The 119,487-nt window shown below is 42.8% G+C and overlaps 1 protein-coding gene and 1 long non-coding RNA gene across 2 annotated transcripts; one reads left to right on the top strand and one right to left on the bottom strand.

Annotated features, from left to right (window-relative positions):
• Window positions 1-39,365: 39,365 nt before the first annotated feature.
• On the bottom strand, window positions 39,366-39,851 carry LOC307020698. The gene is made up of 3 exons (XR_013802959.1): window positions 39,746-39,851; window positions 39,577-39,651; window positions 39,366-39,470 (listed from the first exon to the last, which is right to left on the bottom strand). It is a non-coding gene; the product is annotated as an uncharacterized lncRNA (long non-coding RNA).
• Window positions 39,852-47,148: 7,297 nt separating this feature from the next.
• LOC307017953 (xenotropic and polytropic retrovirus receptor 1 homolog) lies at window positions 47,149-115,904 on the top strand. The gene is made up of 16 exons (XM_079647937.1): window positions 47,149-47,733; window positions 89,243-89,294; window positions 95,896-95,997; window positions 96,147-96,370; window positions 97,198-97,347; window positions 99,900-99,983; window positions 100,538-100,619; window positions 101,324-101,413; window positions 105,794-105,891; window positions 106,198-106,377; window positions 107,008-107,173; window positions 107,267-107,461; window positions 110,158-110,324; window positions 110,423-110,562; window positions 110,912-111,133; window positions 111,621-115,904. The coding sequence occupies exons 1-16, from the start codon at window positions 47,665-47,667 to the stop codon at window positions 111,673-111,675; spliced, it is 2,076 nt and encodes a 691-aa protein (XP_079504063.1). The 5' UTR covers window positions 47,149-47,664; the 3' UTR covers window positions 111,676-115,904.
• Window positions 115,905-119,487: the final 3,583 nt, after the last annotated feature.

Here is a 119,487-nt window from a genome sequence, read left to right as displayed (position 1 = left end):
AGGGGAATGTGCCAGAACACCTCGGCAAATGTCTGCTTGTGTTGTGTAAACATTTGACCTCTGACATGTTTATCAACTTCCCTCAAGTGAAAAGAGGATAGGCTTCCAATCTAAGGCTAAAAACTGGATCAATACCAGTGACGTGCGCTGAGGTTCATGGCTGGTGAGGCACTGACTCTTTCAGAGTCAGATTTACAAATATTATACTTTGACCTTAATCAAAATATTCGGTTATTTTCAAAAGCTTTTTTAGTCTGATGCTTCGATTCATTTTAAACCGACCGTTCAACAAAAGGATACCCAAAATCTAAATATTGGATTGTTCTTTTTTAGTAAGATCCCATTTTCATTACAATTGTTGTCTTACCTTTACTTGAAGATTAAGTCCATGCTCTCCTTCTGGACAACAATCTCTATTAGTTTGTTGTAAAAGTCCTCCTTATCTTCCTGTAGTTTCAAAAGTCTAGTTTGTTGTTTGTGTCTACCGTCTCTGCGTAGAATAACAGTAGCAACAAGAACCTGTGGGCTCACGTGCGTCCCCTTCAGTGCGGCAGAGGTTATGGCTGCCTCTCCTGCTGCTTTTTTCATTGCCGTTATATGATGAGACCAGCGAGCCTAAATATCATATATACGTTAAATAAGTTATTTAGAGACTATGGATGGCGAGGATACATTTAATAAAGGGATCTACAAACATTAAATTGGTGACCTACAGTGAGATGGTAACAGGCATGCCAGTTTCTGTGGGGTGACACATTCTGAGGTGAGGCAGAGCTCATCTGTGCCTCACCTCACCCCACAGTAACTGGCTTGAGCGCGCTCACAAAATAAGTGCCCGCGCTAAATTAGTGCCCGTGCTCCAGCAAGTTACTGTGGGCTTACGAGAGGCAGAGCTCGTCCCTGCCTCACTTCTCATCGCTACCCATAGTTGTAGCGGAGCTCGGCAAATTTGCTGATTTTGACTTTAAAGCGATTGGAATCATACATAAATCACACTTACATCATAGATCAGTGGAGACATTTTATTATTATTACTATTTCGTTTTTCTTCTCCCCTGACTGCACGTCGCTGATCAATACCAACCATCCAGGACCAGGATACATCCAATTTGGAAGCTGTACGTTTTTCCATGTTAATATTTGCATTCCTTTTTATTTAGTGGTGTTTTTCCTGATAAATGTATCTCTACTACGTAGCTTGTAGCATGTAGCTTCGCCGTATCAATGTCGCCTCAAACCCAAACAGTAATCGGTTGGGTGTTTATATGTTTTTGTAACATTTTATTTCATTTTGTAAGCTCCGCAGTCTTTTCTATTTAAACTATCAGGCATTTGCTAAGCTGTTCAGACATACTGCTGTAATGGCGATCTGTGTGAAGGCTGTAAAGCAGGGGTGCCCAACCAGTCGATCACGATCGACCGGTCAATCGCGGGGAGATTCCAAGTCGATCGCGAGATGTGTCTAAAAATAGAACAACAATATTCAGTTTTATCGTTAATGTCCTATAGCATAATCTTCCTGTGCCAGAATAATGCACTTGAACCAAGCGGCAAACTCTGTGGAAGAGCCGGGACGCCAATACGAAAGTGGCACACACCGCAGTTCATATATTGGTCGATAGGGACTGACTGCAGAAAGGAGCAATTTCCATAGACCCCCATGTTAAAATGCCCAACTTTAAAGCAGAAAAAAACATGTTTCTACCCATGGATGCAATAAATATTATTATGAATATAGTTAGATTCCACTTTCATGATTATGGATCTTTGAGTGAATTCTTTTCTTACACGACCCTTTTATTTATATTAGGTCTTAACGTTTTTGCATAAATTAGGGCGTGGTCACATTGAGTGACGGCTCTGTGATGATAACAAATTGTCCTTCACTGCAAACATCGCTGCTACAACCCGCTGCTGCAGATACACGCTTTACAACATCAGGAGGATACGTCCCCAGCTGACCCAGACATCAGCGCAGATTCTGGTCCAGGCTCTCGTCATCTCACGCCTAGACTACTGCAACTCCCTCCTGGCTGGTCTACCTGCATGTGCCATCCGACCTCTGCAGCTCATCCAGAATGCAGCGGCTCGTCTGGTCTTCAACCTTCCCAAATTCTCCCACACCACACCGCTCCTCCGCTCCCTTCACTGGCTTCCAGTAACTGCTAGAATCCACTTCAAGACACTGGTACTTGCGTACCATGCTGTGAATGGATCTGGCCCTTCCTACATCCAGGACATGGTTAAACCGTACACCCCAGCACGTGCACTCCGCTCTGCATCAGCCAAACAGCTCGCTGCACCCGCACTGCGAGGGGGACCCAAGTTCCCGTCAGCAAAAACACGTGGGTTTGCTATCCTGGCTCCAAAATGGTGGAATGAGCTCCCCATTGAAATCAGGACAGCAGATAGCTTACACATCTTCCGACGCAAACTGAAAACTCATCTCTTTAGACTCCACTTCGAGCGATAGAATTACTAACAAAGCACTTATATACTAATAAAGGGCTGGCTTTCTAAATGCCAGTTGAGTAGCACTTGAAATGTTTGGCTCTATGAAACCTGATGTACTTATATGATTCTGTTTTCTTAAAGGTTGTATCTTCCTGGTCGAACGCACTTATTGTAAGTCGCTTTGGATAAAAGCGTCAGCTAAATGCAATGTAATGTAATGTGACTGCTGCTGTTAGCTTCTTGTCTCTATGCTAGCTGCGTGAAGCTACAGGCACTCTGCCTGTTCAGCTCATCCAGGAAACACAACTTGCCCCCGGCCGTGTTTGTTTGTTCTTCATGCTTATATATCGGACTATTGTGACTCGCTCTGCGGCTGGAACAGACGGTGCATGAGTGCGGTTTTGCGGTAAGTGAAATTTGAGTTCTTATTTATGTGTTAATGATTTTAATCAGCTACTTAATTAATGTTAAGGCTTGAGTTAGCGTGTAAGCGAGTGGTAGCTACATCGGTGCTAACAATGCTAATCGTAGCCTCCAAGTTAAAATCATAGACTATATTTATAAAGGTTAAAACGAAATAGACAAGAGTTAAGCGTTAAGTGGGATAATACTGTACAACAAACGGCTTCTGTTTGAGGTTGATAAAATAAGGTCATCCTTGTAACTTAGAGAGATGATTATTATATAGGTAGGAACTGTATGCATCGCTAAGGTTAATTTAAATTGGCTATGCTCAAGTATGTAGACAAGCTAATGTCGAAGTAGTGTATGTGAAATCAACCTCACAATAAGATGTGTGTATATTACAATTATTAATGTCATATTTCAAGATGATTACTTAGATATTACTATATGGTTGGTTGAGCTGGAGTTCATTATTGAGCTTACACGTTAACATCACAGTCATCTGAAGAACTAACCCAAACCTTGTTGTTTTTATGAATTGCATTACCAAATTGGTATCAAATAAACAGTAAGCATTGGTAACACAACTTCCAAAGTCACAGTAGAATAAAAAGGACCCTGACTCGGACAATACACAATCCAACATGTTCAACAGAAGATAAATCAGTTATATTGTTTGTACACATGGTACTTTACATATATATCTGTTTGTTTAAGGTGTCCAGGTGATGCAGACAGGCTGGACCAGAGAGTGAGAGACAGAACTGGACTCCTCACAGCAGTGAACTTCAGTTCAGGTACAAAGACTCTTTTTTTCATACTGTACAAAGAATCAAGAAAGATATTGGTTTACATAAATGAAGTATTGACTTTAATACACTGAAATACATTCCATTAAACAATACTAGATCACCTACACATCAGTTTAGTTGAGGGTTTTTTCCATGTAAAAAGTTACATTTAGATGTTAACAAGCAATGTGATTTTGTCAGCTTTCTAATTTAATGTATTGAAGGCAAAGATATTTAACACATAGTGAGAACTGCAACTATTTATCTCTCAATATTGTCTGTAAAAAACATGGTAAAAGTTATTCTTTCAGTGAGACAACAAAGCAAGTTTCTACAGTTGCACTACGTTTTGATAACAGTTAAATATTATTTTGATAACATATATTTCAATGTTGATGAACTTAATACTGTTCATTCATAAACTAATTGTCTTTGTAGCTCACTGTTGAAAAAAAAAAAAAAAAACATTACAATTACAAAATAATTATATCTACAGCCCCTAAACACACAAACACACCGCTTTCATAAATAACACACTTGTTCTGCAATAATATGTTTTATGTTTCCTGTCATTTTTGTTAGGAAAGGACATGCCTGAAAGACACAACATGTTCTCCTTCTCTGAGGGTCAAGAAGAATATCCAAGACGAAAATTAAAAGCTGATGCTATGAGATTTTAAGACCAAAAAAACAGTCAGCTGATCGAATGCACCTATTTCCACATCTACACTCCATCAGCTGATTATTTCTATTTGCCTTGCTTTATGAGCTTCACATCACTTGTGCCTTGTACCGCAGAGTTTGCAACGTCACAAATAAATAGGGCCAATCTTCAGTCAGATGTGAATGTGTAATCTAAGATTTTCAGTAAGAATAATGGACAAAAGGAGTGCAAATACAAATACAATTTATTGAAATGTGAACCAAAAGTTAATTAATGTTTTAAATTAAACGCACATATGGACAGAGGGTGTAAACCTATTAAATGTATAAGTAAACACATTTAGCCAAATAAAGTGACAGACTAGGCCTGTGCAGTTGGTATCAGCTTTGCCCAGCATGGGCTCCTCCATAAGGCCTGGTCCCCCTCGCAGAGGAAAGACCCTCAGTCCTCTCCAAACCAACAGACAGGACGTCCATCACACGGAGGTTTCTCCCTGAAGTCTCGGCAGCTTTCTGGACACCACGCTGTCTCAATCCGTCCACACTGAATATGAGAGGGGGAAAATGAAAATAACAAATGCTTTAGACAATAAGAGACATAAAATTGACTGTTGAGTTGCTCAGTTTTTTTAGATTGTCAATACTATTACTGTATAACTAATATATCAGGTTAAGAGGCACATTCAAATAAAGATTGGTCTTTAAATACATGTTGTCTTTTGAATTGTTTGTCTAAAGTCAAGGATCTAGAACTGGTACTTAGTTTTGTACTCAGTCTGGTTATTATGCTGTTTGGAGGAGGCCTCACAGGTAAGAGCACTAACTAGCTACCATCACATGTACCTTAGCTTGACTTAAATGTATTAAACGTATAATTAAGTGAGATCAAAATATAAATAACTAATGTCATGCAAACATATTAATATTTGCTTGATTCCAGTGTTGAATTTAGCACAATTGCATACAAACGTTAAGGGATTTTAAGATTCTGAAGTATTATGCTAAAAACTCAATAACTTAGGTTATTATTTATAGTTTTGCTGAATAGTTTCATGTCCGCTTACCTTAGAAACGTAAAATGCCATGGCAGTGTGCAGATGGGGAGCATGTTAGCTTAGCTTGGTAGCTTCAGCTAGCTCTGGAACTTTCAACTCGGTGGCAGCAGGTCCCGCCTCGGCTCCGCCTCTTTGCCCTTATTTGGAGCAGGCTGGAGTAGGCGGGAGTTGAACTCTGACGTCACTGTCGAGCCGTTAGTGGCCGACTCCGCCTACTAAGGGCTTCTCAGAAACTCTGCAGAATCCTATGGGTGACGTCACGGACCCTACGTCCATTTATATATACAGTCTGACTTGAACGCATCAAAGTTTTGTGATTGGCTGGCGTGACCCCATGCGTCGGGGCGTGGCTGGTGGGCAGTGGGCACTGCACTAGTTCGCTGACGTTGTCTGTGTAAACCATGGAAACACTAAACAGGAGTGACTGTCCGCAGACACACAAGACCACAATTATGGCAGAATGGGAGGAGGATTATTTGTGTATCTATTCCAATTCAAAGTCCATCTGTCTCATCTGCAATGCGAGCGTGGCTTTATCGAAGAAGGGTAATTTAGGAGCGGCATTTCAAAACAGTGCACAAACGCTACGAGACGGAATTCCCTCCTAATTCTGCCCTACGCTCACAAAAGGGGAGGGACCTGAAAGGACAGCTAAATGCACAGCAGTACATTTTCACCAGGCCCAATCATAGCATCTCATCTCGTCAGTCACGTTCTTGCGAAACACATGAAGTCTTTCAAAGATGGCGAAGTTGTGAAAGAAGCATTCCTGGAGGCTGCCGACGCGTTTTTGGGGGACAGTAAGAATAACAGTAGCATTTCAACAGGTTTAAGATATAATAAAAACTCAAGTTATTAATCAGCTGTAAGTTTTAGTTTTTTTGAACTTATTCATTATAATTATTGTACAAAATGGTATAAGAATGCAAACTTAAATTGATTATAGTCTATTATAAATTCAGGTTAAGACACTAGTGTTGCTTGCATCCTATTTTAAAGGCATTTCTTTTTATATTCTACTAAAATGCAACAAAAAAAGGGTTCTATTCGATTCATTTTGTCTTTTTTATTGCACTTAGGCAGCAGATTCCTGTGTAGTTTCAGATCTGAGTTATCTTATTAGTAAGCCTAATTTATACTTTTGGAGCAACACTATTTTTATATAATGGCAAAGAAAGGGTTCAGAGTCTTTTCTTTTTTCATGTGTCATATGTGGCAGCACTGTTCAATGTTTCTTGAAAACATTACCCACTGTAGTATGTGACGTGTGAATAAACTCCAACTCTGTATCAACAACAGTGTTGTGTAGCTTAAGTTAAATACTTGTATGTGTGTAGATTAGAAAGGTGGTAAGATAAAGGATCTGCAGTATTTTATGAAGTATTAATCGTACAAAGGTCAGTTTTATACAAGTAGAAGTGTGTATTTACCTGGTAGTAGGCTGTCAGTAATGGCTACGCCTCTCTATTTTGACTGGTAGATCTTGGCAAACTGGCAACTTTAAAAGTAGCTCTCGGTTCAAAAAAGGTTGGGCACCCCTGCTGTAAAGCTAGGCCCTAGCCGATACCACAAGTATTTATTCTCCTATTTATTAGTATTTTTGATTTTTGTTTCTGGATCGACCCCCGCATTGTAGTACCGGTACTCTGTCATTACCGCCTCCATGCTGGATGGAAGTGTGATGTACCGCAATGTATTCGCACGCCCACTACCAGAGGGCCTGGAAGGTGTGGGTGAGGCTTTGCCAGCCACAGGGACCACTGCCCGTCTAGCGCGCCGAGCTTCGTTGTTCCTGAGCAATACAGGGGTACGGAACGATGGCCAAGTCCTGCTGGTGGAGGACGATTGAGCACTGACAATGGCTGCAGCATTTAAAATGCTACTGTGTAGGCGGGTGACCCTGACCGTGGGCTGTGTCACTGGAGTCGTGATGCCGGAGATAGTTGGGATGGTGGGTTGCTTTTGAACCATCAGGAGCTCTGTGACTTCAATTGCCATCTCCGGCTCATCCACGTCAGTCATGGCCCGATCATCAGAGTCCTCACAGTCCTCACAGTCCTCACAGTCCCCATGCAGCTCATCCTACGATTTCTGGTTCCCACACCACCACGACCCTCATCACAGCCCGTCTTAGAGCCATGCTCAAGTGATGTGTTTTTCTGCTTGTATTTGCACTTCACCCCCGAGGAACTCGGCATGGTTGCTCGCCGCCGAGGCAAGTCTACTTGGTTCACACTGGGGGGGGCAGACATCAGTCTCCTTAATCCTTCGCCCCTAGACTCCTCATCGCCAACGTATTTCGATTGAGGCCTGCCGCGTTCAACCAAGGGGGGGGTATCTGCCGGAGGAAGCTGGCCTTGCTGGCTGCTGGATCGTAATGCTTTCAGCTGGTGGAGTCGCTGACGAGCTACGGAGGTCCCTCTTGGCACTGGAAGCCTTCAACTGCTTCAGCTTATTTCGTAGAAAACACACCTCTTTGTTGAGGGCCTCTTTTTGAGCCTTTAATGCGACGTTTTCCAGCCTTAACAGTCTGTGTGTTGTTCCCTCATCGGAGTCGAGGTCAATTTCCCCGGAAAAGGAGTCTGGGTGTTCATCATAAGCACCACATTCCACATCAAGTGTCGTTGTCATGTGTACTGGGGGGTCGATCTGCCGGAGCTCCCTCAGCATTTTAGGCCCCACCAGGCGTTTCATTTCTCGCAGTACCAAGTCTGCTTCTTGTTGGCTGAGCTCCGGGTGCTCTGTTTCGAGATGCCGGTCCAGCCTCGTGCCATGGTATGCACAACCAACAACAGAGCAGGGCTCCAGGCGAATGTTTATTCTTCCATTGGCCATGCGTAGGAGAATGCTGCGTTCAGTTTTGTTGCGGACTAGGTGCCGGAACACCAAGTGTCTTGGGAGAGAGCGGTATTTCAGGTGACACAGCGGGCATTCTGTCGTCATCTTGGATCGCATCTTTGAAGTCTTATTAGCCGAACCTTTGGAGACACAAGCCGATTGAAATCGATTAAAATCGATTGAAAGGTACGCTATTTTGGAAGATGGGAGGCTCCATCTGCGTTCAACATTGCTGGGTAAATCATATTTACCCGGAGAAGGGGGGCTCCGACTCCAATACCAACACTGAGCTAGAGAGTGCCCCGGAGTATCAGGCCGACACTCATATACGAGCCATCAATTCATGTTACTCACCCAGCAAATGAGTCACAAACTGACCCGTAACCGGGCGTCAGTAGGGAGAACCGGGGGGCTGGGGGAAGAACATTGAGTTGAGGAAAGGTGATCCATACCGGGGGTAAAGCAAAGAAAGGGTCCGAAAATAGTGACTTGTAACTCGGGTAGAGAGTATGTCATCTAGCGGTGCTATCCTCCAGACAACATGGTAACGTGGGAATAACAGTACCTCCGGGCGCTCCAGCCTTCGCCGCAGCGGGGGGAGGAGGAATTGAACCCCTCGCACCTGCCCCCTCCGAGTCAGGTACCCGGAGGCGCACGGTGGACGGCCAGGGCGAGGCCGCCACACCGCACTGGAGTCAGGATTCCGAGTTTTTCGAGCCAGGTCCCGGTGAAACGCAGGACGGAGCACCCGGCAGGAGCCTCTAGCAGACCCCCGGTTCCCTCGTCCCTCGGAAGAGGCAGAGAGGTGGGAGTTTTTCATCTGCTGGCGGACTGCCGGGGAGAACGTGCTGCTCGGGAGCCAGGCTCAGAGTTAGTGGCAGTGAGAGCCCGTGCACCTGCCTTTTACAGCAGGCACAAGCTCGCCTGGGGGGAGAGAGAAGGTAGAAGCAGAGGCTGCAGAAACAGCCAGAGCCCTCCTCTCTCAAACACACCCCTCATTTGGTCAACAAGCACATTTGTAGAGTCCCCTGTCAACTCTGTTTATATTCCTCCGGAGACCAGTTGGGACTTCTGTAACAACCATGCTGGCGGGTCTCCAGGCAACAATTGTATCCGAGCCAGAGTGCATTTAGAGCAGCGGTTTTCAAAGTGTGAGGCGCGCCTCCCCTGGGGGGCGCCAGAGAGCTTCAGGGGAGGCGCAGCGTGAGACACAAAAGAACGAGAAAATGACGAGTAAAGTGACACTTGCCCACTTTTGTCTGTCTGTGGAGACCGAGTTCCCCCACCTCGCCAAAAAGGCTGTAAAAGTGCTCATTCCTTTCACCTCCACCTACCTGTGTGAGTGCAGGTTTTCCGCATTGACTTTGATCAAAAGCAAGTGCCGGTAAAGGCTGCAGCCAGACTATGATCTGCGTTTATTCCTGTGTGCACCAAAGACGCAGACTCATTGTTCCCACTAAAGTAAGGGTGAGTGTAAAAAGGAGGCAAAGTTGACGTTCAGTGTGTTGCCGGGAGCAATAATATAAGGATATAAGGATGTATCCACGATGTTGAAGATGTTAAAAAAAAAAAATCTTGACAACACGGCGTGCGGAAATATACGGGTCGTGCTGCAGCTAGATGTGCCTGTCCTCTGTAAGAAGATGTCGGCGACTGACAAGCAAGGAAGAATGGCTGGCCACAGGCTGTTCCAACTTTAACAACTGTATTAACTTCCAGGGTAGTGAATTGAACATGCAATTGTAATTGGGTGTGTGGTATATTTTCATGCACGGCACACGCATGTTCCACAACACACAAACTGAACAACACTCAATTTCCCGATCGCTACCAGTGTCCTTGCGATCTTGTTATAACAACAAGTGAACGTTAATGATGCAATATGGTTGAGACCATTTGGGCTTATTCTAGAGGGGTGCAAGGAATAGTCCAAGTATTGCGGGAGTTTTATACAATATGTTTAAAACATAAAAATAAAAAGGTTTTAAAAAAGTTATTGTTTAATGTTTTAAGGAGGTGACGCTACTCAGCCAATCAAATCGGTGCAGTCAGCACGATAGATTCAAACACAGAGACGAGACAAGAGGAGAGAAGCAGTCGGAGTAATTTCAAATGGCGGAAGGTAGACAGCGAAAACAGAGCATTTAATTACATTTTCTCTTACTGGACCTCTTTGAAATGCAATTGAATACCCCTGCATTATAGCAACAATAATAATAATAACAGCAATAATAATTGGGAAGGGGGGCGCGGCTGTTCTTATGTTCTCTGAGGGGAGGCTCACCTTCCCACACTTTGAAAACCCCTGATTTAGAGGAATATGTTCATCCAGAATATCAGAGAGCCGTTCCAGTTTTTTGTGTGGTGGACTGGCGGTCAGCACGTCCTGAAGTATTATTTGAAGCAATGTCACTGTTAGAGAATGTCTGTCAATCCTTTCCGTGTCCGGGCTGGGTGAGGTTACCCGCTTTTAGTCAAATTAAGCCACAGGCTGCCCTCCTGGTGGTGCGCTTCCGTCAATTCCTTTAAACTTGTTGCTTTCATCTTGAGAACCAGCTTCCAAAGGACCAATTGCTCATATCAGAGATTAAGGCTGGACAAATTGTAGAGAAATAACCCGGGCAGGACCAGGTCGTTATTCCTTTCAGAGCCGCTCCGGAGGACAACACTACGTGGCTCTCCCAGCAAGCACCGAGAGGCTCACAGCTTCCCCATGAGTCTGGTGCTCCGCTGCGGCGTTAGAGTGGGTCTCGGACCCGAACCAACCTCCGCTGGCACCCCCTCTCACCCCGAACGACACCCGCACGCGGCAAGCCAGGCGGAACGCGGGCAGCGCGGAGACTGAAAGTCCACCGGCAGCCGAGCACGCACAGAGGCGAGCCCGACGGGACGCCCCACGCCCGGACCCGAAGACCCGGACGTGAGAGGAGGAAAAAGGGAGTTTGCGCCAACGGAGAGGAGGGAGGACCAGGGAATCCACGCAACCGCACCGGACATGCAGAAACGTCTACACTTAGGGGGACGAAGGCGGCCGAGACCGATTACACTCGCTTCGATTAGAAGCAATGTCAGTTAGAAGATGGTCTCTGTCAATCCTTTCCGTGTCTGGGCTGGGTGAGGTTTCCCGTGTTGAATCAAATTAACTAGGCACAAGGCCGGGCCGGCGGAAGTCCTCCGATGGCGGATCGCGTTTGCCATTCGATCAGTGAGAAACAGAAAAAAGTCTGAGTTAACTTGTTGGAGATCCATAGAAAAGGGGTGAAAATGAAAGAAAGTATCCGACAATGGTGCCTCATAATGCGGGTAGAGTCCCCTGCCAACCTCCCCTCGAATTCCTCCAGACTCAGAAAAAGTCTGAGTTAACTTTTTGGAGATGCATAGAAAAGGGGTGAAAATGAAAAAAAGTATCCGAAAATAGTGCCTCATAATGCGGGTAGAGTCCCCTGACAACTCCCCTTGCATTCCTCCAGACTCAGAAAAAGTCTGATTTAACTTTTTGGAGAACCATAAAAAAGGGCTAAAAGTGTTCAAATGTATCCGAAGATAGTGCCTCATAAGGCGGGTAGAGTCCCCTGGCAACTCCCCTTGGATTCCTCCAGACTCAGAAAAAGTCAGAGTTAACTTTTTGGAGAACCATAAAAAAGGGCTAAACGTGTTAAAATGTATCCGAAAATAGTGCCACATAATGCGGATAGAGTCCCGTGAAAACTCCCCTTGCATTCCTCCAGAGACCAGTTCAAAAACTTAAAGTTTGGTGAGAACCATGCTGGGGGGTCTCCGGGCAACAAATGTATCCGAGCCAGAGTGCACATACAGATGGAGCACTGAATTTCGGACTCCAGCTTACAGCTTCCTGCCTACCACCAGCCAAAGACCAGTATAGAGGAATGTTAAGCCCTCCCACTATTTTCCAAGAGGGCGTTGCCAGATTTTCAATTTCAGGTTTTAACCAGGAGATGGCGCTTCATTCACAAATACAGAAAGACAAGTTTCATGGACTTTCAGTTGTGTTTTGAAGAGCATTTTAACACATCAATATTTTAGATCAACTAAAGTATATCTAATCTTGTAATTCAATAATATATAGTCTTTATATATTAAATAATCATAATTATAATGTAAATGTTTACATTACACTTCTTTATTTGTTATGCTCATACTTTAACCTTTACAATCGTTTGCTTTAATATGCAGTATATTTTTGTGTTTGCTTCCTCCTGCTCCCTTTCGGACACATACTGTATGATTTATTATTATTATTAATATGAAGATATTATTAAGATAAGATAAGATGTTACTTTATGGATTGAACATTTTAGTTTAGAATGTGCTGTCCCACGGTAATTCAGAAGGCTCACAGGTCACATTCCGACCATTATTTAAAACAATAGGTGCTTTCACACCGTCTACAGTTTGATTTGTATAGAGGGAGCTCTGTCAGTTTTCGAATTACCCATTTGCTTTCGGGGAGCCCTATTTTTCAGAGCACATCCTGCTACTAAATATGTCACATGCACGCTCTGTTGACTGGCGCAGCAGCGCGGATGCGATCAATTGCTATAAAAACACTCTTCTACTAATACAGACGGTGTCACTATGCCGGCGGATGTGGCCGTTGTTGAAGCCTCTTCAGGCTCCGCATCGGCAGGCCTCTCCCTCGTTGTGGAGCTGTCAAACTCGAAAAAGTTGTTTTCCGTTCACGTTGTCATTTTTAGACTCCTTCGCTTCTTTGCTTGTGAATCCAAAAGCTGTGACGCTTGGCTGGTTTCGTTTTGCCATATTTTTTTATTACACAGCCAGAGTTAAAAAAATATCAATATGAACATTTCAAATACCGCGCCGGCATCACCGCCATAATCATAGCAACGTAAGTAAGAATGCAGCGCCGCCACATACAGATGGCAACACCCAGACATATTCACAAATATAAAACAAATATTCAGAAACTGTAATGAACAATAACTATTATTTATTTCAGAACTGTTATTTACAGAAACTCAACATTTCTAATCTGTGTGACACAAATATGCACGACTGTTTTGGGCTCCCCCTATTTATCTCAAAGTCAGCCTTCAGGGGAGCTCCCTCCCTCTTCGGGGGAGCCAAGCTCCTCCTAGCTCCCCCCCATTTCGAACAGTGTCTGTGGCTGAATGGCCAGCGATTAGGTGCGGCGCATTTGTCATAGGTGATCAGAGCTAATTGCCTGCCGTCAGATTTCATTTAAAAAACAGATCTGATTTTAAGACTATTTCTGCGCTCATAAAGAATGATAAGAATAAGAATAATGCGTATTGAACTGGTTTCATTCATTAGTGAGTTTATTTAATACTAGAACCGCCAATCCGGTCAATTTGTGTGATGTGTGTTGTGTGTGTGCAATGTAACTTTTTTTCAATAAAATATTAAAGTCTCCCAGTCCCTGACTTTTCCTTAAAGTGTGTTATGTAGCACCCTATGTTGTTAAAAATTGCATTCTAATAGCGGGACAGGTTTAGGTAGGCCTATACAAAAACCTCTGGCGGTTCTAGTGTTAAGGTAATTAGGTACAGTAGAAGCCCTTTTTTATCAGTAACGAATTTAGCAGTTGAACATAAAAGTCAACTAACTGAGGGTCACTTGCAATGACAGTGTTGTGTCTAACTGTAAGCTTGTCACTCAGAGTAACCTACCGTTAATTTAGCTGCTGGAGAAAAAAGATCAAGGGGGGAGGGGGGGAGAGAGCTGTGGTTGATGGGCCATTAGTTGTGTAAATACACAGCTGAGAGCTGCCGTTTCATTCAGACTGTTTAAAAAACTGTAACAACGGACTATTTTTCTTAGCGGATGCATGTCAATTTAAATCAATACATACAACTATTTTTTAAATCAATACATACAACTATTTTTTAAATCAATAAAAACATTTTCTAAATCCATAAAAGCATTTCAATTAATATTGGGAGTCATGTCGTTACTTTGTTGAGAATTTGGCCGTGTAATAAGCGGGATAATTTGCAGCGACTTGTTCCTTATGGGGAAAATAACACCCGTCATGTGTGTGTAGTAGAGGTGTGTGTGGTTAAAACACTTTCATGAAGTGAAGGAATTTCCTTCTATAAAACAGCTGTGGGCAGCAGTGAGTGTCACGGACATGAATTCATAGATCAAGGCAGACTGGTGCACACACTCTCCTGTCCTGCCAGGCGACACGCCCGTTCTAAGCCCTGTCCCTCACTCCTCACATCCCAAGCATCCCCACAAGTGTATTATGTTGTTACATCGTTTCAGATGTTATGTTTCAGTTGTGCTCTGTCTATGTTCAGTGATGCAAACTTGTCACCTTTCGGCGAAATTCGCCGTTTTGAATCCAAAATAAGTCGTTTGTGTGATTCATGTAGATCTGCAATACAAATATGTTTGGGGTATGGGGGGGGCTGGGACCCGGAGTAATCTGCGGCCGTGAGCTGTTATGTGCCATCATGACACGCATGGTGTTCTTTTTTTATATATTATAATGAAGTACGAGCTGTGTGCTCGAGTCTTCCTGCCTGTCGGCTCTGCTCATGGATGTATAATAAGGCTCTGCTGCTCCGAGATGATGGTCTAGCTTCAGCAGCTACATTACCTATGGGTGCGTTCGTTAATATTAACTGTGCGTCCGGAGTCACTGTGGCACAGACTGGACCGCTGGTGAACAGCTGTTAGAACAGGGCCGTTCAGGTGTTCAGAGCAAAGCTCCCTGTCGGAGCGGCAGAGCGTGATGTGAACTGAAAAGTTTTTCTGTGGCAATATTATTTAAGGAATCGTTGAGCTAGCTAGCTAGCATACATTGTCACTATCTGCTAACGTTAGCTTTAGCCTTCTATTTCTAATAGTTTTTTTCATAGACTATAAACAGAGGTGGTATAAGTATATATATTGTACTTGAGTAAAAGTAGAAGTACTCAGATCTTGTACTTGAGTAAAAGTAATAGTCCCAGAGTGTAGGAATACTCTGTTACAGTAAAAGTCCTGCATTCAAAATGTTCCTCAAGTAAAAGTAGAAAAGTATTATCATCAAAATATAGTGAAAGTAGCGACAGTAAAAGTAGTCATTGTGCAGATTGGTCCATTTCAGAATAATAGATATGATATGTTTTATAATGATTGATCATGAAAGTGTTCTCAAAGCTGCTAAAGGTGCAGCTAGTTTGAATGACTTTGTATACTGCAGGGTTGTGGATTTACTCCAGGTGGAACTAAAGTCTGATTTAACACTTGATTATATTTCACTTAATTAATCCAGATCTGTGAAGTAACTAAAGGTATTAAATACATGTAGTGGAGTCAAAGTACACCATGTACCTCTGAACTGTAGTGGAGTAGAAGAACAAAGTAGCAAAACATTGAAATACTTAAATAAAGTACAAGTATCTCAAAATTGTGCCCAAGTATAGTACTTGTTGAGTTTATGAACTTAGTTACTTTACACCATGTGGCTATAAAGATAAAAAGACTTAAGCCTTGCACAGAGGCCTGAAAATACATTTTCAAAATGCTCAACAGTGCTGCCAAAATTATAAACTGACTGCTCCACAATTTGAAATAAATGCTTTTATATATTTATATTATGTGACTCTTTGGCGTTTCTGTTATTATTAACACTGCTGCTTTAGTTGTTCTGACTGCTAAAATCCTCTGTCATTCCGTGGGGTGGGGGAGCCGGGGGCTCGGATCCTTGTCACCTTTTTCATACCTGATGAGTTTGCATCCCTGTATGTTAAAAAGCCTCAGTCACCTTAATTCATGTAATAAAAACATCTCAGGTCAGTAACACTCAAAGCTAAATGTGCAATACCATGTTCAGCTATGTTACTATTTATAATGTTATTGTTGTTACATCAGAAGATGTACATATTGGAATGATTTCTTAACTTACAGTAGGCTATTTTTTACAATGTGTGTTGGAAGGATTTATTAAATTACAATGAATATTGTCATTGTTGAAGGCTTTTAGAGAAGGGTGAGCTATAAGCCTGAATTACATAAAATGTTATACCTAAAAACATAAAAGCCACAATAAATAAGTCACAATTATTGTAGTTATGTTTACCTCCCGTATTGCTTTCAACCCACCAGCTTTTATGGTGTTGTTACGTCACTAACTGTAAGCTTGTCACATACAGTCTATGGTCACTCAGAGTAACCTACTGTTAATTTAGCTGCTGGAGAAGAAAGATCAGGGGGGGAGGGGGGGAGAGAGCTGTGGTTGATGGGCTATTAGTTGTGTAAATACACAGCTGAGAGCTGCCGTTTCATTCAGACTGTTTAAAAAACTGTAACAACGGACTGTTTTTCTTAGCGGATGCATGTGAATTTAAATCAATACATACAACTATTTTTTAAATCAATAAAAACATTTTCTAAATCCATAAAAGCATTTCAATTAATATTGGGAGTCATGTCGTTACTTTGTTGAGAATGTGGCCATGTAATAAGCGGGATAATTTGCAGCGACTTGTTCTTTATGGGGAAAATAACACCCTTCATCCAGATGAGGATCCCTCCGCTACACTTTGGGATCCTGATCGACCGACGGAACTCCATTAAAATATACATATTTTTGGTGAATTACTGAGTTTAGGCACGTTAATAACGTTTTAATGAAGTTGAATACAGTATATTCATATGTGTCAGTGATTTCATGTCAATTCGGCGAACATAAACATAAATGATCGTGTTGAAGATGATGATTAAATTAGGATTAAAAATCGAGAGCCGGGCTGCATTTCCTCCCGTTCGTTTTTTTCGAATAACAAAATTATTTAGTGAAATAACAACATGTTGATGTTTTGTAAATGATTACATGTCTCTTATTTAGCACAGAGTATGATATCCGTGACATATGGATCTTAACAAAGTTCCGCTGTACATCCAGCGTACTGTATCTGACTTTATTTCACATGAGCTCCAGTGTGGAACCCCACTGCACCCCCTGGTGGATCAATGATCCATTGCAGCTGGCTTCATTATAAATACATTTATCTATCACGGGGGCGGTCTCAAGTCAAGCTGGAGGTTTTCCCTTGAGCGAGGGCAGATCACGTACCAATCACGGCCCTCGCGTTTCAAACTGTCCGAAATGAATCGCTCCATCTGTAGAGCGGTTGAATTCCTCCATGAAGTTACACAGCCGTTTTTTTTCTGAGTCCTCTCAAAAACTGGGTTTCCGATTTCGTGCAGACAGTAGTCGGAAAATGATGAATTAATGTTTTGGACAGAGTAGGGGAGGCTTGGATTCCCCTGGAGTGGAAAAGTGTCTGGGGCTCCGGCCCGGAGCGCCGAAGGGTTGAGCTTTTCAAAACCCCTCTTACGTTGGCACTCAGAAAAAATACACATTTTTTCAAAAACTTCATTTTTGATTATTTTAAGATATAATTGACTGTTTTCTTTCATTTTTTCTTCTTTCCAAGGGTGGGAACGCATGGCAGGCCGCCTATGAGTTCCCAAATTCGGCCTGGAACCTCCAGAAGTTGTGGGACAAGCTCCATAAACTGACAAAGTCATCCAAAAATGTGACTTTTATAGGCCAAAAATATATAATACAAATAAATTAAAATAGTAAAAGGTACAATTGAGCTCCAAATTACCCGGAATTAGATTTGTATAGCCCCATGATAGTGAATAAAAATCATTTTCATGGAAAAAAAAATTAAAACGCCTGATTAAAGCATATGCATGACCCCAGTGAGCTCCAGACTGTGTGCATTGTGTTAAGGAACCATATTAATGATAAAATAAATCATTTAAACCCAGGAAAGGAGCTGGAATCGTGGGTAGATTAATTGCAATTCAGTTTTCAATTAAAATGGGTCATTTAGAATGTGTAGAGGGTGTGAGAGCACAGCACAGCAGCAGCAGCCGGGGAGAAGCGGGCTGGAAACTGTTCCTGCAGCCCGCCCTCAGTAGTCACTGCTGTGAGGGTCTCAGACTCACAGGCACACACATGCAGAGATCCAGGGTGATGCACATGGCTTTTCTACCCAGCAATAAGTCTCCGAAAGGCGGGGGGAAACGGTGAGAGTAGAGGGGGTGAGAGCGCAGCACAGCAGCAGCAGCCGGGGAGGAGCGGGCTGCGAGACCCCACATAAAGCGCACACCCAGACGAGAGGGCAGGCTGCTTCATCTCAAACTATTACCCATGAAAGGAGCTCGAATCGTGGGTACATTGAGTGTTAAAAGTGCATTTAACTGTTTTAATTCAACAGGACGGAAGTCTGTCCATTTCGTTCACATTCGACTCACGAAATATGGCCATTTCGTTAACATTCGACTCACGAAATGGACAAGATAGCAGAGTCACTGCTGTTAGGGTCTCAGACTCACAGGCACACACATGCAGAGATCCAGGTTTATGCACATGGCTTTTCCCATCAATAAGTCTCTGAAAGGTGGGGAAGGTGTTACTGCAGCTCCACCTATTGTAAATTGAACGTATTTCAGCGTGTCCAAATGAATACTTTTTTTTGTCACTTTGGGTACAGTAAACTGATAGGCAATTGGAGTAGCATGTCCATTGAGACGCATTCTGCCATTTGGTCATCAGTTGCAATGTTAATTATGTCCATTTGACGGCATTTTTGCTTACAGAAGAACTGGCCAACAATGAACCCCACAGGCACTGGAGCGGATCCCGCCACAGTCCATCATGCCCTGTCTAGTCAGGGTTCCCTCCTGGGTCAACACGACCAACTCATTCGGGCGTTAGTAGAGAGCAATCAATCCATAGCTCATCATGTCTCTGAGTTAGCTTTTTTCAGATCTCAGCTCTAACTATCTCGGCTGCAGCTTCTTATGCCACTCCCAATACAGCTATTTTTCCTACTCCATGCCAGGATTTCCCCATCACCGACCCTGAGCCATTCCACGGAGAGGTGGAGAAATGCAGAGGATTTATTTTTCAGTGCAACAAGGTTTTTCGCCAGCGTCCTGTTTTGTTTGCCGCTGATGTTACCAGGATTAATTATATTCTGAGTTTGCTTCGTGGCAAGGCTTTAACCTGGGCAGAGGCTTTGAGCTCTTCAGTGGATTATGACTCTCTGCATTTTGAATGCTTCTCAGATCGTTTTTCTGCTGTTTTTGATCTTCCCAATTATTCTGGCTCCGCCGAGAGTCAGCTGCTCAGTTTACAACAAGGAAACCGGACTGTGGCTGATTATTCCATTGAGGTTCACACCCTCGCTGCAGAGCCTCGATGGGACGAGGCGGCTCTCAAGGCCGAGCTGAGCCTCAACAGTCAACTTTATATTTCTTATTGTCTAAAGCATTTATTATTTTCATTTTTCCCCTCTCATATTCAGTGTGGACGGATTGAGACAGCGTGATGTCCAGAGAGCTGCTGAGACTTCAGGAAGAAACCTCCGTGTGATGGACGTCCAATCTGTTGGTTTGGAGAGGACTGAGGGTCTTTCCTCTGCGAGGAGGACCAGGCCTGATGGAGGAGCCCATGCTGTGCATAGCTGATACCACCTGCACAGGCCTAGTCTGTCACTTTATTTGACTAAATGTGTTTACTTATATATTTAATAGGTTTACACCTTCTGTCCAATTTACGTATTTTTAATGTTTGCTCTCTCTCTTTAACGTGCATACATTAATTAACTTTTGGTTCACATTTCAATAAATTGTATTTGTATTTGCACTCCTTTCGTCCATTATTCTTACTGAAAATGTTAGATTACACATTCACATCTGACTGAAGATTGGCCCCATTTATTTGTGACCTTGAAAACTCTGCGGTACAAGGCACAGGTGACGTGAAGCTCATAAAGCGAGGCAAATAGAAATAATCAGCTGATGGAGTGTAGATGTGGTAATAGGTGCATTCGATCAGCTGACTGTGTTTTCCCAATAAAAGTAGTTTCTTAGTGAATGTCCTGTACTGGTCTTAAAATCTCATAACATCAGCTTTTACTGTTCCTCTTGGATGTTCTTCTTGACCCTCAGAGAAGGAGAAAATGTTGAGTCGTGTCTTTCAGGCATGTCCTTTCCTAACAAAAATTACAGGAAACATAAAACATATTATTGCAGAACAAGTGTGTTATTTATGAAAGCGGTGTGTTTGTGTTTGTGTGTTTAGGGGCTGTAGATATAATTATTTTGTAATTGTAATGTTTTTATTTTTATTTCAACAGAGCTACAAAGACAATCAGATTATGAATGAACATTGAAATATATGTCATTATCAAAATAATATTTAACTGTTATCAAAACGTAGTGCAACTGTAGAAGCTTGCTCTGTTGTCTCACTGAAATAATAACTTTTACCACGTTTTTTCAGACAATATTGAGAGATAAATAGTAGCAGTTCTCACTATGTGTTCAATATCTTTGCCTTCAATACATTAAATTAGAAAGCTGACAAAGTCATATTGCTAAATATCTAAACGTAACCTTTTGCATGGAAAAAACCCTCAACTTAACTGATGTGTAGGTGATCTAGTATTAAGTATTGTTTAATGGAATGTATATCAGTGTATTCAAGTCAATACTTCATTTATTTAAACCAATATCTTTCTTGATTCTTTGTACAGTATGAACAAAAGAGTCTTTGTACCTGTGCTGAAGTTCACTGCTGTGTGGAGTCCAGTTCTGTCTCTCACTCTCTGGTCCAGCCTGTCTGCATCACCTGGACACTTTAAACAAACAGATATATATGTAAAGTACCATGTGTACAAACAATATAACTGATTCTCTTCTGTTGAACATGTTGGATTGTGTATTGTCCGAGTCAGGGTCCTTTTTATTTTACTGTAACTTTGGAAGTTGTGTTACCAATGCTTACTGTTTATTTGATACCCATTTGGTAATGCAATTAATAAAAACAACAAGGTTTGGGTTCGTTCTTCAGATGACTGTGACGTTAACGTATAAGCTCAATAATGAACTCCAGCTCAACCAACCATATTGTAATATCTAAGTAATCATCTTGAAATATGACATTATTATTTGTAATATACACACATCTTATTTTGAGGTCGATTTCACATACACTACTTCAACGTTAGCTTGTCTACATACTTGAGCATAGCCAAGTTAAATGAACCTTTGCAATGCATACAGTTCCTACCTAAAAGTTTTCCCGGGTCGCCGAGGGTGCTGGCGTTGTTTGTTCGCCGCTCCTCCGCCCCAAATATTGTTCTTTAGTCCAGATTAGAACCTCTCCTGTCTGGCTCTCTACTTTTGAAACGTCAGTCATCAGCAAAAATAGATATCGAATCGACACAGATCTTTGTGTTGTCATCTCCTACCTGCTGGCTCTTTCCTGCTCATCGGTCCCTAGCCCGCTAGCTAGCTAGCATTATCGGACCTAGCAGGCTGCTACCTAGATGCTCCTCAGCTCCCTGTAGTCCGCCGAGCTAACAATTCTGTCTCCACCCCAACTCCACCCTAACTCCACCCTAACTCCGCGGCTCGTGTGGGTCTTCCCATCCCGCTGCGATCAGCCGGCTTCCCCGCTGACATCGTCTCTCCCTGCCGCCTACAGCCGGTGGCTATCAAGCTAGCTAACAAGCTAGTAGGCTGATCACCCGGCTCCCACTCTGCACCAGGTTGTCAGCCCCTCCTACGATTCTCCTCCGGAAACCACTAGAATCATTCTCCTGATATGCTGTGGATTATCACTCTCATTTTATCTGGACTCACACCGCTCCTTCTTCCACGGTCATCCGGCTCCTGGTCTCTGCTGCCCGGGTCCCCAGCATTAGCTAGCTCCGTGCTAGCGCAACTTCACGGGATCATGCCGCCGCTCTACTCCCTGTCAGATCTCCACTCCTTTAATAACCGCCTGCCTCCGGACTGCATGGACATCCTCGCAGATAATGAGATACTCCGCAAACGCCGTCCTCCACACAGAGGCTCTGGCCGTACGTTTTTATTTCATTCCACGTCTCCACACTCCATCCCGTCCATTCGGTCCTGTCACACGCCATCACAACAAAAAACACTTGAATTGGACCAATCTCCTTCCACTTCCCCAGTCCACACAACCCCCCCCAATGCAACGTCACCTCAGAGCAGCCCTGCTCAACACACACTCCATCCACAATAAAAGCCACATTCTGAATGAATTCATTAAAGACAATAACCTGGACTTTCTGTATCTGACTGAAACATGGCAAAAGCCCCTGGACTATTTTTCTTTAAATCAAATCACCCCAGCAGGATTCACATACATTGACAAACCTCGCCCACAAGGGCGGGGTGGTGGTATAGCTGCTATTATCAGAAAGGAAATAAAAGCTACCATAATCCCCATCCCTGATGCTTCTTCATTTGAACACCTGGGGCCGTATTCACAAAGGATTTTAGGGCTAAAAGTAGCTCCTAACTGGCGAATTTAGGAGAAACTCCTAAGCATAATGGGCGAGTCAGTCTTAAATTTAGGACTCCTAATTTTATTCACTAAGAGCAATTCACAAAGTATTTTAGGCCTAAAAGTAGCACCTAAGTCTGGGAGAGCTTAAAAGTCCTCGAGAGGACTCCTAACTCAGTAAGACCTATTCACAAAGAATCTGAAAATGGCTGAGAGACTAAATGTTTTGGAGACAATGGAAGACTGTGAATTGATCAAGAGATATAGGCTAAATCGTGAGGGTATCAAACTTGTTGTGGAATTAGTGCGGGATGCAATAACATCCCCGACTAACAGGAATAACCCGATTAGTCCGGAAATAAAATGTTTGGCAACACTACGATATTTAGCAACAGGGAAAATGCAACTTTGCAATGCCGACGATTTAGGAATAACGCAACCATCAGTCAGCTGTGCCATAAACCAAACCATCAACGCGCTCTCTAGACCACATATCATCCAACAGTTTATCCGGTTTCCTTTGGACAATCAACAACTACACAGGATCAAAGCCAACTTCATGGCAATGCAGGTATGCCCGGTGTGGTCGGTGCTATTGACGGGACGCACATAAAAATAATTGCGCCATCAAAAGATGAGGAGGTGTTCGTCAATAGAAAGAAAGTACATTCCATCAACACGCAGATTGTTTTCATTCATCATGATAGGGGGACTTGAACGGCGGTATGGGCTGTTATTGAAAGTGTTTAAGTGCTGGAAATATGCTCATTGGATAATAGTTTGCAGGGTGCTTTTAATTGCCTCCTCGATTTAATGCAATTTACGTATTTTTATTGTTTGCTCTCTCTCTTTAACGTGCATATACAACGTCATTATCGTGGTCTGCACAAACTTGTCATCATGCGTGTATTCTGCTAACTGCACTGTCCATAACTATTTGATAGGAATACATTTCTAGCCTAGGCTATTTTCTTGTTTTTCAGTGATTTAGTGGGCTCGTTTGTGGGATGTTGCGGATGAGTTTCACCGAGACCGCCTACTCTGAACAACCAATCAATCAGAATCGACGTCATCCATAGCAACGGCGTGTCACTCTTAGTTCACTCTTAGTGATTTATCCTTAGTATGAGTAGGTCTCAGCGGCTTTGTGAATAACTTTTAAGAAAAAACTCCTACGTAAAATGTTTTAGCGCGAGTTAGGAGCACTCCTAGCGGTAAGATAAAATGCTTTGTGAATACGGCCCCTGATCTTTAAACTCTTTGGTCCCACTCCCCTGGTCACAGCCATCGTCTACCGTCCCCCGAAGCCAAACCCCTCCTTTCTCTCCGACCTCTCTGAAATTCTCACTCAGCTTTCTGCCATATCCCCATCTGTTCTCCTCTTAGGTGATTTTAACATTCATATTGACGACCCGACCTGCAAATATGCCCCTGAATTTAAGGAAACCCTTCATTGCTGCAACTTCTCTCAACACATCAACTTCCCAACACACAGCCTTGGTCACATCCTGGACTTGGTCTGCTCCACTGGTCTCACCATCCATCATCTGTCCAGCCTCAATCTCCACATCTCTGATCACCTGGCCATCATCATGGACATCAACATCCCCATCCCCGCCCAAAAGCAAAAACGCACAATAACCTACAGAAACCTCAAATCCATCTCACCTTCAGCAATCACTGCCTCCATTACCTGCAAGTTGTCTGTCTCCCCCCCTCCACTTTCTGAAAACCCATCTGAACTTGTGGACTATTATAACAGCACCCTCTCCTTCTGTCTCAATGAACTGGCCCCCACAAAAACTAAAAATGTCTCTTTCATACACTCCGCCCCCTGGTATACCCCCGAACTCTGCAGAATGAAATCAAGGCAACGTCAACTTGAACGCCAACACAAGAAAACCACACTAACAGTCCATCTTCAAATCTACAAAGACTATCTCCAGCAGTACAGTAATGCACTCAAAGCAGCCCGGTCTAATTACTACTCACAACTCATTCAGTCTGGCTCCAGCAACCCCAAACGTCTGTTCTCCACCATCAGCAAACTTCTCAAAACCTGTGACAACGCCACCTCATCCTTCACCACCGAACAGTGCAACTCCTTCCTTTCGTTTTTCCAAACCAAAATCAGCAACATTTACAGCAATCTGACACCCTCATCAGCACCCCCCACATCCTCTCCTGGCTCCCCCCCTTTCACCTCACAGCCCCTGTCCCACTTCTCCCCTGTGACCCCCATGCAACTGTCCCACTTCATGACTGGAATTAACTCCACCTGCACACTTGACCCTGCGGTCCTGTGTCATGGATTGCGAGTCCTGGATCTTGAGTCGTGGCTGTGGTCCTGGATCATAAGTCCTGGATGGATATATTCATGGATTCATCTTCCTATTATACACACATGCATTTCCAAACATTTGGACTACCTATGTTGCAAATGTATTATCTTTTCAATTTACACACGGTATCTATTGCACGTTTGTCCGTCCTGGGAGAAGGATCCCTCCTCTGTTGCTCTCCCTGAGGTTTCTCCCATTTTTCCCTTTAAACTGGGTTTTCTCTGGAAGTTTTTCCTTGTACGATGTGAGGGTCTAAGGACAGAGGGTGTCGTATTGTCATACTGATATTCTGTACAAACTGTGAAGTCCACTGAGACAAATGTAACATTTGTGATATTGGGCTATATAAATAAACATTGATTGATTGATTGATGATTGACCCAATGCCCTCCAAATTTGTTAAAGAGAGCCTCCCTGCCATCTCCCAGCTCATCGCCACCATCATTAACTCCTCCCTCAGATCTGGATGAGTTCCCCACTCTCTCAAACTGGCTGCTGTCACACCCATTCTCAAAAGACCTGGACTCACACCTGACATCATGTCCAACTTCCGGCCCATCTCAAATCTCCCCCTTCTGTCAAAAATACTTGAACGTGTCATTGCCTCACAACTAAAATCCCACCTCAGTTCCAATGACCTCTCTGAGCCATTTCAATCCGGTTTCCGATCAAAGCACAGCACAGAAACAGCTCTTCTGAAAATCACAAACGACCTCCTCCTCTCCTCTGACTCCGGCAACCTGAACATCCTCATCCTCCTCGACCTCACCGCAGCATTCGACACCATCAACCACACCATCCTGCTGTCCCTCCTCGAATCATCACTCAACATTACTGACACTGCACTCTCCTGGCTGAAATCCTACCTCAGCGACAGACATCAGTTTATCCACATCAACAACTCCACCTCCTCCACTGCTCCTCTGTCCCAAGGCGTCCCCCAGGGTTCGGTGCTTGGCCCCCTCCTCTTCATCCTTTACATGCTCCCCCTTGGCAAAATAATTTGTCGCCACAACCTTCAATTCCACTGCTACACCGATGACATCCAACTTTATATCTCAACAAAAACCATCACCCCCACAACACACTCCACTCTCACCAACTGTCTCTCAGAAATAAAAGCATGGATGCAAACAAACTATCTCCAACTGAACAGTGCCAAATCAGACATCATCATCATCGGCCCCCCATCCCGTATCAAAGACATCCAGAATTTCAACTTCACCATTGACAGCCACACTCTATCTCCCCCCCCCTCACATCCGCAACCTCGGAGTAATTTTCGACAGTCAGCTCAAATTCAACCACCACATAAATCACATCACCAGGACCGCCTTTTTCCATCTCAAAAACATTGCCCGTCTCCGCCCGTCACTCTCCTCCTCTGCTGCTGAAACCCTGATTCATGCATTCATCACTTCACGACTCGACTACTGCAATAGCATCCTCTATGGCATACCATCCAACCTCCTCAATAAACTCCAACATGTCCAGAACTCTGCTGCCCGCCTCCTCACCCACACCCGCTCCCGAGACCACATCCCTCCCATCCTCCAGAACCTCCACTGGCTCCCCGTCCGTCAAAGAATCCACTTCAAAGTTCTCCTCATTACTTACAAAGCCCTCAACAACCAGGCCCCCCCCTACCTCACAGACCTGCTGCACCACCACACCCCTTCCCGCTGCCTCCGCTCATCAGAAGCCAACCTCCTATCCATCCCCACCCACACCAATCACCGGACCTGGGGGGACAGAGCCTTCTCCGTCGCTGCCCCCTCCCTCTGGAACTCACTCCCACAACCCATCAGAGACTGCACCGACCTCACCACCTTCAAAAAACTCACAAAAACTCACCTCTTCAATCTGGCTTTTCATGTGTGATTGTTTTTGTATTATTTGACTTTAACTTTAACTATATATTTATTTGTTGTTCCTTTCTTCTCTTTTCTTTTCTCTTCAATATTATCTGTAAAGCGTCTTTGAGTACCTGTAAAAGCGCTAACAAATTAAATCTATTATTATTATTATTATTATTAATAAAATATCTCTTTAAGTTACAAGGATGAACTTATTTTATCAGCCTCAAACAGAAGCCGTTTGTTGTACAGTATTATCCCACTTAACGCTTAACACTTGTCTATTTCGTTTTAACCTTTATATATATAGTCTATGATTTTAACTTGGAGGCTACTATTAGCATCGTTAGCACCGATGTAGCTACCACTCGCTTACACGCTAACCCAAGCCTTAACATTCATTACGTAGCTGATTAAAATCATTAACACATAAATAAAGCACTCAAATTTCACTTACCGCAAAACCCCATTCATGCACCGTCTGTTTTAACCGCATAGCGAGCAGTGTTGGGACTAACGCGTTACAAAGTAACGCGCTACTGTAACGCAACTACTTTTTACAGTAACTAATAGCGTTACTAGTTACCTATTCCCATTAAGTAACGCCGTTATAGTTAGGCCTACTGTGATTTAAATGGGTGCGTTACTGCGTTACATTAACTGAACCGAATCTCCCTGCAGATGTAACTTACAGGCGAATACAGCGATATCCTCTCACAGTACCATGAAAAAGTGAAAGTAACCAGAGAGGAGTGATGATTGGTTAACGCGGGGTAACATTTCAGGGTAAGCCAATCAGAGACAGAGTTGGGCGGGTCTTGCCTTATGGGGAAAATGCACACACACGAACACTTGCTAATGCTAACACACACACACAAGGCAACGCTCACCACCAGCACACACACACACACAATGGCAGATGCAAGTATCAGCGAGAGCAGCAGCGCATTTGCAACTTGGAAATATAACCACTATTTTCAATTTGTGGGGATAAAGGACGCAAAAAATATTACGGTCAAATGTAAACTGTGTGCAGGACAGAAAGCATTGTCCACTTGATTGTTGAGGCTACAATAAAGATGCCTGCCAAAATGTCTAAACATACACTGAACAAAAATATAAATGCAACACTTTTGTTTTTGCTCCCATTTTTCATGAGATGAACTCAAAGATCTAAAACATTTTCTATATACACAAAATAACCATTTCTCTCAAATATTGTTCACAAATCTGAAAAAATCTGTGATAGTGAGCACTTCTCCTTTGCCGAGATAATCCATCCCACCTCACAGGTGTGGCATATCAAGATGCTGATTAGACAGCATAATTATTGCACAGGTGTGCCTTACGCTGGCCACAATAAAAGGCCAATCTGAAACATGCAATGTTGCTTTATTGGGGGGGTCTAGGGGGGTCCGAAAACCCTAGGGTTAAACCCTAACCCTAACCCTAACATGTCACCCATTGAGCATGTTTGGGATGCTCTGGATCGGCGTATACGACAGCGTGTAGTTCCTGCCAATATCCAGCAACTTCGCACAGCCATTGAAGAGGAGTGGACCAACATTCCACAGGCCACAATCAACAACCTGATCAACTCTATGCGAAGGAGATGGGTGACATGTTAGGGTTAGGGATAGGGTTAGGGAATGCTCCGGTTTTTGGACAAAATTAACATGGGATCACTCCGGTCAATGTACGTACTTCGTCTCACTGGAATATTAATGGCCAGATTGAATACAACATCGACCCAATTTCTCCGGTCAATGACAGGAGAGTTTTGAAAGTGACAAAACACTGTTCCACACATTTAAAAACAATTAAACAATGTTTACCCAGGATTCATGCACCTTCCCTGGCTTGTAAAATGTGGTGATGCGCCCTGGAGGTATCCTACTATTTAAAACATTTATACACTCATGTACACCATTCATAGGGTTCCCTAACACAATGCACATAGTCTGGAGCTCTCACTGGGGTCCTGCATAGGCTTCAGTCAGGCGTTTTAACGAAATGGGCATATTTCGTGAATGTCATTTTCACTAAATCAACTTCTTTCGTGAATGGCACGTTAACGAAATGGACATATTTGACCCAAAATTATTTATAATAATTATCTTTGCATTTGAATGATTCATTTTATCATTAACATGGTTCCCAAACACAATGCACATAGTATGGAGGTCACTGGGGTCCTGCATAAGCTTCAGTCAGGCGTTTTAACACTTTTTTCCATGAAAATGATTTTTATTCACAATCATGGGGCTATAAAAATCAAATTTCGGGTGATGCAGAGCACAACTGTACCTTTTACTATTTAATTTATTTGTATTATATATGTTTGGGCTATAAAAGTGACATATTTGGATGACTTTGTCAGTTTATGGAGCTTGTCCCACAAATCCTGGAGCTTCCAGGCCGAATTTGGGAGCTCATAGGCGGCCTGCTATGCGCCCCCACCCGTGGAAAGAAAAACAAATGAAAGAAAACGGTCAATTATATCTTAAAATAAACAAAAATGAAGTTTTTTGAAAATGTTGAACTTTTTCAGAGTGCCAACGGAGGAGGGGCTCAACCCTTCGGCGCTTCGGGCCGAAGCCCCGGACACTTTTCCACCCCCCCCAACTTACAATGGAGAGGGGAATCCAAGCCTCCCCTACACCGTCCAAAAAAATCATTCATCTTTTTCAGACTACTGTCTGCACGAAATCGGAAACCCAGTTTTTGAGAGGACTCAGAAAAAAAACGGCTGTGTAACTTCATGGAGGAATTCATCAGCTCTATGTGCACTCTGGCTCGGATACATTTGTTGCCTCGGAGACCCCCAGCATGGTCCTTAACAAACTTTAAGTTTTTGAAATGACGTCTGGAGGAATGCAAGGGGAGTTTGATGGGACTCTACTTGCCTTATGATGCACTATTTTTGGATATATTTTAACGCTTTTAGCCCTTTTTTATGGATCTCCAAAAAGTTAACTCAGACTTTTTCTGAGTCTGGAGGAATGCGAGGGGAGTTGTCAGGGGACTCTACCTGCATTATGAGGCACTATTTTCGGATACTTTTTTTCATTTTCACCCCTTTTCTATGGATCTCCAAAAAGTTAACTCAGACTTTTTCTGAGTCTGGAGGAATGCGATGGGAGTTGTCAGGGGACTCTACCTGCATTATGAGGCACTATTGTCGGATACATGTGTTGCCCGGAGACCCCCCGATCATGGTTCTGACTCAACTTTAAGTATTTCAACTGGTCTTTGGAGGAATGCAATGCGAGTTTGCTGGGATTCTACCTGCATTATGAGGCACTATTGTTGGATACTTTTTTTCCGTTTTCACCCCTTTTCTATGGATCTCCAAAAAGTAAACTCATACTTTTTTCTGATTTCTCACTGATCGAATGGCAAACGTGACCCGCCATCGGAGGGCCTCCGCCGGCCCGGCCTCGTGCCGGTGCTCTGGCGGTCGGTTCCTCCGAACTGCGGGTTCGACTCTGATGGCCGGGAGGGACGAGGGAACCGTTGGGGGGGTCTGCTGGAGGCTCCTGCTGGAGTCCTGCGTTTCACCGGGACCTGGCTCGAAAAACTCGGAACCCTGACTCCAGTGCGGTGTGGCGGCCTCGCCCTGTATGTCCACCTTGCGCCTCCGGGTACCTGACTCCCCTGCCTCCTCCGGGGGCAGGTGCGAGGGGTTCAATGCCTCTTCCCCCCACTGCGGCGAAGGCCGGAGCGGGATGGAGCGCCCGGAGGTACTGTTATCCCCACGTTTTCGTACCCAAAACTGTCTTGTGAGTTCGTGGCAGAACCATGAAACAAAAAACAATCAATGTATCGGACCCATCACCAGCCCCGCGTTGGTGCGGAGGTGGGACCATTTTAACCAGGTGGTAACCCAAGTCCTCCCCTTGGTCCGTTTTCCTTGCATTGAAGCATCGGACCCATGGTTGCAATCACCGGTTAGCTAACGCATATAAACGGAGAAACAGAAAACCATTTAAATACAATTCATTTTGTGTGTTTTAGGAAGGATGTTGTCCGAATGCCCGGTGTGCAGACTCTGCTATCTGGCTTTGAATAAGCACCTTAAGCACAAACATGCAGTGCGGAACCTGGAGGAAAGAGTCATCATTCTTAAAATGGCCAGTGGCAAAATAAATGTTCGGACCAAACCCTGTCCCATCACAGGGTGTTCGTATGCTGGGAAGAGACTACACCGTCATGTAACTCGTGACCACCCTGAGTTCTCCCGAGATGAGGCACATCAGGTCATGGCAAGGCTGAAGCATAGTGTGGCCATGCAGTTGCTCCATGACCTCCGAGAGACTAATCCCATCATTGGAATGGCTACATCATTGGATATAGACAATGAGGAGGAATACCCGGTGCACCCTCCACCCTTCTCCCCACATACTGAGTGTGACGAAGAGGACTGCAGGCAGGTGAGGCTGGAAAATGTGGCATTGAGGGCTCAGAAGGATGCCCTCATTGATGAGGTGAAGACCCTGCGCTCCAGGCTGAAACAGGGGCTAAAACCCAGGAAGCAGAGTGCCACTGCTGCTCTGCTTGAGGAAGACGAAGAATGTATACGATTTAAGGGCCTAGCGATCTCATGTACCCCCGGCATGAACACAGTAGCCTCCGGCAGCAATACCCCTCTCAAGACCCTGGTGAAGACTGTGATGCGGTCCCCAGAAGCCTCCGGTAGTGAGACCCCGGTAAAGACTGTCATGCGGTCCGTAGAAGCCTCCGGTAGTGAGACCCCTCTCAAGTCTGTGATGCGGTCCCCAGAAGCAAGACCCCGGTGAAGACTGTCATGCGGTCCGTAGAAGCCTCCGGTAGTGAGACCCCTCTCAAGTCTGTGATGCGGTCCCCAGAAGCCTCCGGCAGTGAGACCCAGGTGAAGACTGTCATGCGGTCCATAGAAGCCTCCGCTAGCGAGACCCCTCTCAAGTCTGTGATGCGGTCCCCAGAAGCCTCTGGAAGCAAGACCCCAGTGAAGACTGTCATGCGGTCCGTAGAACTCCTCGGGTAGTGAGACCCCTCTCAAGTCTGTGATGCGGTCCCCAGAACCCTCCGGAAGCAAGACCCTGGTGAAGACTGTCATGCAGTCCGCAGAAGCCTCCGGTAGTGAGACCCCTGTATGCCAGAAGACCCATGCGTCTGTCTCCAATAAGCTGAAAGCTAATCTGGATAAGGACTGGCCCTCTCTCCGAAATCACTGGTCCACTGGGAAGGGACGGGGGAATACCATGCGTGAAATCACGTTGCCTAAAAGCATGGAGACGTACATTCAGACATACAGAGGTCATTGTGAGGGTGTCGCACCGACAGTAAAACGGAAAGAGAATTGTATGTCCAATGTCAGCCGGATAAAGAACTTCCTAGTATTCATGGCCCATGGTGTTGACCGGCTGTCAGACTGGCTGTTTCTAAAAGACACAAAGAGGGTCCGTGGCTGGAGCGAGTATATTTCAAAGTCGGGCCGGGCAGTCACAACATCGCTGTTGTTCCTGAAGACTGTGAACCATTTCCTGAGGTACTTGTCTGCGTCAAAGCTCCGGGGGTGCTGGCTCACCCATTCTGATATGACCCACATCATCAGAGAGGTGACAGCCAACATGAACGATCTGAAAAAGTCCGTCACTGTCCACCAGTTTAAGGTGAAGAGGAACAAGCTGGATCGTCTGCCGAGCCAGGCGGAGCTTCTCGCCGCCATGGCGACCGCTGAGAAGCGCGTCCCTGATCTCCTTGACCTGATGGCTAGCAATCCGACCTCAATCACCCAGTACCTGCTATATGGCTATCTAACCCTCCATTGGAGCCTCCTGTATGGCCACCATCCGAGTGTGTATGCAAACATGACCAACACGGAGGTCTTTGAGGCGGACAGAAGGGGCACTGAGGGCTACATCATCCACATGCAGGATCACAAGACTGCCAAGACATTTGGCGAAGCACAGCTGGTGCTTACAGTAAAGGAGTTTAGCTAGGTCATGCGGTGGATGGGGATAAAAGAGGGCTTGTCGGGTCCTCAGAGGGAATTCTTCCTTTTCACAAAGGGGAAGCACGCCTCCAAGAACCTGAACACTCACTTGAAGAGGGCTTGGGCTGATGCTGGGCTAGAAACAGCCGTCACCTTCACCATCTTGCGCACTGCCCTGGCTGACAATATCAAGCATCACCAAGATCCAGAAAGCAGGTCGATTCTCGCTAGGTTTATGTGTCACGACGTAAGCATTGCAGACCGGTTCTACGCGAATACGCCTGGAATAAAGGAGGGATTGAAGATCCGCTCCATGTTCAGGGCGGCAGCAGCTGCAGCAGCATCATCAGAAGGAGGTCTACCACCGTCAGCTACCTCCGAAGAGGGCTCAGGGGCGGAGAGCAGCGATACCTCTTCTTCAGGGCCGGTTGATACTCCTGATGAGGGGACAGGGGCCGTGGACTCAACCTTTTTTCCCCGGTGCACCGTACAAGTTAGACGGCTAATATGGCCACCAGGCCCCTGCTAATCATGTTTTTATTATGTTTATTATGTTTATTTTGTATACTGTTTTTGTAAAAATCGTGTGATAATTAAATAAATAATAAAACATTAGTTTAGGAGGTATCAGACTATTTTAAACAACTTTTCTCCGCCTTTCAAACCCTTATTCCTGGGTTATAGCATGTCATTTTGCACGATATAATTTAACATGTAACCTCTCCTGGAAATGCAAATATTCTGTGCATTTCCAGGAGAGGTTACATGTTAAATGATATCGTGCAAAATGACAGGCTACAACTCTCTTCCAGACGTTTAAAAACACTTACACTTTCCCCGACCATTTAAACATTATTTCTGGCTTGTAAAGTGCGGTGATGAGCCCTGGTAGGGGGGGGGGGGGGGGGGGGGGGGGGTGCCGTGAATAAGGCAGAATATGGATGCCGATGTGCGGGCTGTAAAGCACCGCAAAATCCACCCCCTGTAGGGCTACAAGGGGCATGAGGTTCTGTAGGGTGTGATCATCTGGGTTTAGTCCGTGGGGGAGTGCTTAAGTCCGGGGGCCCGGGGACTCACGGTGCACGAGGTTATGGAAGTGCCACTGTTAGTGGAGGTCCTTAGTCCATCCTTTGGGGCTCTGTGAGGGGCTACAGAGAGGTGGTTTTCCCGGTCCCTCTCCTGGAGGTATGAAATAACCTGAGCTCCATGTGAGGGAGAGAGGCCGGAGGTCATTAGGCCGGAGGTCATTAGGCCGGAGGTCATTAGGCCGTCCTTTGGGGCTCTGTGAGGTGCCAAAGAGAGGTGCTTTTCCCGGTCTGTGTCCTGGAGGTTAGGAAGCCACGCTGGAGCTGCTTCGGGGGTCTGTGAGCAGCCACAGAGAGGTGCTTTGCCCTGTTTTTGTTGTATTTTTTACTGTTAATGCACTGTGCTCCCTGGGATGATGTGCCCTCCTGTGGGGACACATGAGAACTGCACTCAAATCACTTTGTGCTTTTTAAACAGTTTAAAATAGTTTTTTTCACATTTAAAAACCGCTTTCTGCCCTGGAAATCATTTCTAATCATTATTACCGTTATGGAAGGGCTGCAGGAACACTTTCCCCGCCTTGCAAACACTTATTCCTGGGTAAAATAATCAATTTGTTTCCGCCTGCTTTCCGTCAGCACCTGCGGCTGTCGGATTAAAACAGTTTAATGCACTTTTAACACTCACGTACCCAGGATTCCTGCTCCTCGACCTCAGCATGTGTGTGTGCCTGTGAGCCTGGGGCCCTGAGAGCAGCGACTCTGCCGTTTTTACCTCCTTGTCCATTTGGCTATTCAAATGTTAACGAAACGGACGGATTTCCTTCCATTTGGCTATCAGAATGTTAACGAAACGGACAGACTTCCGTGCGCATCAGCGGCTGTTGGATTAAAACAGTTTAATGCGCTTTTAACACTCACGCAGCCAGGATTCCTGCTCCTTTCCTGGGTTACAAAGTGAGGTGACGTTGCCTGTCCTCTGGGTGGGCTCTGTGGGGGGGGGGGGGTATCGCAGCCTGCTCCTCTCTGCCTGCTGCTGCTGCTGCGCTCTGCCCGCCGCTGCGCTCTGCCTCTATCCACACAACTTTCCCCCGCCTCTCAGAGACTTATTGCTGGGTACAAAACGCCATGTGCACCGCCCTGCTTCTCTGCACGTGTGTGTGCCTGTGAGTCTGAGGCCCTGAGAGCAGCGACTCGGCCGTTTTTACCTGCTTGTCCATTTGGCTATCAGATTGTTAACGAAACGGACGGATTTCCGTCCATTTGGCTATCAGATTGTTAACGAAATGGACAGATCCACCGTTTTCCCCCTAAAAATGATTTTTAATCGTTATTTTTGCATTTAAATGATTGATGCTATCATTCATATGGTTCCTTAACACAATGCACATAGTCTGGAGCTCACTGGGGTCCTGCATATGCTTTAATCAGGCTTGTCCATTTGGCCCTTCAAATGTTAACGAAACGGACGGATTTCCGTCCATTTGGCTATTCAAATGGTAACGAAACGGACAGACTTCCTTTCGCATCAGCGGCTGTCGGATTAAAACAGTTTAATGCCTCAGCCTACCCACAAATCCAGCTCATTTTCTGGGTAACAGTGTGATATGAAGCAGCCTGTCCTCTGTTGAATTAAAACCAGTTTAATGCACCTTTAACACTCAGCCTACCCATAAATCCGGCTCATTTCCTGGGTAACAGTGTGATATGAAGCAGCCTGTCCTCTGTTGAATTAAAACCAGTTTAAAGCACCTTTTACACTCAGCCTACCCACAAATCCGGCTCATTTCCTGGGTAACACAGTGAGATTGTCAGCGGCTGCTGTTGAATTAAAAAAGTTTAATGCACTTTTAACACTCATGTACACCAAAATATGGCATACAGTATACGATTTATAAAAGACAAACTTGACAGGAAAATGTGCGGTCCTCCACGGACACTCTGACCCATGCGTACGCACAAAAACGGGAGATAAGAAACTGCAACACCGTTGGCAGAAGGAAGAATGGAGAGAAATATGTGAAAATAATACCATAAATAAAATGTTACCTCATGTATCATATATGAAGAATTCATTTGCAAAAATGGTTTAAAGCCAATCTTAAAATGATTAAACAAATGCCTGTTTGAGACATCTCAGTGCCCACAAAAATGTAACTTGGAGAAATAAACAAATACGGATATTTTATTGAAAACCACCTCGAATATGTTGTGTTAATGTTATGAAATGTTTTCTCATAAATGATGCGGTAAGCCATTTTGCATTTCTATAGGCTGTATAGGTCAAGGGTTCCCAAACTTTGCCATGCCAAGGACCCCCATATAGCATTATCCTCTGGCAGGGACCCCCTTGTTGCCCTTTTTTTAAATGATGAGTACCTTCTGATGGAAAATATGACTAATTAATCATACAGCTTAATAAAAAATGTTAACCCTCCGGTATCACTGTGGACGTTTTTGTCCATATGGGTCATTTTTCACTTTTCATTTTGCAATAACTTTGGTTGTGTTGGTGCAAATGGCCTGATTTTTGGTAACAAGGCTATTTTCTCGATTTATTTTGGAATTCCAATTTCAATTTTTCAAATCGGTCTTTAATTCACTGTCTAACAAATCGGCTACGCAAATTAGTCATTCGAGACAAAGATGTCCACTGCAAAATACTTTGATAAAAACATTATATTAAAAGGTTTTTTCACAACTTTTTTGGGTTCAATCTTTAAAGCAACTTCCGCCCTAATAGAAAATACCAAAAATGTAATCATTTTCAGGATTTTAACCATTTAAATGCCATTTTGAAAACATGAAACCGCTGTTTTTTTTCATGATGAAAACAGAGAAAATGAGTTATTTTCCAAAAAATACATATCTGGTGACTGGCTCTTTTTTTTTTATAACAGTCTTGGATATGTCAAAGATTAGCAGCAAAATTGATTACTGAACAATAACTGAATGAGTTGGTTTCACTCTTAGACCAGCAGGGGTACCAAATCTATGCAGACAGCTGCAATAAGTACATTAATTAACTGTCTCATCGATGTTTGTCTGTATGAATATGATAATATTAACAATTATATTATTCCTATCAGCTGTCAATAACTGTTATGATTCACATATGCATTTATTATTGAATAAACTATATTTTTTGCGAAATTGCGAACGATAACAGATTAGGTTAGCAAAACACGTTAACCATGATCAGCCTTTTAAATTCCGTTCTGTTAATGTCATTTAGTCAAACAATGTGGAAATAGAGAAAAGGGGCTTCTTAACGTGCTTTTATCCGGGGTGGAGGGAGTTAAATATTAGTTAAATATAACATTGGGGCGTGTGATTGTAGTGGGTGGAGGTGGTGAAATGAGGATATCCATTTTGGAGTTCAAGCTAGTATAATATAGTTAACGTTACACAATAATAAGGAAGAGAGCTATTTTTGTGATCATCGCTATTGATATGGATTTAGAGTGCATATTTGAGACTTTTAAACAGTAAACAAAAATGTTACTTATGGGTGAGTGTTTTTAGAAGAGCCATATAATGTCCTTGTGATTCTGTTGATTATTACCTGTCTGTATTATGATGCAGCTCAGCTGATTTTGGAGCACAGCAAACCATGGGGGAGACGATATGCCAGGACAACACGGAGGAAAAGGCACAGACAAACTGCATGACATGCTATTCAATGTTTATTGAATTCCATGTATTTACAATGGATGTTCCTAAAACAACACATTTAACTTCATCACCATGCTGCTGCTGCTAGTCCTTTGACTCATTGTGCTGTCAGTTGACCATCATTGATAGGCACCAGTGGGTCTCCTGTCCTTTCTGAAAGTCATAAAGATTACATTAATCATTTAGATTACTTATGTCCTCAATTACCAGGGGATTACTGAAACCACCATGAATTAAAGAAATGTCAGATTAAAAAAGTCAGATTTAAAAAATCGCCAAACATTTTTCCATTTATACCTAGGCCTATATCCGCCAGCGGGTAATATTTACCTCATAGAAAATGCAGCGTAGCAACATGACGTGTTGCTATAGCAACGCTTTTTGTCTACTGCGGTTCCTTATATATATATATATATATATATATAGAGAGAGAGAGAGACAGAGAGAGAGAGAGAGAGAGAGAGAGAGAGAGAGAGAGAGAATATACAAGCTCTTGGATGACTGAGCTCACGTTGAGGACGTAATGCATGTGTGCAGGTTACGTGCCAGTTGAATAAAGATGGACACTCGGAATGAGAGAAGTAGTCCGCGTCATCTGTTTATTTAGACAATTATATGTCCATAGAACCAGGGCCGTATTCATGGAGTCAACATTGGGGGGGACCAAAAATCAATACAAATTTGAATACTAATTTCCTGCCACTCTAAAGGAAAATACATAAAAAATCACTAACACATTGGATACTTTAAAACCTGTATAAACCCCATGCCCCTGCCAGTGGGGGCAAAACACAACAATAGTCACGAAACTGAGAAGCATCCTCAATGGTGGGTGGGACAATTTGACGGTGGGTGTGGGCGGGCGGGGGCACCTAACCTCCTCTAGGGGGGTCCGGGGCATGCTCCCCCGGGAAGATTTTTTTTTAAATGTTGAAGTTAAAAGCATCAATCTGGTGCACTTTGAGAGCAACATTAGGGACTAAATCTATGGATACATCTCAACAACACCCATGTGAAACAGAACTGAACAGATTTACTTTTTCTTTATGTATATCTTACAAATCACTCCCTTTTTAAACTGTAGTATGAGTTGGAATGATTTCATACCTGTTATTCTATTATTCTCTTATTTTGTATAACTATAATGATCATATAAAGGTGTGCCTTGGAAATACTTGTTTTGCATCAATCTTGATACAGGGTACTTATTATATGTTATAGTTTGGATTCCTAAAGCTTTTAGTCTACTATCCCATCATTCAAGGGTGGTTTTCACAATAAGTAATGGTTTATTTTTTGCACGGACACTATCATTTACATTTTTTTACTATGTTCAAACTGAATTTACTTTAAAAACATTTATATTGATTCTGACTTTTTCTACATCCAACTCACAGGTTTATCATTGCTTTGAGAAAAAAGATTATTAATTTAACCATTTTTAGAAGCGAAGATAAAGTCAATTGTTCTGCATCGCCCGTTGCCTTGTACTTTAGAAGCTGGCTTAAATTCCCACTCTCCTTCTGATCGCCTCGAAAAGCCAGACCATGCCGCGCCAAGTACCTCACACCCTCAACAATCTTCATCAGATTTCTTCTTGCTTGTTGCTGCCGTCTTTCAAGCACACGTGAAAGTTGCACATTAGCAGGCTCTGGCTCCTGAATCCTAGTCATCACAGCTAATTTGTGACACTGGCTGTGTTTATGCACACTAAATTTCTCCAGTGCCTTCTTACAATTGTTATAACCAGTCTTCACAAACGCTGAATCTGCTTTTGACGCAAGCTTCGACTATTGTGCTGCAAAGTATTTAGCACAATAGAAACAGAGGACCCCTTTTACAGAGGGGATGTAATGGAGCCATGTATGATCTTCAAACCACTTCTCCTGAAAGTAGAGTATTCTATTTGATAGGGTTTGACTGGGCATGACTTTCACATTTGGATGATTTGGGCAAAGTCCAAGCTCCTCACCTTCCTTTCCTGTACCTTCATTTTCGCCTGCCTGGCTGCTCTCTCTCTCATTGTCAAACTCACTTTCCCTGCTTGATGGTATTATCTGAAATACATATGAGGAAGATCTCATCTTAAATTAACATTAACATTAGACTGCTATGTTGTCATTATTCTGTCTTAACCATCAATATAGCTCCTTTCTGACTTACCTCCATGTCACCAGCGCACATTCTCCCTGTCTGGTCGCCATGCTCACATTCTCTCTCTCCCTCTCTCTCTTTACTCTGAACACACCAGAGTGAACATGGAAGAAATATTATCAGTAAACAAGCTATCTGACTGGTAACAATACTCACTTTCTCACTGCTCTTAACTTACTTTTTTTCTTTTCTGAGGCTGCCCAAAAAACTGTCTAATGTCACTGCCACCCTTCCTCTTGCTCATGCTTACAGCTTGACCTCTGCGATCTGCAGTTGCTGATGCGAGGAATACGGGTCAGCAGCGCTGGATATAAGATAATTAAACATGTTTATTAGCAATTATGAGCATTCTAAACCCAGCACAAGCTATGATGCACACTGCAAACCTCCTGCGTGTGAGTATCTTTTAAATGCTTCTGACGATTATGAAATACTATTTCATAATAATTGTAGAGTATTTATTATTTAATTAATTCTGGCACCTTTGGTATTCCATAGGTGTCACACATCAACGTTTTAAATCTTTCCACACCCTACAAATTACAAAATAAAATAGAAATAATCCACATGAATAAATATCTATTGGATTACATCCAAAACGACACCGTCATTTTCCACATAGCTGACACTAGCCCGCCAAACCCTGGCTAACAACTGAAACCAGCTAGCCTACAGCTAGTTAGCTACTATTCCTGAAAAGTTCGGTTTTAACATCAGAACTACAAGTTACTTACACAAAGAAGCTAAACCGGAGGGTTCATTAACATTACCATTACGAAATAAAATAATATAGATTACTTTAGGGCTAACTAGAAAAGATACCAGAACTGATGGAGGGCAAATTAAAACACAACTGACCTGCTTGGAGCATCAAGCCAGAGTCCTGCACGGGTCTGATTTTCAAGACCCGCTCCCGCCCCGCACAATACCGAACCCGCCCCGCTACCCGCACATATTGCCAATTAGTTCCGCAACCCGACCCGACCCGCCGGCACAAGACCCGCAACCCGACCCGGACCCGCATATATATAAGCAGTGAAAACGTGCAATTATTAACACACACGCAGTTGCATATTTGGCTCAAAAAGCCTGGGATGTTGGTTATTTTCTGCATCTAGGATGACACAAAAAGCCTCCCAGACGTTTGATTTCGCTCTTGAGGAAGAGTTATTGAAAATGCTGTATTCTCAGAGAGCTTCACCTCAGCCATTCAGAATGTGGCGCGCTCAGCAGCAGATAGATGCGCTGCAGAGGTTATGAATATGCTCGGTCCCGCGGGGGAGAGGTCTGAGGATTTAAACATTAAACTAAATTATTATTATTTAAGTATATTTATTATGCAACACCCGCAACCTGACCCGCATCATCTTTGTTTTACCCAGAACCGAACCCGGAAAAAAGCGTTTGAAAAAATACCACCCGCAAATCACCCTTTTTGCGGGTCACCCGTCGGGTACCCGCGGATACCCGACCCGATGCAGGACTCTGCATCAAGCTAACTGAAGGTGGACTCAGACGTGCAACAGCGAAATACACCCCCGGGTACAAAATAAGGAACCAATTTACATATGAAAAGAAATATCATTTTGGTGAAGTTCACAATAACAGAAAATATAGATTTTCAAGTATACAATTAAACAAAATAAAAAAGTCATAGAATAGCAATTTTATTTTAATTAAAAAATCTAAAAATCTAAAATTAAAAAATTAAAACTTTTTTTTTTGTGCTATTTATTGGGGGGGGGGGGCATTTTGAGTGTATCTGAATATTGGGGGGGATGTGTCCCCCACAGGTGCCAGACCCCCATAACACTGACCAGGTACCCCCCTACGGCTCCTCTCCAAAAAAAGGTTACAATATTACGATTTATTGGAATTAAATCAAGAGACCCGGATGTACAGTGGAGATGAAACTGTTCATTACCTTATAAAAGCAAATACTGTTATGATTTTTAATTAAATTGCCACTTAAATGTATCAAAACAAATACCAATTATTGTATTATATGTTTATTTTACAAAATTACTTCATACTGTCTTTGTCAATTTAACCCGCTTTTATTGTGCCCCTCTCATAAAATAACTGGCCCCAGCCTGATGCTATGTATGTGTGTGCATACTGCATAAAGCTGAGATATGCATATATTTATTTCCTTTCTCTTTGAAAGTTTCAGAGTTTAAAGTGAGGCATGATGCAGATATGAGTGAAGAAAAAAGGAGGAAACTTACAGACTTCTTTAAAAGGTATGCAAGACATCACTGCTACTTAGCGTGTCAAAGCCATTTGTATCTTTTATTTATTCACCATAAGTTCCTTTGTTAATTATCCTACATTTAAATGCAGAGTTGAGCAGAACAAGGTAGGTGATGGGCGAGCAGGGCAGCTTGGAAAAGAGAGAGGATCAGAGCAGCGTAAAGAAGGGAAGGGAGTGGAGGAACTTGAGAAGAGGAGAGGAGTAGAGCAGGCTGAGGAGGACAGAGGAGCAGGGCAGTTTGAGGAGGACAGAGGAGCAGGGCAGCCTGAGGAGAGCAGAGCAGAGCAACCTGAGGAGGACAGAGGAGCACGGCAGTTTGAGGAGGACAGAGGAGCAGGGCAGCCTCAGGAGAGCAGAGTAGAGCAGCCTGAGGAAGACAGAGGAGCAGAGCAGTTTGAGGAGAGCAGAGGAGCAGGGCAGTTTGAGGAGGATAGAGTAGCAGAGCAGCCTGAGAAGGACAGAGGAGCAGAGCAGCCTGAGGAGAGCAGAGCAGAGCAGCCTGGAGGACAGAGGAGCAGGGCATCCTGAGGAGGACAGAGGAGCACGGCAGGGAAGCGTAGGAAAGGCTGACAACTTGCCTGACTGCTGGAATCAAAGTCAATTGGAATATTTTACACAGACATATATACATTTCTAATAGTTGGAAATAAAAAAATAGGATGCAAATCATGCAGGGAAGCGGGATCCCTTGGGGGTAGGGCAGGCCCATATGGCAACAGCAATGAGAAGCAAATGAAATCTTTGAGAAAGAAAATAAATGAACATAGTGTCTCACAGAGTCACAAATTAGCACAGGACATAGTAAAAAGACTAAATGAAGAAGCTTTAAAATCAAGCTTTCAAAAAACTCAAAAAGACATTTTGGCTTCCACCCATAATGTCTTTAGAACGGCATACTACATTGCAAAAAATAACCGGCCATACTCTGTTTATCCTGGACTAATAGAACTACAAATGATACATGGTTTACATTTTGGCCGAGTACTCCACTCAAATGTTACATGTACAGACATTGTACATTTTATCTCAAAAGAAATGAGGGAAGCCCTATTGGCAAGTATCAAAGTGACCCGACCAAAGCTAACTGTTCTTGTGGATGAAAGCACATCATTAAGCAAGAAGTCTTGTCTTATTGTGTACCTAATAACGTCAGTTGATAGCTCAGAACCAGTGACCTTCTTCCTAGATCTTCTCGAGCTAGGGAGTACAACTGCAGATGGAATCATTAGTCAACTACTGAACTGTCTACAGAAATATGGTCTTGATGATGCTTTTCTGAAAGAATGTCTGGTGGGATTCTGCTCAGATGGAGCCTCCGTAATGGTAGGCAGAAAGAATGGCGTCTACACAAAACTGAGAAGTAAGTACCCAGGCCTCATAGGCTGGCATTGTCTAAACCATAGGTTGGAGTTGTCTGTGTCAGATGCAGTCAAACACCGAAAACCAACCGCTTCACAGCTTTTCTTGACAAGCTATACTGTCTCTATCATCAGTCACCAAAGAACTTAAGAGAGCTTGATGCTGCAGTCTCTGAAGTAGGTGTATGCTTGAGGAAGATCGGTCGCGTCCTCGGGATAAGGTGGGTGGCTTCATCTTCTAGGACAGTAAATGCTGTTTGGACCATGTATGCTGCACTCTATCATCACCTCACATCTGCAAGTGTAGATGTGAACCGTTCCTCAAATGATAGATGCATGTATGAGGGGCTAGCAGCAAAGCTGACGTCAGTTGCTTTTGTTAAAAACCTGGGACTGATGATGGATGCACTTGACGAGCTGAAAGTCCTGTCTGAGGCTCTACAGTCGAGAGACATTAGACTGTCTCAATCAGTAAATCTGATAAAAAGACAGCTAGATGTTTTTAAAACCATGAGCAGGAACCCAGACAGTGGTCTGTTCTACAAAACCGCATGTGAGGCAGAGCAGCAAGGTATTTTTAATGGCATAACACTATGCAATGACCCAAGGCAGGAGATAATAGATCCCACAAAGTTTTATGCAGCACTATGCAAAAGCATGGAAACAAGGATGGTCACAAGTCAAGAGGAATCCCTCTTTCAAAAGGTCAATGTTCTTGATACAAAGACATGGCCAAGCCCTCTACCGTGAGTGTGAAATAAGAGAGCTATGCACTCTTTTGAAAATCGGATTCTCTGGTGTTAAGCAAAGTTATAGGGACTTTAAGGAGAATGCCAGTGTGCTGATGCACATGTCCCTTCTAAAGCTTAAGAATGCAGTGGAAACCATTGCTGTGAGCAGTGCAGAGTGTGAGAGGGGTTTCTCAGAAATGAATGCAGTTGTAACATCAATGCGCTCACAACTGAAAACTCAAAATGTCACTGCTCTAATGTTTATTCAAATGGCGGACCTCCTCTTACCTCTTGGGACCCCACAAAATATGTGAGGAAGTGGGTAGCTACCAGAAGGTCTGCAGACCATTTAGCCTGTAGACAAAGATGCACGACTACACAGGCTTCCCCCTATCAGCCCATCTGGGATTTGATGAAGTAGCTGGTCGTACATACAGTAATGTTGTTGAACTGCTTATATTGATGTTGACTTTAATTCCTCAATCAATTGAGATAATATGTCTCTGTACTCATATAGTTGTTTTTTTAATTTTCTTGAGTAAGTGTGCAGAGAAATTTTGACTTAAAATGGCCATTTGAAGGTCTTTAATTTGTGAAAAATGTTTGTGTATATATTAATAATTTCAAATTCATTCCAGTTAAATAATACTAATAAAAAGACGGTCTATTTGACATACTGTCTATGTTTACTTTCTCAATTGGTGGCATAAAATAGTGCTTCTGATACAGGAGCAGTTGCTTTAGGGTTGGGCATCATATATTGCCCCCCCCCCCCCCCCCCCCCCCAAAAAAAAAACACAGCCCCCCCACATATCAAATCCCAACTTAACCCCTGCTGTTACGTATGATAAATAAAAGAACATTGTACCTTGAAAATCAATAGCGGGCACATTTGGCCCGTTGGCGGTTTTAGGTATACAGCGACCTCTGGCGGTTCAGGTGCCTCATTTATAAAGGGATATACGCTCAAAAAATGGCGTACGGCAGTTTCTACGCAATGTTTGCGATTTATAAAATACTAACTTGACGGGAAAACGTGCGGTCCTCCACGCAAACTCTAACCCATGCGTACGCACTAACCACAAAAACGGGAGAGACGAGAAACTGCGACACCGTTGGCAGAAGGAAGAATGGAGAGAAATATGTGGAAATAATACCATAAATAAAATGTTACCTCTCATTTATCATATATGAAGAATTCATTTTCAAACATTGATTAAAGCCAATATTAAAATGATTTAACAAACGCCTGTTTGAGACTCCTCAGTGCACACAAAAACATAACTGAGAGAAATAAATAAATACGGATATGTTATTTAAAACCACCTCAAATATTTTGTGTTAATGTTATGAAATGTTTTCTCATAAATGATGCGGTAAGCAGGAGGACAGAATTACGTCTAAACTGATGCCGTTTTGCATTTCTATAGGTTGTAGATACGAGCATGGTTTTATATATGTTTAATACATGTTTAATCGTGTTTTATACCGTTTGCCAAGACTTGATAAGTCGCTCGTAAAACACAGGAGGTATGGAAACTAAGAGCACTATATGTGGTCAATTGTACAGCTAATATAACACAACAGATTAGTTGTATTTCCTTTAACTGGTGGATATAGAGTTGATGCGGAGGGGGGGCTTGAGATGCACAGGCTGCAGTGGAGACACTGCGCACAGCTGATCTACAGCTGGGACACAAACCACCAAATACAAATACATGATTCAGATCCAGTCGTCATGACTCCACTCCGGACGGATTCCCTGATCATTTCTTACAGTTTCTCATCAAGTGGGGGTCTCCTGTCCCCGGTACAAACACACTGCCTGAGGAAGGCTATGTTTTTTTTTTTTTTTCATTAACCTTTTTCAGACCACTTATTTATTTATTTCGGTGACGATCCAACCTCCATGTTGCTACTCTGGTTCAAATTGCATCCACCAAACAATATGATTTATCTCCACCTCCCCAAAATAACCAAAATCTGACACGGTGTGAGATGTTTTTTTTTAGCTGTTCTGTCGTCATTTCCTGCGATCTTCTCTATGCAGTCAGTCAAAATGAATGAATGAAAGGGCATTTCTTTGACTATTTATAGGCAAATATGGGTGTTACGTGAAGCCCGCCAAAGCTGCACCGCATTTCGAGTCGGTTGTGATTTATAAAGGGAAACAGGCGTAGGAAGTGCCATACGCACTTTCCTCGCCGGTACGCAATATTTGGTGAATCGGAAAGTGGCGGAAAATGTATGGACCTATTTTTCGGATTTCTACTACGTAAGCAACCTTCCCACGTCAATCCTACGCACAGCGTTATACATGAGGCCCCTGGTGTTAATAACCATTTTTCCTCCTGTTCTCTCGCACCCCCCCTGTCATGCCCCAGAGGGGGGGCGCACACCCCACTTTGAGAAACACTGATGTAACTACATACACATTATCGATATATAAATATTGCAAATCAAAACCTTTATTGACTACTAATTACCAAAAATCACAGTTGTATTTCCTGTTATTAACACATTCAAATGGCCCGCAACGAACTTCCGGGAACTATCTGAGTCTCCAGGAACCACGTGACGATCAAGCAATTTGGACTTGTCGCAACTCTCATAAACGGATCTACCTGAACCGTAGTGTGAACTTCCCCCTTCCACGAAGAAGTACGTCATCTGCTCACAAAGGCATGGGTTGCTGGCGACGTCACACATAACATTCATGTATCATCGGAATATATAGTAGGACAAGGTTTGTTCTCTAAGCAAGTTATGAGCAGTGTTGAAATTAACTACTTTTAAAGAGATACAATTAAATATGTTCACTGAGATAAACACTAAGCAGTATTTTATAAATGCCAAAGGGTTGCTCTCTGGAGCAAAAAACATAATTGTTCAAATTCAAAATTGCATTCCACCTGAATAGGAGTTTCAGGACATAGTGAAGTTTAAACATGCCTTCCAAAGCACAAACAACATCCAGCATGAATCATGAAAACACTGCTGATGAACCACAGGAACAGCGATGGCAGTTAAAATGGCATAATGACTGTCTCTGAATGGAACATCAATGTGTGTTCCTCCTCCCCTTCCACAGCCAGCGCTATAAGATAACTAGTTGACCGTCCTGGCTGGATGACGTTTCCTAAAGCAGGATTGGGCCACACCTTTCTACACCCACTAAACATATGTTTAGGTGGGTTCAAGATTGGGTTGATATAATATTTCCAACTGCACCTGAATGCAGCGGGAGACAGGAGGTGGAGAGAGTCTGAGCAACAGTGGGGAGAAAGAGAGAGAGATACAGAGAGAGAGAGAGAGAGAGACAGAGAGAGAGATACAGAGAAAGAGATACACACACAGAGAGAGAGAGATACAGAGAAAGAGACACAGAGATAAAGAGAGAGAGAGATAAAGAGAGAGGGAGAGCCAGCTCGCGCTATACAGGAGCGTGTTTACCAGAAACCAGCCGCTATTCTGCGATATTGGCGCTGCGCAATAGATAAGAGCACATCTAAGCGTGTGCTTTAGCTAAGATGTGACCCCGCCAGCCCTTCGTCGACTGTGTCACAAACGGCAGAGCCCCGGTAGATAGCTCGGATACTGCGAGGACAAACTGCTGTAAGACTGAGGCTGTGACTGCAGTCTTCGATGACAGTGTCTGTGTTACCGTCGGTGAACCAGCTCTGCTAAACCTCCCGCTGCTAACTCACGTCCTGGTTACTATACAAGCAGAGGAGAGTTACCGAGCAAACTGAACATGAAGTTCACGGAGCATCTCTCGGCTCACATCACCCCGGAGTGGAGGAAGCAGTATATCCAGTATGAGGTGAGAACCTGCTCTGCAGCCAACTGCTAGCTCACAGGCTAACTGGCTGTCTCATGTCTTTCCGTGTATACCTGTATTTTCTTTTGACAACTATGTGAGTACAATTGGAGATATCTAGATTTTCTACCATACTCCTGTCTTTATAAACAGGAAGGGATGAACTGCTTAGATGGTAACAACCGCAAACCAACAGTAGCCAGCTAGTGTTAGCTAACGTTAGCTAGCAGACAGGCAAGAGGCTCTGTTGTTGCTCCGCAGGCTGCTCACATCCAGCCGATAGGACCCCGGCCTGCAGAGTCTGTCTGTCCTCTACCGATAAGCTGCTTGGAATGTGTTTCGGAGACAAAAGCCATTCGGCTGACTCATCATTATTGAGCTAACGTTAGTTATGTATTTGAGCCTGTTAACCACCCTTTCTGTTTCCTAAACTGCTGAGCCAGCTCACAAGTCTGCTGGTGTTCTGTCATAAGCTGCCAGGATGCTGATCGCTCAATCTACAACCTCTGACCCACTAAAGACATTCACGTTTGCAATTCAATTCTGTATGTTGCCTTAATTCATATGCAGGGCTTCAGGTAAACACCTTCTTAATAGTTTTACATTTGTGCCACTATATTTGAACTTCTTATTCTAAGATCCGAATAAGCTTGTTTATTTGGATCGCTGTATTTTTATACAGCAGCAACTTAGTGCTGATCCTAAGAGGATGCCAGTTAATATATGGTCTTAATTGAGCTTTATCTAGCCATAAATGCAATTCAAAGCTTTTACCCAGTTGTTCTGTGTGCTGGACACATTTCATTACCAGTAATACATTTGTACCCCAGTGAAAGTTACACACAGTAGGCGCTTTCACATCAACTACTTTTCCGTACTTAGTTCCCAGTATTTAGTTCACCGGAACTCTTTAGTTCCCGGAACTAAAGAGCAGATTGCATTCACACCGGAATAAGTTCCTGAGGGAGGATTAGGCAAACGAAACCGCTGACGTCACTTCTTCTTCTTCTTCTTCTTCTTCTTCTTCTTCTTCTTCTTCTTCTTCTTCTTCTTCTTCTTCTTCTTCTTCTTCTGCTTTGGGTTTACTGGCAGGCCGCAAACAACTTCACTGCGTATACTACCACCCGGAGTCCCCGGCCGGAAGTCCCCGGAGTTGGGGACTGGCTTCAGTAGAAGCTGCTGGGACTCCCAGCATATTCTACATATTCTGAAGCCTTCCGAGTAAATCGCCAGAACACCGACACCTCCTCATCTCGACCGCTCCCATGTTTTCTTTTGTGTTGCCATAAGTTAGTCTCTCTGCGTTGGTGTGTGGGGCTAATGCTAATAATGCTAATGCCAACAAATACAATGGCGGCTTCACAAAACTTTTCCGAGTTTTACGGGGCGTGGTTTGTAATTCGCCCAGCCAATCAGAAATTGGAACTTTTTTCTCCCCATGAAAGTCCCACCTCTCTAGCAGGGAATGAAAAGGTGGGAAAAGTTCTCATGAACTAAGTTCTAGTTCCAGATCTCTTTGGTGTGAACGCAAAATCCCAGGAACTAATTGGGAACAGTACAGGGAAAAGTACGGGGAAAAGTACTCCGGTGTGAAAGCGCCTAGTCAAAGATAAATACAGTTACAAAAGTCAGGTAAAAAAAATGCCTAATGCTCCTTAGGATGAACTGTGACACAAACTCCATCCATTTTGAAGAACAGGTGTTCATTGTACATATGTCTTGTTTATAGTGTAATTACATTTGGTGCCAGCATAATGTCTGCCATTTGTACTGACAACCTGAAATTGAGAGGATCAAGACTGCTGCACAGACCGTACTCTGACCATGCAAACATGTGCATACATCCGTGCTGACGATGTAAGGGTGTGTCTGATTTGTCTCGGAGTAGGACCAGTTTCTTTATTATGCTTTTTGGGGCTTTCCCTCTCCTGTAATGTGTTTTTGTGCATGTAAATGGTCTGCAAAGGCTAAAATCCATGTGTTCCCGCCAGAGGGAGTTTCTCTGCCACACCCCTACAATCTTTCTTTGCTCCGAATCGACATTGGTTTGCAGGAAGCACATGAACCATACAACAGGAATGAGTTTCTTATTCGCTCTTCATGCAAGTTACTGATAGGATTATTTTGACAAGCTACCGGTACTGGTGATGTTAATCTTTCAACGTCAGTTAATGATGTGGTAATAAGATTTGTCTATAAGATGTACAAAAAAAACTGTCCATCTTCACATCTGGTGCAACAATGAACATTTTGTATTTTTTGACAAAGAAATTAATTTATTATCAAGATGATTGCTTTCAACAAATAAGTGACAAATTAACTGAAGCCAAGAGATTCGGACCTTCCAAATGCAGGGACTGTATCAACCTTGACGCAGATCAGAAACTAAACTAGACCTCAAACCGAAGGGAGCCAACCCATTAATTACTGTTGTGGACTATCAAGCATGGCTCTTGTTCATGTCTTCATGGGTGATATTATGATTGTATATTAATATTAACTATATAGAGTTGCCTTTTATGTTTTCTAAAGCTTCGGACAATGCAGCAATTTATTTTTGCTCCATTAAGGACTCATATCAGTACACTTTCATTTGTTACAGCTCAGGCCAACATGTATACAGAAACAGCTATAACAGGCTTGCATCCAATCCCTGTGATTACCTGTAGCAGCAGCCCCTGCAGTGTTTGCTGGTTGCAGTGTTTCATCAGTCATCGCGGTGCTCTGCATAGTGTGACTGTAGTATATTAATTTAGTCACAATCAAAACCTCAACATATATATATATATATATATATATATATATATATATATATATATATATATATTCTAACTCATATATATATATATATATATATGAGTTAGATAATTTAGACAATTTATTCATGCCTTAGAATTAGGGAGAACTTAGCTTTGTGGCTCCAAATCAGAAGCAATCAGTCATCTGCTCTGCACTTCTGACACATTGTTTTAGTTCCTTTTGCAGCACCATTACATTAAGCTTTGAGCCAAAAGTCCTTTTTGGAGTTGGTAATGAGTGTTTTAGAGAGCATCTTCAGCAGTGCTATTCAGTGTAAATAAGCTTACCACCTTTTAAAAATGTACCCAAGTTTAGCTCCGCTCCAGAGGTCCAAATCGGAATTAACTTTTGTTATGTCCAAACCAAATAGCCTTGGGTGAATTGAAAACTATTGAATAGAATAGTTGTTGAATGATTAGATATTTTCTGTCTGTGGATCCATTGATTTTTGTAAGTATAAACTAGGGATGCACCGAATATTCGGCCACCGAAAATTATCGGCCGAAAGCCGACCATTTTCGGCCGATAAAAAGGGTTTTAGCACCGAAAAAATATCACCGAATGTCAGAGAACAGGGTTACGTTGATCATACTCCGCATATTTGTCCGGGTGTTTTGATTTCAAGTGGTGGAGTAATCCGGAAGTGGTGAAAGTCTTTGCAGTTACACCCGTTCGAGAAATGTCAGCTGAACACGTTTTACAAATCACAATCCGCACCTCTCTCTCTGATATTTTTAAATATCTCCAAGCGGCAGACATGTTGGCTGTGAGCCAGCCGCGAGCATGGTCGCGCGCCGTGCTTGTCGCCGCGTTTTGATTACGTCATCACAACAACATGTTAGGTTACCAAATTTATAGGTGCATTTGTTGTTGTTGAAGGCCTGGCTGTTACAGTCTTTATTTACACTATTTTGGTGTAGGCCTACTGGCCTAGATGTTTATGCAGTTTTAAAGCACCTTGGCTTTGTTCTGAATGCACTTTGTTGTAGTTATCCTACAGAGAAAAGAAAATGCACTTGACTTGGAATTAATGTACTGTATGCATTCAAAAGTGCTGAATAAATGTTTTATGGACCCATAATAGTGATTATTATTTAAGTTAAGTTTGACCATAATCATGTCTTATCAGGTAGCTGAACAACATTGGTAAAAAATGTATACAATATATATATATATATATTTCTATTAATCATTTTCGGCCTTTCGGCATTCGGTTTCCGGCCAACTGTTTCCTATTTTCGGTATCGGTTTCGGCCAAGAATTTCCCATTCGGTGCACCCCTAGTATAAACATCAGTATTAAATAAAATCCGGCCAAATATATACTGTATGGATGAGTCTTCAAATTCTCCTTGTGCTCTTGTCTTTGGCTTATTTCCACTGTAGTTTGAATCCAGTTTATTTTTGCTCTTGCAGTGTTAAGATGCAGGCCAGATGTAGCGTGTTGTTCCACCCAGCTGTACATCTGGCCCTGAGCTCGGTTAGTTTAGGTCCTGTGAAGATGGGGGACCAAGGCCAGTGAGGTTTGCAGAGTCATGCTGACCAGGGCTTCTCCATGGATGGCATGTTTTGTCTTGGCAGCTGTGTTTGGGTCAGACACTAAGCAGGACAGTTGGATAAGCAGAGTGTATCTAGCTGTTTTGATCTCATGTTAGGGGTTTCCCTTGGGCTTTCACAGGGCTTTGGTGCTTTGCAGCCATCAAGGTTTCTACCAGAGCTGCGACTGTAAGTCAACTAATTAAACTGGTAATCATCAGAAACCAAGAACCAACTATTTGATAATTTATCAATTGTCAGTTATTTTTCATGCAAAGATGACGATCAAAAAAACCTTGTCTCGTGATATTAGGATCAGCTGTTCTGTAGAAACATTTGAAAACCTGTGCCACCTGGGCAGACTTTGGTTAGCGCATGAGTCCGTCACTACTTACGGCCTCTTTAGCACAGTTTATAAACTCACACCCTGCGGGCCTAACCATCGCAACAATGTGAGAATATATAATATTATTATTATTATTATTATTATTATTATTATTTGTTTTCTTCTTCTTCTGTCCAAGGATATTGTGTAATTCAGGAAACAAATTATCAACACGTCTTGAAGTATTATTTTTCTTTCTACCTCGGTATTCAGCCCTCTTCTCAACGGAAACTGTTGTGTTGCTCATTAACATGAAATGGCAAAAAGGGATAACAGTCTAGCGATGATCATGCAGGTTTTATGCAACAGCCAGTTTACCCTCCAAACGTATTAGGAAGTGAATGGTTAAAATGATTACCCAAAGTCTAATCACCTTTCCTTTCATCGAGTTTAAAGTAGTGCAAGTGTAAAAGACAGGAAAATCCTCTTGCTGGGGGACTGAGGTAGCACTTTGCCAAATGTCAACGTTTGTTTACTACTTCCATTGTAAACTATTGTTACCATTGTTGGTTATATAATTCCTATATGCCTTTGACCTGTATTCAACTTAATACATGGAGTCTGCGCACAGCAGCATTGATGGAAACTTCATGCCGCAGCAGCCTTAGTTCATAGGAAGGGTGTTTGCTGACGATAGCTGTTTTCACTTGGCATAATGAAGAGAGAAGCCCAAAAAAAGGGTGAATAAACAATTCCTTTTTTCACTTGCAGTCCCAGGGAGCACATTTTTAGAGAAGGGTCTCTGAAACAACACTGAGAGACTTAAATAACTTACACTATTAGTTGTTTGGAATTATATTTAATGTTGTGAATTTCCTCAATGAAGTCTTATCTTAATACTTTCATGGTTAAAATCATAATGAGTCCGCTGCCTGTAAAAGAAAAATGATAATACTGTGTCCAGTTTCTTATCTACGGTTTGAAGCAAACTGAGTGTGTGTGTAAAGGCCCTGACACCAGGCAGTCACCAGAGAACTCGCCGACGCCGACTGTTGCGTCGCCGTGTTCTCCTGCGTCTTGGCCATGTGTCGCACTGGAACACACCGCAAAGACTTCAGTGTGTGAGTGGCAATAACTCTCCTTACCAGCAGGCGGCGGTAGTGTGTATTCGTCATTCAAAAGAGGCAACAACCGGAAGACAGAGAAGAAGAACAACAGACTACGTGATATAAACAAACAAAAAATAGCTACATTTACATTTCCATGTGATGCTTTTATCCGAGGCGACTCACAGTAGGTAAATGAAAGGCGGTAGACAGTATTTAATTTACTTAGACACTGTACTTAAGGACAATCTTGAGGTACTTGAGACTAATCCTGCAACTTTATACTTCTGCTCCACAACAGTTAGAGAATAAAGAAACCATCACGTATGAAAGGCTACATGTGAATAGAGGGGCAGAAAACTGTCTTGCCTGTCCAATTCATATCTATATGCCGTGCCAAACAAGTAGCAACAGCTAGCAACAAGATAACAAAACACAAGGTTGAAATAATAAGATAATAGAGCTCAATTGATGAAAAAGAGAATCTTACCTGAGAAACCAAGTTGAGTTTCAATTTCTCGCCAGAGTCCGGTTTTCACTACTCGGTTCGAGTACTTTTTCTCTGTACAGAGCTGGCCTCTCCTGGATCAAGGTGATGAGCAGGTCTTCGTTTCCGTCATTCCAGATCGCCATGATGACAAATAAACCGATGAAAATGAATAGCCGTCTGTGTGTGTGCCTTCTTAAATCGTTTGTTTACGTCCTTCACTTCCGTTTAGCTTCTTATGCACTGATTCGCTAGCTGAACAGCCAATCAGAGTGATTTCTTTGGCTGACTGCCTGTGGCCAACGCACAGCCAATTCAACATGTTAAATCGGCCGTGCGTCGGGCATGAAAGGCCAAATAAGGCGTGTCACGGCCGACGGTGCGGGACACACCAAATTCAGTTTGGTGTGAAGCTATCGATACCCCCGGTTTGTGCGGGCATTGTGCCCACTTTTTCATCAAGAGCCTCCGCCGACGGCTAGCGCGCCAAGCTAGCATGTCGGGACAGGACTCCTTCATGTCCGTTGATTCGCCGGCCGGCAATCGGGACATGGTGGCGACCGCCGCGGTGATTGAGCCCCGCGCTGTGTCAGGCTGGGGCTCAACAACGGCGGTAGCCGCCGAATCGGAGCCCCGCGCCGTGTCAGGCTGGGCCCGGTGGCCGCAAGAGCCGCGAGAGCGGAGCCCCACGCTGTGTCAAGCTGGGGCTCCCAACTGGACCTCACCGTGGTTCCACCCGCGGAGGATGTCCTAGAGCTGGATTATATGGAGAAGGATGAAGAAGATGCCTCTGAGTTCCTCTTATACAACTCGGATGAGCACGATGACATCTTCGTTTCATCTGCCCAGGCTGCCAAGCCGGAGGCGATGTCCGCTCCCCCGGGCGAAAGCACACCAGCTTCGCCCTGCCTCAGTATGGACTTGCAGGCCGTGTGCCAACGTGCTGCGTCCAGGCTGGACTTCCCCGCCCATGGAGCTGCTGGTGGCAGCCCACCTCCAACCGCGGCTGGCTTCGGCACCGAGCAGGAACCCCACGCTACCGGCAAAGACAGACCGCTTCCAGTCAGCAATGACCGAACGAGCCTATAAAGCCGCAGCTTTGTCCGCCAGGGTGCTCACCGCCTACCAGGCGGAGCTCTGCGAGGACATGACGAACAAACCTGAGCCTGCTGTGTGGGACCAAATCGCAGCGATCACGGATATTTGCCTCCGTGTGCAGCGCTGTGCAGTCCAAGCCACGGGCAAAGCACTGGGGATAATGGTGGTACAGGAGAAAGCCAGGTGGCTTAACCTGACGAACCTTCCAGACCGGGAAAAAGAGGACGTCTTGGACATGCCTATTGTTCCCGAGGGCATATTTGGCTCCGCTCTAGCTTCGATGCAGCAGCGGTGTGAATCCAAAAAGAAGGAGGATGAGGCTCTCCAGCTTTTTCTTCCCCGAAGGGTCCAGCCGCCGCCTTCAAAGGCCCCGCGGCACTCCTTCGCTCAGGCTGCCTCACGTCCTGCCCGTTTCAAGATCCCGAAACAGCAGAGGCCACAGCCCGCCTCGGGTCTCCAGCCCAGAAACGAGGCGAGGACGAGCTGGCCAAGAAAGTCTCCGGTTCCGGCAGCAGCCGCTCAGGCACAGCCAGTCCAGACTTTCAGCCACCAGACGAGGAAGAAGAAAAGGGCGGCCTGACAGCCTCCTCTCCTCTCCTCGATAAAATAGCTGGAAGTTCCCTGTTCTCCAGCTCCAGAACACGTTCCAGTTTTAGATGCTCATGTGTTTCCGGGGTGCAACCATGCCCCCATCTTCCCGCTGCCTCGAGTGATGTCAGAACGTCATCCTCAAGTTCGCGCCATGAGGGAAATGGACTTAACATCAAAGACAGCAAGCTCCGCTGCTCGTTTAAGTCACACAAACACATTTCATCACTATTGTTTCTTAATAAATTATTTTCCACTGTCATTTCCAGGCTTAAAGCCAAGGGCGCAGTCAATAAAAATGAAAATAAAAACAATAAACAGTCTGACGTCTACCCCCCTTCTAAGAGTGGCTGCTGCCTCTCTCAGAAGGCGGACGATGGACGGGGCTGTGAAGGCATCACAGCCACGCGCATGCGCAGTGTCCACCGGGGTTGTCAACCTGGGGTACCACCGTGTTCAGACACTAGAGGGCCCCATAACACAACAAATAAAGACACAGAGGGCAGACGACAGGGATGTGACATCTCCACTCGCTTTGAGAAGCGAAAAGTGGGGGATGCTCACAGATTCTGCTTGGGTTTTCAAGACAATAGCACGGGGTTACCAACTCCAATTCGCTGTCCCCCCCCCTCACTTTTCACGAGTGTTAGTACGGTGTACGGAAGCCGCGATAGCCCCGTTAAGACAACAGGGTATTCGCCTGGCAACTTATCTGGACGATTGGCTCCTTCTCGCACAGTCGGAGCAAGAGGCTATTACGCAGATGAATGTCCTCGTAAAACACCTGCTCGACCTGGGTTTCGTAATAAACACAGAAAAGAGCATGTTGACCCCAGCCCAGACTGTACTCTTCCTGGGCCTACGCCTGAATTCGTTGCCCTTTACAGCCCGCCTGTCAGAAGAAAGAGTGAAAGCCTTCAGGGCTTGCCTCGCTCATTTCCAGCCAAGCAAATATGTTCTTCAGATCATGTCTGCGGTTACTGGGGCTCATGGCATCAGCCATCCTGGTGGTACGACTGGGACGCTTACATATGAGGGAGTTACAGCGCTGGGTAGCTGCCCTCAGACTGGACCCCGTGCGTCATGGCGCGCGGAGAGTGATGGTCACTATGAAATGCGTAATGGCACTGCGCCACTGGCTGCACCCGACTTTTCTAGTACGGGGCGTGCCTATGGGTGCTGTCCTATCGCGGAAGGTGGTCACCACAGACGCATGTCTGACGGGCTGGGGGGGGTATATACGAAGGTCGACCTGTGAGGGGTCTCTGGAGCAGAGACCTCCAACGGTCACACATAAATTACCTGGCCCTGAAACGCTTTCTGCCTTTTCTCAGAGGACATCATGTCCTCGTGAGGACAGACAACACAACCACAATATCGTGTATATAAACCGCCAAGGGGGTTTGCGTTCTCTCCAGTTACACATGCTGGCACGCAAACTGATCTTATGGAGCTGCGGACGTCTCCTCTCCCTGAGAGCGACGCACGTACCAGGAGTGATGAACCTCGGGGCAGATCTGCTGTCCAGAGGTGCACCACTATATGCAGACTGGACTCTACATCCAATAATTGTGAGTCAGTCCTCGTGTGGGTGCGTTACGGCCGGGCCGCGTGGATCTGTTTGCATCAAAAGAAAACGCTCAATGTCAGCTTTTCTTTTCAATGCGCGATTTAAATGCACCGTTAGGCGTGGACGCGCTCGCGCACGTTTGGCCTCCGGTCCTTCTGTACGCGTTCCCACCCCTGGCTCTGATACCCCCAACTCTGGCCAGAGTGAGAGAACAACGCCACACACTGATCCTAATAGCTCCACACTGGCCTGCAATGTACTGGCTGGCGGAGATATATCAGCTGCTGTGCGGGCAGCCGTGGCAGCTCCCGCTACGCAGGGACATACTGTCTCAGGTGTGGGGGGAAGATTTTTCACCCACACCCAGAGCGCTTGGCACTATGGGCCTGGCCCGTGAGTGGTATAACCTGAATACAGTGGGACTCCCTCAGAAGGTGATAAACACTATTCAGAGTGCAAGAGCTTCCTCCACCAGGTCCCTCTATGACTGTAAGTGGAGGGTGTTTGAGGAGTGGTGCCTTCAAAAGGGACACATCTCTTTTCAATGTCCTGTCGGGGTGATTCTATCATTTCTACAGGACCTGATTGATAAACACAGAGCTTTCTCTACGATCAAAGTGTACCTGGCTGCTATTGCTGCATGCCATGTGGGCTTTGAGGGAAAGACGGCTAGCCACCATCCCTTGGTCTGCCGTTTTATGAAAGGGGCTCGCAGGCTCCTCCCTGTTTCCAGGTTACTGGTGCCCTTATGGGACTTGGCAGTGGTTTTAGATGGGCTCACGCGACCTCCATTTGAACCCCTGGAAGAAGCTGACATGAAACACCTGTCACTGAAGACAGTGTTGTTACTGGCTGTGGCATCTGCCAAGCGAGTCAGTGACATTCATGCGCTCTCTGTACATCCTTCATGCACTCAGTTTACCCCGGGGCAAACGACAGTGTTGCTGAAGCCCAACCCTGCCTTTGTACCTAAGGTGGTTGGCTCATGTACCCCCATTGACATTGAGGCATTTCCTCCGCCACTGTGTTCCTCTGAGGAACAGCGGCCACATTTGCTGTGCCCAGTCCGTGCTTTACGCACCTATATGGACAGGTCAAAAGAGTTTCGATGCAATGACCAACTCTTTATATCCTGGGCTAACCCTCACATGGGTAAGCCCATTACCAGGCAACGGCTCTCCCACTGGATTGTGGAAGCGATTGCTCTGGCTTATACGAGTCAGGGTTTGCAGGCACCAACGGGCCTGCGTGCTCATTCTACTCATGGACTGGCTACATCCTGGGCTTTGTTAAAGGATGTTTCCATCCAAGACATTTGTGCAGCAGCAAGCTGGTCCTCACCGCTCACTTTTGTCCGCTTTTACAGGCTAGATGTCTCTGCTCCAAGTGTGGCCCGCGCAGTGCTGGGCCCCGTGTTGAGACAGGGGTCTACCTGTTAAGTTCTGGCTGTTTTGGTGATTTTTGAGATAAGATTGTCTAGCAACACAGGAGTTTCAATATCCCATAGTGAGACATCGAATGGAGTGTTATGAATGAGAACTATAGGTTACTTACGTAACCCCAGTTCTCAGAGTAACATGAAGTGAGATGTCTCACCAGACGGCCCTTCTTGCTGAGGCGAAGCGAGAAGAGGTGCTTATTTTGAATGACGCTGCGACGTAGCGCAAGCTACTTAAAGGGTGGGTGGATTCCCTGACGTAGACGTCAAGATCACCAGCCAATCAGGATAGGCGTAATGAGATTGATGCTTCTGTTTGCATACGCGTTGAGGCGCATCCCATAGTGAGAAATCTCACTTCATGTTACTCTGAGAACTGGGGTTATGAAAGTAACCTATAGTTTTTTTAACAAAGACCATTATGTCATCCGCATAAGCAGACCATTTAAAAACATCTCTACAGCCAGGAAAAGAGAAACCCTGTAACTTTGACCTTAACCGGTGTAAAAACGGCTCTATGGCCAGGGAGTAGAGTATCCCGGACAAAGAGCAGCCCTGTCGGACTCCTCTCTGAGCTTCAAAAGGAGCACACAAACTACCGTTTATCTTCAGTACACTCTCAATGTCCCTGTACAAGACCTGGATCTCGGCTCTGAGACCAGAGCTGAACCCAGAAGCTTCCAGCGTCTGCCACAAGTACTGGTGTTCAACTCGGTCAAAAGCCTTTTCTTGGTCTAGAGAAATCAGACCAAGCTCACAGCTCAATGAACCGGAGAGGTCCAAAACATCTCGAATTAGAGTCACGTTGTCAGTTATCAACCCGCTGGGTACACAGTATGTCTGGTCTACGTGAATGACATGCTCCATCACTTTTCTCAGCCTCGTCGCTAACACTTTGGAAAGCAGCTTGTAGTCGGTACAGAGTAGAGACACATGACACCAGTTCTTAATCTCCTGCAGGTCTCCTTTCTTAGGGAGGAGAGTGAGCACAGCTCTCCTGCAACTCAGAGGCAACCTCCCGTTACTGACTGACTCTGAGCACACTCAGCAGGTCATCACCTATAACTGGCCAGAGAGCCTTATAGAAGTCTGCAGGCAGGCCGTCTAAGCTAGGAGCCTTCCCACTCTGCTTGCTCTGCAGGGCCTCCTGCTGCTCCTGGGCAGAGAGCTCCGCCTCCAGCTCAGCATGGTCCTCCTCAGGGACCTTAGGAAGGCCCTCCATAGAATGACTGCGCCACCTCTGGCTCGGCCTGGAACTCTGTTCTGTAGAACTCTTTGTAGAACTCCACAGCACACTGACGTATGTCGGCGGACTCCTGAAGCAGCTGCCCAGCATAGGCTAGTTGCACAAGATGGCGTCTATCAACTTCCGGCGGCTGGGTGTGAGCCTGAGTACTTCCGGTCTTCGGTGTGGAGTTGTTTGGGGAGTTAGCGATATACATACGATAGATAGATAGAGAGGGAGAGAGAGAGAGATAGCAAGATACATAACATACAGATAGCGATATAGTTACTGATAGATTGGAACAGTCTACAGCTAAAATTGAAATTAGCAATTTTATTTCTCTGAATTTTTTTAAAGCACGTCTAAGTGAAATGCTTTCTGAAACTATGGGTATTTGTAAATGTTGATGTAAATATGTTGTATGAAATCCTCTATTGTTTGTTTTTATGTTGTTTTATGTTTCATGTGGAACTTAAATTGCTGCAGGTCTCCCTTGTAAAAGAGATCTATGATCTCAAGGGACCAATCTGAATAAATAAAGGTTTGAAATGAAATGAAACATTAGTGTACCACACTACATCATGTTATCATATTGTGGATTTATTATATTATGTATTGTCCTATGTTATTTTTGTGTGCATTTGTTTTAAGGTTATAATTCATTAGTTATATATAATATATATATATTAGTTATATTCATTAGCCGATTCTTTTGAAAATGAAAAATGGAAAATGAGCCAAACGCAGCAGCATTTGGATGCACTTCAACCAAAACCCAGGCAGTGATAAAGCGCACCATTTGTAAAGGCAAACTATCCTTTAAAGCAGGGTCAACAAATAATCTCCATCGCCACTTAACAACAGTATCTAATATAAAGAGTTGCGTGAACTTCATTCAAGGCAAGACAACTTTATTTACTTAACACATACAGAGGGTAAATTCAAAGTAGTACATTCACTGACATGGATATGGCGCCACCTTGTGTCATGTTTACAAAGAAGATTATTGACATTAGGTCTGGCAATACAGTCAATCATTATCCTGGTGATTATTTCGCTTATTTTCCCTTCAAAGAGCCATAATTCCCATCACTAATTGCTGCCCATGCTTTTACCAGCGGTCCGTTCTGGTAGTTGACCAGGAAGCAAGCCACATTGAAGAGCTCTTCAATGCTTCCACACACAGACAGTGGTATGGCTTTGTCAAATAGTTTGTTCTCTTTGACTCTTCTGATGCATCTCTCCACATGGACCCTCAGACGTGCAATGGATTGAGTCTGCCTGACATCCTCCCTGCTCATTTGGGGTTTTTTGTGCTAAAAAAGCAGGCCGGTACACTTTACACTCAGATTGTCCATAAGGAACCCTTTGTCGACCATTATCGCCATGTCTGGTGTGAGCAGGCTCATGATGCCAGACAGCTTGAAGATCTCCCGGTCACCCATAGATCCTGCATACAGGCCAGACACAAATGTAATGGCACCATGTGGTGCCATGCCGATCATGGCCTTGAATGTAGCATGCGACTTGTATGTAGAAAACACCTCACTCTGCAGCAGGAGAGATGATGGAATCTGGCAGAATACTTCAGTGCAGTCAAGCACCACTTGTGTCTCAGGGAAAGCTCAAAACTCTGGTGGAAGGTGAGCTTTGACAACTTCGCGTGGGATCCACAGACGTTTGCTCCCAAGCAGTTGGTAGAGGAAGTGTGTCCAGGTGGAAATAATTCTGCTGACTGTGGTGCGGTGAATGCCAAACCGTTCTGCTAGATCCCTCAGATGTAGGCCCACTGACAGGTGCATGAGGAACTGCAGCAGCTCATCTATGGGTGGACGTTTCTGTGAAAACAAATAATTGTTAGGCATACTGTAGAGACCGGGTACAGTTGTAACACATTTTCCTGGTGTGTGTGTGTGTGTGTGTGTGTGTGTGTGTGTGTGTGTGTGTGTGTGTGTGTGTGTGTGTGTGTGTGTGTGTGTGTGTGTGTGTGTGTGTGTGTGTGTGTGTGTGTGTGTGTGTGTGTGTGTGTGTGTGTGTGTGTGTGTGTGTGTGTGTGTGTGTGTGTGTGTGTGTGTGTGTGTGTGTGTGTGTGTGTGTGTGTGTGTGTGTGTGTGTGTGTGTGTGTGTGTGTGTGTGTGTGTGTGTGTGTGTGTGTGTTGTGCGGTGCTAGTTACTGAAAACCAGTAACTAGTTACATTACTAGTTACTTCATTTCAAAAGTAACTCAGTTACTTTACTGATTACTTACACCAAAAAGTAATGCATTACTGTGAAAAGTAACGTTTTAGTTACTTTAAAAAAGGGCTCCCAAAAAAAAAGAAGCTCCCATTAATGCCCTTATAGCCTTCATTTAAGTACTGTTATTGCATTGGAGAATAATACAATCTGTTCATCAACTTGACATGCATTTGCATCACTGAACTCTGCTAAGCAATGTGGTCTATACAAAAACAAAGATATGTTTCAAAGTGCCAATTTATCGTCGTCAGAGAGCGATTCCGGTTGATACATGGCAAAGGCTTTCACAAAGTTAGAGCCGTTATCAGTAACCGTGGAGGTAACTTTTGTTGACACTCCATACAAAGAGTGAATGTGGTCAATCTCACTAGCAATAAGATCGTACGTGTGCCTACCCTTTATCCTTTTACAGGCCAACGCAGCTTTCTGGCGTTGTAAAGTGGTGGGGTTTATCCAGTGAGATGTTATCCCGAGGAAGCTTCTGTTGTGGACAGACCAAATGTCTGCGGTGGTCGAGATGTATTCCAGCCCCTCAAATGTTTTCTTTAGCTCGCTATCCATTTTGGTATATTCTTTCTCCGGGTAGTTGGAAAACGTTTTGCGTCCCATATGCCGTGTGCCGCCCGGACATGGTATCATGCTTACTAGCTCCCTGAAAGCGGGTGACTCCACTGTAGAAATAGCCTGCACGTGTTCAACAACATACCGTGCAATGGCTTTATCCTCTTTCACCTGACTAGCAGTCCCTCGGTTGAAATCCAGCCGCTGTTGCTTGGGTGGAGGTGGAGGTGGGGTGGCGTCGGATGGCTCTGGGTCTGTGGTCTTAACTAATAGCTTCGTCCCAGCATATTGTTTTTGCAGATGTTTTAACAGATTGGAATTGCTTTTTTGAGCAGTAGATAGGATCTTTGACCCGCCAAGACACAACTTACACTTAACTAACACATTCTTTTCTTTATGCTCGAGAAAAGTAAAATAGTGAGCATATCTCCATGCAGAGAAACTCGACTTGTGCTCCGCCGTCGCCATGATAGTATTGTTAGTAGGCTAACTAAACACAAACACGCCCACAAAGCGTCTCCGCATGTGACACAGGAAGTATCTAAGTACATTTACTCAAGTACTGTACTTAAGTACAGTTCTCATCTCTGTTCGCCTCGCTGTTGGCGCCGCTCACCAACATCTGGGAGCCGAGACTATATAAAAAAAATAACGGAGTAACGCACCATGTAGTAACGGTAACTGAGTTAAAAAAATAACGCGTTAGAGTACTAGTTACTGCCAAAAACAACGGCGTTACAGTAACGCGTTACAAAGTTACAAAGTTACAAAGTAACGCGTTAGTCCCAACACTGTGTGTGTGTGATGTGATATACTTGTTAAACGGTGGTATAGTGCGCAGCGTGCATAATTATTAATATACATCCATGCTTGTATGCTGCTTACCGTTGTTGATGGTTGAGAAGAATCCGAGCTGCTGGCAGAGGATGCCTTGGAGTTGGTGATCCGCACCATCTTGGTGTTGGCTGCAGGCTCCACCAATTTCCAAAAGGCGAGGAAATGCTTGTATGTGGCAAATCTAACAATGTAATATTGTTCATGTTAGACATAGTTTTGTTTCTTAAATTAGCTTCCCTAAATGAAAAGTGTTTATCAAACTAGTGGCCATAGCAACATCCTGATAGCCTTATAAACAAACCTGGTGTCGAAACGAATGTCCTCGTCCGACCCTGCCAGGCGTTGTATCCCGAAACGAGATCTCAGTTGTAACACTTCCAGCTGGTGTTGGAGCACCCTAACCTGGATTTTCAAGGCTTCGTTCTCGTCGGCCACCTGATTTGCCATCACTGCCGTCGCTGGATTTACAGAGTAGTCATGATCCGGCGGCGCAAGTGTTTCCACCTCGTACTCAGCTGTCAAGTCCGGGGTGGGACTCTCTGCCCTCGGCCGACGCTCCCAAACATTACGTCTTGGTGTAGGTAGCTCGTAGTTATTCCAAGCAAAGAGAACAGGTGTAGCTCCTTTCTTTACTTTGTTCAGTCCTCCAGGTGACCAATAAGAAAATGCCTACTACACACACAGGTATTTGTTGTGGGGCTGAAATTGTCCCTACGGACCTTGATCAGCCACTGAGCCTTTACCTCAGCATCAATAGGAAATGAATGGAAACTTATATCCCGATTATAACGGGACTTATTTGTACAAAGGGGCACACAGCAATGTAGTGCCGACTTTCTTACCCGCTGGAATGCCAATCGCTTTTCTTTACCGCTCATCATCTATGCTATCTATCGCTATCTGTATGCTAACTGTATGCTATGTATCTTGCTATCTATCTCTCTATCTCTATCTCTATCTCTATCTCTATCTATCTATCGTATGTATATATGTTTGGCTCATTTTCCATTTTTCATTTTCAAAAGAATCGGCTAATGAATATAACTAATATATATATATTATATATAACTAATGAATTATAACCTCAAAACAAATGCACACAAAAATAACATAGGACAATACATAATATAATAAATCCACAATATGATAACATGATGTAGTGTGGTACACTAATGTTTCATTTCATTTCAAACCTTTATTTATTCAGATTGGTCCCTTGAGATCATAGATCTCTTTTACAAGGGAGACCTGCAGCAATTTAAGTTCCACATGAAACATAAAACAACATAAAAACAAACAATAGAGGATATCATACAACATATTTACATCAACATTTACAAATACCCATAGTTTCAGAAAGCATTTCACTTAGACGTGCTTTAAAAAAATTCAGAGAAATAAAATTGCTAATTTCAATTTTAGCTGTAGACTGTTCCAATCTATGCTATCTATCAGTAACTATATCGCTATCTGTATGCTATGTATCTTGCTATCTCTCTCTCTCTCTCTATCTATCTATCGTATGTATATCGCTAACTCCCCAAACAACTCCACACCGAAGACCGGAAGTACTCAGGCTCACACCCAGCCGCCGGAAGTTGATAGACGCCATCTTGTGCAACTAGCCTATTGGACCGCAGGAAGTGCATCAGCCTCTTCTGACCATTCTTACGCTCCAGACCAAAGAACAAGTGAGAGGGAGCATCCATTTTCACGATGTTCTGAAACGGGGATCTGACCAGAGCACCCTGAGCAGAAAACCCCAGCAGGTCAGACAGAGCTGAGTTTTTAATTTTGAAAACTTCAACATGTTCTCGCTCTCCTGTGAAGTCTGCCAATCCCTGCAGTGCATGACATTAAGGATTTTGGGAGATGGCCATCTAAGCTAATTTACAGATGGCCCTGAGCCCAATAGAGATTGCCCTGAAAAATGCGTGCGGACGAAATGCCACAAAGGGTTTGGGGGGCCTCCCCCTAGAACATTTAGATTTTTGCAGGTCTTAGATGCTGTCTGGTGCATTCTCTAGACTGAATTATAAGATGAACCATTACAATATTATATTGTACAATTTCAATTTTATTCTTCATTTCACTTGTTTGTTTGTTCTTGTTTGTGTTTGCTCGTCTGCATGCCCTGCATAGCTATAAGAAATACTTAAGTTGTTGGTCGACACTTTCCATCTGATTAAGGCAAATGCCTTCCCAGATGGAAAAAAGTAGAAAACATTACATTCAGTTATACCTGCCAAAACAAACATTATTTACACTATTATGGCCCCTGTTAAAAATGTTTGTAATGTTATCTACTGTAAGTTGGTCGAACGAATGCCTCCTCATCCGGAAGCTGACGGAGTAGACCCGAGCAGCAGTCGAGAGGAGCCGAGCGCATCACACAAAATGGTGACGTCAGAGTTCCCGTTAGCCGGCAAATCTAAATCTCTTCGGTCAAAATAATTTCCCTTTAGCGCAATATCGCTTCAGTTGCGCCACTTATGTGACAGACAAGAAGAGTATGTGACAGACAAGAATAGTCAATTCTAATGTCTAACACTTAATGTGGAGAAAGAGATGTCCTGTATGGGTTGATTGTGCGTTGATCTGTTGGTAATGCCTCGGGGTTCCGGTCGGCATGTAAACAAATGCATAATGCTGCGCTATACTTTGTGGCCTCACCCAGTTGCATAGCGACACTTATTGTTTAGGTGTCTTTTAATAAGCAGGTAGTCCTATCATTAGCGAGAACTAGCTGGATCTGATCGATATGGACATAAACGCGAGTGAAGTCTGACGGGAGAGAGAGATCAGCTGCTGCTGACGAGTCGACACGCAGCTCTGCATGATCACGTGCAGCGGTGAGCGGACAAAACACACACTTCAGGTAAGAATATCACACGTAGCTATTTTAATTAACTCTCAAACTACCTAAACTAGTTATAGATATGTTTAGTTTTACTGTCGGGTCACTCATTGCTGGATCCGCGAGCTGCATGATACTGGCATAATAGATTGCCCGATCGGGCAACCAGCAGGCGAGGCTTCATTGCCCAAGCTAAATACTAGATGGCCCCGGGCCATCGGGCAGTCCTTAATGTCGAGCCCTGCCCTGCAGCTTCACCACTTCTCTCTCCAGAGCTCTCAGAGATCTAGCCATGTCCTTTGTGACATTGAAAGTGTACTGCAGGCAAAGCCGCTTGATTTTCCCTTTACCTACATCCCACTACTGCTGAAGAGAATTGTACTCACTCTTAGATAAACGGTAGTTTTCCCAAAGAAATGTAAAACATTTTTTTTAAATGGCTGTCGGCCAACAGAGAAGCATTAAAGTGCCAATACGCACTATTACCCTTAACATGATTAATACAAAGTGAGACTTGTACGAGGGAATGGTCAGAGATTCCCACTGGACTGATGGGGCAGCTTCTGCTCACATTAATGTGATGGTTAAAAACATACACATGGTCCAGCCTAGCCAGAGACAACAGGTTATCCCTAGAGTGCACCCATGTGTACTGCCGCTGGCCCGGGTGGAAGTGCCTCCAAACATCACACAGCTCAAAGCTTTCTGTTAGTCTTATGAAGGCACTCTTCGAGGCAGCATGCGGTTCCTGGTGGTTCCTATCCAGCACAGGGTTCTCTGTGCAGTGGAAGTCACCCCCCAGGAACAGATACTCCTCACCATCACAGGTGCTAAGAGTATGTTTCAGTTTCTCAAAAAACAAAAGCCTCTCTGCGCCCACACTGGGAGCATAAATATTTATAAAATATATTTAAACTTTTTCAAATTCAGCATTTATTTTTAGCAAGTGTCCTAGGATGACCTCATCGGCCGTACAGGAGAAGGGTAGAAAGCCCCTCGCAAAGAGAATGCAACCCCTTCACTATTGCTGCGCTTATGGCTGAAGAAGCCCTCCCTCCCCCCATTCCCTCCTCCAGTCACTCTCGTTCTCAGCAGTGCTGTGAGTTTCCTGGAGAAACGTCACATTTAAATTCTTGTTTCCTAATAAAGTAAATAAAGATGCTCTCTTAGCATCCCCTCAAGCACCGTTAATGTTTAAAGGGCCCAGCTTTATGTCACTCATAATGAAATTATAGTTGCATCCTAACAAAATCAAAAACCTGGCTGAAGAAAAATAAAAGAGAAAAAGTTAAAACAAGATGTACTTAATCATCATTCTTTGCAGTTTGCTCTCTAATCTTCTGCAGTATTTTCTTTAGCCTGTGCTTCTCTGGGCTGCTGAAGACAGGTTCCCCTAAGGCTTCGGGGAGCCGCATGAGAGCCTTTGCAGAATAAAAAAATCCTCTATCTTCACCGCCCTCATCCCCTTAGTTTCCTTCAGAAAGGATCTGATCCTCTGGAAAGAATACTCCTCTCCCTTTTCTACCTCAACGATGTCAAAGAATGACTCACTGTCAACAAATCTCAGTGCACTGTGATAAGCGGCATCTAACTTTTCCAGGCAACTGGGCAGGTGCATTCATATAGATCAAATCACCATAGTCCAGAACAGGTAAAAAGGTCACGGTGACTAGCCTTTTCCTGGCCTCAAGCGAGAAACAGGACTTGTTTCTGAAAAAGAAACCTAGTCTAACCCTCAGGTTTTTAAGCAGGTTATTGACATGTAGTTTAAAAGTAAGACAATCATCAAGCCAGATACCAAGGTATTTATAACAGGTAACCACTTTTAGTACTGGTCCTTGCATAGTAACAATATCCAAAGCGGTCTCTGGAGTCTTTTTTGCTTTTGAAAAAAGCATTACCTTGGTTTTCTCAACATTTAAAAGAAGCTTAAGCTCAGCGAGCTGACTCTGAAAAATGTTAAAAACAGCCTGTAATTTAACACCAGCGTCCTTAAATGATGGACCTGCACAGTACATCACGGTATCATCTGCATACAAATGTAAAGTAGCTTCATCCACATTTTCACCTAAACTGTTGATATATATGGAGAATAAAAGTGGACCTAAAACAGAACCTTGGGGAACACCATTAGCAATGTTCAACCACTCAGAAGACAGCCCATCAAAGTGAACACACTGGGACCTTTCAGAGAGGTAGTTCACAAACCACCCCACTGCATGGCTGGATATGCCAATACTGAGTAGCCTCTGCTTTAAGATGCGATGATCGACGGTATCAAAACCAGGTGCAACCTGGAAAGGTCAATAAATAGGGCTGCACAACTCTGCTTATTATCTAAAATACTCGTAATGTCATTCATCACTTTCATTGTCGCAGTGATGGTGCCATGTTGCTTTCTGAAACCTGACTGATGTTTAGACAGGATATCATTCTTACATAAAAACTCCTTTACCTTAGGCGTTCGAGCACCTTCGCCAGAACTGATAATTTAGAGATTGTCCTATAGTTATTTAAAATAGTTGCTTCCCCTCCTTTTAATAAAGGCAAGACATAAGCTGACTTCCATACTTTTGGAATTGCATTTGTGCTGAGGGAGAGGTTAAAAAGAGTAGTGAGAGGAGGAGCAATAAAATCTGCAGCTATCTTTAAAAAGAAAGGTTCTACGTTGTCCGGGCCAGCCGGTTTCTTAGGATCTAACTTGGTTAAGGCTTGAACGACTTCAATAGAAAAAGGAGTAAAACTGAAAGGGTTTTCCAGACCACATTGTTCAGAGTCACGGATTGGGGTGTTCACAGAAGCAGAGTTAGAAACAGAATCAAACAGAGAGCCACAGGACACAAAGTGCTTATTAAAACAATAGTGGCCCTGTTCAATATAGAGCCAGATGCTGTGGTAAGGCACAGAGGTAGCTCATTACGGATCTCACCGGTGGATATCGATTTTATGGCTTTCCAACATTTTTCAGGATTATCTAGGTTTTCTGTGGTAACTGACCAATAGTACTTCAACTTAGCACTTTTGACATGTGAAGTGAAGCTATTCCTTCTGCCTAAAACGCAGCCATTCTACCTGAGCCTGATTTCCTAGCCTTTGCCCAGGGCTTGTTTTTCTCATGCAGGAGACTGGACAGTTCAGCAGAAAACCAAGGATTGTCTACAGTTGCAAGAAAAAGTATGTGAACCCTTTGGAATTACCTGGATTTCTGCATAAGTTGGTCATAAAATGGAGGAAGCCACTGCTGTCCAGAAAAAACATTGCTGCACGTTTGAAGTTTGCAAATAAGCACCTGGATGTTCCACAGCACTACTGGCAAAATATTCTGTGGACAGATGAAACCAAAGTTGAGTTGTTTGGAAGGAACACACAACTCTATGTGTGGAGAAAAAAAGGCACAGCACACCAACATCAAAACCTCATCCCAACTGTGAAGTATGGTGGAGGGAGCATCATGGTTTGGGGCTGCTTTGCTACCTCAGGGCCTGGACAGATTGCCATCATCGACGGAAAAATGAATTCTCAAGTTTATCAAGACATTTTGCTGGAGAACTTAAGGCCATCTGTCCACCAATTGAAGCTCAACAGAAGATGGGTGATGCAACAGGACAACAACCCAAAGCACAGAAGTAAATCAACAACAGAATGGCTTCAACAGAAGAAAATACGCCTTCTGGAGTGGCCAAGTCAGAGTCCTGACCTCAACCCAATTGAGATGCTGTGGCATGATCTCAAGAGAGCGATTCACACCAGACATCCCAAGAATATTGTTGAACTGAAACAGTTTTGTAAAGAGGAATGGTCCAAAATTCCTCCTGACCGTTGAGCAGGTCTGATCAGGGCTCGACATTAAGGGCTGCCCGATGGCCCGGGGCCATCTAGTATTTAGCTCGGGCAATGAAGCCTCACCTGCTGGTTGCCCGATCGGGCAATCTATTATGCTAGCAGCTCACGGATCCAGTAATGAGTGACCCGACATTAAAACTGAACATATCTATAACTAGTTTAGGTAGTTTGAGAGGTAATTTAAAATAGCTACGTGTGATATTCTAACCTGAAGTGTTTGTTTTGTCCGCTCACCGCTGCATGTGATCATGCAGTGCTGCGTGTCGACTCGTCAGCAGCAGCTGATCTCTCTCTCCCGTAAGATTAGACTTCACTCGCGTTTATGTCCATATTGATCAGATCTAGCTAGTTCTAGCTAATGATAGGACTACCTGCTTATTAAAAGACACCTAAACAATAAGTGTCGCTATGCAACTGGGTGAGGCCACAAAGTATAGCGCAGCATTATGCATTTGTTTACATGCCCACCGGAACCCCGAGGCGTTACCAACAGATCAACGCACAATCAACCCATACAGGACATCTCTTTCTCCACATTAAGTGTTAGACATTAGAATGAACTATTCTTGTCTGTCACATACTCTTCTTGTCTGTCACATAAGCGGCGCAACTGAAGCGGTATTGTGCTAAAGGGAAATGATTGTGAACGAAGAGATTTAGATTTGCCGGCCAACGGGAACTCTGGCGTTGCCATTTTGTATGCTTCGCGGATGCGCTCGGCTCCTCTCGACTGCTGCTCGGGTCTGCTCGGTCAGCTTCCGGATGAGGAGGCATTCGTTCGACCAACTTACAGTAGATAACATTACAAACATTTTTAACAGGGGCCATAATAGTGTAAATAATGTTTGTTTTGGCAGGTATAACTGAATGTAATGTTTTCTACTTTTTTAGATGGAAAGTGTCTTGACCAACAACTTAAGTATTTCTTATAGCTATGCAAGGCATGCAAGCGAGCAAACACAAACAAGAACAAGAACAAACAAGTGAAATGAAGAATAAAATTGAAATTGTACAATATAATATTGTGCTGGTTCATCTTATAATTCAGTGTAGAGAATGCATCAGACAGCATCTAAGACCTGCAAAAATCTAAATGTTCTAGGGGGAGGCCCCCCAAACCCTTTGTGGCATTTCGTCCGCACGCATTTTTCAGGGCAATCTCTATTGGGCTCAGGGCCATCTGTAAATTAGCTTAGATGGCCCACAGGGCCATCTCCCAAAATCCTTAATGTCATGCACTGCTGATACAGATGTAGCACTTCATTTCAGACTCCAGCTTACAGCTTCCTGCCTACGACCTGCCTAAGACCAGTATAGAGGAATGTTAAGCCCTCCCACTATTTTCCAAGAGGGCGTTGCCAGATTTTCAATTTCAGGTTTTAACCAGGAGATGGCGCTTCATTCACAAATACAGAAAGACAAGTTTCAGTTGTGTTTTGAAGAGCATTTGAACACATCAATATTTTAGATACTATACTAAAGTATATCTAATCTTGTAATTCAATAACATATAGTCTTTATATATTAAATAATCATAATAACAATATAAATGTTTACATTACACTTCTTTATTTGTTATGCTAATACTTTTACCTTTACAATCGTTTGCTTTAATATGCAGTATATTTGTTGTATATGTTTGTGTTTGCTTCCTCCTGCTCCCTTTCGGACACATACTGTATGATTTATTATTATTATTATTAATATGAAGATATTATTAAGATAAGATAAGATGTCTTTATAGATTGAACATTTTAGTTTAGAATTTGCTGTCCCACGGTAATTCAGAAGGCTCACAGGTCACATTCTGACCATTATTTAAAACAATAGTTGCTTTCACACCGTCTACAGTTTGATTTGTATAGAGGGAGCTCTGTGGCTGAATGGCCAGCGATTAGGTGCGGCGCATTTATCATAGGTGATCAGAGCTAACTGCCTGCCGTCAGATCTCATTTAAAAAACAGATCTGATTTTAAGACTATTTCTGCGCTCATAAAGAATGATAAGAATAAATATAATGCGTATTGAAATAGTTTCATTAATTAGTGAGTTTATTGAACACTAGAACCACCAATCGGGTCAATTTGTGTGATGTTTGTTGTGTGTGTGCAATGTAACTTTTTTTTCCAGTCCGTGACTTTTCCTGAAAATGTGTTATGTAGCACCCTATGTTGTTAAAAATTGCATTCTAATAGCGGGATTTGACGGTTTTAGGTAGGCCTATACAAAAACCTCTGGAGGTTCTAGTGTTAAGGTAATTAGGTACAGTAGAAGCCCTTTTTTATCAGTAACGAATTTAGCAGTTGAACATAAAAGTCAACTAACGGAGGGTCACTTGCAATGATCACTTGCAATGACAGTGTTGTGTCTACTGTAAGCTTGTCACTCAGAGTAACCTACAGTTAATTTAGCTGCTGGAGAAGAAAGATCAGGGGGGAGGGGGGGAGAGAGCTGTGGTTGATGGGCCATTAGTTGTGTAAATACACAGCTGAGAGCTGCCGTTTCATTCAGACTGTTTAAAAAACGGTAGCAACGGACTATTTTTCTTAGCGGATGCATGTCAATTTAAATCAATACATCTATTTTTTAAATCAATAAAAACATTTTCTAAATCCATAAAAACATTTAAATTAATATTGGGAGTCATGTCGTTACTTTGTTGAGAATGTGGCCATGTAATAAGCGGGATAATTTGCAGCGACTTGTTCCTTATGGGGAAAATAACACCCGTCATCCAGATCAGGATCCCTCCGCTACACTTTGGGATCCTGATCTGCCGACGAGGCTCCATTAAAATATAAATGTTTTTAATGAATTACTGAGTTTAGGCACGTTAATAACGTTTTAATGAAGTTGAATACAGTATATTCATATGTGTCAGTGATTTCATGTCAATTCAGCGAACATAAACATAAATGATCGTGGTGAAGATGATGATTAAATTAGGATTAAAAATCGAGAGCCGGGCATTTCCTCCCGTTTTTCCGACAAACAACAATATTTTGTTAAATAACAACATGGTGATGTTTTGTAAATGACTACATGTCTCTTATTTAGCACAGAGTATGATATCCGTGACATATGGATCTTAACAAAGTTCCGCTGTACATCCAGCGTACTGTATCTGACTTTATTTCACATGAGCTCCAGTGTTGAACCCCACTGCACCCCCTGGTGGATCAATGATCTATTGCAGCTGGCTTCATTATAATTACATTTATCTATCACAGGGGCGGTCTCAAGTCAAGCTGGAGGTTTTCCCTTGAGCGAGGGCAGATCACGTATCAATCACGGCCCTCGCGTTTCAAACTGTCTGAAATGAATCGCTACATCTGTATGCAACTATAGGAAACGTTTGGTTGAGATTATTTCTCCCAAAGGAGGGTCAACCAGTTATTAAATCCAAGGGTTCAACTACTTTTTCCACCCTGCACTGTGAATGTTTACATGCGTATTCAATAAAAACATAAAAATATATCATTGTTTGTGTTGTTTTAGCTTAAGCAGACTGTGTTTGTCTATTGTTGGGACTTAGATGAAGATCAGAACACATTTTATGACCAATTTATGCAGAAATCCAGGTAGTTCCAAAGGGTTCACATACTTTTTCTTGCAACTGTATGTCTATCAATGGTCTCCATAAAACCAAGATAAAAATAAGACAATGCAGTTTCTACATCAGCACACATATCGATTTTTCCCTAATCAAAGCCAAACAGATCATGAACAACACCCTGCTCCACAACATGTTTTATGTCTCTTAATAATAATACAAGATTTAACCTTTTGGACCTTAGTGTCCCTAATTGTGGCTACAACACAGTGATCACTCACATCATTCGCAAATACTCCCACGGATGAGTATTTATAGGGAACATTAGTTGGAATGATATCAATTAGGGAGGATTTATTAGGGGACTTAATGTTTGGGCGAGTAGGACTGTCAACAATCATAGTAACATTTAAAGAGATACAAAGGTTTTTAAAATCCTCTGATACTGCAGTTAACCAGTCCCAGTTAAAATCACCAAGTAGCACTATTTCCTTCTGGTCTAGTTGTGATAAAAGATTTGCTAGCGAAGACAAGGAGTCCTTGACAGCTGAGGGGGGTCTGTAACAGCCCACCACCATGACCTGTTGACCCTTTGCCACTTAGATATTTAAGGCTAAAAATTGGAATTGCTTACTGATAGATTTGGAAACTAATGTGGTTACACTGAACTTATTCTTAACATAAATGGCAATGCCACCACCTTTTATTAGGCCGGTCGGTACGATACACATTATAACCATTTATACACAGTGTGCTTTCTGTGTGTGAAACCGTCGGCTCTGCCGCGGACCGACTGACCGGCGGTTCCACCACCACCGGCGGCACGACCGCGGGTGCGGGCATCGGTGGTTTACACCACAACATCAGACTACAGACCATATATACAGTGGGGCAAAAAAGTATTTAGTCAGCCACCAATTGTGCAAGTTCTCCCACTTAAAAAGATGAGAGAGGCCTGTAATTTTCATCCTAGGTACACTTCAACTATGAGAGACAGAATGGGGGGAAAGAATCCAGGGAATCACATTGTAGGATTTTTAATGAATTAATTGGTAAATTCCTCGGTAAAATAACTATTTGTCACCTACAAACAAACAAGATTTCTGGCTCTCACAGACCTGTTCTTCTTTAAGAGCCTCCTCTGTCCTCCACTTGTTAACTGTATTAATGGCACTTGTTTGAAATCGTTATCAGTATAAAAGACACAGTCCACAACCCAATACAGTCACACTCCCAACTCCAATATGGCCAAGACCAAAGAGCTGTCAAAGGACACCAGAAACAAAATTGTAGACCTGCACCAGGCTGGGAAGACTGAATCTGCAATAGGTAAGCAGCTTGGTGTGAAGAAATCAACTGTGGGAGCAATTATTAGAAAATGGAAGACATACAAGACCACTGATAATCTCCCTCGATCTGGGGCTCCACGCAAGATCTCACCCCGTGGGGTCAAAATGATCACAAGAACGGTGAGCAAAAATCCCAGACCCACACGGGGGGACCTAGTCAATGACCTGCAGAGAGCTGGGACCAAAGTAACAAAGGCTACCATCAGTAACACACTACGCCGCCAGGGACTCAAATCCTGCAGTGCCAGACGTGTCCCCCTGCTTAAGCCAGTACATGTCCAGGCCCGTCTGAAGTTTGCTAGAGAGCATGTAGATGATCCAGAAGAGGATTGGGAGAATGTCATATGGTCAGATGAAACCAAAATAGAACTTTTTGGTAAAAACTCGACTAGACGTGTTTGGAGGAGAAAGAATGCTGAGTTGCATCCAAAGAACACCATACCTACTGTGAAACATGGGTGTGGAAACATCATGCTTTGGGGCTCATTTTCTGCAAAGGGACCAGGACGACTCATCCGTGTAAAGGAAAGACTGAATGGGGCCATGTATCGTGAGATTTTGAGTGACAACCTCCTTCCATCAGCATTGGCATTGAAGATGAAACGTGGCTGGGTCTTTCAGCATGACAATGATCCTAAACACACCGCCCGGGCAACGGAGTAGTGGCTTCGTAAGAAGCATTTCAAGGTCCTGGAGTGGCCTAGCCAGTCTCCAGATCTCAACCCCATAGAAAATCTTTGGAGGGAGTTGAAAGTCCGTGTTGCCCAGCGACATTCCCAAAACATCACTGCTCTAGAGGAGATCTACATGGAGGAATGGGCCAAAATACCAGCAACAGTGTGAAAACCTTGTGAAGACTTACAGAAAACTTTGACCTCTGTCATTGCCAACAACAAAGTATTGAGATTAACTTTTGTTATTGACCAAATACTTATTTTCCACCATAATTTGCAAATAAAGTCTTTAAAAATCAGACAATGTGATTTTTTCTCATTTTGTTTCTCATAGTTGAGGTATACCTAGGATGAAAATTACAGGCCTCTCATCTTTTTAAGTGGGAGAACTTGCACAATTGGTGGCTGACTAAATACTTTTTTGCCCCACTGTATATATACCCTCCACACCCTCATTAATAAACCACCAAAATTAGAAGATTTTCTCTTGTTTTGTAGATTTCAAAAAAGCAGATGATCTAACAGCGTTTCTTGCCGTCATTTGACGCCCTTATTCAGCTCGGGATGCCCTGAACTCGAGCCGAGGGCGGTCAAAAATATTAATAATTCGAGAGAAGATCGAGAGTTTTTATCGCTTGAAATAACGAAAAGTAAAAAGGACAAGGACATCCCTCTGTTGGAGGGGCAAAGGAGTCTGGTGGGATTATTTTCGGACTATTGAAGATCGTTTCCCCGACATCGGCGGTGCCTGCTACCGGACAACACGGAACGTGCATGATTTGGACGCGATGAGCCGTGCTAGAAACTGAGGCTCCGTGGTAAACTGTGGTAACATGAAGAGCCGTTTGGGAGCCGAAACAGCTGGCGCTTTAAGAGAGCCGAGCCAAATGATCCGGGTCACTAACGTAAAAAGACAGTATCTATAAGGGACGAATATTCATAATTATTCAGGTATTCGAATATGAGTTATTAATATTTTTATTCCTTTTTTTGTGGGGGGAGGGATGCCTAAGTTGATTACATATTATCAAATTGAATAATTCAATGTCTACGACAGTGCCCTAGCTAAATGTGTTAGGTGACGTCTAAAGGTGTGTTTTGCTCCGCTCACCGGTCCCTCACAGCGGGCAGAGCTGCAGGTGCTGATCTCTCTCTCTCTCGCGTCCGGTTATACTTCACTCACGTTTATGTCCAAATCCATCAGATCTAGCTAGTTCTAGCTAATGATATGGCTGCTGCCCCTCCCTACACGCAGATCACGCAGACTCAAACCTCATCTTATGCCCAAATGCGGCCGCAGCCGTTGCGAGGTTCCTGCGCTAACAGTTCATGAGCGTGCTCCCCCGCCCCCTGTCAACACTCGCGACACATGAGTGGCCAGCCTAAACAACAATAAGCGCTGCTTGGCAACCGTGTGTGGCGGCAAAGTGCATAGACATTTTGACAGGAGAGATTTAGTTTTGCTGGTATTCAACATATTTTACCAGTCATAGTCCAGTAATTATTTACACTCTAAGAAGAGTCCTACACAACAGACATGGCGTCAAAAAGGAGTAATGTGTGGAAATATTTCGACCAGGTTAGTGAATGAATGTGGAGTGCAAATTATGCCAAATTAAACTTATATACATACTAATCTATACTATACCTTGCTATACCCGCAACCTCCATTCCAGCTGAGAGGGTCTTCTCTACAGCTGGCCTGATTGTGAATCGCCTCCGCACATGAAAGCTGTAGACCTATAGCTGTGAAACTGTGATCACCAGTTCAATACATTTGAGAAATTCGACTTGGTTTCTATACTTATTTGAACATGTATTTACTTCAAAAAGTTATTTCAAAAAATGTTTTGGAAAAAAATAATTAGAATTTGTTTTTGTTTTTGTTTTTTACCCAATTTTTTTTTTTATAGGATATGTACATTTCGGTGAACCGTTTTTTGGGGGGTCGAATATTCGAATATACATTTGCTTTCAAATTCCCATCCCTAATACAGAGATGCTGTATGAAAAACCAATGTGAGTTTGGAAAATTGCACAATATAAATATTTTAGTATACCTCAACAATGGAATTATGATCAGTAGAAATGGTCATGACATGGGTTCTTTAAATAGACGTTGTTCTATGTGGCTGTTTGTTTACCAGGGCTGCTGAAAATGGGTGCGGAAAGGCCAAAGCTGGCTCGCCATGAGGTTGATGACCATAGACAAACAAACAAGCTGTTAGCATAGTGTCTCTAAATGTAAAACTGGATTCTTGATTGTTGTCTGTGCTGCTGTCCTTTACATTGTTTGGGGGCTGCACTCTGAAATACTCAGCATAGACAGCATGACCTTGACTTGCTCTGTTGTTTGCTGCAGAAGCCAGCTCTCCAACTCTTATAGCGGCTAACTCACAGTGAGGCCATTGTAGTCTTTGCTCTGATAGCATTCTGAAACACTTACTGGCAGCTTACTGTCTAACTCTGAGAGTGTATGAAAGAGGCTGTGTGTCCTCCTGTCCTACTCAAATCTTACTGAGGCTCAATGACTGGTCCACTCACCCGCGTTTTACTAACACAGAGCATGAACGGCTATATTATCAGCACTGCTAAAATGAGTCACATTTATATTTCTTTAAAAACATATCCTTCAAACAACTGTATTTAAATTAAAAATAAATATCAAAATGTATTACGTTTTCCCCTCAGTATTTTATTATCAAAACACACTGCAGAGTGGATCAAAGACAAAAAAGAAACATCCTTTTTCAGCACCCATCTGCATGACTCAGCCTTCCCATGTTCCTGGCCATCGGCGTCCTTCTAAAGCAGGTGTCTCCAACACGTCGATAGCAAGCCCTCAATAAGTAGCTTGTCAAGCAAATCCAAAATGTAAAAATACACCAAAAAAAAGGAAATGTAATTAAAAGAATCTACCCTATGCATAAACGAAACCTCAATCATAGCGAACTCTATCTACTTACCACAACTCTATTTCTATCTAACACCCCTCCTCCCCCCACCCCCCACAATGAATATCGACCAATCACGTTATTGCTTGATTTGCGGGACCAGCGTTGCAGTCGGGAAGAAAAGCAATGTGGAGCGGCACCTCCCCGCTTCATAAAGAGTGTGACTGTGATTTTCCTTCTGGCAGAATCTAAACAACACATCAACTCAATTGAACACAGCCTAGTCATGCCAGCCTATACAACACATGAGGGTCAGAGTTTTACTCTGTGTGCTGCAACTTGCTTATATATTGCACTTGACGCACACATACGCGTGGCGTAATTTCCACTGGGGACATGTCCCCCCCACTTTACACATAAGTTGTTTTTTTTTTTTACGCAAGCCGTCATCGCCACGGAGGAGCACACAGCCCCTGTTTGCGAGCAAGAAAGACAGTGAAAGACAGACAGACAGAGAGAGAGAGAGATCACACCTTTATCTATTTAATATAGTTGTAAGAAATCATTCCATCAATCATTCGTTTTAAAAAATATTTTAAAACGGCTCTCAAACCCAAAATAAACACTCTATTCAAATAATTTCGGAATATTTCAGGAGCAAAATTAGTCAGGCCTGCTCATTACATTACATTACATTGCATTTAGCTGACGCTTTTATCCAAAGCGACTCACAATAAGAGCATTCGACCAGGAAGATACAACCTTGAAGAAAACAGAATCATATAAGTACATCAGGTTTCATAGAGCCAAACATTTCAAGTGCTACTCAACTGGCTTTAGATAAGCCAGCCCTTTATTAGTAAATAAGTGCTTTGTTAGTAATTCAATCGAATGCTCGATTGCCTTCATCATATCAAAAGTCCACCAAGCTTCCCAATAGATGTTAAATCTGTCTAGATCTTTCTTCAGACAAGCAAGTCAGGTCCTCAATGCAGAGATAATCCTCAATGCATTCTGAATGGGACACGCACACACACACACACACACACGCACACGCACACGCACACGCACACGCACACACACACACACACGGCCCTTTCCCACTAAACCATTGTTCTTAGGGAATAACCTCCCATATATGGACATCAGTCATCTCATTTGGTTTCTCACCCCCTCTCACTACCCCACACCCCTTCAATATAAATTAAAAGCACTATATAGTTACTGTATCCTTACAGGTAGCGTAGGAATAGTATGTTTTTTCTGCAAATAATTGCCCTAGAATATCACTGTATCCAAACAATAAGCTCGGGATTTTTAGAACTACTACTACAGCTATAATTACTACTAGAACTGTACCTATTTTGGCACCAAACTTCTTTCAGTTATATAAACCATTTAACTATTAAAATGGTTGGCTATTTAAGGACAATATACATTTAACCATTTATACTTTTTTTTGATTTTCTTTTTGTTTTATATTAAACTATCACGTTTTTTTTCAAAATGTGCGCAGCTTTCAGGATTCACACGCATTTTCAGCAGGAAATGCATTTTCTAGTTTCTTCCTGGATTTGGACTCCCGTACAAACAATAGCAAGAGCCTCAAGTATGACAACACTAGAGAACACATACTCAGAACATGAAGAAAAAAGCCTGGATGTTTCAGTCAGAGTTTTGTTAGTGCTTTTGTTTTTCTGTTTAAAAACCAAACCGGGAGAACAAAAGATATCTTTGTGTTTTTTTCATGATAAAATTATAACTGAAGAACAGGGAGAACAAAGGCATGGATTATTTTCACAGCTTGGGTTGCGACACGGCAATATTCTGCTCTTGTTGAGATGATATTGTGATTAGTGTGCATACAGTATATTCTCTGACTGCAGCAGGGTCTGACAGTCCGTTGATGATTGATTTTGGTTCTTTTAACAGGGCTGGGGGGTATACTACGAAGCAGGATTTTCGCTTAGCCAGCTATCTTCAGGGAAAACTCGGGCTTTCCGGTCCTACGACGCTGGTTCTCTTTTTAGCGGGCTAGATCTCCATGGTAATTTATGCTGTGCGGCTAACCTGGTCGGAACCAGGTTAGGTTGCAGGCTAAGAGCTCAACTCAGTGAAAGCACCGCCTGCTGACCAATCAGAGCTCAGTGTGCGGAGTTTAAAGCGATCAAGTCATATTACAGGAGAAAGGAAATACAGAAAAGCTTACGTATGTACGCATTCAAACACTTTTTCTTTTACCAGCTGTATTCAATCAATCAATCAATGTTTATTTATATAGCCCAATATCACAAATGTTACATTTGTCTCAGTGGACTTCACAGTTTGTACAGAATATCAGTATGACAATACGATACCCTCTGTCCTTAGACCCTCACATCGTACAAGGAAAAACTTCCGCAGAAAACCCACAGTTTAAAGAGAAAAATGGGAGAAACCTCAGGGAGAGCAACAGAGAAGGGATCCCTCTCCCAGGACGGACAGACGTGCAATAGATGCCGTGTGTAAATTGAAAAGATAATACATTCGCAACATAGGTAGTCCAAATGTTTGGAAATGCATGTGTGTATAATAGGAAGATGAATCCACGAGGATATCCATCCAGGACCACAGCCACGACTCAAGATCCAGGACTCGCGATCCATGACACAGGACTGCAGGATCATCCATGACTCTGGATCCCGGCGTATATATAGACACCAAAAAGAAAGACATTTGGAGAAGCTGGGTTAATCGGAACATGAGAGTACACAGGTATAGACAGAGAGAAGGAAGAAGTAAGATGTCCCCCGACAAACTAAGCCTATATCAGCAAAACTAGGGACTGAATCTAATCAGCCCTAACTATAAGCTTTATCAAAAAGGAAGGTCTTAAGCACACTCTTAAAAACGGATAGGGTGTCTGCCGCCCGAACACAAACTGGAAGCTGATTCCACAAAAGTGGAGCTTGATAAGAAAAGGCTCTGGCTCCCATTGTACTTTTAGAGACTAGGAACAACCAACAACCCTGCATTCTTGGAACGCAATGCCCTAGTAGGACAGTAGGGTATAATGAGTTCTTTAAGGTAAGATGGCGCCTGCCCATTAAGGGCTTTGTAGGCGAGAAGAAGAATTTTAAATTATATCCTGTGTTCTATAGGGAGCCAGTGTAAGGCAGCCAGAACAGGAGTAATGTGGGCCCTTTTCCTAACTCTGGTTAGTACACGAGCTGCAGCATTTTGAATCAACTGAAGCGACTTGACTGACTTCTTTGTACACCCTGATAATAAGGAGTTACAATAATACAGCCTTGAAGTAACAAATGCATGGACTAGTTTCTCTGCATCGTTTTGAGGCAAGATATGCCTGATTTTTGCAATGTTACGTAGATAAAAGTAGGCGGTCCTTGAAATTGATTTTATGTGGGTGTTAAAGGATAAATCCTGATCAAATATAACACCAAGATTCCTTACAGTCTCACTGGAGGCCAAATTAATGCCATCCATAGTTAGTATATCTTTAGATAATTTGTTTCGTAGATTCTTCGGACCAAGTACAATAACTTCAGTTTTGGTCGTGTTTAACATCAAAAAATTTAAGGTCATCCACATTTTTAAGTCCTTGAGGCAGTCTTGAATTTTATTTAGATGATTAATTTAATCAGGCTTGATTGATAAATATAGTTGAGTATCATCCGCATAAAAATGAAAGTTTACAGAATGATTCCTTATAATATTGCCTAACGGAAGCATATATAATGTGAACAAAATAGGTCCGAGCACTGAGCCCTGTGGCACTCCATGGCTAACTTTGGTTTGCGTGGAGGATTCATCGTTTACACGTACAAACTGAGAGCGTTCAGATAGATAGGACCTAAACCAGCCTAAAGCAGTTCACTGTATGCCAACTAAGTGCTCTAGTCTTTGCAATAGGATATCATGGTCGATAGTATCAAATGCAGCACTGAGATCGAGCAAAACAAGAATAGAGACAAGTCCCTTGTCTGAGGCTATTAGAATGTCATTTGTGACTTTAACCCGAGCTGTCTCTGTGCTATGATGTGTTCTAAAGCCAGACTGAAAATCTTCAAATAAATCATAGTTTTTTAAGTAATCACACAGTTGTTTTGCGACTGCTTTCTCAAGAATTTTTGAGAGGAACGGAAGATTAGAAATAGGTCTATAGTTGGCTAAAACCTCTGGATCGAGGTTGTGCTTTTTAAGAAGCGGTTTTATCACTGCTACTTTGAATGATTGTGGAACATAGCCTGATAATAAAGACATATTCATAATATTTAATAAAGAAGTGCTAATTAATGGAAAAACGTATTTTAACAGCTTAGTTGGAATCGGGTCTAAGATACACCTTGATGGCTTAGAAGAGAGAATCATTGAATTTAATCGTTCAAGGTTTATGGCTGAAAAGCATTCTAGTTTACTATCTAGTGTAATATTAGAACTTACGTTTCCGGGAGCTGTTGATAATACTATACTGGTCAAAGGCAAGAGGTCATAAATGTTGTTTCTAAGAGTAACAATTTTATCATTAAAAAAGCACATAAAATCATTACTACTGAGTGCTATGGGAATAGAAGGCTCAATCGAGCTGTGGCTCTCTGTCAGCCTGGCTACAGTGCTGAAAAGATATCTTGCATTATTCTTATTCTCATCTATTAATGAAGAGTAGTAGGCTGCTCTCGCCTTACGCAGTGCTTTCTTAGATTCATTGAGAGTAATATGCCAAATTAAACGAGATTCTTCAAGTTTAGTGGAACGCCATATCCTTTCAAGCTGTCTCGACTTTTGCTTTATTTTGCAGGTTTCGGCATTATGCCATGGAGCTAATCTATGTTTTATTTTCTTCTTTTTCAAAGGAGCAACAGAGTCTAATTTTATTCGCAGCGCATCTGTAGCACTATCAACAACATGATCAATTTGGGGTGGTGTACATTTTGTATAAGTTTCCTCCCTTGCATGCAGACATGCTATCGAGTTAAGTATTGGTGGAATCTCTTCCTTAAATTTGGCTATAGCACTAACAGATTTTTTTTTTTTGCTGCAGGAGCTATTGACTAATGCTTTGTAGTCTAGTAACAGTACTTCAAAAGTTACTAAGAAATGGTCGGATAAAGCAGGATTATGCGGTTCGACTAATAGATGCTCAATTTCAATACCATAAGACAGAACAAGGTCGAGAGTGTGATTATAGCAGTGGGTTGGTTTATTTACACTAGAGATGTCCCGATCCGATCACGTGATCGGGGATCGGAGCCGATCACGTGATTTTCAAAAGATCGGAATCGGGAGAAAAAAAATCGGGGATCGGGATTTTTTATTTATTTTATTTTATTTTGTATTCAATGTTACAAAACAAAAATGACCATGTTCAAGTCTTAAAGTCATCCTGAGGCCTTAGTTTTGGTTTCAAATTACACAACATCATGTATGTGTTGCTTCTTTGGGGCTTGTCTTCATAGACCTGGTTGCTTATTTCTCTCAAATCTGTCAACAGAGTGGGCACGGCGCAGTGTCTAATTGTAGCAGTAAGCTAACGAGTACTGAAAGCTTTATTTTGTTTTGATCCAATGCTGCACGACTGAACTGATCCAATGCTGCTGGGAAAGAAAGAAGCTATATCCATGTTGGATAGAATATCCAATTTAAATAAAAAATAACCTTAAAGACCCTGTGAAGTGCATGTTTTTGCGCCAAAATGAAATGGCAGTTTCATTCCTTACATATCATTGTGCCTGTTCATGGCTAAAATAATTTTTCATAATTAATGAATTATTAATTTTGCCGTCTGAGCCTAACGGAAATTGCAGACGATAGTGGCTGTGACGTCACAAGATGTACCCAGTTGTGATTGTAAACATGGTGGAGACTTTGGAAAGTGATACTAGTGTGAGAGAAATGATTGATTTGGACAGCTTTTCGGACAGGATAGATGAGGAAAGTGATCAATCTGATGCACTTTGAGGGCAACATTAAGAGATTTATGGATACAGCTCTCAACACTCATATGAAACATATATTTCAATAATCAAAAAACATTGGAAGGATTTCTTAACCTATTTTATACAACTAATATTACATAGATGGAAATATTTGTTTACATAGATGACCAAACCCACTGAGATAACTTAGGCTACAGATTACCTCCCTGAGCTGACGTTATCTCTCTCAGTCCCACAGGAGAGGACTCTCCCTCTCCTTATTGTTGAAACAGCTAATCTCCGTTAGCTCCGAGCTAGCACCAGATGCTAACGACAACCCTGTAACTCTCTCAGTCTCTCTTTCTCTCTCTCTCGAATCGACCAGTGGCCTTTATTTATCATGATCAATGAACGAATCGCCGAAACAATGACACCAGCCAGGCTCACCTTAATCTTTTGGGAACAGAAACATCGCCACTTCGGCAGACTTGACATTACTACAGCCAGCGGCAATGCATCGTTTCACCTGTGTTTTTCCTCCCTCTTTCTTCACTGTCGCCTCCATTGTCAGGTTTTCTCGATTGGCAATCACTTCCAGTCGACTCCGACACACTTTCCAGGAAAATACTAGCTCAAAAACGTTGAGAAATTCGACTTTGAAAAAGAGAAAAAATGAACGGTGGTGAATGTAAACAGTGCGGCGGCGTCCATCTCGTGACGTCACGCAGTAGATCGCAAGCCACGCCCACGAAGGCGAAGGTCGACTGCAGATTTCCCCGGCAAATTCAAAACTCGTCAAATTCGTTGCTTTTCCAACATCTTTTGATATGGGTTCCAATGGACAATTTTGGTCATTACTATACGTATTAGCATAACAGATCATGCACAGGTGCACACTTCACAGGGTCTTTAAGGGACAACTTGAATGCTTTTTTTCTTTTTTTTCTCTTAATGCATTGCATAAAGATCGGATCGGGAAAAATCGGTATCGGCAAATTGTCAAAATCAAATGATCGGAATCGGATCGGGAGCAAAAAAAGGTAATCGGGACATCCCTAATTTACACTCTGACAGAAACCAACAGAATCTACAGTAAGGCTATTTTTATCATCGTCAACATGTATATTAAAGTCACCTACGATAATTACTTTATCTGTTTTAAGTACCAAAGTTGATAAAAACTCAAAGAATTCTGAATAAGGACCTGGTACACGGTAACAAATAAGATTGGCTGCAAAGGTTTCCAGGTCGGATTCGTAAGACTAAAAACGAGGCTTTCAAAGGAGGTATAATTTAATTTTTGTTTAGTATTGATAAGTAATCTTGAGTCAAAGATTGCTGCAACTCCACCTCCTCGGCCCGTGCCTCGGGCAATATGAGTATTGATATGGCTGGGTGGAGTGGCCTCATTTATGCTGACATATTCTTCATGTCTCAACCAAGTTTCAGTGAGACAGCATATATCAATATTATAATCTGATATTAAATCATTTACCAATATTGCTTTATATGCTAGAGATCTTATGTTTAATAGACCACATTTAATCTTCCTGTTTTGTTGCACTGTAGTAGTTGTTACATTTACTTTTATTAGGTTATTGTGTATGACACCGCTATTAGGTTTTACCTTAAATTGTCCTTGGGCAGACACACACACCGTTAATATTGGGTATTTTATTGGGTTCGGGATTCCTATGGATGACTGCCTAGGGGAGAGCGCAGAGAAGCGTGTAAGACTGCGACTCTGCCTCCTGGTCTCAACTCCAGTTTGTCATGGATTAAGTCCACAAAGCCCTGAAATGTTTGCCGAAATGAGATTTGCACCTTCCAAAGTAGGATGAATGCCGTCTCTCTTAATCAGACCTGGTTTTCCCCAGAAGGCTGTCCAATTATTTACGAAGCCCACATTGTTTGCTGGGCACCACCAAGACAACCAGTGCTGAAATGATGACATGCGGCTATACATGTAATCATTGATCAGATTGGGGAGGGAACCAGAGAAGATTACGGTGTCCGACATCGTTTTAGGATAACTACACACCGACGCCACATTAAGTTTGGTGCATTCCGATTGGCGTAAACGAACATCATTACCACCGACGTGAATAACAATCCTACTGTATTTACGTTTATTTTTAGCCAGCAGTTTAAGATGCGCCTCAACGTCGCCCACTCTGGCCCCCAGAATGCATGTGAATGTGGAGGCTTCGGTCTCTAAATTCACGTGTCTCATAATAGAGCTACCAATAACCAGAGTTGGCTTCTCAGCGGGTGTCTCGCTGAGTGGGGAATATCTGTTAGATACGTGAACGGGTTGGTGGGGACCTGCGGGTTTCGCGTTATGCCCCTTCTGAACAGTCACCCAATCTCCCTGCTGCTCAGGAGTTGCCGGTGGACGGCTAAGAGGAGCTACCTTTTTTTCCGGTCCGCACCGGCTAACATGGGCTTTACTGTAGCTGAGTTATTTTCTAAGATGCGGAGCCGGGCTTCTATGGCTATGATTCCCGCCTCCAACCTAACAACTATACTACATTTAACACATGTATCGGTACCAGTAAAGGAGGTAGGGAAGTAACCAAACATGAGACAGTTAGAGCAGAAAATAGCACCCGAGGGTGGGGAAAGAGCCATGGCTAGCTATCAAGCTAAAGTAGCTACCGTTAGCAAACCCGAAAAGAGTGTGGCAACTGTGGAGTTACAGTCGCTAAGAGAAGGAGAGTTGTGAGTGCTTAAGCTGTAGTAACGTGTGATTACAACGTCAGGCAGTTGCCGTGATCAAGAGTTTTAAAACTATCGATTAAGTTAAGATAATAAGCTATCAGCAACAGAACAGGCACACGGGATACCCGGAGATGACAGCGACAACCGAAAGTTACAACATGCTGACCGCAATAGTGGTCCGTGTAGAAAATTCATATTCACCTTGCAGGTGCAACTATGTGGCTTTTATCCTGGATAAAGTGTTTAAGTCATGGATGTTCAGTGTTTCCCCTAGGTTTACTGCCTTGGCAGGGTGCTGCTCGAAAACAAATGTCGGGGCGCCCACATTTTTGTTATCCTCTGGAGCAGAGAGGAGCTGTGAATTATTGTTATCGATATCGTACAGTAACAAATGTATTTGGACATTAAAAAGTAATACAGTACAGTGTTACACTATACTGTATTACTTTAATTTAAACTGTATTCCCTTCTTATCATGTTGTCTACACTTCTTCCTTTCATTGATACATTTAAATCACCTGACTACAGCATATAACATACCTGCTGCAACCCTGTGCTGCTGCTGCTTCTCTCTGCCTCATCCTCTATTGCTGGAGGCAGCTCCACCTCATCTGATCTCTGATATGAAAGCAATCGTGTTATGATCATATTGAGCTATTGGTGTTAGTGTAACATTAAACAAGCAGTCTACTTGTCATACATTGCTGACGATACATTTTAAGTGGCAATTTGTTGAGTCACTGCCGCTAAATGCCGGTAGCATCAAGCTAGCAAGTCCTGCATTAGCCTCACATCAACAGGTGTAGACAGAACATCCAATTATCCTGAGCTAATTTACTGAATAAACCAACTCACATCTCAATACTGTAGTTCAAAACCGGGTTACCTGCTCCATCTGTGAGCTATTTTTAGAATGCGCACGCTACGTTCGTTGTCGCGTTCGCGCGCGTCCACCTGGGCAGGCTGTGTGTGTCCTTCTCCCGTGACGATAACGGCTTGCGGTTAAAAAATAATAATAAACGAATTTGAAACTTGGGGGGGACACAAACGGGCAGACAGCAGAGCTCGTGCCAATAAAGCAGATTTGTTTGACTTTTTTACACTTTGTTGTTCTCCTCCTTTCCTCCGCTCTTGTCTCTGATTGTGAGCGCGAGTGTGTGCATTCGTGTGTGTGTGTGTGTGTGTGTGTGTGTGTGTGTGAGCCCCGCCCTTCAGAAACAGAGCGGAGGGAGAATGTGAATACGCAAAGCAGTGTACACTGAAACATGAACACATTGGATAAATAACATGGCGTTTAGTTTATTTAATAAAAGAGCACATTTTCAATGGGAAAAGTGACCGTAGATAGATGACTTCAGTTGAAATTTGGTGCTATATATTTTTTTTTTTTAAAGAAAAAACAAAATAAAAACAGCTTGAATTTCAGGCAGGGCGCGGGGCTCCGTTGGCAGGGCGCAGCGCCCCGCCAAGACAATGGTAGGGGAAACACTGATGTTTAAAGTTTAACTTCTTCATAGGCCAACCGGCTAACTCAAACATATCCAGATTAGGTTGAACCAGCTTCGTAGTACAGGCCTCAGGTCACATCAGCATTGAAGTATTTCTCATGTCACATAAGTGAGAGTGAATAGTGTGACACTTTGGTGTCTTATTTGTTGTTGTTTTCAATTGGGTTTCAAATGAGAAATCGGAGAACAAACAATACTCCAATTATTTTCCTGCTGGATTTGGCCCTTTTTCATAAAAAAAACTGACAAAATACTGTTCCATGCATGCTCTAATCACATTACCGTGTGAAGCAGTCTGACAAGTGACTTCTTTGCAAGACCACGTTAGAATAACAAGATCATATGACAATATCTAACGATGGAAACGGTTTCTCTCCTGTTTTGTCTACAGGCTTTCAAAGAGATGCTGTATGCTGCTCAGGACCAGGCCCCATCTATCGAAGGTACTAATTCCACACTCACACATTTATCTAAGTATGATTACAGTACTCAAAGACCCATATTGTTATAAAAACACATTATTCGATTCTTGACATGATCTCAGAATCTGATATTTGTGTTTATTTTGAATGCGGCGCTGCTGTTTGTGTTGCAGAGTCCCATTAATTAACAAATGTATATGGCCACAGTTTCATAATGAACCAAAAATGCTTGTCCACTCAACTAGGGCTGAACGATTAATCTATTTTAAATCGAAATCGCGATTTGAAATGATGCTATTATCAAATCGCAAAGCCTGCGATTTTTTTTCTTTGTTCTTCTTGTGTGTCAGTCATCCACACCAATCAGAAGTGCTGTGCTCCACATGTACCAGCCATTGTTAACCAATCAGAAGTGGCCCATGATAGAAGGTGATAGACAGATTGATCCAATCACATGCCAAGTATCTTTGAAATACTTTTCCAAATGGCTTCAAATGGAGCTTTCCTAGATGGTTTGGTGAAACAAACCATCTGAGTCAGGTTAGTAATGCTCCATCACATGTTTTACATCTATTACAGGGTGAATCTTAAACTGAAGCTTGACTTTAAAGCAACCCAACGGAAGTTTCATATAAGTTTAGTTCTTTCACTCGTAGCTCGGACTGCGGGGGTGCTAGAGACAGGAGCTTGTTGATACGACCTTCCTAGCCAGAGATATGGCTGCATTTTACAATAAACTTCCGTTGGGTCCCTTAAAAACAAATATCGCAAATCGAATCGCAATCGCAAAATCTGTCAGAAAAATCGCAATTACCGTAATTTTCGGACTATAACCCGCGCCTTTTTCCCTATTTTTCGACGCTGCGGTTTATATAACGGTGCGGCTAATCTATGGATTTTTACAGCTAACGGCCAACACCTTTAACTCTATGGGCTCTATGGCCGGTTGGCGGACCCCCACCTTTAAGCGGCGGGTTCCAGCAGGAAAAGCTGGAGGCCGGAAAAGAGTGAGACAGGTAGCGCGCAAAAGTAAAAGTGGAACCGAGAGTGGTATGCCGCTGCTGCGGCTTATATTCAGGTGCGGCTTATAGTCCGAAAATTACGGTAGATTATTTCCCCAAATCGTGCAGCCCTACACTCAACCGTGGTCGGGTACTTCCCTCCCTGATGCTCTGTGACCGGAATCCCAGAAAGGCCAAGAAAAAGTTTCTTCCTCTAGCGGTTAGAATTCCGCTGCTCCTTTCCCAGTCTTTCTTTAGGGGGATCATGCTGTAGGACCCATATAGAGGCGCCCCCTCTTCCGTTTAATTAGCCAAGCTAACGTTGGTTAGGTTGGCCTTTTTTCTATACAAAATGATTGAACCAGCCAGTGTCTGGTTACTATTCCGCTATATTTAATAAGCAGAAAAAAGCTCTGCTGTGAAGTATATTATTGGCTTTTGTCATGTAGATCTTATTCAGAAAGAAAGAGCTCACCATAATGCTCTCTGTGGTGTTACCTCTGATCTGAATATAATCAATAATTAGAGTTTCCTTTGGGATAGAGTTTATTGCAAACCTTTGTTATCACACTGCTGGACTAAAGACCTGTTGAAGACCCTGAAGGAGACACAGCAGCTTATTTTCTTTCACATGAACAGCCGTTCACTTGTGCCTTCAGCTGGCTGTCAAACATTCTAAACTAAATGACAACTTATACAAATTCATAAGACAGATAACGCACAAATGTTTGGGAAACATATTTGACAAACAAAACAAACAGTTTGATTCCGATTTTCATGGCAATATAGCATTGATCATAAGAAATGTATAGTCAGTGAGGCGAGAGCATATGTTTCAGTACTCCTCAAGTTGTTTTGGAGAACAACTGTTTTCAGATGTTTTCTGTGTGATTTCATCAAAAAGGAGACAGGAAGCTGTGTGTGGACCCACCCCTCCTCGGTCAGCCAGACACAGACTGCAGGTGGTTTTGAGTCAGACTCTGCACACTCAGTGATTCACTGTTTCAGACTGGCTGCTTTTAAACAAGACACCAAATTAACTCAGTAATCTCCTTATCCTTTCTCTGCCTTATTCTGCTCTTTTCTCTCTGTGACTGGAATCATTTACCGTGATTATTATAATTATTATCATTATGACATGTCTGTTTTTCGGTAATAGGCTATACTTTCCATTTGACAATTGATGTTTTTTGGCTCCATTTTCCAGCTACACCCTGCTTTACTGTTACAGTTTCCCACATTAACACTGTGGAGGTGTGCCATTAGAACTCTGTATCGTTCTCAAAGGCACTTAAACAGTATTTAGAGCTTGTGAATAGCAAAACATGTAATTTAAAGGTAACCAAAAAGACATGTTCTCTCTTACTTTGTGCTATCCAGCCATGCAAATGTCTTTCTCTGGGATTAATGCATCCACATCAATGCAATGCATTCACATTGAATCAAGTTGTGTTGTTCAGAGCATTACAAATAAGTACTTGTGTTCTATATCGTATAGCAGGGGTCGGCAACAGGACATTACCATTTCTCAATGGTAAGGTGTGTGTGTATGTGGAAATTCCCCTTCGATTCTATTGGCTCTAACGGTCAAAAAAAGACCAATGGGTTCCAGAGAAACGGTAAAAACTGCCATTTCCACCCAAATGACCCCAGAGGTGGAATTGTTTTTGCTAAACCTCTCTAAAAAGGTCAAATATCACTTGTTTTGCATCAATCTTGATACAGGGTACTTATTATATGTTGTACTTTGGATTCCTAATGCTTTTAGTCTACCTTACCATCATCCAAGGGTAGTTTTCACTATAAGTAAAAAATAATTTACAGTTTTTTACTATGTTCAATCTGAATTCTCTTTAAAATAAAAAGCATCTCTATTGATTCTGACTTTTCTACATCCAACTCACAGATTTATCATTACTTTGAGAAAAAAGATTATTAATTTTCTCCTTTTTAGAAGGGTGTGGGATGAGAACCAGACATTTTGGTCAAAAATGAGTTATATATATCAAATGATATAGCATTTCACTGCTGAAGAAGTGTTACTAAGCTTATTTCAAGATGCCGAAGAGCTTGATGAAGAGAATGAAATAATCCAGGATTCAAAGTCAATGCTGAGTGACAACGGAAACTTAGTTTCTACAGATCCATCTTCAACAGAGAATTCAACTCATCAGAGATCAGCACATGCATGTTCCAGTATCTGTCAACTCTTTCAGGTACTGAGCATGTGGTGCTGTACTCTGACACATGTGGTGGGCAGAACAGGAATGCTGGTTTTAGTGCCATGTGTCTCCATGCAGTTAAAACCTTGCCCATCTCCATTATCGACCATACATTCATGGAGTCTGGACACAGCAAGATGGAATGTGACAGTGTTCATGCAGCCATTGAGACCGACAGAAAAAAAGGGCCTTTGTACAGTTCGGAGGGGTACAACTGTACACTCTTGTGAGGATGGCAAGGAGGAACAGGCCATAGAAGGTGATTGAGCTTGGGTACAGTGACTTTCTGGATTTCAAGTCCTTCTCACAACACACTAGGGCTGCTCAATTATGGCAAAAATCATAATCACGATTATTTTGGTCAATATTGATATCACGATTATTAAATATGATTATTCATTGAATCTGAAAACATCCATTTATTGAACTTAAAAAAATAACAATAATTTGAACAGTATCGTTTTAACAGTTGATTACCCTGAACTTTAAGTATAACTCAACTGCAAAGTATTCAGCTAAAGCCACATATTTTTTAACTTCCCCACGACATTTGTTATATAGGGCAGGCAGTGCAGAGGAAACTGTGGACCTCGTTGCAAGCCAAAATAGTAATCGAGATTAAAATACGATTAATTGCACAGCCCTACAACACAGAAAAAGAACCAAAGACACAGAGGGACAAACAGTTTGTTGGCAGAAAACGAAATGGCTGTGCTACACAAAAGAGGATCCGAAAAGGATTCAGTTCAAATATGAGCTGTCCGACCAAACTGCAAGTTGGAAAGCAGGAGACCAGAGGTGCTCATGAAATATGCTGTTGTCGTATATAATTATATTGCTATATTTGACATTCCCATTGTTCTAAAGTCTTTTTTGATTTGCCAAACAGTTATTAGGCCAGATTTAATGTAATTTATTGTTATTCAGTGAACTAATGTGATATTGATATTTTAAATGATCACAATGGACTCTGTAGCCTATTTTCAATTGGTTATTTGGGGAAATGCGTTAAAATGGTTATTAATGTTTTTTTTTTTAAACAATTACATTCAATGAACTAATATGATATAAGGATATTTTCATATAATATTGTTATTATAACAATTGATTACTGTTACTTTTGAACTAATTCATGTAAAGCCTTTTTCCTATTTTTATCAGATACGCCCTTTTTCTTAGTTCATGATATAAAATCTTAGTTCCAAAAAGGCGCATGTGACTTTATTCCGAATAAAAGAAAAATAGAAGAATATTTTTTTCAATGAAAGTCAAAATATTGCTCATTAAGTATATTGTCATCCACATGTTTATGAAGTTTTCATGTTAAAGATTGAATTTAATAAACAAAGTCAGGACAAAATATGGTCATTTTTTGTTTTGGCTCTCCTGTAAAGTTGGTCAAATGTCACTTACTGGTTCTCACCCCTCGATATGGTCATTTGTTCCGGAAGTGTCATTTTCGAGCCTGAGACCCTTAAAACAGGCTCAGTGCTTAACAGGTTAACCGAGAGGCCGTTTTATGATAACGTTTTGGTATAATTGGCCATTTTAATTTTGATGCTTAGTGAGGTTCAAGGCTTTTATTAGTAATACGTACATAGCTACATTGTAGTTATGACGATGACAATCTTAGGTCACAGGCTCCTCCAACAGTGCAACACAATAAAATAGAAAAAAATTGTGCAAGTAAATACAAAAAGAAAATTGTGAAATAGTGCAATAAGAGTCTATATGCAAGTGATTGAATATGATATATTAGATAAATAATTTCTAAATTGCAGCCAGTTTAATGTTGTGGATGTTGTTTCAACAGTTCTGGTGTTTAACAGTCTTATGGTCTGTGGGATGAAACTGTCCCCGAGTCTGGTGCTGCGGTACCGCCTGCCAGACAGAACAGTTTGTGGCTGGGGTGATGGGGGTCTTTTGTAATCCTGAGGGCTTTCTTCCTGAGCCGCTGGGAGTATAGATCCTCCATGGATGGCAGCTCCGTCCTGGTGATGTGCTGTGCAGTTTTCACCACCCTCTGTAAAGCCTTACGATTGAGGGCGGTGCAGCTGCCGTACCAGGCCGTGATGCAGCCAGTCAGGATACTCTCTATGGTATCATATGGAGGACATGCAAATATGTTTGTTGTCAACTACAAAGACAACCAATGATCTTAAAAGCAGATTGTAGGGCCTCCTTCCTATTTATACGGAAGTGAGTCCGTAGGTGGGGCCCACGTCATAGGTGGGCGTGGATTAAGTCTGTCAGTGCTGCGTATGCGCAGTGGCATTACCCAATAGCGATCGCCTTAGAGGTCTGCACCTATACTCATAGAAGCTGGGTTACAGTATGTAACCCCAGTTTCTTGCTCTCATTCTCTTTCTAGTGTCCAAATTACTGTGGATAATATGTCTGTTTATACTGAGGACAGTAACTATTGGATTATTTTAAATCACATTCCAAATCAGAATAAGAGAATGGAGTAGGGAAAACTGTGAATCACTGCAACATGTGACTATAGAGATCTGTATATAACAGAGCCATTTAAGAATAGGCTCAGACAAATCAGGCATGCTGCAAATGAGTCAGTCTGTGAGCCATACCACCATGTCTTTGTCACGGCACGCTATATGGACACATCCATGTTTTAAGTTCATGTATTTACATGCTGAGATTAATGCCGCTAAAATCAGGTGATAATCACAGCAAGTTTAATTCATTCTGAAGGATTACTTAATTTAAACTACACATGTCAACATCATGGGAGAGAAAATCAGGGCATTACTAGACTCAGAAGAATTCTTTAGTAGAAGAATATACATTTTTGTAAATAAATTCCTTGGCAATGCATCTAATAGTTATTACGCTATTTCAGTGTGGTCCAAAGTAGTTAAAATTAGGGAGGTGAACAAAAGAACAGGACTATAACCAAGGCTTGTCGTTCTATCTGGATCTTCAGGCCAGGGGAGAGGTGCAGATGGATGATGTGAGCTGAGGTAGCAACATTGTAGCACTTCAATTCACCATTCAACATGCTTTCCATGCAGAATATTTGAGGATCATCGAACAAGGTGTGGCATGCACATGCAACAGATGTTGTTGCAAAGCTTAAATAAAACCTTTTTAGGTTCAAAATAATCCAAAAGGCTGTGCTCTGCTGCTCGCTCTGCTCGGATCAGCCCATAGCAGGCCTCTGCACGGAGCTTTCAGAATCAGATTGAGAAACAGAATACATTTATTCGTCCCACAGAGGGGTCATTTACATTGTTACAGCACAACACACTGGCTCTTAAATTGCATTTGTTTTCTGCCCTCCTCTTCATCATTAATTCCATTCAGGTCCATTAAGGTGATTGATAGTCTTCACTGTGGTTTTGAAGGTTCACTAATCTTACCTCTGATATCTTCTTACAGTCACAGATGAGGATACAGTTAAAAGGTACTATGCCAAGTTTGAGGAGAAGTTCTTCCAGACGTGTGAAAAAGAGTTGGCCAAGATCAACACCTTCTACTCTGGTAATGACTACAACCACTACTACCACTACTACCACTGCTCCATACACACACTCATTTCAATAAACCTCTGAGAGTTTGTTGTGATTAGTATCCTGCACATCATTTCTACACTTAAAATCCTTTTTCTTGTATTCTTCTCCTCCCTCCAGAAAAGCTTGCTGAGGCCCAGCGGCGGTTTGCCACGCTGCAGAACGAGCTGCAGTCATCGCTGGATGCTCAGAGGGAGAGCTGGGCCAACGGGCGGGGGCTGAGGAAGAGGAAGACGGTGTTCGCCCTGTCGCAGCAGGAGCGCTGCAAACACAGGAACATAAAGGACCTGCAGCTGGCCTTCTCCGAGTTTTACCTCAGCCTCATTCTGCTGCAGAACTATCAGGTACGCTCTCAAACTAAAACACAAAGCGTGATCCTTTTCTACACCTCATTTATTTTCTCTCTATTTGCTATTATTCGAAAATAACAAAACGGAGGGTGTCATTAACTTTTCATTTCACTATCATCCTTTCCTGTTCAACTTCAGGAAAATGGTGCATGGTTTTCCTCCGTTTGAACCACACCTGAAACCAACAAGAGCATAACATTAATCCTGGATCAGTTGTCCCCAGTCCGAGCAATACATCTAGCTTTCATTAGCTTTTACTGCTTTGCAGTTCATGGTAAACATTATAAGTTAACATTGACAGCCCTAGTAACACTATATTTAAACATGTTTACTATTCATAATACGTTTTAGAGAAACATTTTTGGTCACATAAATTATAATAGTTTGTTGTGGTGATACTTACTGATAATGCAGTTTATACAAATTGCAGTCAAAACTGCACTAATTCATACGTTTATAGAGGGTATTAACATGAAAAGAAACCGTTACAAAGTAAATGTTAGCTTGGAGTTAAATGTATCTGGTGGACATGAAGCCAACTCCAAAGGAGGTTCTAAGTCTGCTGCATGTGTCTTCATAACAGCTTTTTAATATGTCAGATGTGATTTACTGCTTGTTTGTTCCCGGCATGGTGTTTCCGTTAATCCTGATACTGTAGTAGGTGCGCTGCACATTCCCTGTTAATAAACACAGCTGGACCACATGCAGAGCCTCCTGGCATATCCCTTTTTAGAGTTTCACATCTTCAATCAGCCGCTTTGACAGCGTTGATTGTTCTTTCATTAAAAGTGTTCTCTCCCTCTCCCTGCTTGTCTCTGCAGAACCTGAACTTCACAGGTTTCAGGAAGATCCTGAAGAAGCATGATAAGATTTTGGAGACTTCCAGAGGGGCCGACTGGAGGGTAGTCCATGTTGAAGTGGCTCCATTTTACACATGCAAGAAAATCACACAGCTCATCTCTGAGACTGAGGTATATATACACACACACACACACACACACACACACACACACACACACACACACACACACACACACACACTAGGGATGTGCATCTCCATCACTGAGGCCGATGTGATGCGCATCTCATTAACAATACATTTGAAACACCAGGCGATACGATTCACCCTTGTTGCGATATGATTTGATTCAACATTATGCAAAATAATGATACAATTTAATATGTTATGACAGAGGGTTTTGTTTTATTCCTTATATGCAGCAAATCATAAATTAACAAAAAAGTGCTTCACATATTTGGTTCTCTCTACTACTGTGCATCCCATCATGCTGTTTCTTTTTTACCTTTTTTACCTTAAAAAACTCTCCAGAGTACAGTACAATGTTATAACACCTCACAGTTAAACAATTTAAGGATACATTGCCCATGATTGACAATGTGCAAATAACAACTATCAAAGTGCAATGCCCATACAGCTGCTGCCTGATGTGCTTAACACTCATTCATACCAGTGAGCAGAAAGCATTGGGTTCTATATGAACAATAAAGAATACAAATAACCTTTCACAAACAGGTATTTCATAACTGCTTACAGTAAGGAAGACATTTAAACTATTATTGGCCTTCACAGGCTGCTGTAAACTAAACACCACTCTCTCTGACAGAACACCTCACTGAGTGATTTAACTCATATGTCTAACTTTCAGGTTTCTCTTTTCGGCCTCAGACCCCATGTCGTCTCTTTATGTGCGTCGCTAAGTTCCTCGTACTACTTGTGTACTTTAAAGTGGCACGGCATCGTTTACAATTTGAGAGCAATTTTATCAAAATCTCCGTCTTTCTTGAAAAATCCGAAGTCTTGCCAAACGTTTGATTTGTAGGTATTTTTCGGTGCGCTGTGTTTCTCTTTCTCCTCGACTTCCATGTGTGTTGATAACTGAGGCTCTCGGCCTCCGTAGTGCGAAGCAGAGATCAAAGATCGTCTCTGCGGAGTGCTGACAGGATGAGAGGATATTATATGAATGAATCGGTTTTTTACAGATGCAAAGACGCTACAATCGATGCATCGCGAGTTCAACCCAAACTGTAGCCGATGTGCACTCTTTCAACCGGTGCACTCGCATCTTGAACGTTCATGCCCGTGCACCGATTTGAATCGGTGAATCTTAACTTCCCTAATACACACACACACACACGCGCACTTTTAATTTGCATATGCTTCATTAGTATTGATGTGCATACAGCAAGAAGAGTTATTATACTGTTTTTCATCAATATAGGATAGGTCTCAGATATATACAGAACATGTCTCTGAAATGTTTGGCTCCAAACACCAAACAGATCATTGCAGCATTACCCATAATCCCCTCTGTTTCAGCCCTGTTTCAAAAGTGCTGATTCTCTCTCTGTTACTTTAGATGAAAATAAGGAGCCCCTCCCCACGCCCCTCTGAGAGAGATTTGGTTACAAAGAACTCAATGGTGCTCTAGGAGGAGATTCAGGTGGGGGGGAGGGGGGGTTACCTTGGTTGCTGATTGGCTAATGGTTACACAAGCCAAAACATCTTTATGACATCATAAAGTTTCCAAAATCTGATCAGCTCATTTTCAGACAGGTTTTTATAGAAATGGATCAGGACAAAAAGAGAGAGAGTCTTTTGTTCTTGATATGAAATAATATTATAAAATCAAAACAGAACTGATAAACGGACCATCTACTCTTTCCACAAAAGAATCCCCATGGAAGTGTATTTACAGTACTACTGTCTCCATCCACACATTCACAAAATAAACAAAGACAGGTTTATACGTTATTCAATTATATTTACATTTTTCCAGCCAAGCAAAACACAAACAAAACTCAACAAAAAGTCCGCTCGGCGATAAACCGAAATGGTCTTTACTGCCTAATCCAGGCCACTATAGTTCATTGAAAAAAAGCTGTTGCTCCTGCGCCCGTCGGCAGCAAACAACGGAAATGTTTGTAGGCCTATTCAGGCTATAATCCACAGAAAGAAAAACACGATGATCGGTTTGGCACAAAGGAGCGATCTCACCCTGTGTTGGAGAGAATCTCTCTATCTGTGCGCGTCCTCTCCACGGAGACGTGCTTCTTTGTCGGTCGATGCAATATCCACTTTCAGTTACTTCCCCGTTGCATTGTAACATATGTATACATGCTGAGGAAACTTAAATATCCTGCTGAATAACCGCATTCGCCACACACACGCTTCCTCCTTCCGTGAGAACCAACCCCTGGCGTCCCGGTGAGGCGCCCACTCAAAAGCCTCTGGGCACGCCGCGACAGGTGAATATGTAGATGAGGCTTGCAGACCCACACCCTCAAACCGTACATAACAGTGGACATTAACAACTGCAGTTGCGAGGATAATATACTTGTGTCATAGTTCATTTCATTTCATGATAAACAACATGCCTTAAACCTTTTCCTCTGCCATTACAGTTTAGAAGAAACAACTTGAATCAATGTGCGGCCGTCACAACATGTTTATGTAGAAAAAACATGAGAGCTAGGACACATCAACATCCTCTCTATGTTTCAGGCATTGGTCACAACAGAGTTGGAAGGCGGTGACAGGCAGAGGGCCATGAAGAGACTGAGGGTCCCCCCCCTGGGAGCTGCACAGGTCTGACACACACACACACACACACACACACACACACACACACACACACACACACACACACACACACACACACACACACACACACACACACACACACACACACACACACACAGTATCAACTCATAGGTTCTGCTCACTAACTCGTCATCCTCTGCATTCATATGCTCCTGTTGTCCTGTTTTAGTCACATAAAGCAACGTTTAGCAGTGACCCTTAAATGGATATTTGTTGTCCCAAAAGTTAGACACAATCTACAGTTAGATTTTTTGATCTGATCCTTTTGAATGTTGATGCTACTTCAGAATGGATTTTCTAACAAAAAACTACTCTCTCTTTTATTTGACCCAAAAACCAACATAGAAGTCTAACCTTTACATCTCTCAATTTACATTGCAATTGTACTGTATATAATCATGATACAATATGATAAGAGGACACCTGCAGTGGTCTCCCCACTGATAGACAGCATTATGCCTGTAAAGTGATGTTATTTAATGATCACATGTATGTATAATGCTGTCAAATGTGCTCAGAGTGTTGTGGTGTCCCCTCAGCCGGCTCCTGCCTGGACCACCTTCAGAGTGGGGCTGTACTGTGGAGTGTTCCTGGTGCTGATGGTCACAGTGGTCATTACAGGTACTCCTCTAGCACAAGTCCTCCCTCCTCCCTCCTCCCTCCCTTCATTCCCTTCTTCCTTCTTTCCTCCCCTCCTTATTTCCTTCCTTCTGTCCTTCCCTCCTTCTTGCCTTCCTTCCTTGCGTCGGTCTTTCCTCTTTCCTTTCTTCCTTCACTCCTTCCTTTCTATCCTCTCCTCTTTCCTTCCTTCCCTCCATATTTCCTCTCTCCTTCCTTCCTTGGAAATAACCACACTGGGGTTTAGGAATATTAGTTTTTCATGACTTATATGTTAAGGGTTTTTATTTTTTACTCTCAACTTGTTACAGTCAAATTGATGGCTTTTGTAAATAACTAACCTCAAACCATTTGCCACAGCAACATGATATGTGGAAATAGGGCTGGGAGATGTGATGACAATCAAACAAAACGTTTATATAAGGAGAATTTCTCATATCATGTTTACTGTCATTTATCATGAAACCAGGAATAGGCCACATTTCTGATATAACGATTTTTCAAATCTAAGACAATATCTCGTCTCATATCACAATATTGATATTATAAGGTGATGGTCCCCAGCCCTATGTGGAAACAGCATGGCTTGCTTTAAAATGGGACATTATCTAAAGATAATATTTGGAAAAATAGTCACAACAGTTTTTTGAATGTTTAAAACTAGTTCTACACATGGTTGGTAAAGTGATATGCTTTTCTCTCACAAGGGGCTGTGGTGATCCGCACGGCTGATGTTTGGCCTATGATCAGGATCTACAGAGGAGGCTTCCTGTTGATAGAATTCCTCTTCCTGCTAGGTATTCACACACATACACACAAACAAATTATACAATTAAATCCAGGCAAGTTTCTGTATATTAAAGCAGTTTATAATAATAATAATAATAATAATATTTTATTGTGTAAAGCACTACACATGTTTGTATATAAAGTAGCCAATTGTGGAAATAAAGAGACACAGTTAGCAGACGTTAGCTGCTGGATTTGTACACCAGAGGCCTGTACTACGAATCCAGTTCAATATACCCTGGATGTGTTTGAGTTACCCGGCTTACCTAATCCAAAACAAACGCGCTCTCGCTAAGCGGTCCTACGACGCTGGTTATCAACTTGGTAACTCAAGCCCGGTGTGCCCTATCTAGTTATTTGCGCGTTCACATGAAAGGGGCGGGGTTAGCAAAATTCGGCCAATCACAAACATGGAGAAGCGTACTGACAGCACAGCGTCATACTTCCTGAATGAAAAGTCAACTATAATATTAGACATATGAAGAAGTTAAACTTTAAACATCCATGACTTAAACACTTTATCCAGGATAAAAGCCACATGCAAGGTGAATACAGCTGGTAAAACAAAAAGTGTTTGAATGCGTACATTAACAGGTTTATGATATCACTGCTGCCCCGTCTGACACGATCTGACTTTAATTACATTTGACTCGAGTGTTTCGTCAACTTAATGTGTTGCTTAAAATAATACTTCTGCATACAGTATGTGACACTGTGAGTGTTGCACGGCCAGCTACGGCTCAGCTGACTCAGATAAGGATATATGATACATTATGATATGATGTGATGTGAAGGATAATGGGACACATCGACGTCTGCACTCACAGTGCCGCGGACTGTACTTAATGTTACTCTGATCCGGTTACTTATGTTGTGGCAGATATTTAAGGAAGCTTTCTCAACGCGAATGTTATAATATTCAGATTGCTCTGAAGATGGGAGGTGATATTCTATTAATGTTCACGTTCACACAGTCAGTGATTTTTGCCGGCCGTCTTTCCTGCAACGGCAGTTTTTCTGTATTTCCTTTCTCCTGTAATATGACTTGATAGCTTTAAACTCCGCACACTGAGCTCTGATTGGTCAGCAGGCAGTGCTTTCACTGACTTGATTTCTTATCCTGGAACCTAACCTGCTCCAGAGCAGGGGGGTATACTATGAATCTAGTTCAACCTATTCTTGATATGTTTTGAGTTATCCGGTTGACTTAATCCAAAACAAAGCCGCTCTCGCTAAACTGTCCTACAACGCTGGCTATCAACTCGTTCGCTCAAGCCAGCCGTGCCCTATCTAGTTAGGTGCGCGTTCACATAAAAGGAGTGGTATCTGGAGCATTCGACCAATCACAAACATGGAGAAGCGTACTGACAGCGCAGCGTCATACTTCCTGAATGAAAAGTCAGCTATAATATTAGTCAAATATGAAGAAGTTAAACTTTAAACATCCATGACTTAAATACTTCATCCAGGATAAAAGCCACATAGCTACACCTGCAAGGTGAATACAGCTGGTAAAAGAAAAAGTGTTTGAATGCGTACATTAACAGGTTTATGATATCACTGCCAAGACACGAGTGGATCTGACTTTAATTACATTTGACTCAAGTGTTTCGTCAACTTAATGTGTTGCTTAAAATAATACTTCTGCTTACAGTATGTGACACTGAGTGTTGTACGGCCAGATACGGCTCGGCTGACTCAGATAAGGAAATATATGATACATTATGATGTGATATGATGTGATATGAATAATAATGGGACACATCGACGTCTGCACTCACAGTGCCGCGGACCAGAGCCGGCCCGACCCATTAAGCGACATAAGCGGCCGCTTAGGGCCCCGCAGCCACTAAGGGGCCCCCTAGCAAAAAAAAAAAAAATTGTTTTAATTTTTAATTTAAAAAATAAATAAATCTCAGTACACCGTCGCCGTGATAAGTATGTTTAATTAATTGTGTTAATATGCCTAGATTGCCTACTCTCAAAGTAATGTATTATATTATTGAGTCAATAATATAATACATTAACCGTGCTTTACCTGAACCTCATCATGACACAAGAGAGGACGGCAGGATTGTAATTTCCCGTGTTCAGTGAATGCAACAGAGGCAAGACACCAGACCAGCCAGAGAGTTGAATGGAAATAAACATCTGTCTTATTGGCTGACAGGTACCTATCATGTGAGCTGTGACAATGTTTAAAATAAACTGTCAGTCGGACTCAGAGTTTTTGAAGATGGACATAAGAAAACATTTTCTTAAAAAATACGACAATTTTAAAGTGGTGGCTCACACAACAACCCCAGAGCAATCACTTGAGCCAGGTAAACAAGGTATGTAAATGTCAGTAAACTTCCAAGTAATGCGAACATGTAAGCAAAGCATAAATTACAGCTACGTTGACGTTACTTTGAATCGCGGGGGTAAGCTAAACCGTTAGCAAGCAGCTATAGCTAGCCAGATATATTAAATAAACACTTTGTCATATAATCTAAATGTAATGTTTTTTAGCGTTATCTGGTGATTTCAAAGAAAGCTCTCTGGAAAATGTTGACTTACTGTTCGACATGAAGCTAGAAGCTACCTTACAGTACACATTTGATCCGGAGTCCTGTCAGTTAAAGTGTTTCACAGTTAGCTTAGCTAAGCATCAACCTAGCACTGAAATATATGGATGTTATGTGACAGTATTTCTGAGAAAAAGTCAGCTGAAATGGTGGCATAGTTGCCACTGCTTTACATGTCAACAGCATGTTTGAATGTATTTGCAGCAGTAAATGTGGCTGTTTGGCCACTGACGTTGCCATAACAACACTGGAATTTAAATGTGCAACCTCTTTTTGTGACAGATTTTTGCAAGAAATTATAATTCTTCTGAATGATATTCCTATTGACAGCTAGTTTCTATGTGAACATTATATGATGGACAGCCAGAGAGAATAAATGAAAAAGAGTTATGAAATACTATATGACAAGTGATAGTGATTTGTAAGATATCCATAAAGAAAAATCTGTTTACAGTTCTGTTTCATATGGGTGTTGAGATATGTATCCATAGATCTCTTAATGTTTCTCTCAAAGTGCACCAGATTGATGCTTTTAAATTCAATATTTAAAAAAAATCTTCCCGGGGGAGCATGCCCCCCGACCCCCCTAGAGGAGGTGAGGACCCCCTTAGACGATGTTAGGTCCACGGTGTTTACATGCTTATTTATACAATATGTGAGCTTATGCTAACATCATAAGACAAAAGTTGGTTCCGTGTTGTGTGTAGTGAGAACGCGCTAGAGTGAGGGGGCCCCCAAGCCAAAGCTTGCTTAGGGCCCCCAAAAGTCTAGGGACGGCCCTGCCGCGGACTGTAGGATACGTAATGTTACTTTGATCCGGTTACTTATGTTGTGGCAGATATTTAATTAAGCTTTCTTTACATAATAGTATAAGAATAGTTATAAGAGTCCGATTGCTCTGAAGATGGGAGGTGATATTCTATTAATTTTCACGTTCACACAGTCAGTGTTTTTGGCCGGCCGTCTTTCCTGCAACGACAGTTTAAACTGTATTTCCTCCGCGCACTAAGCTCTGATTGGTCAGCAGGCGTGGTGCTTTTGCTGAGTTGATCTCTTATCCTGGAACCTATCCTGCTTCGGAGCACAGACTAGGTTCCAAGATAAGTCACCATGGAGATCTAGCCCGCTAAAAAGTGAACCAGCTTCGTAGTACCGGAAATCCCAGAAGTTATCTTGCTAAACGAAAATCCTGCTTCGTAGTATACCCCCCAGGTTATCCGTTCAGCATAAGTTGCCATGGAGATCTAGCCCGGTAAGAAGAGAACCAGCGTCATAGGACCGGAAACCCAGAGCTTTCCCTGAAGTTAGCTCGCCAAGCGAAAATCCTGCTTCGTAGTACAGGCCTCAGGCCATGATTATAGCAAATTAATAAAAAATACAAGTAAAATCCAGAAGAAATGTCATCGATGAATCTTAGGACAGCTTCTTACAAGGCACTACATAAACCTGAAGAAAGCTTGATCGCACATTTGATCATCTTAAATAATTACGACTCATGGTTACAAGGGGAACAGTTACATTTGCTGAGACCTGACAGGGTCTGTGATTATTCCAGTGTGCCAGGCCTCTTTTAAACATCATTGATGCCGGAAATACTTACAGAGAATACACCGGTATATCCTCCTCCATCCTCACTACCTCCAGATGCACTTTAGGAATCTGATGTCCTTCAGATTGTGGGCTGAGTTTGATTTCCGTCTCACAAGCTACCAGCTAAGGAGTCTAGGAGGCAACAAATTGAGAATTGAGAAAAGCCTAAGGCCTAAAGAAGGAAGCTGTGTTTATCGTATTAATGCATGAGCAACTGTTCTGCTCTTTCAGGCATCAACACCTACGGCTGGAGGCAGGCAGGAGTTAACCATGTGCTCATATTTGAACTCAACCCACGAAACAACCTGTCACACCAACATCTGTTTGAGGTCCGAGCAAATAATATTTCTGTCCAACAATCACAACACTACCGAATGATATTGAAAAATATGATTTCTTTTAATTGTGTGTGTGTGTGTGTGTGTGTGTGTGTGTGTGTGTGTGTGTGTGTGTGTGTGTGTGTGTGTGTGTGTGTGTGTGTGTGTGTGTGTGTGTGTGTGTGTGTGTGTGTGTGTGTGTGTGTGTGTGTGTGTGTGTGTGTGTGTGTGTGTGTGTGTGTGTGTGTGTGTGTGTGTGTGTGTGTGTGTGTGTGTGTGTGTGTGTGTGTGTGTGTGTGTGTGTGTGTGTGTGTGTAGATTGCAGGCCTGCTGGGGGTGCTGTGGTGTGTGAGCCTGCTGTCCTGCCTCTTCAGTGATAGCATCCTGGTACCAATGCAGGCTAACCCTCTCGCTCTCTACGGCCTCTTCTTCCTCTTCCTCATCAACCCCTTCAAGACCTGCTACTACAAGTCACGCTTCTGGCTCCTAAAACTCTTGGTACAGAAAATTACTCAATTACATTTTACAAAAAAAAAATTCTAACCATTGTTCATCATTGTGTAACTGTAAAGTATAATTGATGCAGAAAATGATATTGTTTTCAGGGTTTGAGAGAGAGTACTAATCGTGTAAATAGCCTAAAATATTCAGTTACCATTTGATGCAATCTGTGCCTCCTGTTTATTTCTTATTTGACATTAAGCCCATATACCTACATTGCATTTAATTTCAATTCAATTGTTCGGCAGTGGTTCAGTCAGTAGGACTTGGACTGCAAGCCGTAGGGTCGCCGGTTCAAGTCCTCGAACAGACCTAAATATGGATTGTGGACTGCTACTTGGAGAGGTCCCAGTTCACCTCTTGCCCTGCCGCAGTGCCCTTGAGCAAGGCACCGGACAACCCCCCATTCCCCCCACTCCCATTGCTCCCCGGGCGCTGTACACTAGCTGCCCACTGCTCCTGGTACTAGGATGGGTTAAATGCAGAGGCTAAATGTCACTGTGTGTGCTGTGTGCTCTGCATGTGTGACAATTAAAGAGGGTTTCATCCCTCCGATTCTATCTATCCAGTACGATTGTGAAGGAAACTGCTAATATCTCTTCTCTATCCTCTGTCCCCCCTCCACAGTTTCGAGTGGTGACTGCTCCCTTCCATCATGTTGGCTTTGCAGACTTCTGGCTGGCGGACCAGCTGAACTCTCTGGGTGTCGTTCTGATGGACCTGGAGTATATGATCTGTTTCTACAGCTTTGAACTAGACTGGAAAAAACATGATGGACTCATCAGCAGCGAGGGTGAGAGTGAAAAGTGAAAGGTTGGCAGCCGGATCCAATGACCATGGACCTACACCCATTCCTGACCACATGTCTGTGTCCCCTCTCCTGCAGGTAGAGATGTGTGTAACTCCTACTCATACGGAGTGCGAGCAGTGATCCAGTGTTTTCCTGCTTGGTTCCGGTTCGTGCAGTGTCTGCGCCGTTACCGCGACACCAAACGGGCCTTCCCTCACCTTGTGAACGCTGGGAAATACTCAACTTCCTTCTTTGTTGTCACCTTTGCTGCCCTATACAGCACACATAAAGGTAGAAATTAGTACAGAACACATGTGGTGTTCAATCCACAGACAGAAAGAAAGACCTTTATTTATCATTTTCACTTATGGTAGTTTCATAATTTTACATAATTTTGTAAAAGGTCTTCCTGTTTTCGGAGCTCCCTCCTGTTCTTAATTTCCCATTTCCGTTTTTCTAATTTAGCACAGGAGAAATACCCAAATAGATGGCAATAGCAAACACACACAAATAGTGCTGCGTACCGGTACGCCGAACCGGTACTGGACTTATAAAAAGTTTCGGTTCAAGTCCGGTTAAAACCGGAACGTCGGGAACCGGTACTTGGACTCGCAAAAAAACTAGCACTTACGTATATTCTCCTTTTTGTTCTAAACCATCTAAAACCTTCCATAGATCGAGAAATTTGCGCTGAGAAAAGACGAAAAACATGGTGTCGGCTTCTGATATGGCAGCCATTACTGAACTCATGAAGTCTCGTAAAATATCGCAACTGCTCGCGAGATCTGTGTGACGTCAAGGGAAGCTAGCGATGTGATTGGCTTAGACATGGTGGACAGCGTAGTCGAGTAGTAGTCACTACAGTGCATACTGTATAGTTGGTGTGTAACAGTGTAATGCTTATAGTCTACTCTACACTAGGGCTGCAACAAACGACTAATTTGATAATCGATTAATCTATCGATTAATGAAACGATTAATCGAATATTCTGACTATTACTGTATGCCTTGCACAATTTCTCAAACGCTCTTATTTAGCCATCAACTTGTAGATTTAGCTTGAGGTTGTTTTAGGCATGTGGAAACTAACAATGAAAACAAAAAAGATGAATACTTGATTCAAAAATACATATATTATTAAATTAACTAAACACATTTTGAACAAAATTAACATTGCTTTTTATTTAAATAAAATAAATAATATTTCACGTCAAAAGAAACAACAGTGTTTTAACAAATCGTATTAAATAATCTGATGACAGAACTGTAAACAGAATAGCTGAAACTTTAACAAAATAAATAACTCAGTTACCTCTAATCAATAACCCATGTTTGTATAATGTAGTTAACTCCGTGTGTTGCTGCTAGCATACACACCTGACGTGGAAATGTTACTCGTGGATGGGGCTACAGAGCTACTAGAAAGACAGTCGAACCCGGTGCATTCCTCCGTCTGAATGTGGTGCACTTTTGCTAAATGTTTAGACAAATTGCTTGTGTTACCGCCCTTACATGCTAAACTCTTATTGCACTTTTGGCAACGAGCATTGTCCACATCGAGACGGGTAAAGTTTAACCACACCTCTGAGCGCGTTTTCTCCACCATCTCTGCAGTGTGTTGCTGCATGTAGCAGCTGCGTGTGTGTAAACTGCCCCGCCCCATCGCACATAGACGGGGAAGAGAGATCTTGTCTGGACGCATTTGTTTGTCTTTTTGCATATTAGAAACGAGTTAGCGACACTAAGACTGCGATATAATGTTTTTGTAGCAATAATACATGACATATATATTTTAAATATCTCCAGTACCGATAAAAAGAACAATAACGTTGGAGCTTAACTGCGCGTAAAACACACGTGATGACATCACCAACGAATCGACGACTCAATTAGTTGGCAACTAATTTGGTAATCGATTAAGTCGATTAGTTGTTGCACCCCTACTCTACACTCTACCTTTCAGCAAAGTTTTAGGGATTTAGGCTCAGTCAGCTCAGGGACTGTTTGGTTACTTTAGTTTGGTAAATGAAATACATGTTTGAACTTTGTAGTAGTTCACTGTAGTTGCTGTCATAAGTCATTTGTAGACTAAGTGACAAAAAGTGTTTTTTTTACATTTGTACTATGTAGAGAAATTTAGACACAAGTTGGAAGGGAGCACAATAAACCTGACGAGTTTGAATTTGAGTTGATTATGAGTTTATTTTCAATTGATAATTAGCTCACAATAAGTTCACTTTAGTTACTCATACAACTTGACACAAGCCATGGGTTCAGGTCCGGACTTATAAGGTCCGGACCTGAACCTGAACCTCTGGTCTTGAGTCCGGACCTGAACCTGAATGTGAGTCCAGGTACGCATTATTCAAGTTCAGCCTACCTGCAGCTCAAAGAACGTTTTTCTTCACATTTCTGGGAGGGTATGAGTCCATCTCAATGAAACGGATGAAGCATTTCCCACCCCGCACCATGACTCCATGTTGTGCAAAGGTGTACTTGTGCTGTTATTATATAATTAATTAATTAATTAATTAATAATATCAGGTGTCTGAATTGTAATTCTTTCATCTCTTATTTACTTAAACATGTTTGCCACTCATCACATCTACAGCTAACAATTCTATATGACCACTGAAGCCGTAGACAATGGGAACAAAAGTCCAAAACACTCTGACAGCAATGTGTTATTGCATACATAATATAGTTTATTTCTCACTTGTGCTTCAGCACACTTGTTTGGACATTGTATATTAAGTATAGGTATATTTTGCTGTCATGTAGAACAGCAGGTTAGCAGATGTATGTAGAGGTTAAAGGCTTGGGATGGTTTTTCATGGTCCTGCTTATAGCTGTCTTCTTTTCATTAAGTACAAATACAATAGTCTGCTTTATCAGAAAACAAATAGGACATGCATTGCCATTTTTAAATGTATAAACCTGTTGCTGTGGAAGCTGTCTGATACCACCCCCCCTCTGTCTCTCCTCAGCTGAAGACCACGCTGACACACAGATCTTCCTCTACCTGTATATCGGCTGTTTGGTGGTCAGCTCCTGTTACACACTGATCTGGGATCTGAAGATGGACTGGGGCCTGTTTGACCGGAACGCAGGGGAGAATACCTTCCTGAGAGAGGAGATAGTGTACCCACATAAGGTATCTCCTCACAGGAGGAGGCGCGAGTCACTGACAATATAACCCATCCTGTGATGATGTGTTAAAACTGCTCTCCTCCTCATCCTCTCTCCCCCCAGGCCTATTACTACAGTGCCATAGTGGAGGATGTGCTGCTGCGCTTCTCCTGGATTCTGACCGTGTCCCTCAGCACAGTCTCTGGGCTGCACGGCATCTCCGACATCCTGGCCACTGTGCTGGCCCCAATGGAGGTCTTTAGGTAGACACAGTCATCATATCTTTAAAGATTTCTGTCTTCACCCTTTTTCTTTTCTTTTGCCTCTTTCTTAATCTTGCAATTATTCTTACTTGACCATTATTCAGTAAACTATCTGAATGTTTCCTACAGCCCTAATCACTTGTATTGTCTGATCAAACTTCCAAAGCCCAAGATGTCTTATCTTTTCCATCTGATCTGATTTCCTGTCAAGTAATGACCAATGTACTCTCAATCAGAAGAAAATATTACCGACTGCTGATTCAGGATTTGGACAATTTTTACTCAATAATGTTAAAATATTTAGTAAGTAGCCCGTTTTTTATTGACAGTCAGTGTTTGTACTTTGCAGACGTTTTGTGTGGAACTTCTTCCGATTGGAGAACGAACACCTGAATAACTGTGGTGAGTTCAGGGCCGTCAGAGACATCAGCGTGGCTCCGCTCAACGCAGACGACCAAACGCTGCTGGAGCAGATGATGGACCAGGAGGACGGGGTCCGGAACCGGCAGGGCAAGAAGAACTGGAAGAGGAGCTACAGCATGAGTCTACGCAGGCCGAGGCTGGCCTCTCAGTGAGTCCAACAACACTCAGCAACATGGGGGGGGGGACCTTAGAGCTGGAGGGGGGGTGGTCGGGTAGTTTAGCCTGTGTGCAGCTGTTTTTTGGACATATTGATGTTTATTGAGGATGTAGGCAGGTGAAACGTAAAGAATGCTGCTGCAGTATCAGGTTTGGATGAAGGCATGGATCAGGATGAGGGAGGACGCTCCTTAGGGCGGAGATCTGGTCTTCATGAGGGAGTTAAAGTGACGGTCGTGAGTGGAGGGGTGGACAATGGAGCCGTCAGTGTTGGTGAGGGCGTCAGGGTTCAGTCTGGGTTTGTCAAAACTCAAATGCAAATCAATAAAGATTACTGTGTAGTTGTTAGGAAATAGAGAGAAAAGGAGAAGAGAGGGTGCAGTGATGAGGGGGGGCAGATATTTTGTTGTCGCAAGCCACTCGGCACCCATTTCACTTGTACCTTCATATCAACACATTCTGCCTCTTTCCCATTCCAGATCCAAGACCCGGGACACCAAGGTTCTGATCGAGGACACAGACGATGACTCCTGACATCAGGCCACGCCCCTCGCCTGGGTCCAGAATTTATTTAAAGGAGGAAACTCCACCTCCTAACCGAGAATTCACCCACCGAGTCGGGCGTAGAACCCTCCGCCAAGAGGGATTCTAAAGCTACGAGATATGAGCCTCTACATGGTTCCCTACTGTTTGAAGTATTTCAGCGGAGCAACACCCCCGCATCACGGCCATCAATCTATTTCTCCCACATTCAATAATAACTAGGGGGGCTCCTCACTGAGAATCTACCTTATCGCAGCAGTGGGTAAAGAACTTCTCTTGCTTTCATCCACACCCCCCAGAGGTGGACCTATAACTACACCCACTGCTCACCCTTTGCTTTGGCTGTGAGTCTGAGCTGAGGACCAACAGGCCTCTGACAGGAAGTGCTCCTGCTTCCAAAAGCTTCAGTGATTGGTCTCCACCTGCACCACACCTCATGAGAGAAGAGTGGACTTGTAAATTGGCCTCTTTTTTCCCATAAGAGGAAATAGTATAAGTCCCACCCCCCCTTTCAGCAACTTTTAGACTGCTGGGGAACCTTAGTGAGTCTCCCTCACTCTTAAGCTTCCCTTCAAATCATCACAGAGCTGCCTACCTGCACCTTACATGCTTTAGAAACATACACACACACACACACACACACACACACACACACACACACACACACACACACACACACACACACACACACACACACACACACACACACACACACACACACACACACACACACACACACACACACACACACACACACACACACACACACATATTTAGAAAGATGCACTTTGTAGATGTGAATTGAAATGGACTTGGTTCACACAGACTTTGGTGTGTTGTATTGTTCATGGATGTGCACAACTTGACCATTCATCTTTTTGAGACCCATGGAAGAAGAAATATTCCCAAAGTGTTGCAAATATTTGTAACCGTGGTTTTAAATACAAGACGGACCAAGTTAGGGGGCAGTATGAAAGTACTTAGAAAGTAACATAGTACATCCTGTTCAGACTGCATGGACCAGCGGCCGTGAGCTGAGAGGAACCTTTCTTTTGTTTCTGGAAGAAAGATGAAGACCTGCGCTAACTCCTTTGTCCCCCCATGTTGATAAAGTATCCTTCATTTAAAAAATACTTTTACTGAATGTATGCCAACCTATTTATGTATGAGTGGGAGAGGTGCCTACATACCACCAGTCCACGCTTCCGGGCCCATTACCATCCTGAGAGCTCCGATGAGTTCTAGGAACATCTTCTGTTGTGCCCTGCCGTATCGATGAAGCCTGAAACAGTTATTGTCTCCTGGGAGAGGGTTGGTTGAAATGTGCTGACGAAGAAAAGGGGAGCGCACCTGTCTGTCACACGCTGGTTCAAACAGCTTCTTCTGGCTGTGGAGTGAATGTGATGGAATGTGTTTACATGAGATGCATGCTAATATACCTCAGTTCCCTTTAACACTCCGCTTTGCTCCTAATACATAATGTTGGTTGAAATAAATAAGGTTTTTGTCATTTTAATGTATGTTCAGTGTAAATGTGGTATTTAACACATTTAGTCAGTCTACAGTAAATTCTCCAATAGTGGCTCTGGCCTTAATTACCTAAGCATCTTCTACTGTATAATAAGGACAGGTACATGTGATAACACTGGAGGAAATGTTTCTAATAGAGTGAGTTGTTGCCACACTAATGCTCCTGCTGTGCTCTGAGACAACAGCTTGAAGCAGTGGAGGAGCTTTAGCTTTTTATTTCTTCTCTCTGTTTAAATGAATCAGCCTGTGACGGGGTCCGTTTGGCTTAGTCGGTTGAATTAAGCCACAAAAAAAGATATACTGTTTGACAAAAGGGAAACAGTATAACTTAAATAAAATCAAAGTTTACCAAATGAGGTTGTCTATCCCTCTAAACACATCCTAGCTGTTGCCTTCACTCCAACAATCTCCCGAATGAGTCTTCCAGAGCCAACACCGTCCCTTTTGAACCCATAGCCCCTCCCCACAGGCTCCCCGTCAACAGGTTACACAATTAACTCATTTTCCACATTCCCTTTGCTGGGGAGACGGCGGCGAAACTCTGTTCGCTGCCCGTTACGTAAGTATCGTGTAATATAGTTAAATGTATGTTTAAATATTTGTAGACTCACAAGCGTGCACTCATGGTCGCGCTACAGAGCGGGAAAAGGGGTGTGTGTGTGTGTGTGTGTGTGTGTGTGTGTGTGTGTGTGTGTGTGTGTGTGTGTGTGTGTGTGTGTGTGTGTGTGTGTGTGTGTGTGTGTGTGTGTGTGTGTGTGTGTGTGTGTGTGTGTGTGTGTGTGTGTGTGTGTGTGTGTGTGTGTGTGTGTGTGTGTGTGTGTGTGTGTGTGTGTGTGTGTGTGTGTGTGTGTGTGTGGCGGCCAGTGGCGGAGTCAGTCACTCTGTGATCCGCTCCGTCACACAGCCGTTTAACACAAAGCATGGTGTTTGATGCAGCGTGTGGAGTCAGTGAGGGTGAATGGACTGAGCTGATCTCTTCAGAAGCTGACTCCCACTGTTCTTGTGACAGTCTGTCGCTCAGAACCGGGAGCTGCATAAACTCTAACATTGTATTCTTCATCTTGATTCAGTCCTTCATTCATCAGTGATGTTAAACACTGGAGCCTGTTATCAGACAATGGGATATAGTTGAAAGGTTAATAAGTTGAATCATTTACAGAAAACTAATGATTGAACTCTCACTATTGTGAAGGTCTTTATCTTCCTATTCAGTTCATTTGAGAAATAACCTAATCATAACCGCTTTGATCTCCCACTGAAACATTCCCATATCTTCTCCACTTTTCTTATTGTGATTGTGCAAGATGGACAAATATGTGACATTCTACATGAAATGGAACAGTGTACAGTATGTCATGGTTAATATTAAATAAAATGTTTTGGTAAATAGTAAAAACCAAGCAATATTTGATAGGTGAAGTTCTGGCTTTTCAGCAGAGGTGAAAGGCAGATTAGAAAGAGTACGGGATGAGAGGCAGATCACATGGGTGCAAATGGATGATAGAACTCAAATACTCAAATCATCTTAGTCATATGATCTTTGCTGGTTGCAACAGGCCACTAAACAGCATCTTTAGGGTTTTATCTCTTTCTTCGTAACACACACATCTTTGTTGTGTTATTGCTTCATCTTGATAATCTGCTCCGTTTTACCTGATAGCCTCTTGTCCCCCCTAGAGTACAAACAAAAACATTTTTCTCCAGTTTAATGGTGCAATTTGTTTAACCTTGACGTATCCATGGTGACCAAAAGTCAGTGGTGATCTGAAGTGAGCTTGACAAAGAAAAAGTGGATAATATTAAATGAAAGCATGATTCATTTGAAAGACTAACATCTTAGGTCTTGAAAACGTATTTTAAAGCGGTCCCAGCTCCCTGGTTTCACTTTGTCTTGGCTGGACAGAGAAGCAGAGTTTTTTTTCTACCTTCCCTTTTTGTTACACACTCAGGGTTTCTCAAACACACACACACACCAAGTGACTAGCTTTGAATTAGGGCCGTTGCTTTCTGTTTTCTGAAATGTCCATGCAGCAGACAATCATTCCATGTACACATGATATGCTTTGCTTTCATTCAGGGCTTTTATTTTGTAACTCCTCAGGTCTTATGTTGGGGGGGGGGGGACATTATGAGCACCTCAGCCTTCTAATTCACTTCCCCTTCTGTTCTGTTAGCAGCCCTTATTTTATGAATGTGCCATTTCAAACCTCACCCTTGGAATGTGTTTGTTCCTCGCATGAATGCACCGAAGGACCCTCCAGAAAGAGTTGAACTTAGTTTGTTATTATGTTGAATTGTTACATTTCCAACAGGATGATCCTCTGAAAGCAGAGCCGGGCTGTTTCTGATGAACTGTACATCCTGGACGGGCTGACTGTGCCCTGTGAAGGCCTTATTTGTGTCTTTTTGGTTTTCTTTATCTACATTGCAGATGATGACCTACTTTCCCATTACCCATGAACACCACACTGCGTTTATGTTGAGATGTTTGACAATGTGACAGAGAGGTGAATCCCCTTTTTCTGAAAGGATGGTAATAAAAGTGTGCAAAATGATAGCTGAGCGTGCTGGGAAATGAAGTCCGAGGCCTCCGACTTTATGTTTCTTTTGTTCAGAAGGAAGTGATGCATGAGTTGCAGCTGCTGACACGCTAATAAAGTCTTATTATGAACTCTGACATTGGAAAGCCATGGTGAATAGAATCACATTTTTTCTATCAGATATATTTTATTATGTATTTTTATTTTATTTGAATGTTGTATCATCTTTAAACTCCAAGTTCATTCATCCTAAGCAAATCGACCCTTACTTAAAATGAGTGTTTCCCCCCTGTTCCCTCCCCCACAGTGAGGTGTGTTCAATCCCAAAAGGATATTATGAATCAATACATTAAACAATTTCTGTATATGCCACTTAAAAACGAATGTGTTTCTTACGGAGGGGGGGGCTCGTCCTGCATTTCTTTAGTCTAATGCTGCGGCAGAAACTCGAAATACTCACTTGATTGGCTGGATGTTCAGATGTAGATGTGTAGTTCAGAGCACAGCCTCAAACATAAGCAGACGGTCTCCCATGGATGTTCAGGAACCCCCCCATGACCAGTCCTCCTCTTCTGTTGAATACACACCAGTCATCTTCCCAAGTCTTCACTAGACAGGATTTATTTAGAACATGTTTTACTGATCAGAAGCTCAAAGCGCTCTCCTGGGGGAACAGAGAGCAGTGTCGTTGGGGCAAAACCTAATATAGAATACATTTGATTTAAAAAAGCAAACGAAATGTGACGAACAGTTTCCTGTTTCCTCCATGTTCCAGAATCAGATAGCAGAATGTTCAGTAGTGAATAGAGAGAGTTTTGTTCCACGTTCTGACCCCACTATGCCCGCGGTGTTGGTTATACAATCCATTTGATATTGGTGAACATATTGATCAGAGGCATGTGATGTGCTGTGTCAGTACAGCTGCTCCAGTTCTCTTTCACATAACTACACACAGTAACTTCACCAATAGCGTTACAATCTTTAAAGAAATAAATACAATTGATAAAGTGGTAAGGGTTTAAAAACAACAGTGATTTTACTGTTATGGTCATTGCACAAAGTACTAAGACAACAAAATGCGGTAATATTACAATTACACACTATTTTTGCACTACATATATTTAAGAATTCACAAATACAAAAGCTACATTTAGAGACAAGTACAAGAAATGAATATAAAGTTGTGTTGCCGGACATAGCAGCGATCTTTTCCAATCATTATTACAACCCTCTCAGATGGAGATGTATTTGTAGTTTTACTTTCAGTCAGCATTGAGCGAGGACCCCAGCCTGACACCGTGGAGAAGCTACGAGAAGCACAGATGAAGAGAGAGACTGAGAGGAGCTGCGTCTTATGTACATGTTTTTAAAGATGGAGATGAAATTCTGTTTAATTTAGTTTATTGGTTCAGTTGTCAGGAACCATGAACAAAAAGAACATCAATCTCAAAGAGATAAGATGCTTTTTATTAGATTATAGCAGTTTGCTCATTTCAACCTGCTGTCCCTGGGCAGGTCAACAAAAAATACAGCACACAATTCAATAAGAACATTAACACATTGTATCACAACTATTTCACACGCTCTAAAACTAATACACTTCACATAAAATGTACATTTCTAACTTCAAAATTAAGAGACTAGATATAGTAACTAATTTAAATAAGATTAACGATACAAATCGCAGAAATACAACTAATGTGTGCATGATTGGTTACAGTTGCAAGAAAAAGTATGCGAATCCTTTGGAACTACCTGAATTTCTGCATAAATTGCTCATAAAATGTGTTCTGATCTTCATCGAAGTCACAACAATAGACAAACACAGTCTGCTTAAGCTAAAACCACACAAACAATTATATGTTTTTATTGAACACACCATGTAAACATTCACAGTGCGGGGTGGAAAAAGTATGTGAACCCTTGGATTTAATAACTGGTTGACCCTCCTTTGGCAGCAATAACCTCAACCAAACGTTTCCTATAGTTGCATATCAGACCTGCACAACGGTCAGGAGGAATTTTGGACCATTCCTCTTTACAAAACTGTTTCAGTTCAGCAATATTCTTGGGATGTCTGGTGTGAATCGCTCTCTTGAGGTCATGCCACAGCATCTCAATTGGGTTGAGGTCAGGACTCTGACTGGGCCACCCCAGAAGGCGTATTTTCTTCTGTTGAAGCCATTCTGTTGTTGATTTACTTCTGTGCTTTGGGTCGTTGTCCTGTTGCATCACCCATCTTCTGTTGAGCTTCAATTGGTGGACAGGTGGCCTTAAGTTCTCCAGCAAAATGTCTTGATAAACTTGACAATTCATTTTTCCGTCGATGATGGCAATCTGTCCAGGCCCTGAGGCCCCAAACCATGATGCTCCCTCCACCATACTTCACAGTTGGGATGAGGTTTTGATGTTGGTGTGCTGTGCCTTTTTTTCTCCACACATAGCGTTGTGTGTTCCTTCCAAACAACTCAACTTTGGTTTCATCTGTCCACAGAATATTTTGCCAGTAGTGCTGTGGAACATCCAGGTGCTCTTTTGCAAACTTCAAACGTGCAGCAATGTTTTTTCTGGACAGCAGTGGCTTCCTCCATTTTATGAACAACTTATGCAGAAATCCAGGTAATTCCAAAGGGTTCACATACTTTTTCTTGCAACTGTATATACAATCTATTTCTCAATGTGGCGTAAAAAAAACAGGAGAAATAAGCGTTACCTTTTAGTTCATTAGTGCGAATGCTGTTTACACACACAAACACACACACAGACACACTCTCTCTCTCTCATACACACACATACACACACAGACACACACACTCTCTCTCACACACATAGACACACACACTCACTCTCTCACACAGACAGACACACACACACACACACACTCTCTCTTACACACACACACACACACACACACACACCCACACACACACACACACACACACACACACACACACACACACACACACACACTCTCTCTCTCTCTCTCTCTCTCTCTCACACACACTCTCTCTCTCTCACATAGACACACACCGATGATGATGATGATGATGAATGATCAAGAGAAGAGAGAGAGGGCGATCAAGAGAAGAGAGAGAGAAGAGAGAGGGTGATCAAGAGAAGAGAGAGAGGGCGATCAAGAGAAGAGAGAGAGTAATGTAACCTCCTAATGTAATGTATAACTCCTATGGAAATGTTCAAAAAGTGCTCAAACTTCACATGTATGCTAACAGTCCAGCCGTGAAGACATCTACGGGAAAGTTTTGAGATTTCTTCAAATGTCGTTGCCATGGCAACAAAATGCTCACCATGAAACACGGTTTTCTCATAACTTCAGTGAAAATGCTCAAAATGGCGCAAAACTTCACAGGTTTGGTAACGATGCAGCCAACACATCTAAGCGTATTATGGGATGTCATCAAATGCCGTTGGCATGGCGACAGATAATTCACCATCAATTTAGTTCAAAAGTTTGCAGTTCAAATATTCTGCTGCTTTCCCAAGCCTTTTTACTTTATTTTCTCATCTTAATACAAATTCATTCACTACTACTTACATCTGATATTTAACTCCTTCAGCATATTTTCAGCTTCAGAAACCATTCAACTATTACATTATTCAGCTATTTCAGGACATCAAGGCTATACATGTTGTTGTTTATACCTTTTTTAAAACCTTTTCTTTTAAATATTAAGCTTTTTCCGACTTTTCTTTAGCTAAAAGCAGCTACCATTCA

Source organism: Notothenia rossii (assembly GCF_949606895.1).
Source record: "Notothenia rossii genome assembly, chromosome: 9".
In the NCBI taxonomy this organism is placed as follows: Eukaryota; Metazoa; Chordata; class Actinopteri; order Perciformes; family Nototheniidae; genus Notothenia; species Notothenia rossii.
The sequence above is the reverse complement of the archived record's forward strand: the minus strand, read 5'-3'. Positions and strand labels throughout refer to the sequence as shown.

Bases quoted from the DNA above. Each gene is read 5' to 3' on its own strand.
- LOC307017953 (XM_079647937.1), top strand. From the start codon at position 47,665: ATGAAGTTCACGGAGCATCTCTCGGCTCACATCACCCCGGAGTGGAGG. The intron at 105,892-106,197 runs GTCCGAGCAAAT...GTGTGTGTGTAG, and splicing joins CACACCAACATCTGTTTGAG to ATTGCAGGCCTGCTGGGGGT. The intron at 110,325-110,422 runs GTATCTCCTCAC...CTCTCCCCCCAG, and splicing joins AGATAGTGTACCCACATAAG to GCCTATTACTACAGTGCCAT.